The sequence below is a fragment of the Seriola aureovittata genome, chromosome 17 (genome assembly GCF_021018895.1).
Source record: "Seriola aureovittata isolate HTS-2021-v1 ecotype China chromosome 17, ASM2101889v1, whole genome shotgun sequence".
Lineage (NCBI taxonomy): Eukaryota > Metazoa > Chordata > Actinopteri > Carangiformes > Carangidae > Seriola > Seriola aureovittata.
The window spans coordinates 5,501,141-5,619,063 of NC_079380.1; the positions used below are offsets into that span (position 1 = coordinate 5,501,141).

The 117,923-nt window shown below is 43.1% G+C and overlaps 5 protein-coding genes across 12 annotated transcripts; 2 read left to right on the forward strand and 3 right to left on the reverse strand.

Moving 5' to 3' along the window:
* Positions 1-4,038: 4,038 nt before the first annotated feature.
* LOC130185716 (disintegrin and metalloproteinase domain-containing protein 11-like) lies at positions 4,039-22,704 on the reverse strand. The gene is made up of 26 exons (XM_056402325.1): positions 22,132-22,704; positions 21,170-21,360; positions 17,793-17,869; positions 17,344-17,410; positions 15,305-15,387; positions 15,129-15,192; positions 14,940-15,000; positions 14,319-14,500; positions 13,245-13,316; positions 12,850-13,016; positions 12,654-12,738; positions 11,941-12,031; positions 11,285-11,336; positions 10,548-10,647; positions 10,213-10,284; positions 9,963-10,055; positions 9,517-9,597; positions 9,380-9,430; positions 9,239-9,302; positions 8,989-9,094; positions 8,140-8,259; positions 7,865-8,033; positions 7,105-7,216; positions 6,219-6,309; positions 4,873-4,890; positions 4,039-4,560 (listed from the first exon to the last, which is right to left on the reverse strand). Exons 1-26 carry the CDS (start codon positions 22,190-22,192, stop codon positions 4,545-4,547), a joined length of 2,346 nt encoding a protein of 781 aa, XP_056258300.1. The 5' UTR covers positions 22,193-22,704; the 3' UTR covers positions 4,039-4,544.
* Positions 22,705-25,123: 2,419 nt separating this feature from the next.
* On the forward strand, positions 25,124-28,462 carry 42sp43 (P43 5S RNA-binding protein). Its single transcript, XM_056401793.1, has 9 exons — positions 25,124-25,526; positions 25,680-25,780; positions 25,850-25,946; positions 26,103-26,191; positions 26,420-26,493; positions 26,725-26,805; positions 26,955-27,184; positions 27,500-27,553; positions 27,876-28,462. Exons 1-9 carry the CDS (start codon positions 25,380-25,382, stop codon positions 28,137-28,139), a joined length of 1,137 nt encoding a protein of 378 aa, XP_056257768.1. The 5' UTR covers positions 25,124-25,379; the 3' UTR covers positions 28,140-28,462.
* Positions 28,463-43,960: 15,498 nt separating this feature from the next.
* On the reverse strand, positions 43,961-72,555 carry LOC130185757 (SH3 and cysteine-rich domain-containing protein 2-like). Of its 4 annotated transcripts, XM_056402391.1 has the most exons (12): positions 71,719-72,409; positions 61,955-62,303; positions 60,086-60,180; positions 57,505-57,589; positions 57,181-57,291; positions 53,388-53,503; positions 52,534-52,603; positions 52,218-52,306; positions 52,019-52,107; positions 49,101-49,152; positions 47,867-48,004; positions 43,961-46,466 (listed from the first exon to the last, which is right to left on the reverse strand). In XM_056402391.1, exons 1-12 carry the CDS (start codon positions 71,806-71,808, stop codon positions 46,368-46,370), a joined length of 1,383 nt encoding a protein of 460 aa, XP_056258366.1. In that variant the 5' UTR covers positions 71,809-72,409; the 3' UTR covers positions 43,961-46,367. The 4 variants fall into 4 exon arrangements, with proteins under 4 accessions (XP_056258366.1, XP_056258367.1, XP_056258369.1 ...); XM_056402392.1 differs by lacking the exon at positions 57,181-57,291; XM_056402393.1 differs by lacking the exons at positions 43,961-46,466; positions 47,867-48,004; positions 49,101-49,152 and adding an exon at positions 49,836-51,834 and having other exon boundaries at positions 71,719-72,555.
* A 2,776-nt stretch (positions 72,556-75,331) lies between these two features.
* fbxl20 (F-box and leucine-rich repeat protein 20) lies at positions 75,332-90,995 on the reverse strand. 3 transcript variants are annotated; one of them, XM_056402509.1, is made up of 16 exons: positions 90,762-90,995; positions 90,299-90,486; positions 86,478-86,539; positions 85,564-85,618; positions 85,330-85,404; positions 85,096-85,190; positions 84,897-84,965; positions 84,723-84,818; positions 83,535-83,661; positions 82,516-82,590; positions 81,703-81,833; positions 81,178-81,238; positions 80,932-80,976; positions 80,780-80,836; positions 80,443-80,655; positions 75,332-78,832 (listed from the first exon to the last, which is right to left on the reverse strand). In XM_056402509.1, exons 2-16 carry the CDS (start codon positions 90,338-90,340, stop codon positions 78,725-78,727), a joined length of 1,311 nt encoding a protein of 436 aa, XP_056258484.1. In that variant the 5' UTR covers positions 90,341-90,486; positions 90,762-90,995; the 3' UTR covers positions 75,332-78,724. The 3 variants fall into 3 exon arrangements, with proteins under 3 accessions (XP_056258484.1, XP_056258483.1, XP_056258482.1); XM_056402508.1 differs by lacking the exon at positions 90,762-90,995 and adding an exon at positions 90,591-90,720; XM_056402507.1 differs by lacking the exon at positions 90,762-90,995 and having other exon boundaries at positions 90,299-90,584.
* Positions 90,996-91,124: 129 nt separating this feature from the next.
* Positions 91,125-107,701, forward strand: cdk12 (cyclin-dependent kinase 12). 3 transcript variants are annotated; one of them, XM_056402506.1, is made up of 14 exons: positions 91,125-95,156; positions 96,379-97,071; positions 98,614-98,793; positions 98,884-99,023; positions 99,110-99,280; positions 100,419-100,608; positions 101,717-101,773; positions 102,073-102,174; positions 102,391-102,468; positions 102,567-102,683; positions 102,784-102,915; positions 103,114-103,337; positions 103,879-104,271; positions 105,929-107,701. In XM_056402506.1, exons 1-14 carry the CDS (start codon positions 93,976-93,978, stop codon positions 106,333-106,335), a joined length of 4,065 nt encoding a protein of 1,354 aa, XP_056258481.1. In that variant the 5' UTR covers positions 91,125-93,975; the 3' UTR covers positions 106,336-107,701. The 3 variants fall into 3 exon arrangements, with proteins under 3 accessions (XP_056258481.1, XP_056258479.1, XP_056258480.1); XM_056402504.1 differs by having other exon boundaries at positions 91,128-95,156; positions 103,879-104,301; XM_056402505.1 differs by having other exon boundaries at positions 91,152-95,156; positions 103,114-103,325; positions 103,879-104,301.
* The last annotated feature ends 10,222 nt before the right edge of the window (positions 107,702-117,923 follow it).

Here is a 117,923-nt window from a genome sequence, read left to right on the forward strand (position 1 = left end):
ACCCAAATGCAGCTAACACATGGGAGACGGTGCAGGCAGGTTTATTAAACAAAAATCCAAAATCCAAACATGAACATGGCATGAACGTGACATGAACGTGACATGAACAGACGTGAACAAACCCGGAACTGAAAAGGGACGAACCGACACAGACAAAGGGGAGCACAAGGACTATATAGACAAGGGAGGCAAGGATGATTGAACACAGGTGAAACACATTAGGGCGGGGCAGACAATCACTACACAGAAACAGGACCATGACAAGAAGCAACACACAGACACTCAAGGAAACCAATACAAAATAAAACAGGAAGTGCAAAAACTCCAAAACAAAACTAACAAAAAGTGTCTACCATAGCAAACCATGACACTATGTGCTTCAACCTGTTGGCAAATAAGTTCATTTTTGTTGAGCCATTTGTGCCTCCATCCTTCAAATTTTACTAATTTTAAGAGGTACAATACCACTTATTTTTACAGAAAATAATTAGCCCCTGCTTGAATTCTCAATAAGTTTGACTCCTCATGTGCTGTCACAATTGGTAAATTAAGCAATGGGAAAAAAAAGAAAAGATCACTCAAAGAAGGTTTTTTTGCTGTATTGACTAAATTAAATTAACAAACACAACACATGCTGAAAGCTGTAAAATCTACATACTTCTCTTTGTTGTCCAGTTTATTTGACCAGTTATGTATGGTCAAAACGCAGTATTGCCAAATTTCTCCCTTTTTTTTCTTTAATTCTAGCTGATTTGTAATTGATGACTTCTTCTGGATGCCTCCAATTCTCATGGGATATTAGCAAATTTGTAACTAGATTTGGTAACTGCTGAGATCCTGGCATCTTTATTACTCCAAATTGACAAATTGAAGACTTTTTTTTTAAACCATGGGGAAAAGCCTTTATGTTTTGATGAATGTGCATTTGGAGACAAAACCGTACAGCTAATGCAGATTTGTTCTGTTTCATGTCTAATCTGGGGCTTCTGACGATCACAGTGCTCCATACACTGTGTAGCTGTGCCTCCACTGAGAGCAGACACTGGAGAGAAAGCTCTGATGTGTAAATTTAGATTCATATACGATGTCAACTGGTGACTTCATGTCAGTTTTTCAATAGCGTCATTTGTCAACACTGTAAGCGCATTTTCAGCCAACCTTGGATCAGAGCAAGTGATGTGTAGGATTCTCTCATTGCCAGATAAACATGAAGAAACTTGTAGCTAAACAGCTCTAAACAATGTGGATGGAAAGATGGAATAGAGAAAACTTTTTATCTACTCTGTGCATTTATGTTGATCCTGATTGCAGAGGACATTCATCTGGAACCAAGGCTGTTTCACTTCACCATCTATACTGTACCTATGTGCTGCTGCTGCCTCAATGAGCTTGTTCTTGCTGCATTTTCATTCTATACCAGTACATAATGGAGACTTAAACACTTAGAAACACAAACCACAACAAAACATAACTCTTTGGGCCTTGAGTTTTATTTCTAGTATATATTGTTATCATGTTTGGCCACAAACAACAGAGCAGCTGTCACTATTCTATTTCTTTCTTAATTATTTTAAATAACTTTGGAACTGTAACAAGTTCTTTCTTTTAGAGAATGTCGCTTGGTTGTTGCTTTTTAAGCTTTTGCCAGTTTCGTTTTTTTTTTTTAACGATGGAAAGAGGTGCCTGGAATCAAAATAACAACTAGAAAATTCCAGGGAAATTTTGAGTGCCACGGGGGCTACTGCCGGGATGAGTACATGATTTATTTCCAGTGTTCAAAAGTCACCCTGATCATATTCTGGTTTTTAGAAATGTCTTGATATAAAAGACTCTGATATAAAACAATGTCACATCCCTCCATCATGTATTATGTGGGAAATATTTCATATTCTGTGTTGTTTTTTTTAATAAAACAAGAGGCGACATGTCTTCAAACTGGCATTTAACGGGTTAAAATCCCGAAAACTAATAAACATTTGATAGGTTTGAGCAGAACTGAAGTGGTTTAAGAGATTTATGCAAAAAAAGCAGAAAAAAATATTGATATATGATGATTTTATAGCATTTTCTTTGTGTGTCCTTTTTTGGACGTGAGGAACCCCAGAGGGTACAAAATGTGTTACCAGTGTATAATAGACCTGGAAATAAATCATGTACTCATCCCGGCAGTAGCCCCCGTGGCACTCAAAATTTCCCTGGAATTTTCTAGTTGCAATTGCTACTTTGCCAACATTAGCATTAACAGCTGTTTATTTACGAGAGCTTCAATACAAGAGGTTGGTGAGCAAAGGAATGGATTATAATACTGAACTTACAACGTTTCTTGTAGACTGGTAGGTTTGTATTAGCTCTTAATGCTAAAATTGGTTATGTAGCGATAGCAAAACTTACACATAGCTACTTTAACATAAAGGTGATTATGTTTAAAAATGTTTTTCAGAAGCACAAAACCAAAGTATAAAACTCCCAAAGTCCAACCATCTATTAAAACCATAAAAAAACAAATACCAACACTAAAAGGCAGGGAGATGTGACCATAGGAGGTGTGGTTTAATGTTTTAGTATTTTATTTACCTTCATCTCAATCCATCTACAAGTCTTAGTTCATTTCTTTATTTTTGTCTCAATTCAAAAAGATAGTGTCTAAAAATACGGGGTAAAACGCATCTCATTTCCTCTTTTTTTTTCCCCATCTCAACTTCAAACTGATCAAACAGATTGTGTTTGATACCAACTCTGTACATATTGTAATAACAATAGTGCATCTGCCATAGTGCAAAGCTCGAACAAACCAAACTGACCTCACACACTCACACAGTGTCAGACAAGCTGCCTCCTGGAACCCACTCTAGATCTCTTTAATCTCATTTACAGCGGGGATCGTTACAGAGTCTCTGGGCTGTGGCGTTTGCCCAGAACTCGGGGGGGAGGGAGGCTATCAACAAATGTACAAAAGATTCATGACATTTTAGAGATAGCTGGAATGATAAGAGAGATGGCGAGGCAGCTATAGCTCAGCTGCGACGCCACATTTAAAGATGCGTGGACGGCGCTGACTACAGGAGAGATTTGCAGATGCAGGTCGTGTCAAGAGACTCATAGCTATATGTCTTGCTGAAACAGATAAAACTCACTCAATTTTAACATAGCTTTAAATAAATCTTCATACAGTGCATTTAACATTCAGTATATCTTGCACATATTTACAAATAGGTGTGCAATACAGTTGGCTAGTGCTCATTTTCTGTAGATACATGACATAAAAACAGTTGAATTCTTTATTAATGTGCTGCCTTTATGGTGCCATGGCTGCAGCACACAATAGTTTGTAGAAACAAATGATCTTCTAGAGGTAAAAACCTGCCTATCACAGGTAGATAGGAGGAGTGTTAAGGTGTACACGGACACAACTGCCCCTAACACTAATGTAAACACGCGCACATTCTTTCGATTTCTTTAAAAATCTCTCACATCCGCACATTCACTCATGCACACAGACACGCACATTAAACCTAATGGTACAAACTTTGGGCCTAAAAGTGGTGAGCACGCACACAGACGAATATCGTGGAATGTATGTTGGTCGGCCTGTGGTAGGAAACACTAAGTTGCGGTCTCTGCTGCTTCAAAGTTCAGTGTTCGAAAATGATCCCAAAACCATAACACCTAGCTTCCCTTTTTGTACCTGAAAACTCGTGGGGGGGGGGGCAGGTTAAGCACAACGATGAACAGAAACGTCATCGTCTTATATGATAATTAGTCTTTCCCCAGTCTCTCTTTGGAAAACATGCTAACAACAGTCCACTGTGGGGTTTCTTCTCGGTTTTGTCCATGTTGTCAAACTTTGCAGATTAAAACTGATCACTGTCTTCCGTGAGATGCACCTTGTCAAGGCCTGGCCTTGGAGGGTCTGAGCCTCAGGTCCTTCTCCTTTAAGAAAAAAGGAAACTATTCAACTCCTGTGACATGTTTCAGGCTGTTGGATGGCCAGTCTGTGCTCTTGTCCTGCATTTAGCAGGGACTCAAGTGGCGGCCAGGTAAGAGTGTGTGCAGGCAGGCATTGGAAATACAAGTCTCATATTAAATTGGTCCAACGTTGATATGTTCTTTATCAGACTGTCCGAGATGTGAGGAAAGTAGGTACACAGACACCAAAGCACATTCTGAGAGCCACTGGACTGGAGGAAGACCCCGGTGTCTCCCGCAGGGAGAGCCACCTGCTCGCTTTAGGTATTGGCCCGGACACAATCGTCAGTGGCCGGCTGGCAGCAGCCACACAAGTATGATTTGGCTGGTGAGAGGTGAGAGGAGCTCCACAGGCCCACAGGAGGGCCGAGCCCGGCAGGAGGATAGACAACAAGGAGTAGACGGGGGGGGTGTAGAAGACACAATTATCAGAAGAGGTTTGGAGAGATTTTGCGACAGGAGTGGAAGACTTTTTTTTTTTTTTTTTTGTTCCCCTCTTCTCTGACGTGGAAATGACACAGTGGGAGAAGGAAGACAAGAACAGACAGGACATAGAGACAGAAACACAGACAGACGTCTTATCCGCCACCAGATCTGAAAGAAGTGAAGAAACAGAGAGGTCGTTAACAGGAGGAAAAAACGATACAGGCAGTTGCACAGATGACAGGATGAAGATGCTTGAAAAATGGATGAAGACATTTTGCTATAAACGATAAAGGAAGGATTTTATGTGAGTGGAGACAAGAATGGGGATTTTTTTTTAAGCAAGAATTGATAAAAAGTGAAGCATTCAAGCATTTAGAGTCTAAAAGGGATGATCAGATGGTGGATGAATGAGTAAGTAGCTGGGTGGGTGGGGGGGTGTTTTGCTCCGTGGACAGGACTTCACAAGTTTCAAGGTTATACCTTCCTCTTCGAATGTTCCTGCATCCCATGAGCACACACCGAGAGAAAAGACAAAATGTCAATACATGTCAATGACAATAGCAAAAATAACTAACACTACTAATTCTTTTAGAGGCATGTTATAAAGCTGATCATTTAACATTAGATCTTCACATTAACAGTACAGCTGTGCAAGAAAAAGATAAATCATTCTACAGTTATAATTAATCAAAGCATACACAGGATTTAATATCAAATGTGGACAGAAAACATGAATCAATGTTTGAATCATTTTCTTCCATGTTGGACTGGCTACTGTATCATAATTCAGATTTTAGAGGAAAAACATGAATCAAACAATGACTCAGTCAGTCATTTAATCCATTATTCATCTACCAGTCCTTTCCAAAATCTTTCTTGCCAGACTATAGTGATGGAACCACATGCAGCAGGTCTACAGCGCTCATGGCACTGACCCTCTGAGTCCCATAGAGCCTGACAGGGCGTTACACCAGACACCATCACACCCTCCCTCTACGCCAGAGGTCTGACTAGGAAGAGATGACTTCCTGTGAACAGCTCATGCACACATGCACAGACACTTAACCTCTGACCCTAAAAGGACTGACGACATGGTATAAGTCTTTAAAATGTAGCTTTTCAGTTAACCAGGCTTTTCATCAGCCACAAACGTCTAACGAATCGCAGTGAGAGTGAGGTGGGAGCAGTCCTTTTAGGGCAGAATATAAGGAGTGGACAATAGCCAGCATACACAGGAGCAGCAGTGCAGAAGATGCACTGCAGCGAGCGCATTTGGGGATGCTGCCTAAAGGAGAAAATAAGGAACTAAAATAAAATAGCACCATAGGTAAAACATTAAAAAGTGAATCCACTGTAGCCATTGAGCTTTTCGTTACTACACAGAGACTGATGGCTGGGGAAACTGCAATCGGGGGGAACTTCCAGATGTGGCACCAGTGGAGTTAAGTCACGGCAGTTCTAGTGGTCATGAGAGAAGTGCTGCGATGGATCCTGGCAGAAAAAAACATCTCGGTCCTGCCCTGTCCACGCTACAGAAGGCTGGGCTCGTAAGGGGAGGGGGAGGGGGGGGGAGGAAAAGTGCAGGATGGAGCTCAGAGTTGATAACAGATCTGATCAGAGTAAATAAAACTATTTCATACGGAGTTCAACGCCAAAAGCAGTTCAAGCATTAGCACGTCTCAGACTTGGCTCCCCAGCTCCCCTTCCTGGGTCGGGAGCCGACTTGCAAACGGGCATGTTATTTTAGAGGGGTGAGCGTGGGAGGGGCAGGGGGGGTCCTTTAGGTAGAAGCAGACAGGTACACAAAGGCATGCCAGAACTCTTACTTAAATCCCCATCCTGTTCCCCCTAGGACTATAGCTGCCAGGAGAATAGCACCTGCGATGGACCCTATTATGATATTGGTGCCACTGGGACCTGCGCAGAGGAAGGAGGGGGGGGAGGAAGGGTGCGGAGGAGGAGGAGGGGGAGGAAGAGGAAGGGCAGAAACAAAACAACACCACTAAAAAACACACGTCAGAGGACAGCATCAACACGGTACATCAACAACATCAACTAGAGAGAGAGAGAGAGAGAGGGGGAGAGAGATACCTGCAGACAGAGAAATGAGGGGGAAGAGGAGGAAACCAGCACGTCGGGTGGAGGTGGGAGAACGGGCGGGTGAGCGAGGGAGGTCAGGGAAGACAACAGTTACAAAAGAAAAATGAAGGAGAGAGTATTTTATTATTTTGTTCTCATTCTCCCTCTCCTGCTCTTTTAGCTGGACACCCTCTTGCTCAGGGTGGCTTTGGCTTTTTTGGCCCTATGAGAGCAGCTGCTCAATATCTCTGTGTCATTGGCAGACTGGAAGAAAGTAAGGAAGACATTTGAAGATGGCGGTGCCTGCAAGACATACATACATCACCACCATACACACGTACACCGACATACTGTGCATGCACATATGCTCTGATGGAAAAACGTGTCTCCACACACACCCACACTCTCACACACCAACACTGAAACCAAGACGCAGCAGGAAGGAAAACACTGTGGCCTAAATATTGATGTTAACGTTCTCACAGTGATCAGGTGAGCTGTTCTTAGTGTTTGAGGAAATGATGTGGTGATCTGCTCCGGCACATGGAGAAGCTACAGTGATGATGGGGGGAGACTATGAGGGGGATATGAGAAGCGGACAGAAAAGAGAGACATGGGTAGTTTCGGATGGACCTTTCTTCTCGGGGCCCGTTGGGACTGTAGGCTCAGGGATGGGATCAAAGACGCTGCAGTCCTTCCCTGTGTAGTCCCTGTCGCAGATACACTTCACCTCGTTACTGCAGGTCTGTGAGAGAGAGAGAGAGAGAGAGAGAGAGAGAGAGAGAGAGAGAGAGAGAGAGAGAGGGAGAGAGGGAGATGAAAATCAAGCACAATGCCTACAAATAGACAAAGTCCAGCACAGAGAAAAGTTAAAAACAGCTATGTAGCCAGTTAGCATGGATATGGTGGTTTGCAAGTCGAAAGACATCTCTGCACGGTGTTAGGGGTGTAATGGTACATGGATTTGTGCCGTGCCGTTCAGTACAGGATGTCCGGTTCAGTTCGTGGTGGGATCCAAATGAATATAATCTAGCTTTAACCATGCACATTACGTGCATAACCTTCATGCTCTGATGGTTAGGCTACCGACATGTTAGTGAATAAAATCAAAGCAGTAGTGTGCATGTCATAAAGGGTTACTCCTAACTGCAGAAACCTGGGTTTGAATCTGACCGTGGCTTTAAATGCTGTTAAAATAACACCTACATGTAACACAGACATATTTTAGCCTGAAAATGCTGAAGAAGAACAAATCTTTAAAAGCAATGGTTATATTTAAATGTGAAGCAGGTCTTAAATACATGTTAGATTACAGGAACTAAAATGCTTTTGAAACAATGGTAATCATTGCATCCCGGGAAGGTTCACAATTTTCTTTTATTTATTTTTTTACCCCGTGGTCGGAACAGATGCGCCCAGAGTTGGATCCCGCACAGGTGCTGAGGTTGAACGCCGCCACAGGGAGGCAGCGTCGCTCCAAACACATCATGTTGGGGCCACAGGGAGCGCCATCCTCCACATAGCCCAGATCAGAGCCATCCTCCAGCAGAGCATGGCCACCTCTGAGTGAAGCATCCAGACGGGTGGGAGAAGAGGTGTAAAGCTAGCTAACAAGCTTAGGGACACAGATTTGAAATTTTTTGGATTAGATGGATATGACACACTTACCTGCAGTCCAGGTATTTGTTTTGATGATAGAGGGTGAAGCTGGTCACCTCGCCCTGCAGGTCTCCGAACTTTGGCTTCGTCGTCACGTTGGCACAGAACAAGAAGCCGCATAAAACATCACTGAAACAGAAAGAAGTAAATGACAGAGGACAATGCACATCAAACTTGTGCTGTGTTCACAGTAGTCCACTTTTTTTTTGTTTTCAAAAGTTGATCTGGGACATTTTTTATGGTCATCTAGGTTTCCAACTACATGTTAGAATCCAGTGGCAACCTTTCAGGCTGAAAAATTAAGCCAACACCAAAGTATCAAAAACAGACGCTTGAGGCTGACTCCAAAAGTGAGTCGATCCCCATAAACTCATGTTTAAATGTCCAAGTTTACAGCTGAAATAAATATGTCTTGGTCTCTATAGCTAATTTCCTTCTTCATGAAAACTGTACGGAGGGTGAACTTTTGTGAGTGTATGCTTACCACAAGCCAGCATTTTTGGATTAACTGAGAGTTAGGGGTGGAGTCAGGCGCTGCCAAATTGGTGTTGGCGGAGCAGCTGACTCTGAGCAGCTGACGCTGAGCTTCAAAATCTCTCTTCAGGAACCTATTTGAGACAGAGGCTACTTCCATCTTTATATACAGTCTATGAAAACAACCAAATCCCCTCAAATACATTGGTTTTGGTCTTTTCATTGGATTTGGTGAAAATTATTAACTGAAGCCAGTCTTCTCCTCTCTGCAGACTTCAGACTCAAACTATAGCAGTGCACCCTCCGCTTAAAATGCAGCTGAGCCACCACTTTCTTTTGCACAATAAAGTGAGCAGTAAAGGGAATCAGGGATGAGTTACTCACGGCTTGTTGCACTGCAGCCAGCCCTGGCCTTCAGGACCTGGACCACAGTTGCCTTTTTCTGTCCCCTCAGCATTCAGCTTCTCGTAACAAAACCTGTCTGCTGAATCTGGGCGGGCAAACGAACATGTTTAGATTATAGCAAGGAGAGTGAGACGACGGCCAAACATGGGTACACACTGTGCATGGATACATAATAAGCTATAAAACATGCATATTTGATGGTTGTGCTGTACATGTGTTTTATACTTACTATAGCCCCAAAGTCCCCTACACTGCCCGTCACGTGTCCTGCATCGTCCACCGTAACATCGGCCCTGAAGAGATAAAGCAACAGTAGTGTGTGTCAGAGTGAGCCGCAGACTACAGAAACGTGCCACAACCCGGCCATTACCTGACTGGTATCACACATGTAGCCATCCAGCTTGTGGACATTATGAGGGCACTGCAAAAGAAGAGAAGGACATCATGAACTGGATACTCCGGTCGATCTTACAGTTTTTGCCCAGTGTCGCATCCACTCAGCTCTACCTGGCTGGAGTCTCCGGTGCAGGTCTCCGAGATATCACAGTCGTTCACAGCATCTCGACACACCACGCCCCTCCGCTCATACTAGGGCACAGCATCAAAAGGCATCAGGTACATCCAGTACTTTATTAGTGATCATACAGATGATTTCTAATGCATGTCAATGCACCACAATATGCAATATGCAGAGATAAGACATGACTTTTCTTATTCCTGTTTAAAGCACCAGACACGCTGAGGTTTGTTCCATGCAGGAATAACTGTTATAAGTACAAATATTATTTCCAGTTATTTCTTTTCTAGTTTTCTTTTTGAGAATTCATAGTGCAGCAGATGTTTTGGCTCAAGAGTCTTTCACTTTTTTTTCTACATGTAAGGAGAATTTGTATTTCATTCAGTTCATTTCTTTGCGTCCATTTTTTGCTTCTCTGTAATAAAGGTTACCTCACCTTGCAGCCACTGCAGCAGAGTCCATTACTGCACATGGCATCATGGGTAAGTGTGCACTTTTTACAGCAGGCTCCTCCATTGCGGGCACACTCCTGCAGGCACACACATGAAAAGAAGCCATCAGTTCTGTTTCAGAAAAAAACACCACACCGTCCAGTGCTCTCACAGAGACAGGACGTGGCAGCGCTGCCCATCTGCAGCAGGTTTAAGAGCTGGCTTTCACGCTGCCATGTCCAACTGGCTACTCACCACCTGGGATCCACAATCACACTCCTCCCCTGGCTCCACGAAGCCATTCCCACACTCTGGAGGATCCAACAGCTGAGAGAGACCGAGAGGGAGATGTATGAGCACATACTGTATATATGTAGGAGACAGATGGACGAGACATGAGTCCATGTGTCGGTAATATAGAGATGAGACGAGAGGCACGTCTCTTAAAGCAGGAAAAAAAAAAAAAGAAACTTTAGTCCTGTATGTGAATGTGTGTTCTGATGGAAACGAGGATAATTCGTTAGTCTATAAATAATGACACTCAGAGGCGGCTCCTGTCACCACATCCTACATCCCCACATGGCCCTCACCTTGTTGGGCTTGTTGAAGAGGCAGCTCCCGCCCCCCTGGAGTAAGAACTGGATGTACTCGTCAATACTGCAGCGAGAAAACTTTCTGGGCAGATAGTATCTGTGTTCACACACACACACACACACACACACACACACACACACACACACACACACACACACACACACACACACAAAGATCGAGACCACGACATGACAAGAAAATCAAATAACAAACAGCATAATGCATTTCTACCAGTGAAGAATGCCAGATCCACTGTGGGTGTCTGTGCCATCACTTTGCAATCTGACAGAAATGTTACCATCTGTAGTAAGATATTGCTCAAATGAATAATTGAAATCTTTATTGTTCCATCTGGTGGGGAGAGCCAAATCCAAATCGCTCATATAGTAAATACTTTTAATTCACCATTTGTGATTCTTTTACAGAGAGCTGCATGCTGATGTCTGATGTTTCTACAAATTTGCTTAATGCATCAGATACAAGCTGTGATCATCACTGGCTTCGGTGCACTGAAGTAAAAGTCAAAGCATCCCTCTGTTACAGGTGTTTAATTTGTCTAATTGAGTGAAATGAATGGAACAAATCGCAGGTTGGAGGGAGTGCAACAAGGAAACACTCCTGCTGTCATGTCAACAAAGAGAGAGCGAGAGAGAGAGAGAGAGAGAGAGAGAGAGAAGTGTTTTACAGGTGTTACAAGTGTGTTATGGTTTTTTTTTTGTCAGTGGATCTTTACCCCGTGTCTTCCATGATGCAGCCCAGCCAGGTGTCTGGGCACCTGCAGTCTCCTGTGAGGACGAGCAGAAGGAAGGAGGACGCAGAGGAGAGTGGGAGAAAAGTGATGTAAGTAAACCAGGGGGGAATATAACCGGCTTCACATGCTGCAGCACGTCTTGAGAAACAGCTCTACGTATGACAGAGAAGAAAGGCTTCCCATAGACCCGCTACCTCTCCTCGTGACAGCGGTATGTATTGTGTGCACTGAGCTCTTGTCCTGGCATTGAATAATGGACCTGATGGCTCTTCAACATTAATCACACGGCCCATTGTTCAGTGGCAGCGATGCTCTAACCACCAACCCCTCATTCTTGGACGCAGGTGACTAATCACCTAATGGAGAAGTCTAATTACAGAAGAGAACTGCTGGACGGGGATACCAATGCAGAGCCTACGATCTCAGCCAACACCCCCCACCACACACACACACACACACACACACACACACACACCACACACACACACACACACACACACACACACACACACACACTCCCATCACACCCAGCTATCAATCCCTCTGCCTCTGCCTGCTTTGCTGATTTATTCAGCTGGTTTATAGATCTCTCTCCATCCTTCTAACCTGCATTATAAAGCTTTCCGCTTGTCTTTTACCTGCAGAGTTACGGGCGTTGTTCCACCTCATCCCGATGTTCTGTCCAAGACTCTGGCACAAAGTGATGGCCATTGCACCGACATTCCCATACTGAAATGAATACATATTGAATCCATACATGAGAGCTTTATTGGGAGATGGGAGGAACACTAATGTATAATCCTCTGGCTAACTTGAGTTGCACTAAGTCGAACAGGGGGAAACAGTCTGCCTCTGTCCAAATGAAACAAAATCTACATAACAGCAGCTTTAAAGTTCATTAATTAATGTCTCATATCTCATTTTTTTCATTTGTGCAAAAACAGAAGTTGATGACAGTCTGCTGTTTTACCAGGGTTATATGCAGGACTCTTCCTTGCTAGGACCAGTAAAATACTGAGCCAGCTCTTAGATGGAGCCAGTGACCCATAAGTCCTCTCAAAACCTAGATTAAACTTGGCTCTGTTACTCCAGACCTTTACACTTCCATTTTAAGTCTGATCTCAACTTTAAAAGGACAGTTGAAGTCGTTTCACTGATTTTCCATTTTGGTTTAAGTTATTAAACTTAGTTTTACTGATGAATGGTTTAATTCAAATTGTGAAAGAAATGTGAGATTAAATTAAAAAACATTTCAAACTATGTTTGGCTAAATCTTGGTTAACCCTGACTTTTGTTTAAATGAATCCCTGTTGATGCCAAAGTGAATGGGAGCTTCTCAGACTGTCCTCACCTCGTTGATTCCTCCTCCCCTGGTTAGAGAGCACACTCCTCCTGTGTAGGCCGTCCCACTGCGGCTGCTGTGAAAATTACGCCCTCTGAGGTGCACAGGGAAAAAAATAAAGACATTATATGAATTAAAACCTAAACTAGTATCCAAACATCAAGCTTTACTTCTGTGGAAATTTTTCTCTTGCAAGTTGTCTTACGAGAAAAGGTGGACGACATCGCTCTGCTCTTTGATGTTGTCTTTCCTGTATTTCATGAAGTTCTGCAGCGTTATCAATGGGTCTTCAACTACTGGCATCATATTTTTAGGGGCCCAGGTCTCCATGGCAACCAGCACGATCCTTGTGTTCAGCTGCTCCTTGTAGATCTGGGGACCAAAAATGCCCATCAGTCTACTGCTTTGTTGGCCTGGCACCTGTGCTGCGAGCCGAGCACTGAACATGGAGAGCTGAGCGCTATCAGGGATAAATAATTTCCAAATGTGGAAATGTGCACACACACACACACACACACACACGCTTTCTAGACAGGTGGCAGCGTGTGTATGCAGAGTTTAGCAGTAGGAGGATTATAATCCTACAAACAAAGCTCTTACCGCATCTGCCATGTTGACCACTGCTTTGGCAAAGTTCTTGGTTTGGCTAGTTGAGCGACGCAGCTGTACAAACTGTGGAGAGACACAGATGGCATAAAGAATGGATCACAATCACACACACACACACACACACACACACACACAAATACAGTATATATATAAACACACGTTTGTATTTCTATACTTGTAAGGACCCTCATCATTATAAGGCATCATTGATTTTATTTCCATGTATTACTCACATCAACAGCCCACAAAGGCAACGTTATTCATAATAGTGTTACATAACAGACATCTAAACACTGTGCTGTACGTACTGTCTGCACTGTTGATCTCATACATCCCCTTCCTCTGATAAAAAGTCAGACAAGTCTATTCACTCAACTTAATGTCGTAAAACAGCAGAGACTGTTTTTTTACAGCATCTATTTTCATCTCTTTCCGAGGGTATAAAACAATAATAATTGTTATTATAAAATATTATTAAAAATTATAATTTCCCGCTCTGCCAGACGTGCTTGCACCTTGGTGGACTGCTATTATAATGGCACAGTGTTTCACACAGAGATAGATTCTATATCTGGTCAGTGAGCCCAGGCCTGACACACGTATGTAGACGCATATTACTGTCTTGACAATGCGCCCTAAAAATAACAGTGAAATACTGACACTGACTTACAACCAGGTTTTTGTTGGTCAATCACGCAATCACTTTCAGCTGCTTCATGAAAGCAATGTGGTAATAATGCGCCTGACCACACCTCTCTTTAAGACCAACGCGGCCATGGGCGCAAGTTTATTTGCTATTTAAACGGTGCGGGCACTGGATGGGAAAATCACAACTGGACACTTTGCACTTTGCGCCGGGTGTAAGATGAGGCCCATAATGTTCATGTATGCAAAGCTTTGTAGTAAAATTCTGAACCTATGACAGCTAAAGCTTTTCACTGCGGTTCCCACCCGTTAGAGAAGAACCTGGTGTATGGTTACCCACACAAACCGTGCTGGCAGCTCATCCTCTCTGACCTCTAATTTCTCTGCAGTAACCGGCAGCCAAATATACATTTAACTCACCATTTCATTGTCGTTGACCACCATCAACTCAATGTATTTGGTCTCAGTCTGGACAGAGGGCTTGCGCACAAATCTCTTGGAGCGCTTCAGCCCCCCGGACACCTGCTGCTCCCTCGTTTGGTCTGGCCTGGCGTCATCGCCGTCACCTCCCGTGCTATCCCACTCACTGTCCTCTGTACAGTCTGCACACACAGAGAAGCAGAGCTGCAGGCAGTTGGGGCAATAATACAGTTACAGAGCAACAAATTAAAATCTCAATTTCAGTCAAAACACCTGTAACTGTAATCAACCCTGTTTGAAATGACTAAAAATTACATCCCATTTAATTATCACATTGGTTTTGTCCTGTCTCACTGGTTTAAGCAATTCCTATCTTTTTGATTTCACTTCCAATTTTTGAGCATGAGAGAAAGGCCACAGTTGCCGTTTGGAGGTTTACTGGGCAGTAGTATAAGCAGTAGCATGGAATATTAAGTAACATTCACTTTAAAATGACAATGGACAGGTGTAATTACTCGAACTGAAGGAAAGGTGGTTATAAGATGAGCAGGTAAGAAAAGACAATATCATTCTGATGTGACATGAGCGTCAGTGGTAACTAGCAACTAGGAACTCATGTACCTGCGCAGAGGGGGGACAGTCTGATATCAGGCATCCTGCGGATTAAGTGAGCGCCATCACCCTTTAACAGAATAAATCCAAATGACATTAGACACATTAGGACCTAAAAATGACAAAATCAGACTCCAGGATTAAATTCTCTACCGTGCTCATCAACAACACTACAGCTGTGATCCAAGGACTGTTTACCTGATTGGTCCCATTGTGCACCGGCTCGATCCCGTAAGAGAAGAAGCCATCAGAGAACATCCCGCTGAGGAGCAACATGAGAGAGACAGTGAGATTCAGAGCAGGGTTTAGAGACATGATTATGTATGTAGAAAAATTAAGCAGGCCATCTTTGATGTTACAAATAAAGGGCTCACCACAGGCCGTGGCAGGTGGAGACAGCTGCCCAGGACTCTGGTAAACCTCTTAACCTTCCCTGGTAGTAGCAGTGCTCCCCTCCCTGTGAACACAACACACCCCTGTTTCATCAAACAGCCAATACTGACTCACTTCAGGCCTCACAGGCACAGGCTTTTACACTTCAACACATATCATGATAGGTCGGCTCTGAGGAAAAAACCTCTCACAACCTCTGCATATGTGGCTCCCGTCTCCCTCTTACCCCGCTTTGGAGTTTATGGAACCGTTTGTGACCTACTTGTGTCCTGTGCTCTACTACACTCTATTCTCCTCCACTGGCAACAGCGGTGGAGGTAGACCCAGCACAAGGATCTCTTCAATAAATCAACACTTGTGTGGCCCACACAGTCAGATCTGAGGATTTAACATGGAGTAATGCAGCAGGCAAGCTGCAACTGAGAGACACGAGATGAAAGGGAAAAAGGAGAAATCCGCTCTGTTCTTTTTTGTCCTTTTAACAACCTTGACTGCCGCAGCAGAGCCCTGGCTTTCATCTCCTGAAAGCAACCCCCCACCAAAAAGTGGGCGCGCTGCTTCACGAGGTCACGGTGGTGAAGATGAACCACCAGGAGAGGTGAGAAAAGTGAGGAACACTTGTTCACCTGGATCAAATTGAGTTCAGCGGGGTGTCTCGGCATCGCAACAACATCTGAGGCAAACAACGCCTTCATGTCCTGAACAAAAATAAATAAAAGGGTTTTGACGACAGAGATCGGGCTGGTGATGTGCTGCCCTGAATGCATCACACCTGCCGTGTCCAGCAGCAGCAGCAGCAGCAGCAGCAGCAGCAGCAGCAGCAGCGGCGACAGCAGAGGCGTCACGTGAGGCCTCCATCCAGCTGAGCGACAATCTGGCCTGACTACAGGTCACTGTCACCGGCTCTGCAAGCACTCTGGGAACAAACCCATTGTCTTTGAACACACATAGACTCTGAAATGACTCCTCCCTCATTTCAAACCTCATCTTGCCTTTGTATTAACTGGCATTTTACTCCTTATTTTCCCTCCTCCTCCTCCTCCTCCTCCTCTCTCGCTCTCTCTGTCTTTGAGTCTTCTTTCATTCTCTTCGCTGCCAAGAACTTAATGACACCGCTGAGCTAACTGGTTGCTATGGAAACAGGCTTGTGATTGGTCAGGAGGGCTGAGGGAGAGTTTGGAACGATTGTGGGTGGGGACACGGAGTGCTGCTTGGGTGAGGTGGGTAGCTGTTAGGGGGGTGGGGGGGGGGGCAGTGATGTTTGAACAGGAAAAAAAAACCCCAAAAAAACAAAAACAAAACATTAGCCATCCCTCCTGGCTAGCAGACTGCAGTGACATTCCTCTGGTCTGTCTTGAGAAGCGCACGTCACATTAGATGTAAAGGCTTTCATCCATGTCCCCATTATCTCCTGACGATTCTCACTCTGAGCTCGCGCTTTTACACCACAGCCTTTTTTTTTGGCTGCCTGAGATAGGCCACAGCAGAGAGGCGTGCGCACGCGACGCTAACAGGCAAACACATGTATGTGTGTGTACAGGACTGTAACATACATAATCCTAATGGTCACATGGCAGCGTGCTTTTGAAGCAGAAAGCACACAATACTGCTTCCGCAAATAGATAGAACCAGGAGGAGGAGATCAAACTGTAGGAACTCCAGCATCACAATTACATAAAAGAATCAGCCTGAGAGGATAAAAACAAACAAAAAGCATGTCTTTTGTTTCTAAAATGAGACCTTAAAATATACATGAGACATAGGATTTATGTTACATAATGAGCTCTACACCATGTGAGGCATCGTATCTGACAAAAGTTTAAATTACTTCTGAGATCCACAGGCGACAGCACCAGTGTAGTGTCAGTTTCTACAGCCACAGAACCGAATGCCGCACGGCAACTCCGGTCATCTCATCAATATGCTGCTTTCTAAGTGTCGAAAAACAAGTTCACTCTCTAAAACCCTCTCAGCACACATCCTCAACCCATGCAAAAACAAACCAAAAAGAAAGTCTTACCACAGACTGCGAGGGTCTGCCATCCTGGTTAAAGTGCCGCTCCACATATTCTGAAGACAGGAGGTGGCTGCAAATAGAGGGAGAGACACTATGAATATCTCTAACAGTGTCATTCCTATCACTGTGTAATCAAAAGTGGTTTCATCAGGGATATTTTCCACCACTTGCTGTCCACTCCAAATGCATTGCACAAAGAATAAGTGAACATATTAACATGTGGTGTTAATAAATGTCAGTGGAAACTCATAAACATCCAGCTGTGTGTGTCAATGTGTGCGGTACTACCCATCTTGTCATGTAACATAATAGAGGGACTAAGTGCATTTGCTTAAGTGCAGGGAAATGCTAATGAGAACAGCTGCAGTAAATTAAGAGCACCCACTGATACTAACGTGTACAATAAAAATAAATAAATAGGATATCTAATGATTTTGGACGGTGATACAAACTGGTTCAGCTCCAGGTCCAGAGTGAAGGTGTGTCCAAAGGCTTCCACTTGGAAACAGCTCTGAGCCAAGTGGACAGGCTGAAAGAAAAAACAGAGAGACAGATTTGACAGCTCATATATTAAAGGGTAACAAAACAATGGTGGTTAAGTGTGTTGCTTTTAAAAAGCCTCATGAATAATTCAGCAGAATCAATAGTGTGTACTCTCTAAAAGCATCTGAGCATCGGAAATAATATGATTGATAAAGTCCTCATTGACGGACATTGGCTGCCAGCGTTCAGGAAGGCATGGCTGCAGAGAGCTACTGCTGTGTGAGAGCTAGGCTGGGGTTTTGTGATAGAGATGGATGGAGAGGGGCTTGACAGAAGGAGGGGAGGAGGAGGAAGAGGAGGAGAAAACTTTTACTGATATCGTCTATGTTCAGCCGAGCTGCGCCAATGTCCCCACTGGACAGCAGCCAGAGCTGGGGAGGTGAGGAGACAGCAGGGCCAGGACAAAGAGAGAGAGAGAGAGAGAGAGAGAGAGAGAGAGAGAGAGAGAGAATGATATTGACTGCAGACTAAACAGTGCATGTCTTCAGCAGCTCTGACTGTGCCAGCGTGGCTTTGATCTCAGTCTGGAGGAACCAGGCTGCAGTGAATCACGGGGCTTTTACTGACAACAGATTTCTTACTATTGTCTTGGAGAGGCTCGAGCATGATGTCCACAAGTGTCTCTGTCTCTGCTCAGTGACCGTTTCACTGCTTTACTTTGACTGTATTCGTGTACTGATGTTTACTGTTCTCACTTCAAGGTCCACTCAGTGCACATCTGTTCTTGTGCTTTCAGTCATATTGCACGATCTTCCTCAGCAGATGGAGATTGCCTCGTCGAAGTTGAAGATTCATAATTAAACTTTTGCGCACAGTTTAAGGAGCGTCTCATCCAAGTTGGTTTAAAACTCGAGACTGAAAGTCTCTGATGCTGATACTTTTCTTCTGAACTGATCCAAGCTGCTACTGATCTTTATAAGCCATAATGGTTATTAAAATGTAAATTACTGAATATCTAATTTAAAAATTCAATATACATTTTTCATTTTTGCTATGGCGGATTTAATTGTTTTTAACGACAGGCTGCTGGATTTGACTGAGATCTGGTCTCACAATAATTTCTGTATCTCATTTATCTCATGTAACATGCATAATAATAATAATCACACAAATCCATTCTCTCTAAACTCTCAAGCTATGAAATTTAATGACTTAATATATTATAAAATGATGCAAATAATGTTCAGAGCTAAATCAAAGTCATTCACAGACGATATACTACAGAGCAAATATGACTTGAGAGATGTTATGGAACAATGGTAATTTGAATTTAAAAATGTGTAATTTGCTTTTGGTTTTCAAAAGGATGATCTGTAAAACTATTTTTGAGGGTTATAAATGTGAGTGATTCCCTTTTTCAATTTATGGAACAATACTAGTTTGTATTTTTAAAAAAATGTGTAATATCCTTTTGGTTCTTAAAACAGTGGTTTATACAGATACTGGTGGGTAGTTTAACTGAAAAGAATGTCGTCAGGCATATATAAGCATTTTGCTTCGGCCTGAGCCTGTTCAGTCACTATTTAATACGTCGACAGTTGACTGTTTTTAGTTTTGTTTTTTTCTGTCCATATTGTTTATATTTACTGTATCATGTGTGATGACTGAATAAAAAAGTACTACTACTACTGACCAGTATCATCAATAACAGGCAGTAGAAGTACATACACCTACCAACTAATAAAGATTATATCCTGGAAACGTATACACCCCTCAGCTTGCAGACAACTGTGATCAAGTCGAACATTTAAAAAGTCTGCTCTTCATGCAAAAACATAAACAACACTTCAAAGAGAACACAACAGGTAATTGAAAAATCACCGAAAACAGTAAATCAAAACCGCCGCCTGATCTATTTCCCGCTCAGCATGAAGTGACAGAAAAGAAAGAAAAAGTTCAGCTCATCTCCTGCTGCTTAATTTATCTTGCCCCTCATTCTAAGCATCTTCAATATTTTAAAAACAAAACACAGCAGGTCTAGACGAGTGCAGCAGCTGACACAGGGACTTCTGCAGCCTTGTCTCCTTGTACAGTGTCATCGTTTGTATTTCATCCATCACTGTCGCTGTTCTTAAATGATATAGCATCAGCCTTGTTTAAGTCCGCTTCTCCTCCTGGGACAACAACAGTCATCTTCACTATAAGTCTTCAAACTAAGTGTGTGTAAGGAGTCTAATGTATTCTCTCATAGCAGCTATATGAACTACATCATATCAGCAGAAAGAAAGAGCGAGAAAGAGAGAGAGAGAGAGAGAGAGGATGGGGAAGAGCTCAAGCCTCTTGGACCATGCAGCACTTCTCACACAGGCCTGCTTCATAATTAATTGGGACATACTTCAACACACCACTGAATAATGAAGAAGTCAGGGGCTCAGCACGGCAGCCGGATGATCGGACGTGATGGCTGAATATTTCAGGAGGGGCTAAGCTTTGTCATCGTGGAGATGGCGGCCACCACAAACAAACATTTAAGCAGCTCTTTGATCAACTGTGCATTAACTACGCTCGCTCAGTGCACAAAGCAGTTCAAAGAGTGTTTGGGTTTCAGAACTTGTTGCTAGATGTTACAACTGGAACCACAACCAGAGCTCAGCTGAGAATAAATGGCTGCGAAGCAACGACTTGTCTGTCCTGGTTTCATCCTGCTGACACGACTTCACTGTGGACATTCAAAGGCATTTTCAGAGACTAACTAGGTCAAAATCACGAGGAGCGAAAAAGACTGCTGCAAGACACCACCCTGCACTGTCATCCCTGTGTAGCAGGAGCCGCATGAGCAGCAGAGAGCTGAGCGCTGCACTGGAAAAATGAGGTTCGCATCAACAGTCTGTCTTGGTACTGTCACACCCCTATATGTGTATGTATATGTACGCACAGCCCTGATACAGTTTCACCGACAGTTGATCTTCCTTGGTAAGGAGGCATGTTGAGACCGGTGTTGACCCCCATTTTATAGGGTTTAGGTCCAAGACAAAATGTACCTACACCTAATGTATCTCTTCGTTAGATGAGGTAATAATGAATTTTCTGATTAAAAAAGCTATTCTCGTACATTGTCCAACTGGGATACTTTCTTTTTAATCAAATCATAGTTAGATTAATCTATTTCTCATTTTGCTAAGAGATTCCTGAAACCTTGTCAAGGACCCCTGGGTGTCCCTGACCCCCATATTAAGACCACTGGGTGGAGAATCCACAGAGAACAGAGTGGTTCAGTATGAAAATAAACACAGTCGGAGAAGTGAGAGAGAAACAGGAGGATATTACATCCAGACTCGCAACTTACCAACGTGTCCCCAGTGCTGTTCTTCACCCTGGTATCCAAGTGGTCGTGAGCCATTTCCTCCTCCGACTTGATCTGCTGCACCAGCCGCTTCGGATAGGTGACCTCGGCCGTGGTGTCACCGCTGTCCTGCCACCCGGCCGGGGTAAACCAGTCCCACATGTCTCCATCCTGCACCGGGCTCCTGTCCTCACCTGCATACAGTGCAAGGAGAACACTCAACACAGGCTTGTGGGCGTGCAGTGGGCTTGGCAAGGTGGCGACACACCTGAGCCTGCCTCCATTTAACCTGCTAGTGTTTTAGTAAGGAAAGTGAATTCTAGAAACCGATTTAAAAGTGATGCATTTTAAAGAAGCCACACTGTGGAGGCATTCATGCCACTGGTCTTTCTTTATGATGATGGTTTGGTGACCTAATTTATCACACTGACCAAGTGAAGATGTTTTTTAAGTCACTGCTGTATTTAAAGGAATTTAGTGGATATAATTAGGTTTTTAGTTTTGGATGAAAAATAATGAATGTACTTACCATATTTCTAATAGGCTCTATAGTTGACATATGCCCATATAGACATATATACTCTGGGCCTATATATCTTTAAATCTCAGGAATCATCAATCAGGCTGCAAAACATATTGTTTTGGTGATTGACAAGTTCTATCATAGTGCTTTTAGATGTTTATTGGATAAAACAGGCTTGTAAATGGTTATGGGTACGTTGGATATAGGCAATGGGGCTGCGTTGGAAATGTGTTGATGCAGCAAATCTACCGCATCGGAGAGGGTTTTCAGGCCAGTAGGCTGCTTGGCACCGAGATCCCGCTACAATAAAATCACAGGCTGCGCCGGGGTCAGAAAAGTGCTGGTGCAAGGGGAAAAAAATTGTGGATGCAAAGGAAATGAAAAGGGTGCTCCCGCTCTTTATCCGAACCCCCTCTCTCCCTCTACTCTCTCTCTCTCTTACCTGAGACTGCAAGCCTCTCGCCCACTGCCGCAAAGACCATGAAGCACCACACCGCCAGCATGATCTTCACATATTCCCCCGGATTACAACATCGAGAGAGCCGCAAAAAATATCACGAACCTGGCCGATGGAGGGGAAGAAAAAAGACCAAAAAGACAGAGCAGAGCACGGCAGAAATGATGGCGAGGATCCAAAGTGAATCTGCTAAACATCTGATGATGCGCGTCCTCTCATCTCTCCCCCTCTCTATGCCGCGCTCTCTCTCTCTCTCTCTCCCTCTCTCTCTCTCGCCCTCTCAGCTCCAGACAACACCGCTACGGAGAATTTGGATTTGCATATCAGAATAATGAAATATGAATCATTGCCTAGGCCTGTGGCGGAGATGATCGATACAGGCCTATCGATTGATCAGTGAGGAAATAGGGAGAGTGCGCGCAACGGATGCATAGCTTCGCAAGGCTGCGCGGGCGCGTATGGGTGTATGGATTAGCTGTGTGTGTGTGTGTGTGTGTGTGTGTGTGTGTGTGTGTGTGTGTGTGTGTGTGTGTGTGTGTGTGTGTGTGTGTAAGCGAATCTGCGGTATGCGGAAACGAAGGGAAGGAGATAGCGAAGAGAAAAGCGTTGGGTCTGCGGTGAGGAGGACACGTGGGACCGTGGTACCCTCCCTCATCCCGAGCAGCCTCCTCCTCCCGTTGCCATGCAGCTCGGCGAAGGGAGAGGATGCGACAGCCTGGCTGCTGAGGTGCACGGCCGAAGAAAAGTCATGAAGGGGGGCGGGGGTGGGTTAGGGATTCACGGTCCATTCATTTTTTCAATACAGCGGTACGAATGGTGCAGTACCTTGGTGTTCCGTCACATGAACATCACAGGTCTGCAGAGGATGAAGGTGTGTCGTGTCACCAACTAGAGACATGACAGCTGAACGCAAAATCTCCCTGACAAACAGACACTAATAAAACACTGTCACATGCTCAAGCAGAAGCTATATGGGATATAACGACACTGTCATTTGTGCTATATATATAAAATAAGAACTATAACTACAATTCCTGAGGACTAATATTAAAATGATTATAATCTCCACAATTTGAGTTCTAGGCAATACTAGTGGCTGCATTTCTAAAAACCTTGGTGGTGATTAAAGGCAGGTCAGCCTATTTCCCTCTTTTGATATTTACAAAAATTGGTTTCCACTTAAGTCAACAGTGTGGCATTTTACATGAAGCTTTCAAGGATCCTCTTACTGTGGAAATTTGCAACAACTAAAATGTCCAAAACTCACTTGTCTATTTGATGTAAAATACTTTCTGCTGTCCATGAGTGAATTGAGAAATGTGGAGACAGTACAGTGTTTAGTGGGACAGGTTCTGATGGAGCAAATATCTGAAGCATCACTGTTAAGAGCCAAAGTGAGTGTGGGAATTTCAATATCATCAATTTCTGATAAAAAAATTGCAAAATGATCTGAAACATCATTTGTGTATTACTGAGCAGATCTACAGTGGCAGCACTGATTTAGAGGGGAACATGACAGGCACTGTGTGATGTAAGAGTTTAATTGTAGATCTCCAAAGGACAATGCCATCACAGTCAATTAGCTCCTTCTTGAGAACCATAAAAACAATCAAACAGTGAACCTGAAGACCTGCTCTCTGAGCTCCTGTCTCAGCCCTCTGACCTGCGGGGTTAGCGTCCTTGATGCAACAGCCATCGCTAATGGAGGCACATTGTGCACTGACAGCCCCCACTGAATATTTCATCTATCCCCCTTTGAGACTAACAGGGAGTGAGAGAGTGGAGAAGAGAACGGAGCAGCAGGAGCAGGGCAGCATCAAGGGCTGTGCCCCCCCCCACCCCTCCCTCTTCCCAGAAATTAGAATGGCTGCTCTGATGTTTCAGATCTCAAACTCCTTTTAATATGAATTCAAACAGCAGCAGCAGCAGCAGCAGCAGCAGCAGCAGCAGCAGCGTCATCATCTCCACTGTCCATTTCTGTGGTTTTCCTCTTATAAACAGAAGGGCCACTCGTTGCACAGTGGTACCTGATGCAGGCAATTAAGCATTCAGTGCTACAGCTGAGTAACAGACCTGCAGTGACAGCTGTGGGGAGTCAGGGCTGCAGAGGGGATGCTGGTGGTGCTTCACATAGACATAAAAGTTCTTTGGATCCCATGGGGTCCAAAGAATTGAAGGGCACCTTGACCTGATATTAGGTCCCACAGAAGAATGAGTAATTCACCACTGACTTTCTCCACCACAGCAGGGAAAAAAAAACTCTCCTCAAATGGCTGTGCCTGAAAGAAAAACTTTGAGTTTCGAAGTCTGCACTACTCTCAACCATTTCACCACTAATTCCCATATTTGAAAATCGACAGAGACACAATGTCTCGGGCTATATTTGCTGCAGAATAGGTGGAGACACAATAAGACTTAATCCTTTCAGTATATCTAGTATAAACCAAACGTGAAACAGTGTAAACCTCAACGATAGAGCCTTGTGAGATAGAGGTACACTACCCTCTACTGTACAAATAGCTGCATCACAATTACACCTGAAACAGCAGTGCTATTCGCAGCTCCCCCAAGTCAGCCTAAGGAAGCGTAAACCTACAGTATGGGAAAGTTTTTCCTTCACAGTTGTAGGCTACAGTTGGTTACTCATGGAAATAGACTCCCCACTGTAGCTTAGTTTTCAGGTCACATAAAATCTCGCTTTATTAAGACAGGGGAATGTAGGACGTAAGTCTTTCCAGCTGTTATGTTAAGTAATGCCAGTGTGTTGTGTGATAAAGGCCTGTAATGTGTGGATAAACCTATTGTATGAAAGAGTTTTATTACTAACATGTTGCTGGAAATTTTGTTTTTGTATTGACTTATTTTTTATTAGTTAGTAATCTATATTTTGGTGTTTTATCGTCTGTGAACTGTCCCACTTTGTCATGTAATAATTTCACTACTACTGACCAGAAAACAACTGCCTGTCTTTAAGTAGTTGGTGCATGTGCTGACGTGCCCGTGTTTCACCTTTGTTTGCACACAGCTGGTCTTAGCAGGACAATTAGGTTAATTAGTATCAGCTGCGCTTGTTCAGTATCGCACCATGTTGAGTCAGTGGTCATCGCGCGCGCAGCCAGGTGACCCAGACGCTGCTAAATGACCAATTAAGGCCTTTCACAAGACTATAAGAGAAGGTGACAAAAGCGGCGGCCTGTCCATTAGGCTACAGATTTCCAACGTGTGTTCAGATAATGGATGAGAAAACGAACGGTGTGCGGAGCGTGAAACCTGCCGCCGGTCCGCCGCGGCAGCTGTTACACTGCACCCACGCTGGCTGTGGAGCGACTTTCACTCGGCAGTGGAAACTGAAGGAGCATGAGACGGTGCACACCGGCGCGGTAAAGGAAACATTTCAGCCTGCACTAAAAAATCTTTAAAAAAAAAAGTCTTAAATACACGTTTGGGCAAAGACGTCATTAACTTGTTTTTAAACGTGGCTATGAAATTGTTGAACGTTCAACCTGTTAAAACTTTACCAAAAATGCCCACAGCGTCCGTGTCGGTGCACAACTGCGGGCTGTGGTCGCAGTTTCTCGAGGAAATCCCACCTGAGCCGCCACATGCTTCAGCACGAAGGACTGAAGCAATTCAAGTAAGTCACCCGTCGCATTGTAACTGTTGCTCCCCTCAGTCACGACCTCATAACTTTTTCTTTCTTCAGATGCAAATTTGCAACCTGCACGAAGAGTTTCTTCGACTCAAAAAAACTGAAGAGACATGCGCGTTACTGCCACGGAGACAAAAATAAATACTTCAAGGTTTGTGTAAATACTCGCATTTATCCACAAGATGGCGCCAATGAAACGCATTTTAAACACCAGCTTCCTTGCTCTTGATGTTTGTTGAGTAACAAGTTTTTTTTTTTAGTCTCTTGTGTCATTTTAACCCCTTGATAATTTCTTTTCCTCCCACAGTGTAACCAGCCAAACTGCTCCTTGACCTTCAAAAAGCGCAGACTGTTTAAGCTGCATTTAAAGGGACATGAAGTGTCTGCTACATTCAAGTATGTCTGTAGTACAACAGTGTGTAGCCAACAAGGCATAGTTTCCTGTAGCCTAGTGAAAAATCAGACTGCAGCTCTGTCCTGTGAGTTGAGATCAGTTCAGATGAGTATAACTGTAGCACAGGCATCTAGCAGGAGATTAATGAGTGGTTACAGGCTGAGTGGGTGTGGCCCCAGTGAATTGGTTGAATGTATTTTTACCTGTCTGTCCCTGGTTGGGGTACTTAGGTGTTCAAGGGATGGATGCACTGCCACGTTCGACTCCCATATCAACCGCAAAGCTCATGAGAAGAAGCATGCAGGTTGGTCTATTTCGATCTTGGTAGGGGTCCTTTCATCTTCCTCCCATGTAAAATTCCTTCATTAAAAGAGGGCTGTGGCTGCATTTGCCTGTAACCTTTTCTTGCATTGAAGATAATTCTTTCAGGACAAATGTGACACAGTATGTAGTTCCTCTAAAGAGCCCAGAAGGAGCCAACCTGCAATGGTCTTTATTTCCTGACGCACTCAGTGGCCTTGTTTGGTCCTTGCAGGGTACCGCTGCCCGTATGCTAACTGCCAGGTGCTTGAACACACCTGGGGGAAACTTCAGAAGCACATGGCCAAGCACCCAGGTTAATATGTTAAGCTCATAGCACAAAAAAGCCGAAATCCATCCAAAATGTTTCTTTCAGGAAAGGATGAATTTTGCCTTTGTTTTCACACTGTCTTGTGGCAATAAATGGCTATTTTAATTATTCTGCCTTCTTAAATTGTGTTCCAGCCACCATTTCATGCCAACTGTGTAAGAAGGTGTTTAAGAAAGCGGATGCCCTGCGGAAGCACAAACGAATCCACGCTTCCCATAAGCCTGTGCTGGTCTGTCCCAGGGAAGACTGCCAGGCCTACTTCTCTACAACCTTTAACCTGCAGCACCACATCCGCAAGGTGCACCTTGATCTACTCAAATACAAATGCGCCTTCCCTGACTGCCCACGCATGTTTGCTATGCGGGTATGTACATGTTTTCTATTACTGGTCCTCGTGAGACTTCCTGAAATTTATTTTCTTTGCATTCGAAGACTTCTGTATCCTTAAATTCTGTTGTGATTTACTCATACAGAACTGCCATTTTAATAGAAATGATATTCCAACTGGGACACTGTTTACACAAGTCATTTCTGACACTGGTTGTAAAGTAACTTGAGTAATTCTAATCATTGAGTATAAACAATATAGGTGCGACATGATTTCTTCACATTGTACTGCAATTTCTAGGTGTTCAAAGTTTCAACCTGTGTATTACATTATGACCGTGCTGTTCCACAGGAGAGTATGAACAGACACCTGCTTCGCCATGACCCAAGCGCCACCACTCTGAAGGTAAATCTCACGTCAGTATCCCACAGCGCAAATGTGGGGTAAAGCCATCACACAGTAGTGGACTAAAGCACCTGATCAGGGGACTATTGATTATAGATTTTTCTTAAAACCTGTGAAAACAAACTCCTTTGTACTTCTGGACAACTGAGGCGAGTTGTTCAGCTTGAGAGTTTGCGGTTTAGCTGTTTTTTTTTGGGGTTTTTTTTTTGTTTTTTTTTAAAGAATAGATGACTGCACAGCTAGTACAATGGCATGAAACTGCAAAAACATAAATGTTATCCTAAAACTTCCCATCTAATTTTTATTTTGTTTATCCCAACAGAAACGTCAGCGGCCAAAGAAATCTTGGCAGAAGCGTTTGAATGGACACCATCTGCCCCTTGTGGAGGAAAACCTTAATCGCCTCTTCGCCCTGCGCATGCGAATCTCCAGACGAGCCAAAGTGGAAACCAACCTCTCAGGCCTCTTCAATGAACGCAAGATCCCGCATTATGTTGACCCAGAAGTCAACCTGCGCAACCTGTTTGGCATCAAACAGTCGCGTCCTTTGGAAGAGAAGTCTGAGGTCTCAACTGTAAAAGGTTAAATGAAAGAAATGCGTCTGCAGTTTGACTGTTAATTTTGAACTTTAATTTTTGAGAAATTGGGAATTTGGGTCTCTCTGCTTTAAGTTTTATAATGTAGCTGACATACATTAAAATATATTAATTTCAAAGGAAGTAATTGAATGTCACTTAAAACATTAAGATGTCAAGCTTTTGAGAATTTGAAAGATTGAATTCTTTGAAGACAACAGGTCTTGAGTGAAATGCTTATAACATTACATTTGTTGACCCAATAAATGAGTTAAATTTTTGAAAGTGGTATATTAATGCTGTCATCTTTCAATTTGAGTGTTTAGATGAACAGTGCTGAAACACTGCTGGAGTTCTGCCCATCAGTAGCAGCTGCTGGAGAGAGAGGTATCATCTCTAGGACAAGATTTTTTTCTTTTGTTCAGTCACATTTAATTGCAATGGAAAGAGCATCTCATTGTTGCCACTCTCAAACAGCTGTTCTCCCCCAGCATCTATCATTTGTGCTTGCTTTGGCCGCACATATTGGTTGACATTTGCCGAACATGTTGGAGCTCATTAAATATGAACAAAGGACTGAACATGAGTAAGAGCTGAGTCACAGAAAGCGTGTCACTTTGGGGGCGGATGAGACTTTGAACACAAGTAATACGAGCCTCAGCTGTCAGATCTTAACTGAAGTTAAGCTGTTGGGAGTTCACATTTTGGCCTCATGAACCTGTACAGGAGAGGGAATGACTGCGTATGTGTAATTTGACCACTCAGTCTACCAGGTTTTGTAGGTTTGCAGTAGAGCTGAAAATATTTTCATTAGAAATTAATCATATACCTATTCTCCATTAATGGTTTATAATATGGGGTTTCTGCTGTTTGTTGGTGATGAATATGCCTCTGGAACCTCTTTGGCATTTATCTGTTTATTCTGATTTCATTCATAATAAAATACTGGCATAGACTAAGAAATAACTATACAATAAATTATACCTGATAGGAGAGATGACGTCATGGTAATAAAACTTGCTTGAACTTCTATAAAAGTGAAACGGGAAGATGGACCAAAATACACAAACGAACATAAGGAACAACACAAAATGGATTAAAAAAATAAATGGGTAAACGACACTTCTTCTTTTGCTTAAATGGGCACCCTCCAAGAGGTGAAGGGTCAAAAGGAATTCACAGAGGAAATGAAGGTGTTAGTACTGTGCAAAAGTTTTACAGACTAATAATGCCATCAACTGTTTTAATTTATCAAATAACTTCATGAAAACTGCAGTTAACGGAAACAAAACAGACACAATCACCCTTTGTCTTTAAACTGATCCAATTCTCCTCTACACTTGTGCACAGGTTTTCAAGGAACCGGGCAGGTAGGTTGTTCCAAGTGTCTTGAAATTAAACATTAAGTTTAAAATGATTTTTGATGGAAATTAAATCAAGGATACATTAAGAGTTTACATACAGTATGTATAGGATGAGGTATTAATAGAAGCCTTTGTATTATATTTCTAACTTGTGCGAGTCTTGGCTTACAAACCAGAAATTACCTTGTAGAAAATGTAATATACAATATAAAATCAAAAGGGTTTCAGAATTTAAAAGGTTCCTTTTTCTTTCAACAGTTCTGTTCAACAGTTCCTTTTTGTGTTAAACAATTCAATTTTTTTTCTTGGTCCAGTGGAGCAAAGCAGAGTCAATTTCAAAGCTTCAGCTAAGCTCTGTAACAACCTGTCAGTTTGAGTTTGGATGGTGTCTTCACTGCTGTGTTTTTCTTTGCTCTGCCAAAGGTCATCCTCTCAGCTTTACAGCCTGAGGCTCCCTTCCCTCCCTCACTAGCTGCTGCACTACCTCTTTAGATTCCATACATTAACCTATCCTACAACAGCTGACCTGCACGCTCACTCAACCTGGAGAGACTGTGCACGGCTTCACACAGCAGCAGCTGACAGTGTCTTTTGCATCTGTAATTATCTTACCTGTAGTTCCAAGCCTGTAGTTATTGTATATCTCATTTCTTCCCAAAATGTCATTTACAAAGCGCAGATAAAGCCATCAGACACTGAGTGCCTCTTAAGATCGTGGTATTGCTTAGGACATGTAGTGAGGCTTTTTGGCAAAGTCAACACATGCTCAGCTGAGCAGGAATTTAGTCTTGTTTCTATGGAGATGCAACGGCGTAAACAAGTTTCCTTAAATCTTGGTTCTGTTCCTCATCTTGTCGGGGGGGGGGGGGGGGGGGTTTAGAACAAATGGGACCGTGAAGGTCAGGTATTCAGCAGGTGTGGAAGCTATTTGGGTTACTGGATGTTCCTTGTTGATCATTGTTTTCCACTGGTGTGCACAAAGTCCCATAAGACCGATGACGACGCCTGGTGTTGCATGGGCCGAGCTTTGGACTGAGACCAGCAGCACTGTCAAAACCGAATCACACACGGTCAACCACACCCTCACAATCGCCCCGTGGCTCTCTGGAAAGGCCACGTCAATTATCCACATACTGAGCATGACCTCACATGCTGAGCTTGATTTTTGCAGCATGTGCATCACAGAGCAGCACCAAGGAAAAACTCACAATAATATCATCATAGTGAGGGAGGCTGGGACCCTCATTCAACATCCATGATTGCCTGATTAGCTCTAAGGAAACATTCAATAGGTGATGGATGGATTTTCAATCTTATTAATACTTGCTCTGTAAAATGGCACAGCGAGAATAGTTTTTCATGGTCCTATGAAAGAAAGTCTTTCATCCTTTTATAGTTGCAGGGGCCATCTTAGTTTTTATTTCATGGAGATATGAAAAAAATATTTTTACTCTGTGTCATTTTAATGTGTCAGTTTTACACATGTTTATGGCAGCTGTGGCTCAGGAGGTAGAGTCGAGCCCTGGCTCCTTCAGGCCGCATGTTGAAGTGTCTTTGGGTAAGATACTGATCCCCACATTGTTCCTGATGGCTATTCCATCAATGAATGAGTGTGCATATGAGTGAGATGTATGAATGTGTGAGTGAATGTGGCAAGTATTGTAAAGCACTTTGAGTGGTCAATAAGACTAGGAAATCACTTACATCACTGTAGTTTTATTTATTAAATTTTAAATGATCATGTTGCACTGTACAATATACATTTCTACTCAAATGTGAGGTGATTATTTGGCTCCTGTATTAAAGACTGTCTTCATGACTCTAACTTAAGTTTTACAAAGCCAAAAGGTCCATCCTGCACTGCAAATCAATATCTGTGATACCAAACATTCAGGGATTTCAGCTGCTGATGGTTCTTTAATTCTCCATCCTGTCTTTTTAAACAGGAACAGCTTATTTCTAAAATGAAGTTAAAACTTTGATAAAGATGATTTTATGTAAAAAGGTCACAATTTTTCTTAACCTGTTGACGCCTCCAAAAAGAAGTAAAAGTCAAGTGATTCATTTTGATGAATCACTTGAGTCTGTGGTGACGGGACACTCGTCTCTGCTGCGTCCACACTTTGTGACTCAGGCTGAAAAAACATGTCTTTTTACATAAATCTTACCATTGTAGCTTTAATTACAGGTGGTTCATATTTCCCTGGCATTGCTTTGCCCACTCATGAGCCAAAATAAATAAATAAATAAATAAAAATATACCAATAAAACATCTGAATCACCTTGCTCCTGCTGTGAATAATTTTTTATCCTGATGACGACAGCTTCTGGATAAAAATTATTGTGACCTACAGGAACAAGTGCTTACTGAGTGGCTCCACAAGCAACAAAATGATTCAACTAGGATCTCAACTACAGTGGATTGCAGCACTTTTTGCTTTTATCATTAACACAACAAATAGTAATACAGGAGCTCTGTCTCTGCAGCGCTTTTACAGATCTGCCAGTGTGGATGTTTGGTGCCTTGTAGTGATCCAACAATATATCTGCAAATGAGTTAAAGTAACTGCATTCACAACTCCCAAGGAATGATGTCACCAAAAACCATGAGCGCAACCCTTCCAAACAAAAAACTAAGAGCACACATTTGATTGCTCTAGTTGCAGGAAAGCAGATCCAAAAACATGATTTATTACAGGATTGCTACAATAAATACAACATTTCTGAAGCTTTTAGGTGCCAATATAACCCTAGTTATATCTGGGTTAATATGTGAGGTAGTTTCCAGTGTTGGTGTTCCTTTTTATTTTTACCACTTTATCAATAAAACCTTGTTCTCTTTGGTGATTTTCTCATTTAAGTGGTAACCCACATTTCTATTTTCCAGTCTCATTCACAGAACATACAGGAGAAAAAACAGTCACAGGAGTAGAAAAATATTGCCTCAGAAAATCCCGAAACAAGGAGATAAATTGAAGTAGGTTAACCATACAGTCGTCATGCCCTGATTTAGCCTGCTTCCTCCAGAATAGATGACCCAAAACGTCTTCTCCCCTCCCTTTTCTCCCTTTTCCCATGGCCCTGTTTGAAGAGAGCGACTCATAGCTGTAGCACAACTGCATGCCTGCTAAACTGATAGGATTAACAAAATAAACAGGAGATATGGAGCTGTCTGTAAACATGCTCAGCTTCTCTGCCTGCATCAGAGTGTGTTGTGCTGCAGCTGGTTTGCAGTTTATGCCATGTGAGGAGGTTTAAACAACTCTTGTTCCAAAAATAAACAAGTATTACCAACTAATGGTCACAAGGTTCTCTAGAATGACAAGGTCAGAAAACAATATTTTAATCAGTGGGTGGATTATGTTTCATTTTTATGCCTCTGCACTGGCGACAGCCAGAGCATGTTGTTTTTGGGTTGTCTGTCCGACCGACTGTCCGTCCCATTCCTGTGGGCATGATATCTCAGTAATGCCCTGAGGAAACTTTTTTGAATTCAGCACAAATGTCTTTTTGAACTCAAGGATGAACTGATTAGATTTTGTTGGACAAAGGTCAAAGGTCAAGGTCCTGGTGACCTCACAGAACGTGGAGGAGAGTGCTGAATTTTGTAGTGTGTGAGCTGCTCAGTTAGCACACCTGATCTCCTGCTGCTCTTCAGCCCAGCAGAGGAAACAAAAGAAAAAGAAAACAGAAAAAAAGAAAATGCAGTAATCCAATTTGCATTTTCATTTGCACATACTCATGTGGGCGTTCTATGACCATATTAAAATGAAAATTGAAAAGCTGTTGACAATTAATTTTTAGACTTAACCTGCTCTACAGTGACAATATTATATAATAATATAATATAATAAGCAAACAGCGCCCAAAGTCCATTGCAATTACATTTACATATCACTAGACTCTTTTAGAGTCAAAATTATAATGAAAATGAAAATACGGTCTGTCAGTCCTCTCATCAAGGCAGCTCATCAGTTAGGATAGATAGATAGATAGATAGATAGATAGATAGATAGATAGATAGATAGATAGATAGATAGATAGATAGATAGATAGACTGTGTATTTCCATTTCATATTTGCAAGATGTTTTTGTGAGTTTACAAATGTATTTTTTGTATTTGTGGAAGGTGTTTTATATTTACAGATTACACATTTACACACCGACTGTCAATCTGTTCACACAAATAATAAACAACAATAAACAAATCTACCTCCACAGGCTAACATGCTCAAAATGACAATGATAATGATGGTTAGTAGGCAGCCTGTAATGTTTACCATGTCCATTCAACATATTAGTTTAATATGTTAGCATGCTAGCATTTTTTTGTTAACACAAAACACAAAGCACGGCTGAGTCTGATAGACATTAGTTTTTGGAGGTATTTCATACAGCAAAGTATTTTGACCCAATGGTGGCACCAGGTTAAAGTTGGTGAATCGCCAAAGTTTATCCTGAGGAGAATGTGAATGTCTCTCCCAAATTTAATGGCAATACATATACATTTTGTTGTGCCATTTCACTCAAAACTACAAGTCAAGCTCATGTTGAGGTTAGAGGGAAAGTAAGGGGATCACCAAAGTCAGTTGGATTCATCCTCTCAGGGACCTGGATGTCAGTACAAAATCCCCTCAGTAGTTGTGGACATATTTTGACCTGGATCGAAGTGCTGGAACGACTGACCGAGGGACATTGCCATCCCTTGGCCATGCTGCCTGCATGGCTAAAAGAATTAGGATGGGACTTTATGGGGATGGAATTTCAGCCTTTAACCTCTGAAGCTTTACTTACACACAGATGAGACACCTCAGGTCCAGTTTCATTTGAACAGTGAAATGAATCCGGTCAATATCAACAACAGATACATTCTACCTGTTACATTATTCTATAATGACATCCGCTCACCTCACACTCCTTGAAATTAACCCTATACTTCCTGCAGCCCTCATCACCGACCTTTGGGTGAACTTAAAGCATATGAGTGTGCTCGAACAATCATTTCACTGCCTCTTACCTCACTTAGACTTTACTGTAAATGATTGTTTATTCCTTCAAAGATGTTTAAACAGTCTGAAATGGCCAGTTTTGCCCCCCCCCACACCTCCTTTGGTGTTGTAAATCTGTGACACCCATATAAATCAGCTACTGAAGTAAAGGCAGCAGGGGGACACGAAGAGTGACACAGTTTATTTTTATTTGTGCTGCCCACACAAATTCATCTGGGTCATAAAAGTGGCTGTCCAACCAGGAAGTCCCAGTTCTTAGAAAACTATAGCAGGTGCAGCAGCGGCCAGGTCGCTGAAAGTCACCCAAAAAAGATGTAGATTGATGTTGTTTGTTTCAAGGCTCCTTTGACATTGTGTTAGGAGCTGTGAATTCAGAGACCAAGCTATTCCCCTGGCTGGACCACTGCTCAATTGACTATTTTGTCCAGTACATTTGGTCTATTGGCATAACAGAGAGATCTTGCTCTTCCTCTCATCCCCTCATTGTAAAATGTCCCTCGGTGACCTACCATCAGCACTAGGCTGTTTATCATCTTTTCCCGATCATTAAATCATGTCACACCATACATCAAAGCTGTCCTTTGTTTCTCTGCTGTTTGTCTTCACGGTCTCTCTTTGTCTTCTGCTGGGATCGTTTACATGACAAAATATTCACTTGCAATTTTTCCACTGCTTCCTTCGTCTGCGTCTACAATTTGTAATCCTTGAAGTTTCCCTTCCTGTCCTCATGAAAAATTGTGCAAACGTGAATCCATGAAGAGGGCATAATAAGATGACCGTATTTCTCTGTCTCAGGCACAGACAGTGACAATGGTTATTTATCTCTTTTGCGTAACAAATTGCTTTGTGTCTTGGTATGGTGCAGTTTGTACAGTATAGCTCTGCAGCACCAGATGTAAGTGAAACTAAATTGCAGTGAGTCACATGTCCAGAGGCTGACATTGGATTGATGGCTCAGGTTGAGAAAACCTATATAGTTCCTTCACTGTGACAAGTATTTGCATAATACAGTCATGAATGCAAAAAGAGTCTCTAAAAATGAGACACTGACACGATTTATCTTGGCAGACTATCACTCATTCTGATCAGATTAGATGTGATTTTTTTTTAGCCACAGATCTGTGTTGCCTGAGATGAGACTTGATTACCAGAGATGACAATTTCGGGTTGATTACACTTCCTTTTGTTGACATCCACATCACAACATCCAATGCTGTCCCTATTTCCTCATATTCGCAGTGTTTGATGCCCCATCAATCAGAGCCTGGCTTCCCGTAAGCGCCCTGTGCTCCAGTCAAGCTCCACCAGTAATTAAAAGTGCTGCAAGGGAGCAATCAGGAAATGTGACAGCAGGCTTGTTTTACAACATCTTCAAATGACCGACCAAAAGTTTTGTCCATTATAATCATTCATCAAAGCTGTCAATTAGTGAGAAAATGATTAAACATCTCCCAACACGCTCCATATCTCTGTTATGGTTTTATTCATTTTTCTGATGCGCTGAAGAGAATGTGTGTGTTCTCCCAAAGAGTCGCTGATTGATTTTAACCTGCTGCTCAATCACCGTAAAGGAAAGCGCACACGGAGCTGCGGGTGGGCCAGTGTTCAATTAACAGCCATGTAATCCAGAATGATTAGTTTACATGAGCTCGGCATGAGCGGAGAGGAGGAAAGGGTTACAGTGACATGAACCAGCAGCCTGTTTTATGTGCGGTTCTGCGTGAAAGAAACTTTATTGATCCCTTTGGGGAAATTGACTAATCGTAGTAGCAGAAGTAATTCTGCAAGGATCAAATGAAGTGGAAGTTAAGCACAGAACAAGGACACAAAAACACAAAACACTGGGTAGTAACTGATAGAAAAACCTTATCTCACATTCTTCTATAGCGGCTGACAAATTCATTTTGAGTTCCCAAAGTTCTTCTGCAGCAAAGGGAATTTCTCTGATGTTTTGTCAATATGAATGTGGCACTGTCTGCTTCATTTGGTTGAGAAATATCAGAGCTCAGATGGAACATTATACAGAGGGGGGGATATATTTCTAATACCATACAAAACGGTGTTAGGCTAAACATGAAAATACAGTCAGTACACAGTAAGCTTAACTTGGCACCAAGATTGGAAACAGGGGGAATTAGCTAGCCTATAGTTTTGTTAGCTTAGGACAGTGTTTACCCCATTTTCATGTTTCATGTTTATGCTAAGCTTCACCTTCACCTTATAACTCTCAGCAACAAAGCAAATAAATTTAACTTATTTTCCAAAATGTCAAACTGTTCCTTTAATTTTGTTGTAGTTCTGGCATCTTATTCCAAACCCCAAGTTAAGAAACTTGATGAAAATGATAACACAGGTATTTTAAGTGTGTATATGTGTGAGAGAGAAATAAGTCATTCTTTAGACTGAGATTCAGGCTCTGAGAAACCGAGTTCTTCCTCTTCACCAGGTTCTCACAGTTTCATTTCATCTCCTCTGTTTGACTAAAGAAAAGGTCAGCTGTTTGGAGAGAAAGATGGCATGAGTTGTTCACAGTAACAGTTCATCTGTGTGTGTGTGTGTGTGTGTGTGTGTGTGTGTGTGTGTATGTGTGTGTGTGTGTGTGTGTGTGTGTGTGTGTGTGTGTGTGTGTGTGTGTGTGTGTGTGTGTGTGTATGTGTGTATGTGTGTGTGTGTGCTTCAGCAGCTCCAGCTCATGGACCAGCGCCTCACCACTAATGATGCCGCTGGCTGCAAACTCTTGGGAGAGAGAAGAAGAGCAACAAGGAAGTGAGAGAGAGCTGAATGGGGGGGTGAAGCTCATGTTTCATTAATAGAGAATATCATGCAGTGTGTGTGTGTGTGTGTGTGTGTGTGTGTGTGTGTGTGTGTGTGTGTGTGTGTGTGTGTGTGTGCATTGGAGGGGATGCAGGGTCACAGTTGACATTAATTAGAGGGAGTATGTGTTACACAAATGTAGGGCAATCACTGATTCAGAGGAGCGTGGCGTCCATGTTAGTCTACCTTTAATCAGCGCTGATCAGGGGTAGAGCACACCGGGCGAGCTGAGCCCTGCTGATGGCATGAGACACCGAAGAAGACTGATGAGTCAGTAGCCTGTTTCAAGCATCAGTCATCATTACTGACTGAGTGCTGAATCACAGTCGGACCAGCGTCTCCTGGTATTATTTTCCACATGGGGACGGTGAAGCTTTCAGCCCCCCTGCCTGTCTCCCTCTTTGGCTGTTGGTCACTTCCAATTATCATATCAGTAATAACCTCTGACTCCTGCCTGGTTGTGGACCGACTCTGCCTCTCCAGCACCCTGTCTGTCTCTCCGTCCTATCTATCTACCCGCAGGATTTACAATCTCAAAAACATCGCAGCTCTAAACAATCACAGCCACCCTCCATAGAGTTGGCAGGAGTCGTGTTACAAGAATCTGAAATCAGATTTTTTTTGGGGGAAAAATGGTGCATTACTCCCTGCTGAATAATAAAGACACTAAAATCATAATTGATTGTGCTACATGCTAACATTAGCATTTAGTTAAAGGTATCATATGCAACATTAAAATGTCTAAAAATGACTAGACCTATGTAATATAATTTGTTGAGTTGTCCCAAACGTTTCCATGGTTTAACCTTTCATTTGGTCAGCCGTCACTGGCATCATATGCCCTTTTTTCACTTTTTATTCAGTTTTAAGTCACATTTTTATGATGCACTTTTTTAGTTGTTTGTAACTGTAAATTTTAGATGAAGGATTTTAGTCATCAGCTGTCTGGAGCTGAAGTTATCAGAGAAACTACAATTACCGCCTCTGGGTTGTTTGTCTCGGCTCTCCAGCCAATTTGCAGGAAATATGGCCACAATCGCCTCTTCCTGAGTTACAGCATGAGTGGCATCGCAGAACATTATGATGTCACAATGATTTTTAATGTGAAACTTTAATCAGGGTTCTTACTGGTTTTAATCACCTGGTCCGTTTGTTTTGAGGAGGAGGAGACCTCTGTGAATAATTCAGCTCCCAGTAAAAACCTTCTGAACAATTGATACTGGAGGAAACCAAAACGGAAGAAGCTGACAACAATGATGGTGAAGACAACAGCTCCCATGATCCCATGCTACTTCACGAGGTCACCAAACTGTCTTTTGTTATTGTGTTGCTTGAGAGAACCCCAGTGGCAGAAAATTGCATATTGCACATGTAAGAGAATGTGAATGTGTGAAAAACTACAACTACACGATATGACATGGATGTGACAAATTAAGGAACAGTATCTATTTTATCAGAAGAATATTTGTGTTTATATGTTTTTTAAATACATGATAGTGCATTTCTTTTTAACCGAACACTCAATTAAACTCATATTGCTCTATAAATCTTCGGTCGTGCTTGGTGCAGGGATCCTCAGAAGGAAGGAAACAAATAACGAAATATCCAAGACTGCACTCCAGTTCAGTGTGTAAGTGTTATACCAGGAATGTCTATGCAGAATAATTATTTTTAAAAACCAGACCTGGAATATATCCTGTAGCTTTGGAGCTGCTAAATTTCAAATCAAATTTTTCAGACAGTTATCAGCAGTCACTCAACATGATTTATACTTGACTGTAAGCATTAAACACCACAGTAAACAATCTACTAAACACATGAATGATGATGTTTATTCTTTTTTCTCTTTTTTAAAAGAGATCAGCGGTCTAATCTCCTCCAAAAAATGTTTATTTGTCTGATGGCTCTATGGTGCTCTGTCACACAGCACTCCTTTATCCCTGATATACAAGCATGCACAGCTGGTAAGAAAGAGGCACCATGTTCTTCTGCAGGCTTTGTTTTGAAGTGCTGACTGAGATAAAAAAGATGATCTGTGGTCCCTGGATTTTGTTTCTTTTCCAAATTTGCTCTTTGTAGACGGTATGCTTCTCGGCCTTGAGCTTGTCACCATATCTGTCTTTGAGGTTTGTTTTATTAAATGTTGATGACATTTTGCTTTCTTCTTCTGCTATGTGCAAGGAAACAGCTGGAAACTCAACTGGGATAGTGGGGATGTAAAACAAGAATGAGATAATAACTTCAACTCCACCCTTGTGCCATCTGTAAACCACATGCATTTGACAGCATTATAAATTGCTTTTTGTCTCTGTTTCTCTCTCCCTGACTATACTGTACATTTATTTGTGTGTGTGTGTGTGTGTGTGTGTGTGTGTGTGTTTGTGCCGATTATTGCACAGTGTTTGTTCCTGTGTGGGTGCAGTAGAAAGGGTAATGGTATGTTATACTTGCAGCTGAAGAAATAGTTCTTTATGCTTTTGTCAGCTGGTGTCAGTGACAGGCCATTGTATGTATATATATATATATATATATATATGTGTGTGTGTGTGTGTGTGTGTGTGTGTGTGTGTGTTTCCCCAACCTGTGATTACCTGATATTCTTAGAATGACTGTTCATTAATGAATAGTTAGAATAATCAGCTCTATTTTTGCAATTGGATTCCCCTGACAGCAGCTTTTGTCATTATTTGCTTTGCTTTGATAATTGCTCGCTTCCCCCATCGAGAAACAGAAAGTGTGAAAATTGCATATTTATAAAAAAGAGGCACCAATGAGTGTAGAGCCTCTGTGTGTGTGTGTGTGTGTGCGTGTGTTTGTGTTTTGGTGGGTATGGACTGAGGGTGTGAGCTGAGCAGGGTTGAATCAAATGTATTTTGCTCAGGATTTAAGAGGGTAAGACGGGTTTACATTTCTGCCATTTTTGCAAATGAAGGATTAGGTTTGGGTTTCATTTCGGTTTTTATCGCTTTTCTATCTGATACCAAGAATTATTACAATTTTTATCGAATCCTATTATATGATTTGAATAAGAAAAGAGACAAATCTTGGTAGAAGAGTCTTTGTTTTCAGCAGATTAAAGGAGCTATTTGTAAGTTTTGTTATTGCTACGTGGCTGCCATTAGCATTAACAGCTGTTTACTTACCAGAAACGATGCGAGTTCAGCATCAAACTTCTTTACTCACCAACAGCTGTCTCCAGCAGTGGAAAACAACATCAATGTTAACTCTTGTCTCTATCATGTCTTTTTTAGCTATAGCTAAAAAAACTAGCCCTGGCCACTTTCCGATAGCGACTCACTGCTGCTACTGCTGCACTGCTGATCACCTCCAATCTGCCCTGAAGACGTAGCGCTGCCAGATGACATATTACAACCTCTTTTCTTGTAAACACAACAATGGCCGAAGCTCTTGACAAGAGACGATCACCACCACCTGCTCCCGGCAAGAATTCACACTCACCAGCAGAGAAAACGTACAAATATCCCCTTTAAAGCTGCCATGAACAGTCACTTGTCTTAGATCACAAAGCATTTCTTCATGTTTTTTATGTAAAAAAAAAAAAAAAGAGTAAAAGAAAGGAATAAAAAATAAGGAAAAATATAAAATTAGGACGTTATCACAATAAGTGGGAGTCATTGTGATTGCTGGAAAAAGCATTTCACAAGCTAGCAATTTACCTGATTTCCAACTAAGAACATCAAGCAGTATCAATTTTCCACAATGCTGGAAATCTAGTCCCTAAGTAAACCCAGTGGATTTTGTTCCTGCTCATAGTAAGCATTATTATGACATGTACTTTGACAATAACCAGGCATTCAGCGAGCAGCATGATCAGTGAGTCATTGTCCATTCAGTTCCAGTAATGGGGATCAGCCAGAGAATCACAGCTACTGTGGATGTTCGACTGAGTAAAGTTTGGCTTGGCTGAATCTGTCAGGGCCGTAGTCATGCCTTGACTGGACTGAAATCAAACAAGTGAAATATGTGAGAAAACATGACGATTATTCATCCATTTCATAGCTCTGAAACAAGTTTACTGATATGTTTTTTTCAGTTTCATCTACAGATATCATTGCTAAACGCCTGTAACACAACATTACACCTACTGTAATGAAAATGAAGAAACCCTGGCTCTTTCATACTGTAGACACTGTTAGATGGTCACTAAAACTCAATAAGAGACTGACCTGTCAACAAAGCTGCTTGTTGCATAAAGGTCTTTAGCTGTAGTGAGCTAGCTGTCAAGGAAAACTTGATTCACTTTCTGATTTTTGTTGTTTTTCTGCTCATATTGTGAATCCGGTCCACACTCAAGCCACACTGGACCCTAATGGAAAACAGTGCAGTTTGATGTTAAATAAAAAGAACCACATGGATGAGAGATAAAAGGCGTGCAACACGAGGTTCAGTACAGCAGCTGATGCTCTCTCTATGTCCCTCTCTTTTTCTCCATCTGCCTCTCTCTCCTTCCTTTCTGTCCGCCCCTATTGACGTTACGGCTGCTCTGTTCACCTGAACCGGGACAGAAGGCGCAGAGGCTGTTAGTCCTCACACTTGCTCGGAGGCACATCGAAAGGTCACGAGACGTAATAAAAACAGCTTGGGACGTTCTGAATAATGATAGTAGACATTTATTATACAGGAGCAAGAGCAAACCCCTGCAGGGTGTGTGCAGGGTTGGCCAGATATGACGCTGGGTCAGATTACAGAAATAACCCCCATTTACACCAGGCCTTAATTGCCCCCTCCCCCCTGCTGTTGCTATACTACCTTAGAAAGTCAATGTTACAGCCAAGCAGAGACAGAGCAGCCAGCAGAAATGAAGCATTATTAATAGGCAATTTCACTTTAAGCAGCTTCACCACCTCCTCAGATTTTTCTCCATAATCCAATCGGGTGAGATGAGTGAAGATCGAGCCTCCTTACAATAACTTTAATCATAAATAATGTCGGAACAGGAGCTGGAGAGAAGAGGAAAGGACATAGACAGTCACTCCCTTGTTTGCTTCTCCATAGTTTAACTCAGAGCCAGACTGATGCAAGAAAGAGAGACATCGGCATGAAGGCAGTGACAGGAGCCGATAGGAAGAGAGAGACAGAAAGAGACACTGAGAAGATTAAGAGAGACAGTAAGAGACAGGGGAGAGTGCGAGGGTCTGCGTCAATGTCTGTAAAAGTGATGGTAAAGAGGAGGCAGGGGGAGAGAGGGAGATTGAGCCAGAAAGATGAAATGAGAGGATTAGAGGAGAGAGAAAGATGGGACTGTTCAACAGTGCTCTCCCACACTGGCAAAGTTTCATCAGCTTGAAAGGACTCGCCGTGCTCTGAGTCACAGCAGATGGGCAGCACTGTCAAGTGTTAATACAAGTATGTAGCAGCCACTGTAGATGGAGAAACTCATCTGCTTCATCATCCCACCGAAGATTCCTTACATGAAGACACCGGCTATTGTATTTGTCAGCTGGTGTCAAATCTATGGCCAAAAATCAAACATATGCACCAGTAGAGGTTGCCTCAAAAGTAAAAAGCCAAATATGAAAATGCTGCTGTTGTTTGTCCACTGAAGTGTCAAAACATTAGCAAGTTAGCAAGTGCAGCTTTGTTCTCCCAACACGGGCCAAAAATCGATCCCCGAATTCAACATCCGCAGCTGTGGCATGACCCAAGTCTTCTGAAGCTGTGTAGGATTGTTCAGAGTGTGAAAGTTATTTTTTTGGGAAGCATTCATGATTATACCCAAAGATCGAGTGCTACTGCTGTAATTTACACGGTAACAATACGCTATCTGTTCACACTCTAAAGCAGAAGTTGGTGACAGGTCTTCTCCAACTGTGACTTATAATATCCCTATAATGCAAACTTGAGCTCTCTGTGATGAACACCCCTCATATAAACTCAAACGTAAAAAAAAAAGAAAGATTCTCTTTATTCATTCACATCAATAAGAGAATCAACAGGAGCATGTATGCTTTTGAAAAGTAGCATATTGTAACTAATGGCGTCCGTATTCTCTTGAACTTGAGGGCATTTGTTCAGGGTTCTCGGTTTATGCAGCATAACTCACACTCACACTCTTGAGAACTGACAGAAGTGTTGAGCTATTCAGCTATCGACTGCTTAGCCAACTTTCATTTGCCGACAAACAAATTTCACCTGCGAGTTGGTAAATAAGGACTAAATTTTCATTTCTGGTAAATAAACCCCAGATTGGTGTTGGTTTCCTTGATTTGAGTGTTGTTTGCTAAAAATGTCAATACTGTAGCTCTGGTTTATGTAGCTGTGTGTGATTAAATAAAAAGGCCTGAATTACTCTCCCTCCAGCAGTGCCATTACGTGCTCTTTATACTGTGGGTGTTTGGAGCATCATTTTGGCATTCTGTGCACAGCAGTGCATGTTTGTGGATGGAGGGAACAGTGCATTATGCATGGACACTACTGAGACTTGCCATCAAAATGGTCTTTTTTTAGGAGCTCTCTGCTATCTTTGTACTAAATAGGCTGTGAATATGATTACAGATGCAGAATTAAAGACCAACACCAAAAGATACCTGCCATTCTGTCCTACAGACCTACGTGATCAGCTGCATTCACACACACAGGAGTATTTTCACTGTGCCAGACTGCATACATAAAAAGGGCAGATAGTGTTTTGTAAAGATGTTTTATTGAGGTATGTGGCCAACCAAATGACTCTGGACTCAGGAAACATCCAAACACATACTTTACATTTTGAAATCTCGAAGGTGTGAACGTGTGATGCTACATAAAACTAGGCAGGATAACAAAGAGTTTACATGGATAAAAGCATAAATCCAGTTCTGTTCTGACACTCTTTTTCTCCAAGATGTTTACGTCCGAAGAACGAGGACGAACCATCGGCCTCTTCGAAGAGTTCCACGGTGAGAATCATTGAATATGACAGCGATAACTATGAAGGAGATACCGCAACAAAAAGGACGACTTATTCAGATGACACAAAATAAAGTGCTATTGTCCTTACTACAAGAAGAGAAGCTTATAGTCTCTAAAGGCTTTCACATATATTGAAATGTAGACTAAAGAACAATCATATTAGCTAGATGTCTGTGCTCTGAAAGACGACGTACGAGTTCAATTATTTCATCATTTTCCGCCCATTGTTCTCCTGTTACATTCTCTGCTTCGATTCTACATTTCCCTTAACGTTTGTCATCTTCCATAAGCAGGGTGTGTGCATCCTCTCTCTGGAAAAATAAAATGAGTTTTAAATTAAGTGAGTAATGAGTTTATGAATCGATAGAAGTCTAAACCAGCTTCATACACGGAAAAAAAAGAAAAAAAGAAAAAGCCTTTACTTTATGTCAGAACTGACCAGTCACATCAACAACAAGAGGACAAGAGAGGAGATGACAGGCTGACATTTGATCAATGATGACTCGTGCACCCATGGGTACAACACTACCTGCATGCCCACACTGACTCATAACACTCATGTCACTCCTCTCTCTGCTCTCTCACTGCACCTCCTCCTCCTCCCTCTGTTTTCCTCCTCCTCCTCCTCCGAGCTGTCAGTGAATCTTAAGACTCCTTGTCATGGTCAGAGAGATCCCCATTGTGTTGTGTTGTTTTTCTGGAAGACTGGCCATGATTTGTTTCCCGCTGTTTGAGCTCTGGTGAACAAGTTAAAATGCTGCTCAACACCCACTGCGGCTCTTCAGCAGGTCTCTGCAGAGAACCGAACCCTTTTATACCCGGCGAGGAGAACAGCTCCTGCCGCTTGTAACCGCTATACTCAGAAGATGTTGACACCGTTTTTCTTGCTCAGTGCTCCCAACAGCCAGCCAAGCAAGGGAGGACCACGCTTCCAGTTTTCCTCGAGAGATTCCCAAGTTTCATCTCCCTTCCTTTTGACTTCTCCTGCATCATCTTTGTTTAAAACAGCAAGACGACAAAATGTAGACCCCAGACAATTACTGCTGTTTCTGACTTTTGGGCACAACACATTACATCAAATTGTACTCATATATGATTGTGTCATTAACCAAAAAGAAAAGAGATTCCTGAAGCTTCATTTCCTGTCTCTCTCTGGGAGTTGAAAAGGGATATTTGTTGAGCTGTCGTTTCCATGGAACATGGGGTCTGTCTGCTGATCTATGTTTTCCTAAAGTCATAAATTAAAAGGTTTCTGATAGATTTTTTTTGTACCATATTTTCATTGCAATTTTATACTGAAAAGGTCAGGGAAAAAGTCCCTGTGAAAACATCCTCACAGTCTCAAATTTCCCCTTGAAAATCTTTTCATTTCTGCACTCTCAATTTGGCAAGTGCAATTCTAATTCAGCCTGACGCTGCAGAGGTTTTTTTTTTTAGTGCGTGTACTGCTTTCATCTGATTCTCCTGTCTGTCTGAATGGCAAAAAGCTTTCTCTGGCTGGCAGTGGTTGTCTTTGGCGAGCGCCTCATGTTGTGTACCAGTTTGCATGAAGCTGATATCAGTCCGTCCCCAGGCTGGAGATCCTGACATGAGCATATAGGGATGAGACACGCGGAGTGGGTAGAAACAAGAAAAGGACACTGACAGACGCATCATGTTCCCATGACAGGACACAGCCTCCTCCCACGTCGGGAAACGTCTTTTTGATAAAAACTAAATCTGAAACAGCAAATCCAAGAAATATATTTAAAGCATTTTTGACGTGTGCATCCTCTGGCTGACTAAACATTGATTTTTATATTTGAAAAGATAGACCTACAGCAAGACTGCGGAGAAACAGTCCCCTCTTAAGAGCAGGACTATAACTGTACACTTTATTAAAGACAAACAGCAAACCAATTCAACTGGAAACCTTGTTCATTGTGGGCCGTGGCTCCAGGTCTTTGCAGAAGTGAGTGTTTTCTGTCCTTTTTTTTATCTACGTTTGGTTCGGTTTTACGTCAGTCAGGACTGTCTGGAAAGGGATGCGGCTGTCCTTTTGCCGAGGTGAGGTCGGAGGAGGGGTGGCGGGGATAGTTTGAAGATGGCTGTGTCCCTGGGGGAAGTAGAAGTGGAAGGATGGGGATGTGCACACAGAGGCTCAGATCTCCTCTATGGAGTCAGCTGGGACCAGCCCTCTCTTCTTCCCGCTGCTCAGCCTCAGAAACACTTCGCCTTCTTCTCGCTTCCCCACACAGATCTGAGGGGAAAGACAGAGCTGGACTTATATCAGAATATAGGTTTTACGTGTCAGAAATTATTTATGAAGAATGTGACACATTAATAGACTTTCAAGAACATAGGCAGGTATGCGCGGGGTGGGGGGTGGGGGGGCAACAGGCATATCAATTTGGCAGAAAATGTTGTGACTAATCTTTCTCTTCAATATGTATGTGAACATTGCCGAAGAATGAATGAACATGCTGCCAGTTCATGTCAGTTGAAGTTCATTTGCCAGTATTATTTCATTAATAGACACGTTTAATCTAGACAAGTTTTAAACTTTGTAAAAATCCTCTACTCTGATTAATATTTTGTTCAACATAGTTTTCCCACATGAAAAGTGAAAAGAAAAGAAAAAAACGGGGCTTGAAGCTCATCTATGTTTACTTTCACAATGAGAAATCTGGATCAGGCCTTGTGGCCCCGCCCACCACCTGCTGGCTCCAGGTGGACAGGTGAAAGAGCAGAAAGAATCAAGATGGTTCGAGGAGGAAACATCAGAGAGACTCAGCCACATGTTTGAGCCTCAGTCAGACCCAAACTCAGATGAGGAGTCTGTTGAGACCAGAACCAGAGACTAGCAGACGGATCAGAACGGTTAACACAGTTAGCATCTGTTATTTGTTTATGTCGTTTGTTAGCTTATAACTGCCAGTGGCTGACACAGTACTAACTCTGTACTGGCAAGGTTTCAGGTTTATTTAGCCCCGCCCCCTGTCCCTGCAAGTTGACGGGATTGGTTCCTTAGGCTTGTGTTTGTATGAAACCCTGGCTGCCTGAATCTGTTTTTATGAGTCATTGGTTCACTACAGTTCAAGGTGGAAACACTCAGTCATGGTGTTGACTGATTATTTCACTCAAGATCATTTATAAAAAAAAAATTAACAATAGTAAAAAATTAGGGTTAAATGTTGAAGTGAAAATTAATATGTTCTAAAATTCAAACAAAACAACCCCTCATTTGAACTTTTTGAAGCTTAAAGAGCACCTCATTTCTGTTTTCTCATTTTCATTCAAGATTTTCAACCTGTGCTAAAGAGAAACACGAGTCTTGGGTGCACGGGGACATAACATGTTGGTGAAATCAGTAAGTCTTATCAGATGAAACAGTGATGACATTGGTGGCAATCCTTTGATCACACCCTGATTGTGATCTGTCCAGGATGTACCCCGCCTCTCTCCCAGTGTGTGCTGGAATAGGCTCCTGGCCCCTGCGACCACACAGGATAAAGTGGGTACGACCACAAATAGAATCCTATGATCCTATGTCCCTATAATCCTTCAAGGCTTATAGACATTTATGAAGAAAGAAAAAATACACACAAAAAAAGAACAAAACCAAATATGTCACAAAACTGCATGGTGGTATTCCTGTACCTGGGATTCCCTGACGGCCATGTGTCCTCTCTCTCGGATGCCGGAGACGCCCTGGATGACCCGCCACACCCTCTCTCCTGGCCGGACCCTCTGCACAAAGTTGGCAGGGAAGAAGCCGACTCTGTCGCCGCTCTTTCCCTGGAAAACACAGGACCAACATTTGGAATTTCTGCTTCATGCTGCAGAATGGACATGAATCCGTGTCACTTGCTGCCACGCTGAAGGGTTGTGTCGTTCCCTTCATAATTGTTTTGAGGTGTTTTGGCTGCTTTGTTGTGAACGGCTGACGATCAGTCCCCCTCCAGTATGATTTAACTTTGCCTTGACATAGATAACTAAGTCTGTAGCAGCTGAACATCTTGGAGCTTAATTTCAGAGTTGCTATCTTCTGCTGTCTAGTAGTAGAATCAGGATGCATTTTTGTTGCCATCCCGATAAGGCTCTGTCTGTGCAGCTACAAATCAGTGTGTGCTGCAGAAACATGAGTAACAACTACAATTACACAAACTAAACCAATCATTGCTTTAAAACGCAAAGAAGAAATTGCTTCAGCTTGATGTCACATTGGTTTTGCACGTATTTATAGAAGAACTGGAGCAGCAGATTACGCCCCTTTAGTTTTCTGGAGCAAACAGATGACGTTTGCACGAACCTCAATATGCAGCAATATTTCATTGTTTATCACCATCTGCCTCAGGTGTTGATGTGTTTATGGAAGTGATTCACACTATACATTGGTAATGAACAGATGATTCAGAAATTATACATTATTTAAAGGTTCGTCAGGACAGCGGTGTTGATTAAGGGTGTTCAGTGACTTCAGAAGTTGTAGTAAATACTGGTCCACTGTGAGAAGATACACACACTCTGCACTATTTAAGTCTGGGTGCATCTTTCTTTTTCTGACAGACACACACACACACACACACACACACACACACACACCGATGCACATTTATTTCCATTGGGAGTGAGTGAAGCTCATTACAGACTCAATAAAGACATCTTTGAGGCTGCAACACTAGTCAGGTTCATTATGTTAAACTCTTCTGGTAATTTTGGGAGGAAATTATGCTCTATTTCTGTCTGTGGCTGCCTGCATGTTTACGACAGGTAAAAATAGAGCAGGTGTTGTGCATTAAAGGCTTGATTTAAAGGCCTTAATTAACATGTGCACAATAAATACACACACACACACACACACACAGATGTTTGCAAATGATTTATTACCCACCTTCCACCACTCCTCATTAGAGTCGTCAGTGACCTGCACCCGATCACCAGGACTAAAGGAGATAAGACAAGAGGGAAGATGAAAAACAGGAAGCATGAACGGGAGGTGATGGAGGTGGAGAGGAAAAAGGAGACGGGGGAGACGAGAGTGGGATACGTGATGGGGAGATGAAGGGGGTGAGAGAGTGGGAGCGGCGAGCAAAATAAGAAAAAAAAAAGGGGGAGAGAGAGAGAGGGAGAGTTGAGTTCGAGCACAAAAGATAATGTTATCAAACTGCTAGAGGAAGTGGTAGTCACCACGGTTACAAAGCTGTGGAGGATAATATGTGGATGAGCCTTTGTTCGTGTCCCTCTGTGGAGGTGACAGAGCAGCTGACACCAAAGTCATGAGGTCTACATGAAATATGACTCGGTAGCGCTCGCTGCAGCGGTGAAGGCAGGACCTGATCTGTAGCCAACCTGGCTTGCATGCTAATCAAGCTAGCAGTTTTTGATGAGATGTTTCCACACACACACACACACACACACACAGTGTCCTAGATACACAGGGAGAAACTGCTGTCCCAGTTGCACTTCTGTACGTTGCGCCTCCTGGGTGCCTGTTCTCACTACTGCCCTATATGATCATCACCCACACACACACACACACACACACACACACACACACACACACACACACACACACACACACACACACACACACACACACACACACACACACACACACACACACTTCAGTTTGCACATAGTTACATAGACTTACCAACGAGGGTGAGACCCATATATCTCAGGTGATACTGGGACAATTAGTCTGCTCACTGAGGTTTCTCCCAGGAGAACAGCGTGAAACTAAAATGCACTTTTTTCCTTTCCTTCTTTTTTTCTCACCCTGAGCTAGACAAACTCTGTGGCCTCTGTAAGTGTCTCCATGCATTTTGAAGGTTTATGTTGAATTTTGAACAGCGGGATCAGCCTCGTTTAACTGATGTCTCTGGGAACAGGGGCTTTGTTCAATGGCAGGAAAATACACCTTTATAATCCTCCACAGATGGAAGGTGCGTCTAACTCAACAACATGCTGCAAATTATAGATTTTAATTGTCACCGTTTTCACATTGTGCAACTACAGCCTTGGCACCAGGGACAATTTAATTGTTTGGATTTGCTCTGTGGTTTCTTGTGTGTGTGTGTGTGTGTGTGTGTGTGTGTGTGTGTGTGTGTGTAAATACTACACAAAAGAGTAGAAAGTATTAAACCCTCAGCATCCTTCCTGTGAGAGGAGGTGCTTCTAGATCCAATAGATTAAATCTAAACTAAGCTCATTTTATTTTACCTTCAAACTGCAAGTTGCACGCGCACACACACACGCACAAACACACGCACAAACACATTTTTATTTGTAACAAAAAGAAAGTTTAATTATGTGGCATGCACAATACTAACTCACCTACATGGGATCCAGTTATCTTTTAATATGATTTAGTTACAGCTCTGCATTTCCTGCTATGACAAGCCAAAATGTTTTATGTGAAAAAAGGGGTTTATCGTGCACAACTGCACACCAGCTGTAAAATCGGGTCTTTGAACTTACATTGCCTCTCCAGGTCTAACAACACCAACTCACACCATTATCACTATTATCAGCACAGAGTCTGTGTCTGAAATCACTCCCTTGTTCACTCATTCACTTCTCCATATATAACAGACACTCATCAGGTTACTCTGTAGTGAGCAATAAAGTGTCAATCATGGTTGTTTTGTGTCATCACCGACAGCTGTGGTGTTGCCTGATAAATGTGCAAAGACTTGCATTGTGGGATTGATAGCAGAGAGTGGTGCATAAATTCCAGCACTCCAGTCCGATGGCAGAGGATAAATGTAGTGTACTGTAGAGCAAATAAAGCATGATTTCACACACAGCACTGGAGTTTTGGTGACCTCAATTACAACCACCAGCTCTGGAAACACAGTAACTGAAAACACCTGTGTGGGTGGTGCAGGGCTTTTATATTCAAATAACTACAGCGCTCATACTTTATGTGAGTCTGTTAATTCAGCGTATGAAGAAATAAGGTATCCAGAGTTTTACCTGTTGTTTTTTCTGCTGTTTTTCTTTTTTCAGTAAAGATCATTGTCTTTGAAGATGATTCTGTACTGTCTGTTCTTGACCTCTGTTCAAAATATTGCACAGTTTTTATCTTGTGCAGCTCACACAGAGAGCAGACACATTATACTTTCATTAGTTCACATATATTGTGCACACACACACCCACACACACACATAAACACAGAGCCACAGCACAGATGGCTCAAAACAGTCCCATGGATTTACCTTTGTGAAAGCTGTCCCCTAACTGTCCCCACACACACACTCACACACACTCACACATGTACACACTGCCCTCATTTAACTGCTGTGACCTCCCTCTCTTCTCTTTCCTCCTTCATCCTATAGAGCTTTGACTTCTATATTTGCACTTTGCTTTCTCCGCACGGTCCCTCCTTCCTCTCACTCTCTCTGTCTGCGAAAACCTTCAGTTGTGTGCCGTTCTTCCCCTCATGTCTGTCTGCCCTTTCATCTCTCAGTTGTTCAGTGTCTTTATCCGCTGCCCCTGCTGGGAACACAGCTCAGTCGCTAGCTCTACGTGGGGGCAGTTATGGGCTCTGAGTTTATAATTAGTCGTCCTTGAGGGTGCCCCGGCACGGTCCTCTGCAGATGGTGGGGACATTTTCATCCTGCAGGATCAACAGTCGAGGCAAAAACACAGGGAGGGACAAAAAACAAAAAAACAAAGAAAAAAAAACAACGCGAACGCACTCACACACATGATGCTAAAAAACACAATACCACACAAGCACTCCTGCACACACACTTATGGAAATGCTTGCACGTAGGCAGTCTGCTTTGGCTTTTACTCACTGTAGTTCCAGGTCATTCGGTTCCTGAGGCAGAAACTTGTAGAGTGCTACATAGGTGTGGATGGAGTGAACTTCAATGCGCTTGGGCACCTGGACACAGGGTGAAGCAGGGAGGGGAGGTAGTGAGACAGAAATACACACTGGAGGAGGAAAACAACAAGGGGTGACAGTCTACACGGGCGGATTAAACAGAGCGGTACCTTCACGTTGCTCTCCTCTGCAGGAGTCTGAGCCTGGCCGCTGCTCTCTTCCTCCTCCTTCTCCATCTCAGCGTCAGGGACAGGGGGGTCTGGAGGTGGTGAGAAATTTTTCTTAGAAGGTGCCTCCATGCACTCACACATATGGAAACAGGCATGTCATTTTTTTTCCCACAAGCAGACACGGTAAAATCTCTCACACGCGGACAGACGTGCCAACGGAAACAGGAAAACATACGCATAGTCACACATAAGCATGGACATAGAGCACATATGTATATCCACACACATGGAGACACAGACACACGGCAATGATTACCCCCTGTCTCCTGAGTTATCTCTTCCTCCATGCTGCACTGTCTCTGCTGCCTCTCCTCACCTCCCTCCCCCTTATCAAAGAAGAAAAACAAAAAAAAAAAAGGAAAAATTAAATGTTAGCAACAGGATGTCAAAGAGGATGCATTAAACTATTCCTGCTCTAACCTGCGTACATGTATGTACTGTTTGTTCCAGTGTGGAAACAGGTTTGTGTGGTGTAGGAAGATTTGCACACGGCTTCAACTACATGTTTAATGACAAGAACATAGAGTCCAGCGTCATCCATTAAGCTCCCGATAGATGATGCCCTGGTGATCAATTATATCACTTCACCAAATGTGCAGGGTGGATTTAAATAAGGTGGATTTCAGCAGGGGACTAGCATGACCTCAAAAGAGAGGAAACTTTGAAGGAGTTTTAAAGAGGGACTTATAACCCCCCCTTAAAAATCTTGCTTTTGCTGACCTGGCTTCACTTTTCATCTTGCTGCAGTGAAGCACAGGTGTACCCTACTCATCAGGATGCTGTAGCATCACTGATGTGTGTGGTGCAACAGCACACACTTCTGAGGACACCCAACCCCACCATGTGATGCATGGTGGTGTAGCTTATTAAATTTAAGTATAAATTCAAAGCTAAATGCTAAGTAATGCTAAATGATTTGAAGCTGATTTCACATAAACTACAAACGAGGGAGCATTTTGGTGAACTCAAACTCTGTGCTATGGCATCCATTGTATCTATATGTTACCAGTGAGTTGCCCAATGGACCATGTCGTAAAAACATCGCGTATCTTATTGACACAACTGGTCCAACTGTCCTCTACCCCCACCCGCAGGGTGAAGATGTCATACCAGGCTGCGCGTTGGTGACTCTGACAAACTGCCAAAACTCGAGCGGCTCATCTGTGCCAAGGATGTCCCGTAGCGCAAGGCGGCATACACGGGGTCTACACGCGTCCGCGGAGCCTCTGAAACCACACATACACACACACACACACACACACACACACACATTCATAAGACTAAGGCACACATACACACGCACTTATATTCACTTTATTTACAAACACACATGTAAATTGTGCACGCACAAGACACAGCTCCACACACACACACACACACACACACACACACACACTAAACTTATGGCTATACACTGAGATTACACTGTACATCATGATCATTGAGCCTGTGCCAATCTGGAGGAACCGGAGGGTCTAAATATAACTGTAGTAACACAGTCAGTCCTGGACCAAAGTGACCCACTTTAGATGTGAGAGAAGACAGCAGCCAAAAGTTAAGGAGACATCAGGACATTCCAATAAATCTACACGCCTGGATTTATTTATACATTCACTGACTGGCAAGAGATGTATCTTAGTTTTAATAGCTGTAATATGTCTGTGTCTGAAGCTGAGTAGAAACGGAATAAGAGGAGAGATTTAAAATATGGAAATCCTCAGAGAGCCTTCATTGCTACATTTCATATCGATGGAAATGCTCGGTGCTCTCAGAGTATTTCTGAAGTGAGGAATGAGATTTTTTCCCCATCCAACTCAACACAAGTTGAATGGAGGGCGGAATGACTTTTCTGCAGGGCTAGATGAGTCCAGATGTGTGTCTCTGTCTGTAAGGATGAAGCCGATGTGATTTGCAGTTTCATATTGAAGTCAGTGCCTCCTTGTTCTTGTCAGACAGATGAAAAATTAAACAGGATTTCTGCAGTAACATGTCTTTAGTGTGACTAGAGTAAGTGCTTATTGATGATAAAGCTTGTTTATGCTTTAAATTGATTTTTAGCAGTTTCAGTGAAGGAAGTATTTCCGCACAAAAGCAATTAATTGCTATAAAAAGTCATCTGTAGAAAGCCGTGTTTAGAGACTCCATGTGTTACGCTGGAAGCAGCAGCACACGCCCATATACAGGCAGGTGCAGTGAAGAAACTTCAGTCGAATTAACTGAGGAAAAGCAGGCTTACAAACGGATGGGTGGACAAGCAGATAGGCAGGCATGTTGAATGACGGGTACGGACGTCAGGTTACTACACTCAGGTAGCAGGCACACAGGTAAACACACAGAGACAAAGGTGATCTGGCAAGAGCTGGTGGAAAAGCCTGGGAAAATGAGGGAATAGGAACTGGGAACAGGTGTGCTCCGGTGACTGTGAATAGGAGACAGGTGAGTGGGATATGACTGGGATAGGGAGTAAAGTCAGAGGACATCTGGTGGGTGGATGGAGAGTGGCAGGAGACCAAGGCAATTAAACAGGACTGAAACAGGAATCCTAACAGAAAGGTTGGTAAGTCCAAAGGACGGAAAAAGACAGCCCAAAGACAAGGAACGGCTCCCACATGTTCCTTCACAAAGGTCCAGCAAGTTCAGCAGGGTGAGTGGAGAGAGTCTGGAGGTGTAAACTCGAGGATGGTCCGATAGCTAGAGAGCAACATGGCCGAGGACCTCAGCCAGGCAGTCGCTCTGGGAGATGGCCCATAGGCAGGGAGGACAGACGGAACCGGTCCAGTGGGCGTCAGCAAAGGCAGGACCCCTCTGAAGGTCGAGCAGAGGACTGACTGTGAAGGCAGGTCCCCCCTGGAGGTCAGGCAGGATGCCAAAGACAAAGGTGGGCTCCCTCTGGAGGAAAAGCAGGAGGCCACTGGCAAAGGCAGGTCTTCTCTGGGGGTCGGGCAGGAGGCCAACGGCGACGGCAGATCCCATCTGGATGAAGATCAGGAGGCTGCTGGTGAAGATGAATTCCCTCTGGAGGGATAATGGGACACTGGTGTCCAGAGCTGAGAACCAGATGGAATGTAGGCTGGCAACCGGAGCATTGGGCAGACAGCCTGATAATCTGGATGGTTGGCGTGGGAAGCAGTCTTGATGTTGGCAGGGAAGGCCGACTCAGGAACAGACTCAGGAACAGACCAAACGTCTGGGACATCCAACAGACACCCGATGCAGGAACAGACAAGACATTGGCAGGGACAGCTGACTCCGGGTCCATGTCAGGGTCCAGCTGGGCGTTGATCGTGGTGCCGGGAAGGAGAGGATCCGAGTCGCTGGGCAGTTTAGGGGATTGACATCTTTTAGACCCATGCCTCTAGGGGGCTCTGAACCCCTTGATACTTTCTGGAAATAGCAGGTGAATCCCCAGGAAAGGGGACTGCTCAAGGCCCTCAGGGTCTGGATCAGACAGGAGTCACGCTGGCTTGGGATCAGGGGCAGATGGGAGTCTACCTGACTGCAGCGCAGGCTGGAGGCTGGTCGACAGCAAGTCAAGCTGGTGGCTAGCAAGCCAAAGTCAAGCTTGCTGGCGACTAGCATGCAGGAGGCTAACCAGCCGGGAGGCAGACTGGGAGACAGGCTGGATCAGATTCTTTGTGCTCCCAACAAGGGGTCCTTTTCTTCTCAGCATAAATCACTCGAGGGTGTGAGGTAAATCATAAAATGAATCTGTTTCATTGCACAAAGGAGAATTCTATCGGTGATATGGCTTCATATCTGTCTCCACATAAACCTTTGTTAACCATCATCTCTTGTGACTTGCTACTATCAACACACGATGAGTTGTATGACAACCACAGTCGGACAACAGTATTCCTCTTGAACCTTAACTTTAACCTACCACGGCTGCTGTTCTTGTCTTAATAGAGAAACAAATCACTATGCAAAATCTCTTGCTAGGTAATCAGATTTTAATTGCCATTGCAAGATTACAGCTTAGAGCACAAACTGTTATTTACTTCACTGCTGCAGCTATTAGACTCTCAGCCTCATAAATGAGCTTTAATATGAGTTAACTCCTTTGCCAAAACGAACTCGATGGGAAATTACAGGGTCTGTAGATAAATCCATCACAAAATTAGCAACCTGACATTAATGCATGTAAACACAAGCTCAGTATGTTACTGAGACTTTTGTTGTTAAGATAATCATGAGGACACTTTGCAACGTGTGATTGTGAGTTTGGCACGTTGCAGCCAGCTGGGCCTGGCGGAGTCCCAGGCGTCATGGCGCTGAGCTCAGGGTGAGGACGGAGCTGTAGGTTAATTGTACCCTGATTCATGGATAGTACAAGGAAGTGACAGCATGAGGTGCTAACCCTGATTCAGCGAGGCATACGGCATGTGAGATGAGGGACTGTGTCACCTACACAGATGTTCATCCAAAGGTATGGCAGAAGAAAACCAAGGCAGGAAATGGCAGAAGAAAAACAAGCTCGCATTCCGAGGAAGAACAAATTCAGATACATGTAGGCAAGTGGATTGAAAGACAGAGATTATACCAGTGTATTTTAGCATTCAACAGCGGTGTATGACAAAGACACAATAAAGTGACAAGGAAATGTCAGAATTATGGTGTCTTGCTGCCATAAATGTATAACATTAAGTAAATTAGTGCTCGAAATTAGGATTATTTTTGCCTATTTTGTGAAATATAGTTGGATGTCATGATACAGAGAGTTAGTCATGACTTAGCTCAGTCAGAAAATAGGCAGCATTTCAATGTTTATAAAGCTTTAAACATGCAAGCTGTAGCGCCAGACAATAAATTAATAACCTCCATCGGTCCAAGGATATACAGTACAAATCATAAACAAAGATATGAAAACATAAACATTAGAACTTATAAATATTTATTCACATACTTTCACAGGGTGCAGACCGTCCATCAGCCTCCAAGAGAAGCTGAATTTGTTCTTCCTCTTTATCTTTTTCCACTTCACGTTCCTCGGGTGTCAGGTGAGATGAAGACAGTTCTGGTTTTATTACAGTACACGCACAAGCACACACACACACACACACACACACAAAAAATCAATCAAAATAAACCAAACGGCGAGACAAGAGCAACATGACGGAAACAGAAGCACGGGGACACAAACAAACCAATGCACATGTGCACTCACTCACACACAGACACACACACACACACACGCACACACTCTCACATGCACACAAAGTATTTTCACCTTGGCTTGGTTGTATTTCCTTGACGACAGCCAGTTGGTCATTGACAAGCATTGGCGAGCTGAAGTTGCGCTTGAACGCTCCAGACTAATAGAAGGGAGAAAGAAAGGAGAAATTTTTATTTTATTTCTTTCTGTTTCCATTACTTCTTGTTTGTAGGCTGAGTTAATAGGAAACTGGTTCCATGTAATGATTTCAGGACATTAATGGAGAACAAATTACTGAATGAGAAACACATTAACACACAGAGCTACTGACAGACATGCGATTGCGCCCAGCGTGGCGCAACCAGAGAGCTCCTTTCTGCTCTCAGGTCCCACATGGAGGAAATGCGTTAGCTCTCTTCGCTGCTAATTACGAACAATGAATTCACTCAGCCGCTTACTTGTGTTCACGTGGCTTACACACAGGCATGGACTTGTGATTCTGTGTGTGCGTGTCTGTGTGTGCGTGTCCACACGACTGCAATTTCACACTGAATTAAGCAGAGTAAGTGTTTCGGCTGAGACGTTTGTTGGTCTTTGCCTTGACTTGCAAATGAAGCCACTCACTTTGTCGTATTAGGCTGAGGGGAGAAACACTGCGTGGATCAATGGTAATAAGTGATACCTCTGTTCCTGCAAAGATGACCGTGTTCTGGTCTGATGACATTTTACCAGTCGCAGCCCTCTCCCTCTCTCTCTCCTTGTGCTCCTCTATCGAACTGCACTGATCCGCCTTGAACACAGTGCTCTTAAAATTTTCCAAGTGGCTCTCAGAAGGTCTCACCTCTTGCATGCTAATGTTCTCTGCCTCACAGCGAAGGATAAACACAAAAACCAGGGCCTGAAATCACTCCCAATTATCTGCCTACTGCACTACGCTCACCTTCCTCCACCAAATCCAAAATGCACAGATTCCTCGATGAAATGCACAGTTCACTGTCCTTTTACATTCACATTACATTTAATAAAGGCTGTAATATAGTTGCAAGTAGATATCAGGTATAGAAATGGGGGGTTACCCAATTTTTTTTTTTATCATGTTGGGAATAGGAAATGTGGATATTCTCATCTTTTGGGTGCAAAGGGAGGGTAATGTGATAAATAGGCTTTGTTTCAGCCACATCAGCTCTTCACATCTCTTAACACACATCGACTGAAAACAGTATTCTGCCCTTTGCCATATGTGTCTGTGTTCTGTCAGCACTTTCCCTTAAACTGCACATATAGCTGAAACACTGAGTCAGAGCGACTCTGCCCTCAGGCCAATAGTGTTCCAGTGTTTGTGTTGATGCAGTGGACGGTTGTGTGCACTGATACTGTGTTTTAATACAACTACATGACATGCTGCCGCCTCAGAGATATGACACAACAGTGATTCAACATTTGTGCGCAGCTGCTTCAATTTTTTTTTCTCCTCAAACTGTTTTTTCCCCACTTCCTTAACAGTGTACTTAAGCCTGCGCCACAAAAAATATCCAATTAATTCCAAGTGCAGGTAAAATTCCAATTCCAAATCCAACCTATTCAGGTATGCAATAAAGTTACCATGGTAACACTGTTCCTGCTCAGGTTATTCACATTATGACTGTAATCCAAACTCTTATTGTTGCTGGTGTTTTTATAATGTTGCTATTAAAAATGTCTGGGGGAAATTGAAGAAGTGGGAGGTCAGGCTGAACTGAGGAGGAGAAACTTGTGCTGTTGGATGAAGCATATCCCCTGTTTTCTCTGTCTCAGTGCACTAGTTGTGGCACATTTTCAGTCTCTTCATGACTGTTAAAAAGTTTATGCTTCATCTTAATAGAAGATAAGCTTCCATTGATGGTGGTTTTAATTTTCTCAAGGACTTTATGCAACATTTACAAAACAAAATTTAACAAATTCCTTGAAGCCTTGAAATGCCTGAAAACACCTTATCATCTTAGGGTATTTCTTAAAGGACTAGTTTGCGGGTTCGTTTTACTGGGGTTATTATCGCACTACTTCTTGGCTGGATGCAGTTGCCTGGCAACCAGTGGAGACTCCAGGAAATGACTGCTCCGAGCCAAAAAATAATCCAGCATATGTTCCCCCTAAAATGGCAAAATGTCTTCTTTACACTTTGGGTGCTGTGTAGATTGAACAAATAAGAAAGAATGTGTTCATGAGTGAGCTGCAGAAGTCTGCAGATTTTGTTACCTTTGTAAGGGCCAGGCTAACTGTTTCCGATCTTATTGCTAAAATAAGCCAAATTTCAGGAAGAACAGAATATTTTCTGAAGATGTTTTGGTATCAGGCAGTTCTTCCAGGTCGGAACTGGAAGTGACTTTTTATGTAGTTCCTTTTTGATTATATAAATGAATAAAAGAAGAAATGGGTCGGAAATCTAAGCAAACATTAATATGATATATATTCTGTGTATAAATACATAAAAATATTATGGCCCACTTGTGTGCAGTGCAAAAACACCACAGCAGTGATTGCTTAGCACTAATGATGTTGCCAAATTAAAGAAAAAATCTATTCACGAATGAAAAAGTTGATTATGTGACTACGATGTAAACTACCACTGTTATATATAAGGGCAAGATAAAAGATGATTCTGTGTGTGTATTCGCACCTTCCCATGACATGGCTGCTGCGATAGTTCTGAGGTACACCAGAGGTGAGCGGCCATCTTGCATGTTTTACACCGCAGAGCTTGTTTGGAGTTTCCTGCAGAGAGGGACAGAGAAAGCAAAGGATGCAGACACGGAGGCAGCTGCGAAAAGAAAATCACAGCAGGCTGCGGATCTGCAACAGGCAGAAAGGCGCTAACAAAACGAAGTGGCCTTCAGACCGTATGAGCAGGTTTTTCTTCGCTCAGGTAAAAGTGTATTCAAGCACTGCCCCAGTTTTATCAAGCTGGCACTGCTTGTAGGTGTGGAAACTAACACAGCTTCATAATCAACAGTTCCTCTTCCAAAACAGTCTGGAGAGATTGGAAACCAGCTGGAGATATTTCAATCATAATCGATTTGGCATTGAGTCATCTCTCTTTTCAAGTGCTTGAGTCATAAAAAACCACTGAGTATTAGGATGTTTTCTCTTCATTTGTCAAGTAATTAATATCCTCTAGAATGTTTTTAAGGATTAAAGGGCTGAGTCTCTTTTTATCCCACAAACCAAAGATAACAGATTTCTGGATTTGTTGTAGATGGGAATTACATTGACAGTTCTGTTATGGAGCAGAAAACAACAATCAAACAAATTGCATGGCTCGATGAAACACCGCTTTTACATTGAAGAGACAAAATGGATTCTGCTTCATCAGCTTAACAAGGAGGCTGAACTGTGTTTTGGGACTACAGAGGAGTACAGCTAGAGCGAGGTGATGCATTACATAAATAAACCCACAATGCATGCAAAAAAAAAAAAGTACAGCAGGTTGGAGTCTGTAATCAATCATAGTGACAGGAAGAAGATTTAGCAGAAAAACTAGCAGTGGTTAGCAGTTCATGCAAGCAGCAAATTAGGCATAAAAGTACTCATACATTTGCACCACAGCAGCCCCTGTTAATAATCGAATGGTTTCTTCACAGCTATAAACACTGAGAGCTGCATTGAACTCATACGGTCCGGCTCAGACGATGAGCTGATAATTTAGTTTCAAACAAGTGATTTTATTATGTTCATTCTGCAACAACTTTAACTGGATAGCTTTAAGAAAACAAAAAAAAAATGTTTAAAAAAACAAAGCAAGCATGTGTTAATTAGTGAGCTTTAGTGACGCTGGTAGGTGGATTACCATTGGACAGAGGCTAGCTCTTTCTCTGTTTTGAGTTTTCGTGCTAAGCTAATAGCGTTTTTTTCTACCACGTGGCCTCGACTCTACTCGCTTTTGGTACCAGGTACTTCTGCTTCCGCTGCAGATAGTACCTCTCAATGCCGCACCATCTGATAACGACGACGCACGAAGCTATCGTGATGTGATCTTCAACTTCAATGAACAATGGAGGATATCGAAGGGATACCAAACAGAGGAACGTTGACGACGCAGTAGCGACGATTTTCTCTGACCAATCAGTCGTCTGCAGTTTATTCACAACACCTTTTGGTATTGCCTCAGCTCGCATTGGAACCTCGGCAGAGATGATGCCAAAAAAAGCACCACGTACCAGGTACTTATCCTCAACTTTTGCCCAATGGTAGGCAAGTAGAGTTGAGTCAAGTTGAGCCGGTCCCATGCAGTAGAAAAGGGTTATAAGGTAGCGGTTGCTGGATGTAGCCTTATATTTGATGATAAAATAATTGGGTGATAAAACATTGTCCCTACGTAGCATTTTAATTATCTTTAGTACAATAGGTGGTGTTCTCTCCATAAAATGGTCTCCAGTTTGCACTAGATGAGAAGCCATGTAAACAAAGACATGGTGGCCAGAGAACTGCAGCTAAAACTTGGCTTGAAAAAAAGCAAAGAGAGTCCAGGGGGGTAAACTGAGCACCTTACCCACGATCATGTGCTTGCAGTGCTGGCAGTTGGTGGGCTTGCGAAAGACGTGGTCCTGAAAACAGTGGGTGATCTGAGGTCGGGGAGGTTTGGTGGGCAGTGATGGGGAAAGGCTTAGGGAGGGGGAGTGGGAGGAGATGGAGGGGTTGGGGCTGAGAGATGGAGAAATGGACGGTGAGCGGTCACCGACGAGAGGAGAGCCAGGCAGCAGAGGGGGAGAAGGAGGCGGCGGGTCAGTGATGAAATCCGGGGGCAGGCGAGCGTCGCTGTAGGACCTTTGGAAGAAGTTCTCCACGCTTTTACTGCGCATCATGGTCTTGAAGGACAGCGAGCGTTTTAGCCTCTGGAGCTGCACACACACACATTGACAGAGACAGAGAGAAAGAGGGTACACTAAGAATAAACACAAGATAAGCAAGAATGTCGCGCCACATTTGGGAGCAATAACAAATGTCCAATACACCCTTAGGACAGCACCGGCAATATCCCAGCATCCATAAACACAACACTCTGCTCTGATCCGTACACCGTGGGGAAAGAGGGTGACTCATGAAATGCAATATCACCTCATAAGGAAGCAGCACATTAATAGCAAAGCTACCTGTATGCTCCAAGAGATGGAGCACACCTTTTGCACAGACACAACAGGGCTGCTTCTGCATTTGACCTATGGTCAAACAAGATAAGCCTGTTTTCTTTGAGAGCGCCCATGACCATACATATATTGAAGACTGCTGTGTGTACATGGCATTTCCTCAGTAGTGGTGGCAGGAGGGCTATTGTGATGAAACGAAACAAGACAGTTTACACAGCCTTATCATGTATCAACAGCCTATCCTCGGGGCTCGTAATCTGATGGAGCCTGCTCATTGGATCTATTGATCGCTCTACAGGCGTGCACAAAGCACACGGGGCCAATGGATCCCTCCTCACATGGCGACAACTTGCTATCATATCAAATTGCATATAACTGCTCTCATGTATATTGACATAACTAGGCATGCTTGTATCTTACAAGCTGTATTGACCAAACAGTCGTGAATGACTGATGGCTGCTGTATTTCAAAATCCCAACAATTAGACGACAAAACGTCACATCAGCAGCCATCACACGCCACTGGGCTCTGCTTTCTGCAGCCACCTAGCATTGATTGACTAGATAAATGCATGTTTCCTGACATTTCCCTCCGGCTCTGTGTACAGATGATGATGCTAGCCTCCCGGAGGATGGGCGGCCATTTGTTACCCTGACATGCAGTGGCAGCGGGAGAGCAGTGTGAGGGCGTGGTCGTGTCGCAGGGGGAGAATGGATCAACAAGGACAGACAAGCAGACAGATAATCAGTAGGCAACAGACACACCGTGCGCACACGCTCTGTCTGTTTGCCTGTCTGCATGTGCTCGTTCTGCTCGGCACCAAACATAATCACTTTACAGGGACATGCTGTTTACAGCTCTGCGTGTCAGAGGAGAAGACATGAAAACAGTTTGTCTATTTAAGTTTGTGTGCGTGTGTGTGTGTGTGTGTGAGGTAGAGCAAGAAAAACAAATGTGTATAATTGAGAGCATGTCTGCACACTCCATATGCTTCCTGTAAATCTCCATTTGTGAAATTTCCCTTGGCTACACTGATGAAGACAAGAGGGTGGACTAATGTAATACATTATATTGCTGTTGTAGCTGTGGGGGCAAAGGATGGCGCTATTCTCTTTATAACACAAACGGCCAGAATACATCATTAGTCTGGATCGTGCATGACTCTGATTGGCAGTTTTTACTCTCTGGTAGAAGACGCATAATTCCTCAGTGTAATTTAACACACCTCCAGCCTTCGTTATTACCTATTACACTTAACACAAAACGTGTTGTTACTTTCAGGGAATGTGCAGCTTGTCTGTAATGCTCCTTGTGCATGTGCAGTAGATATTTGGCATCGGTGGATTGTTTAGTGTGTGTGTGTGTGTTTAGTTGTGTAGTATTTATGATGGCTGAATTTGTTTGTACATTTTTATCTGAGCTTGGAAATTGTAGTTGATGCAACAATCTCAACACAGGATCCACTGTCTACTATTTTCTCCACTGCCCTGAAGCTCATATAAAATAGTTTTCCACAAAATTGAGCACATCGAAGGACTGACGATGGACGGTTCACAAAACGATCGACATCAATGCAGCAGAACCAGAAAGAGATGTCTTTTTTTTTTTTATTTATTCCAAGCATTCCTCTTCCTTGTCAAACCCTGGCTCCTACATTACCCACATCGCAACTTGCCCACTCCACAGCTCCATTAGAGATTTGACTTCCCTGTCAGTTGGAGAAACTCTAAAGCAGTTGGACGTTGCAGTAAAGATTATTTTGTGAACATTAATAAATACTTAATAATGTATCGATAAGCCTCTAATGATCCCAATACCCTTTATGACTTGCTCATTTTCTAATAGTCTAATAAAGATGCTGCAGGAGGATATTGCCCTGCCAAATGGATTTTTCACAATCTGGCAAACCAAACCAAAGAATAAAGTAAAGCATGATTTATTAGCCATTACACCCATCCATAAAGAATGCCATTTAAAAAAAGTTTTATGCTTAATTTAATGATCTTTACTAATGGTACAAACACTACCGCAACAGCATTCTCTACGGCTCATCATCCAAAGTCCTAGATGAACTTCAATATGTCCAGAACGCTGCTGCTCTCCTGCTCACCCACTCCCACATCACCCCTGTCCTCCAGAAACTCCACTGGCTCCCTGTCCCACAACGAATCCAGTTCAACGTCCTTTTCCTCACTTACAAAGCCCTTCCACCACCACACCCCCTCCGGCAGCCTCCGGCAGCCTCCGCTCATCTGATGCCAACCTCCTGTCTCCACCACTCAGGACCGAGCCCCGGGCCTGCGGCGACGGAGCATCAGCGACTGCACCGATCTGTCCGCATCCAAATCCCCAATCAAAACTCACCTTTTCAGAGCTGCTTTTAAAATGTAACATTGTGGTGTGTTGTATGTATTTTTTCTAGTATGTTTATATGATCTTTTTTTCATGTAAAGTGTCTTTGAGTACCTTGAAAAGCGCTATATAAATAAAATGTAGTATTATTATTATTATCATTATTATTATTAAAGATGCTTTGACATCGCCACGTTTTCTGTGCAGCATCACTGTCTTGAGCCGAGCTCTCTCAATCAGAGCAGATGAGTGCTGGCATAACAGCTCCGGCTAGAGCACACGTCTCAATTACAGCTAATCTAATCGTCTGTCACTGTGTGGGCTTAAAAAGCATTCCCGTTAGCTTCCATTTGAGCATTAGCTGAGAGCGTTGCACTGAGACAGTCAAGGCCAGTGTGACACCGCCTTCAATTTGGGTCATGAGTGCACACAGTCTCTATTCATGCGCACTAGGTAATGTGAATTTTTTTTGACAAGAGAGACGCCAGGTGTTGATGAAGATGAGTCAGAGTGAGGTCAGCTTTGCCACAGATGATACAGTGGTTGTGATTCATTGGGTCTAGTCCCATATGTATTATTGATCCGCTGCGGAGTCATGACAAAGCTTGTCAAGTGCAACGGGAAATGCTTCAAACTTCTCTCATTTCTCTAATAACTCTACTTTTAGCTGCAAAAATCTTTCACAAAAGCAACTTGAGTTAAATCTTGCTTGATAATGTTTCTCTCTCAACAAATAATGTATATGGTTCACAAATGACTCACAGTGCAATGCAAAATGCATAACGTTGCCCAGATTTACACACACACACACACACACACACATATATATGCATAGTCAATATTCTTCAAGAAGCACCAATCTCTCTGCTGCAGACCAGATCCTGACAAGCTGCCTCGGCGGACCTGTAAAAGCCCATAATTCCACCACCTTCGATCCATACACCAAACAACCCCCAGCTGTTCTCACATGTGGCCAACATAAATGTCCAAAATCAAGGCTCCACAGAAGGAAAGCGTGGCTCCAGCAGTCATCATTCAGTGTTAACGCTTTTATTTCACCAGAATATGCGGCTATTCCTCCCTCCATCAGTATTTAATGGGGCCAGGGGCCAGGCTGAGATAAATATGGGCTGCTCCAGCCTGTCCAGAGGTCAAGACTGGTCAACAAAGGCTTGGTCCCACTGGGAATGGGATGATAAATACAGCTTATGGCCATAATATCCTTTAGCGTGGACTGTTTTGAATGATTCACATATAGTTCAAACAGAACACTGTAACTAGAGACTGTAAAGGTCAGAATAAATAGAAAGTTTAATATGTCTGAAATCTGGTGAAAAGGTCTTGGTGATGGGGTCCGCAACACCTAGTTTTTGTTTCTTTTTAAAACTAAAAATCAGACACAGTCAGTCACATCACTTTAAATAGAAACCGGCCAGGTGTGCAGGACTATTAAAAAAGGGAGATTTTTACTCCGTCTTTTCTCCAAATTTAACCCACAGTAATTCTACTTCTACCATTATCTCTGCTCACTCCTGAATCACTCACCTCAGGGTGGTCAGCAACAGAAGAGAGGGAGAAGTTCAGCTGTAATTGGAAAAAATAACCACCGTGGCACGCACACACACACACACACACACACACACACACACACACACACACACACACACACACACACACACACACACACACACACACACACACACACACACACACACACACAAATCCACCCTGTGCTCCGACCTTGCTCTAAATGAGGATATTTCAGCCTTTAGAAGGATAACACTGGTGGAACTGTGCTGTGTAAGACACTGTTTCCTGGCTCAATCCAATTCTGGGTCATCAACAGAATGTGCGCTTCCAGAGGAAATGATCACTCTCAAGTACCAGTTACATGATGTCTTTAGGGATATAATTATCAACACCTTCACCGTGCGACTTCAGTTTGTTTCGGGCCGATGATGCACAACTGAAATACAGAGAAAAAAAACAGTTGTAACTGAACCTGAGGTAAAAACACAACCATGGAGTTTTATTTTGGAGTGACAAAGCATGGTGTCAATCGCAGCGAGAGACCAAGAAAAAACCTAAACAAAACAGACAACACACTGCTTAGGGCTCTGTCATTACAGGGAGGGTATGTGAACCAGTTTCATGTCCCAATATTAAGTTTGTCACTATGCACGGCAGCCTGGCAGATTCCCGCTTTGAATACGAGATAAGAGCCGCATAATCACAAGCTGCTTCCATCGTTCTGTTCACAGATACATCACACATACATGAACACACACAGTGCACGCACAGTCAATAACATGCTTGCTCACACACACACTCTCTCTCTCTCTCTCTTTAATGGAGGAGAAACATAGTAGTTTGTATTACAACCACTTTCCTCACAGCAGCAGCACAACATTCGGCTAACCCTGACATGTGGCTTTGCCATGGCAACTCATCATCCACCCATTTTCACACACCCAATCGCTGTCCACACACACTCCATGCCAAGCACAATACAATGGCTGTCAGTCTCAGACAGAGGGGAGGGAAAGCTGTTTCTGAATGAGCATCACAGGTGAAAAACACATCTCCTTAACATAGTTTTCTTCCTCTCATCCTCAGAGCACATCAGATACGGCGCAGTTATCTTGTGGAGCCTATAGTGTCCAGTATTTCAACAGCTCACACCTTTCCCTTTGGTGTCACATCAATAAACATCATGGCAGTGAAGGTGTTACATTAATTACTCAAGACCTTGGCCCACATCAACATCCCTCTTTGACTTAGTCCCCTGGTCATGGCATCAAATATGTGTGTAGAGTGGCATGGCTGAAGGGGTGTGGGGGGGTGTATCTCCAAACTGGAAGGATTGCCTTGAAATTTTACATTCATTCATTGGTCATTCATGGTCCTCAGAGAATGATTCCCTAATGACCTTTCCTCAAGTACCACTGTGAGGTTGACATTTGTAGTTTTGAGTGAAATGACTCAGCAACATTTGGATCCATTGCCATGAAATTCGGTGCAAACATTCAGGGTGAATCGTAATAACTTTGCTGGTGTCTTAACTTTTCCTCTAGTGGTAGAATTGCACTTTTTGTTTTGTGCTAATTTGCAAATGTGAACATGCTGAAGCTAAGACAGTGAACATGATAAACAACATACCTGCTGAACGTCAACATGTGAGCACGTCGGCTTGCTTACATTAGCATTAAGCTTAAACCAGCTTGTGTGTAGACTCACAGAGCTGCTAGCATTACTCCAAACTGCAAAAAGTCTTGTTGTATTTGACCTTGACATGCTGCTCACAATTCATGATAGGTTTGATAAATCACACACAGTTCTCTGAAACTGAAAAGTTAACATTATTAATTCAATATATGTGATATAAGCAATACAGTATTTGCACCTCTTTGTCAGCAGTAAACACATAAAGTGTAGCCAGGTTGATATATTTAATTTCTTAGGAATAGTGAATATTTAATTATTTTTCTAACATTGATATGTATTTTGTTTTGTGTTTGTTTAATTATTGCTTGTTACAATTTGCCTGGAATTATTAGATTGCAGAGCATCATTATCTCCTCCAAGGAGTCATTACATTTTGGGGCAGATCATTTACTATAAATCTGAATTTTTTTTCCTCTGGAGTCTGGTGTATGTTGTTTGACATTGGCCTTGGTAGAGATTTGTGCTCTGAGTGCCCTTCTAGGTTTGTGAAAGGAGGATTAATGATAATACTGAATTATTGCCCCATGCTCTAATAAAAATATAATTGTGACCTCCAGCAGAAGGCCCCTCCCTATCTCCACATGTCTGCTTGCACTGTCTACTCTTGGATATCTAATAAACATTTGGATTGGAAACCACCAAAACTAAAGCAAATTAAGCTATTTCACTACTATCACTCAACATACTGTGTGTCTAATTGTTAGCATGAGCTGCCAGGCTGAAAGATCTCTTTCACGGAAATAAAAAGAGAGAAAGCTAGACTTGGCCACAAACTGCATGATTTAAGTTTACTTGTCATTTAGTTTTAGAGCTGTGACAAGCTCCCATTTTCACACCGTAGGCAATGCCAGTCACCTTTTATCACTCAGCCGACTGTGTGTGTGTGTGTGTGTGTGTGTGTGTGAGTGCTTAAGTGCTCGCGCTTAGTGAAGAAGATTAGGTGAAGAATCCAAAAGACACATAGATGAACTGTTATATTCTCGTCACTGAAAGGGAAGGCTGACAAATGGGCTCAATCTCCCCACAACATGTTGCAGACTATTATTTTATGTCTTTATATCTTTGAGCTCAGAGTTTCTCCTGTGAACTCATCTTGGAGAAAAAGAGGTTTATTCGTGCAATTCCATCACAGAGAAGTCTCCCAGAGCATCAACAGCCCCGAGAGATCAAACAGCTCTCAACAAAAAAGCAACACCAGTGGCTGATGATTGTTGCTCAAGCATCTCATCTGGTCCACCGCGTACATTTCTGCCAGCCTTGGCAACGCACCACAGACTACATTGTTGGGAGCCAGGGAGAAAGTCCATGCTTCCTTTCTTCTTAATCCTCTGGCACTGCTTTGCTCTGCTCTTGATTTCTGATACCCATCTATGTGGGAAATTTGCTGCCGGTGGATTTCAGGGAGCATCTGTTATCAGAGGGAGTCCCTCCCTCTCTCTCCCTGTCATCTTTATCTCATTAAAAGCATCATGAACACATGGCTGTGTGCCTGATTAGATTCCTTCTAAAAATTATACCCTGTGGCTGATTTTTTTTTATTTTCAATTTGGGAATGGTCTTGATTAAATCTTTAAAATAGATAAAGGAGGAATGTTGATGTGAGCGAATCTCCTGGGACCACACCTGACCATATCAGAGCCAAGCTAACATTAAAGGTCCATATAACACTTCTGTGTTTTATTTGAAGTGATGATCCATAAGAAGATATATTTGTGGTTTTAGAACCAAAAACCATCTCAATACAGTTTTACATCTCCCCCCTCAGGCTTCTATCTGGAGCTCTAGTAACAACAGGTCAGTGAGCCAATCAGAAGAGAGGAGACTCTGAGCCAGTGAAAAATATAGAACATTTTAGGTTAGCACTCAGAGAAACCAAATCCTGCTAGTTTGGATGGTGGGTCCAGGTGGGCGGGGCTTGGGGCGTGGCAGAGCATGGTGACTGCTTTGTTGTGACATCACAAAGGTGGTGGTGGTGGTTTTAAGGCTCAGTTTCTGAATACAGGTGTGCATCTCTCTGTGGACCGAGGCTTTGATACTTTCACAGTATTAATATAGAACCTAGACCTGACTTATGATCAAACAACACATGAACATCTACCTTTAGACTATATGGGACCTTTAACTTCAGTATTCTCCTTGATACCTTAATAGACTCCCTTAAGGTGGCAAATCCACACCAACTGTTCTGTGGCAGGGAGCAATTGAATCTTGGGAAGTTCCAAAGATTTAACAATTAACCTTCCACCTGAACATCAAACATCTACGAGCGGCTCAGAAGCATGAAGGCCAAAGATTAAAGTGAAATCCATTTCACACGGAGCCCTGGAATACTACCATTGAAGCCTCAATCGATTGGGAAAGCAGAAGTAGAAGAGGAACAGAACTTGTGCTTCAACGGCCGACCTTGCGAGTTTGTGGCATAAATAGTTGTGATGTGGTGAAGCTGGAGCAAACTGAGCATCATTTGAATACCAATTGGATCAGTCCTGAGTGGCAAAGAGTTGTACCCAATTCTCTCTGGTGAGCAGCTGGTGAGGACTGGGGGTTACTGAAGTGGGCCGCGCTTGAGTGAGTGGTGATAAAATAGCTTGCAACAATGCCGACCTTCATGCTTCTTAGAGAGAGCATCAAATATTTAGATGAGGCACTGAGGCAATCAGCTGGTGGAGCATCTGACTCTGTTGTTGCACCAGTATCGCTTTGCTTCAAACATGTCAACGCCGTGTCTTTGTGTGACTGCGATAGAAGGGGGCATGAGACGGAGACAAAGACTCAAGGAAAGTTGATGTGGGCTAAATGAATCAAGTCTTGCATTAAAAAGCAGGCATTGAGAAAGCTTTCACAGCTCAGGCTCTTGGAGGCCAGCCCTTGAAATCTTTGTTTATACAGTCATGTCAACAATTTAAATGGAGTCATAAGGATACTTTGAAAGGCCACTTGAAGCTCAGGCAGGCCAACACTGCACAGTAGAAGGACTTAGTTCTGTGTATTAGGCACAAAATGCACTGTGGCCATTTATGCTCATTCCAACATGAACCGGCTTGCAGCATAGTTGTGTGTGAGCGCAGCAATGTGAAAAGACAGGAATATGAATCAGTATTAATCATTATATGCAAATTATTTTTTGCCTAATACTTATCAAAATGCACATTATGAATGAATTCTAAACATAAATCCTCTGAGTGAGTGTGTGCATGTGTCTGTGTGTGTGTGCACGCGCGCAGGAAGTAGATTTGGAGAGAGAGAGAGGCAGACAGAAAGGGGGAGACAGTGACATCAGACCTTACGTATGAGGTTACACCTAGTGACGCAGTCATGATGAATACAACCGCATTTGTGAAGTATTGTCATCAATATTATATAAACCGGTGGAATAATACGGGAAGATGAAAACACAAAAAAAGACCAAATCACTGCTAAAAAATATAAAATAAAATGACTCTCTCACTGATTCAGCCTACAGTCATTTTTCTCTCCGTGTAAACTGCTCTGCAAAGTTCATTGTTGAATCTGGGAGTCTCATCAGAGTATGAGGTGCAGGGCGGGTCATTAGAGGTGAGTGTAACAAAGCTTAGAGGTGCTGGTACTTGCCTTGGATGTCATGGGTTGGATGGACATGGTGCTTGGAGAGCGCTGGAGCTGCGAGTCGCTCTCCACCTCATTGTTCTCCTCAGTCATCATTGGTACCGTGGTGGAAAGAGTCGTTCGAGACACAAGCAGCAACAACTTTTAACTCCGCAAACTGTGTCTTGTGGGTAGGAGAGCTCCGGCTTCAGCCATACAAACGTGTGTGACAAAGTGTGACAGATCCACATCAACGGGATTTGTGCGCGCTGCGAGAAGAACACCTTATGGCCATTTGCTCTCCACACACCAGCCGCAAGATTACGCGTTAATTAAGCGATTCATAAAACATAAACACACACCGGCCGGTTATAATTCACTCGTGCCACGCGAGGACAAGCGTTCAGGGGAGGGCTGAATCTCACGTATGGAGAGACTGTTGTATCGTGCCTTGACGCGCATCGGAAAGCTCCAATGTGGCACAACCTCGTCCTCCAGTCGCAAAAAAAAAAAGAAGGTTTGAATCGATGTGAAAATATCAACCGAATAACATCAGATCCAAATACACATCAGCTCGTGCTCTGGAAGGCACTAGCTAGGTGTAAATCCAAAGCAAACTGTGTCCTTCACCACTGCTCAGACTTAAATTTAAGCGCAATCCGAGGCACGCCTTCCGATGTGCGTCTGAGGCGCATGATTGGGGCAATTTTTACAACTCTGCCAGGATTCATTTAGACTGAACCAGGAATCACGGCCGTGGGCGGGGGCTTTTTTTAAGCCCAAATGTAGAAGAACTCACAATTCACAGACATACAGCTGATTTTCTGTTTGAGGTCCTGAGCGTTTGTAACAAAAAGCAGGATGTTCCCTCTTTCCCACATTCTGCACCCTTTTAATTCCACTGTGTGTCACAGCCTATACTAGGTGACGCTTATAAAAAGTAACTACAGCTACATAAGTGCTACTAGTTGTAACAGGTCATAATATGACTCCACATTTATTATAGGCTCACTTGCAGATACAAGTCTATATTTAGAAAATCTTGTATCTCTCTGGTGCATTGGCATAAAAAGGCTTAAGATTAATGTAAAACCACCACAGACATAAAGTGCAGAAAAACACCATGAGGTAAAAAACCAAGTATGTTATTATTAACTATCAATGTCAGGGGAATGAAGAAGTGAAGAAGAAGAAGAAGTGGGTGGAGGATGTTGATGCAAAACTTTCTGCAGCTCATATGATGGAGCTGTGAGTCAGAGTCAGTCATCTTCTCCTTCAGCAGGAAAAAAAAAAAATTGACCCTCATGGGATGAGCTGGACTACTTTCAGTTTGTCTCTGAGTTTTTTGAGAGAACAGTTCTACAGCAACGCTTTTACCCTGCGATCCTTCATCCGTTGTCTTTCTCCATGAGCCGAAGCACCCAACAGAGACACCGTAGCCGCCCTGAAGAGTTAGAGCTTCATCCGGTTTGGTGGGATTTGTTTGAAGCTGCTGAATTGGCATCTTACCTCTGATTTCCTGGTGTTGCCATCCTCCTGTGTTTTCTCTTGATCACCCCCTTTTTTAGAAACACATGAATGAAGCAATAAGGTCGTGGTCACAACAGATTCTTGTGTTTACCTGATGAAGGAGAACAGGGACAGTTAAGGTCATACTGGTATTTTAAAGTGAGTTCTGTGCTAATATGGCACCAATCACAGGGAAGAAAGACTTACAATTGATTAATGTGTGTTTTTTTTTCTATCTGCACTGCAATATTTCACCAAAGCCTGACATCAAAGTTTGCTCTACGCTGTCAGAGAGTCTGTGGGTGTGGGTGTGTTAGAGACAAGAGACAGAGGAAAGACAAAGGGAGAGAGAGCCTCTGTTATCACATTAATTATTGCTTCACTCAGAACCAGGGCACGGCAGATAGCAGAGTGACTAGTGAAAGGAAGACTGAAACGAAACGAAACAAAAAAAAAAAAAAAAAAAAAAAAAAAAAAAAAATCACAGAACAAAAGCCATGAAGTCAAAAAAGTTCTTTTTTAGTGTATAGAAGGGGCTTTGCTGTCAAAAATAAACAGAAATGCAATGTCTTGTCTGGGGTGGTGCTGTGATCTGATCCGTCTGTTCAAACCCAGAACACACTGAACAGCAGAGAGAGTTGCTGAAGCAGTGGAACACACACACACACACACACACACACACACACACATTTAAATTTCTCCCTCTGAGCCATCCACCTTTCATCCTCCATGTGATACCCCAGGTGCCAGAACCCGGCTGCTAAAAATGAACATTAAAACAGGACTGGAAACACATTGATCTCTCAGCGATTTGAAGACCGGGGGGGGGACGGGACGAAATGAGTCCTATGGGTGGAAGACAGATCCCAGCCGTGACAGTGGTCGTCATGGTGCAGGACCAGAGCTGCTGCTCTTTCCACTGATATAAATTGATAGTGATTGTTCATCTGTGCTTCCACCTCAGACAAATACAGAGACCTGACTCTGCATGCAGTGTCCCATGGGCCCCAACAGCCTGTCCAAAGAGTCTCATCTTCAACCACAGACACCCATCTAGTAACGGCTGTTTGTATTAAAGTGACACTTTGTGCCAAGTATCTGTAGCGGTGAGCAAGGATGGGTTCACAGGTGTGTCAGTCTTTTCAGTGCATAATTCAAGGGAAAAGCTTTGGAACATGTTCACTTGAGGTGTCCAACCCTTGAAAGTGAGTTAGAAACTGATCTTGTATTGGCCTTTATGAATGGGAAGAATGATCGCAGCAAACAAAAACCTGGTTCAATATTCATATTGGCACCTGACTACTTTTAAAGCACATGTCGAAAATTGTGAAGCTGTAACAACTAATATGGAAAAACGGTGACGATAAGGAAGTGTAGGACTGTAGGAAAAGCAAAGCTTGTCCACTTGTGTGTTTTGAGGCCGCTTTCTTGACCAGGTCTCGCTTAATAAAAAAAAAATAAAAAATAAAAAAAAAAAAGGAAAGAGGAAAGAGGAAAAAAGAAAATGCAAGAAAATCTAATTCAACATTATAGCATTTTTTCCCCACATGGTGTCTTTAAAGAATAACCATATTTACAAACAGGAGTAATTAAAAATAAAAAAACAGTAATGATAGGAATGACCATAAAAAAAAATCTAAAAACTGTGTGAATAGAAACAGAACTGCTCACTCATTAAAGGCATAGATAGTTTTTGTTTTTTCATTGTTTCCACAGACAAACGGCTGCAGAAGAGCATCATCTGGGTGATTTAAAGCCAAATGTTTCCAATGTTGGACCAAAGATGAAAACCCCTCATCATTGAGGCCTGTTAACTTCAATTGTTCGAGAGGGTTGGTATGAAATTACAGACGTGACGGTAAATGATTCTTTTAAACTTTAGTTTTTCTGATATCCCTACAGCACAGTCCAGTCTGGAAACTGGTGGTTTACCCCCATTTTGCTATTAACTATAGCAAATCAATTAGCCTCACCGAACAGCTGATTTGATCATGAGTCCTGCAACCGGCAGAGAGGAGAAATCAGAGCAGCAGAGGTGGAGGAGTCAGTGCAACTGGCTCATTGCTGCCATCTACTGTGGCAACAAGGTTGAAAATGAGAACAAGTTCAACACCAGAGAAAACTAGACAAGTCTTAATAATATAGGTATATATTTATTCATACGTACATATTCATTTATATCGGTTAATTGTAAAAAAAGAAAAAAAAAAAAGAAAGAAAAGAAAAAAGGAAAAGATTTACAGTAATTATATGAACTACAGTCATTGTCAAAATTGTTTTTGAAATTTCCCTGGTGTCAATCTACCATGAACACACTGTAGATTCACCTCTTGCCCTCTGTCCTAATCTTCAACCTTTCTCCAGTGTTTGGGACCAAACATGCATGAAACAGACTGATCCATAGCGCTGCTGCGCCTCCTTTATGTAAACTGGTGGAAGGTGTGACAGAAGGACACAGAGGTGTTTGATAATGTGAGGAAAATAAATCTGTTTTGCTTTATAGATCCTGTAGTGTTTTTTTTTTGTACCATGAAAAGGCTGATGGCAGGTTTGTTTTTTTTTTGTTTTGTTTTTTTTGCACAAATAAAACCATCAGGAGCAGGTTGTGTATTATTACCTGTAATCCATTCAAAGTGTTTGCCTTGAAAGCACATGTTGTCTGCTGCACTGATGACTCAGCCTGCGCCACTTACGGTGCATGAACAGGGCAGGCAGGTGTTACATCCAGGATCAAAGTCTAAATCCTGTGACTTTTTCCTTTTTCCTCCAGTTAATGATCTTAACCCCAAAGCACAGCGACAAGAGTACACTAGATACCTCCGCCACTACTCTTGGTTGTTCCCTAATCCTTCCATAAACCCCCATTCAAACAAAACAGATCAGACTGGATTACACTAGATTCATCTCAGCTTGTGTTATTCTGCCTGTCGTTAGCCGTCAAATCACAAACTGAACAGAATCATCATTCAGCGTTTTGCCCTGTTGGCATGAATCTTAAACCAGAACGGGGACGTTTGAGAGCGATCAACATTCGAGACTGGGTCAACCAATGTCTGTCTTGCTTGATGTTTTTGGGCAGGGTGCATTAAGGGGGGGGGGGGGGGGGGGGTGTTCGGGAAAAGCAAGCCATAAAAAATTTAAAAGGAGAGGAAAGCACACTTATGGGAGAAAAACCTGTTTCTGCTAAAGCCATCCTGAGGACTTCTCCTTGATGGAAACATTCAAAAAAGTTCAACCTACATCATACAGACATGTCATCGTGAACGCCTCCTCCACTCACATTTAAAATGTCCAACTCACATTTAACATTGATTACAATTGCACTGGTGCCAACACTCCCTCCTGGACAAAGGCTACACTCTGGAAATTTAGTAACAATAAACTCTGAATAAAAACACAAACTCCCTCAGGTCCAAACTGAGGACTGGAAGAGGGCTCGAAACTCAACTTTGAGACACTGAACTCGTGACTTCAAAACACAAAGCAGGCGCAATCCAAACCACACCAAAACAGAGATGCAAAGAAAAGAGAACAGGTAGAGATCCAGAGGAAATCAGAAAGAAACGCAGTAAAAGACACATTTATAAAATGAAATGGGAAGAAAAGAGACACAGAATAAAGCAGGTGCAAGTGCAGGAGAAGATATTCCATAAGAAAAGGCTTCAGTACTTCATAGACCTGGGGGCTGAAGTCCATTATAGCCCTCTGCTCTGACCAAAATCCTTCCATCATATCTGTCAGCAGGCCAGAATTGTGCGCTCAAGCTTCAGTCGACTTCCTCTTGCAGTGCCTCCACCGGTCACAGGCGGACGGGGGACGTCACAGGTGGCAGGGTGTAACACGCTGTCACTCTGTCCCCTGCAAGGCCTCATGGGAGTTGAGGAGTTGCCGACGCCGGGCTCCGACGTCGGGCACATCCTCTCGCCGCTGCGTTGTGGTTCACCAGTTCCTCGTGGCCAGGAACCATCGCCGATGCGAAAACAAGAGCAACTAAATGAAATCAAACTAAATGAAAATAGACTTTGATTGTTTTCAGTTGGCTTTTTCTTTCCATTGTCCTGGTCTGAAAGCATGAGTTCATGTAGTGATGTCTTTTTTTTTTTTTTTCTCCATCTGTCAAAAGAGTGTCTTTATAACTTTTCACAGGCCAGCATCAGTTCATCCGTCAAAACTCCAGATTTGACTACTGGCTGCTTTTTACTCTCCAAAAGCTCCAGCGCACGTCCTCACACATATCTGTGCTTCAACGAGCACATGTGAGCTTCGCCGCGGTTCCCTCAGAAAGACCCATCGACGGCAACCTTTGCCCCGTCTCATATCGTCATCTGTCGTTTAGCGGGCTTCCACACTCGGACTCCCACAGTCCTCATATATGTACAGTTAGATTTTAAAAAACTAGAGGTGTTACATGCAACATTTGGCATCTTCTCGAGTCCCCACGTGTGAGTCTTAATAGCTGTCCATTTTTATAAAAATATTAAACTTTGTGTTCTTTTTTTCCTCTTCAGTATATTGAAGCTTCTGATTGTAACAGAGAGTCAGAGAGAGGTGAGGGTACAGGTGAAGCAAGCTCAGTGTATGCATTCAAGTGAAGACTTGTATTGGTGTGTGTTGTTAGTAAAATGCCAGTCTTAAATTTCGAGATGGTCGTCATTTTAAAGTGTCTCATCATTGCTTTTACTGTAAGTGCAAATAGCTGCAAGTATGCTTTTTTTCTCTTTTTTTCTTTTTTTTTTTTTTTTTAATCACAAAACAGCCTTCCTGCTGCTTCGTGTGTGTGTGTGTGTGTGTGTGTGTGTGTGTGTGTGTGTGTGTGTGTGTGTGTGTGTGTGTTTGGGATATAGCCAGTTTACAGTTTACTTGCTGCTCCTGTTTGAAATGAACAGCCTGCAGAACAAAACTAACACAGGTCTTAACTCAAGTGCAGTTCCCGTCTAGAGGTAGCGTTTAAGTGATCTTCAGCACAGAGGGAAGAGTGTGTGAGAGGTGAAGTGGGATCTTTCAGGACTATTTAATATCCAGCTGTCCCTGTAATTTGTCTCGTACATAAAGGACAATGGTTTCTGATGTGAAGATCTTGTCGTGTCATTTTTTTAACAATTCTTTTGCACTTTTTTTGTAAATCCTTTAACGGTGGTGATCACGTTTGATTTTTACATAACCCTCTTTATAATACTGGTTTGTCCACTGAACACAGCCCAGAAATGTTCTGACATTCATGTGTAAGTGAATCTGCACATCAGCTTGTGTAAGAGGCTGTGTGTGTGTGTGTGTGTGTGTGTGTGTGTGTGTGTGTGTGTGTGGTGGGGAGAGTTGGAAATGTTTTTTTGGAAAAGTTACCCAAGACCCTGTAAGCGTTGGCTCTCTCCCTCTCTCTGCAGCTCCAAAAAAAAAAAGGGGACACCAGCGTGTACTCTGTGACAGGGGGCCGGGAGGGGGGACAGCAGGTCAGGGGTCAAGTGACGGGCTGCGGGGAGCGTGTACAAGGGACACGAGGACAGGGAAGGGGGTCGTTGTCTTTACATCATAGCAGGACGCAGCAGCGGCAAAACCTCTGACGGCTGCCCCCGACGGAGGGGGGCGGAGTGACGGGAGCGAAGTATGCATGCACTTTGATGTTAGGCAGATGGGTCTGTGGTGAAAAAGAAAGAAACACACATGTAAATGTGTTAATAGCTCATACAAACACTGCACTAGGTAGCTTGATAGCATCAGCAGTGGCTACAGTTTGCTACAATACTCAAGTTACTGGAAAATGTTAACATCCATGTGTCAGTAAAAACTGACACTTTAAATATATTCCTCCTTAAGGAATAGTTCAATATTTAGGGAAATACGAGGCGATCGATACCGCTCTCAAGTCTGTACAGTAAACATGAAGCCTCTGTTAGCTTAGCACAAAGACTGGAAAATGAGGGAAACAGATAACCTGGTTCTGTCCATAGCAAAACAAAACCCAACTCCCACGTCCACACCACTCTAATGAAGAGAAATGACTGCACCTGGCCAACAAATAGTCCAGCACATAACTGAAACCACAACGTGTTGTTTTTGCACTTTGGTTTTTGTATGGATTAAACAACAAAGTTCTGACGTGTTAATTAGTGAGCTTCAGAGGTGCTGGTAGCTTGATTTTGTTACCCCTGCACAGAGCCAGGCTAACAGTATCCAGTCTTATGCTAAACTAAGCAAGAACATGAACATGAGAGTGGTAATGGCAAGAGGCCTAGCTCCCAGAATGTCTAACTATTCCCTCAAGCTCAAATTCCCTTCGGTGAGCTTCTACTTTCACCATTGTGCCATTCAGGAGCTTAAAAACCCAACGTATGGAATGGATGGATTCACTCAGACAACAACTCCTCAACTGTGATAAGTGGTGTAACAGGCCTCATCAGAGACAGTGTTTGTGTTAGTGCAGCGTCTGCGCTCCAGGTCTGATTTCAGTAAACATTTACTAATCATCTATGATTAGTGAGAAACCATTTTTGCTGTAAAGGTCAACTCTACATAAAGAAGTAAGATTGCTTTGTTGATTGAATGGCTGTCTAACTCCAAACCATCATTCAACACTAAACCAATTAAAATGTGTAGATCTGTGACACTGAATACAACTCTTCACCAAATAAATTTAAAATGGCATATGTTGAGTTCACAAAATTACAGTACATTCTGGATAAGTATCATACAGCCCTTTTCCACTGCATGGTACTGGCTCAACATGACTCGACTCTCTTTGTTCTGCATCTTGTAAATGGATACAACCTGGTAACTGGTGCTTTTTATGGTATCACCTTCGCCGAGGTTCCAAGTGAGCTGAGGCGATATCAAAAGGTGACGTGAAAACCCGACACACTATTGACTGGTCAGAGAGAATCATCACCACTACATCATCATTGTGTGAAATGGGGCCTTCTAAACAAACCCTCCATTTTTAAAAGACTGTAAACCGCTGACTGTAGGCTGTTACATTTCTGTTATTTATTGTTCTAGACTTTCAGTGTGACAACATGGAAAACCATATTGTCGTACATGTTTTTCTGTTTGGTATGTCTTTGATTTTCTTCCATTGTTCATGTGTGTGTTGCGTTGAACATAAAGTCACGATAGCTTTGTGAGGGGGCACTATCTGCAGTGGATAAAAAAGTACCTGGTATCAAAAGCGAGTGGAGTTGAGTCAAGTCTGTATCATGCGATGGAAAAACGCTAATAGCTTACTCACTGCTGTCAGCCCACACAACTCACCCTTAGTCTCTTGATACCAGCGCGGGTGATCTGCTGGCAGTCATACAGCTCAATGCGATCCAGACTATGGCAGCTCTTCAGGTGCTCCAGTGAGGCGTCTGTGATCAGGGGGCAGTTGTCCAGCTCGATCACCTCCAGACGGTCGTGAGCGCAGGGGCCGCTGCCGAGGTGTCTGATGCCATCGTCGGTGATCAGCTCACAGTGTGACAGACTCTGCAGGAACACGGTGATACCATCACAGGAGCTCTATTTACTCAACTGTCTCCTAAAACAAGCTGTGATTTGGTGCTCATAAACACTCCAGTGAAATATGCTTAAGTGGCAGGCGTACACTCACCAGGACTTGCAAACGAGGGCAGTGGATAGACAGCTGGATGAGCGTTCCATCTGTGATCTGATGCAAAGGTGAAAGGCAACAATTGTGGAAACTGCAGATGACATACAACAACCATGGAAACGCTATTTATGTAGCTCAGATTGTTTATTTACCTGCACACATTCTTCTAAATCCATTTTCTCAAGCTCATGACAATTCTGCAGGAGAGAAACAGAGACATTGAACAGAGATAAACTGCACGATCTTCTGCTTATTGGTGTATATTTGTGCTTTCTGGGACAAATAATATTTGAAATATTTTGTGTTGGGAGCAAAAATTAACATCATCACACGTGTGTGTGTGTGTGTGTGTGTGTGTGTGTGTGTGTGTGTGAGTGAGAGAAAGACACCACACTCACCCTTGCTAATGTAGTGAAACCCACATCTGTAAGCTGAGAGCAGCGAGCCACTTCTAATATTCTGAAAGGAGAACAAGAGGAGCAGAGAGTTGCTCAATGGCTGCATCACTTACAGTCTGTCACTCACTGAGTTCCTGCACAGAGAGTAACTAGATCTACAGGAGTAAGGCTTGTGATATCTTCACTGCAGAGAGGCCCATTCATTCATGACATGACTTCAGGATTCAGCTTTAAATGAATATTAAAGGCTTTTTTATGAATAACACTTGTTGACTATTAAATTTAAGTTTCACGTATTTAAGGAAAATCTGAAAAGCCAGTTATAACATCAGTTTACACTCAAGTGAAATAATTTCACATCCATGGTGGAGAGAGAGAGTGAGTGACTTGAGTTCCACAGTTAGATAATAAGGCTGATATTCAAACTAAATGGCTTGGTTAATTATTTGCAGGGTCTAGAAAGTTCTCCATAGTTAAGTTCAGAGTGAGGAGCGTGAGCGTGTGTGTGTGTGTGTCACAGTTTACCTGAGGCGGGGGCAGTTCTGTCCCAGGGCGTGAAGGATGGCGTCTGTGATGTTGGCACAGCCCGACACACACAGAGACTGCAGGCGGTGACAACCTCTGCAAATTGTGATGAGGCCCTCATCTGTGATCTGCTGCTCACAGAAAGACAGCATGTGCGTTTGTACATAGCGGAGGATGTCAGAGACATACCAACTTTTCCTATGCTCACCGGTTGCTATGCATCAAGAGCAATCAATGTATGGATTTACATATATTCATGCGACACGTTAACACTCAGCTAGCGAGAGCGATTTCTGTCTCCCTGCATTGTTGTTTGAAGTATTGCTCGAGAAAACCAGGAGGAGATGGGACAAAGGGAGAAGAGGTTGAAAATGGGCTAGGCATGAGAAAGGAGGATCAACTGGGAACACGAAGAGACGATGAGTTCCTGAGGTGAGATGAGAAAAGAGATGAAGGAAGAAGAGGAGAGCTTTCAGGTGTTGGTGAAGAAAGAAGGGGAATGTTAAGGACAGGAGCAGTCAGAGAAAAATATATGGACTGTCTGAGCAGGCTCCGTGTCAGTGGATCTTTGGCAGTATGAGCTGGATGGGGCCATCAGCTTCTCACAATGAGCTTGAGCTGAAGAGCACAGTGTGTACTTGGCGATCAGCCCATTCCCTGGAAACTACTAAGCTGAGTTCTGTTTATCTTTAGAGGTTTAATAAAGTTTTTTACAGAGGTGCATTTCAACATAATAAAATGTGGATACAGTGAAACAATTGCATCTTTCCTGATTAATGCGATTCATCTTCTCACCATGTTAACTGTACTTACTGAACATGTCTGTAGGTTGAGTGTGACCAGCTCTGGACAGTTAGCCCCAATGTGCTTCAGAGCCTCATCTTCTAACTGTGAGGAAAGACAACAGGCATCTGAAAATAGGGCTGAACAATATCCAAAAAAAATCATATTGCAATGTTTTGGCAGATCTTGTGATATGAGTCACAATTTCAGTTGGAAGTGTCACTTTCACATTTTTATTTTTACTGAAAAAAAAAGAAAAAAAGATGATAATGTGATTTTGGGCTTGTACCAAACAAGCATGTTCCTTTACTTCTGCAGAATATGATTGGTAGGCCGGGGGCACCTGGTCTGTTGTGACATATTTTACCTTTAGCAAAAAATTGCAGATCCTGCGATTTGGACATTGCACTTGGCCATATTGCAATTTCGATTATATTTTGATTAATTGTGCAGCAATATCTTAAATTAAACTACACTTGTATACCAAGATCATCCCACCAAACTCTTTTACTGTCACTTCCTCGAAAGTGTTATTGTGATGCAATTCATCTACACCGCAAACTACAGCCGCTAGAAGATGAGTAAAAAACCTCCGGCAACCGAGCGTCCGCTGTATGTTGTGATTAGTTTTGTCCTTTAAATTAATGATCTGTGACATCTTCATAAAAATACATGGCTGTCTCCTCACACTGTTCTGTTGAACTAACAGGATGGTGCTGCATGAAGGCTTTTACATTTGCTGTAAACAGCACCTGCTATGTCTTTCCTCAGAAACATCCTCTGCTGCACAGGAAGTGATGCATTTTATGTCTGTCGTGGCAGCAACTACACTCTATTTGGAAAATAAGAGGAACTCAAAAGTTAGACTTATAAGTGGTGGCTGCTATGGCGAAACATACGACAAAACAGTCAGTCAACCTATTGTGTAAAAGTTCAACTGTTGAGCAGTAAGAATAATATTGTATCAATCAGGTTGCTTTTAAATTCATCCAATTAAGTTTCATACTGACTGAAACATCATCAGCTCTGGTTTGCATCTCCAACCGTACCTGTGTGCAGCCCTTGAGGAAAAGGCCCTTGAGTCCAGGGCAGGAGCGCACCAGGGCCTGGATGCCGTCCTTGGTGACCTGATCACACCAGGAGATGTTGAGCTGCTCCAGCAGGGGACAGCCCTCACTGAAGGAGGGAAAAGAAGAAAGGGTCAGGTGGGAAGTTAAAGCACATCATTTACAACCCATGTATCAACAGTGTGAAAGGCATCAAATGCTCTCTGCACCAAGGTTATTATCATTAACTAACACTTACAAAATAATGAAAAATACACATGAAAAAACATTTTTGTTAACCAAAATGAAATAAAAATCATAACTAACTGAAACTGCATTGTGTGTTTACAAAACTAACTAAAATAACCTAAAATTATAGAGAAAATGTCTCATTGTCTTTGTTGATTTCATACATAATCCTGGTATTTTGTGTGGATATGAAATCTATCTTCCAGTTTTTTACCTGTGCCAGATGGAGCAGTATCTTACAGCTGCCTGGCTCTCAGTGTGCGAGCAGTACATATGCCAAACAAGTGTCAAAAACATTCACTGTATTAATGATGTCAAGTTTTTTATTGTTTATTAACTGCGATGATGTGTCGCAGAGCTGCAGCACCTACAACTAGTGCAGGGCAGTTCAATGGGTTGTTTTGGGGTTTTTCATGTTTTTTTTCCCCTCAGTGACTCGAGCTGCGTCTCTCCTCAGATGCAGAATTACACACATTTTGCACTAAAAGCTGCATCTTGTGTCGTCTGTTTACACATCTCTGCCCATATCTACATTTTATGTTCTGCTGTTGCTGTTGTTGTTGTTGTTTTTGTGTCCAGTTTCATTTTTTCTGGTTAATGACAAACAAACTGAAAAATACGCATCTTTTATAGTTGCTTTTGTGCATGGTTGTCCTAAGTGAATACATTTTTAAAAATGGTTTTTCATGTTTTGTTGAGTTTTATTACACTATACTTTTTCCGACCTTTTTGAATCTCGCCCGTAACAAAACCTCACATATTACAAAAAAAACCAACTAAAAACTAAACAATCAATTCTGTTTTAAACACACAAACCAAACTATTATAACCTTGCTCTGCACCTACATCCCCTTTGTCTGGTGGTGTGGCAATACTGGTGCACAGTAAGTAATATACTGTAAAGTCAAGGGAAGTATAGATCACAGTGTTGACCCTACACACCTGAGAGCTTTAAGTGACAGGTTGGTGATTGAGGTACAGGAAGCAAGGTCCAGGTGCTTCAGCTTTGGACAGAACTTACTGAGGCTATTACACGTGCTGCGGAGGAGAAAGACAATGAGCGTTTTGAAGGAGAAATGACATCATGATTCATTAGCACATGAACTATACACAGACCTGTCAGTGATCTTGGTGCAGCCGTTCAGACTAAGCAGCTCAATGTTCCTGCAGTTCTGTGAGAAAGTCCTACAGAAAAAAAAACAACAAATAAGCATTTATGTGATGACAGTCAAACTGAACTTGCCTGTCTCTCTCTCTTCCAGGGTTTGGACCAGAACTAGAATTTTCTGTAAGGTTAAGTCTTCGCCAAGCTCACCTCAGGGCGCTGTCGCCCACACCAAGGCACCCCCGCAGGCTTAGCTTCCTAAGAAAACCCCCACATCGCTTTGAGATGTTCTCAACCACCCGACCCTGCAACAAAAACAATCCACTCAAACTGCTTTATTTGGCTCTGCAGCTCGATTGAAGTGTGAAGGGAAAAATACACAGCAAAGACTGAAGTTACAGGTCAAAAGTAAGGTCAATGGATGATTGCATCAGACTTGCTCACCTCTATGTCCCTCTGGAAGTCGAAGAGGTCAATTCGTTGCCAGTTGCTGCCGTCCAGGGCCAGAACATTCCAGGACTGAGAGCAGGGAGGGAGAAACAGACATTTAGGGTCAAGTTTTTTTTCCTTCAAAAAAGGAACCATAGACACACACAAAGAACGCACACTAAAAACACAGACCAACACATACAGTCGCGCACACTTGCATCCACACACACCTTGTGAACACAGACTCACCCGTGAGACCTGGGCACAGCGACAGAGTGTCACCACATCCAGAAAGGAGAAGATTCTGGAAGACAGACAGGGACGGTTTTAGAGACCCTGATCCCCGCTGCCAGAAGCTTCCTCTTTACACCAGACTCTGCCCTCGACTCAACCCTGCGTCTGCTTCCACTCACAGCACAGGGTTGTGAGTAAATCAGCCAATATTGTCTTTGACTGTCAACAGGATAGATGTGTTTACTCTCTATGCTGGATAGACGTGTTTACTCAAAGTGGGGTCCTGGCAAGGAAGACACGCAATCGGCTTCTAATGAACAGAGCTAGAAACTTAAAACAGGATCCTACAATGCAGCAAAAACCGTATTAGGGTTGAAGCTGGGGTGAAGTGAGTCCCAGTGAAGCTTGCCAGCCTCACAAATCAGAGCACTGCACCTGGCCAAGCGGCACGGAGTCAGCAGCCGCAACACAGGCAGCTTGGCTGGCAAGGCCGAGGCTTGAGTTATGGCCTTCATTTTCTGTTTGCTCAGGAACTCTTGAATTTTTTTTGTTGTTGTCTGAAATCAATTTTAATGTTGAATAGCCTCAAGCTTCATCTTTTATTACATTAGCATTGGGGGAGCAGGGAGGGGAAGGAGAGGAAATTTGCATCCCAGTGGTTAGTTTAGTTGCAGTAATCACTAAAGGGCAAGTGGGTGTACAACATATAAACATACAGCATATGTGTGTGTGTGTGCGTCTGTGTTTGAGGGCTGGACAGGGAGGAGGCCAATTTTGCCTTTGCGTATGATCTGATGTGCTGATCAGTAGCCAAGTCGAGGAGGTGAGTGTGAAGTAAGCGACATGCCATTTTCGTTCGCAAAAAAAAAAAAAAAAAAAAAAAAAGCCCTGCAGAGAGTCTGATTGAGGTGTTTCAAAATGTCACTCACCGTAGCAACAGCTCCTTGGGTAGCTTCTTATTGATGACCGCCTCATCACTGTTTGTGAACATCTGAAAGAGTGCAGAGGATAATATTAGTGCTGGCAGCCTGTTTCAACATGGCAGGGGCCCCGCCATCCACTCACCTCACTCAAGGACGGCCCCAACACATAACCAAGGATAAATGATAGTAATCTCATCAGCCAAGATAGATTCATTGTCAAGTCTTGGAAAACACTGAAGGTGACAGAAGATAAAGCGGCAGCACAGGAGATGGGATTTTGTGTCTTCTAAGCAGAAAACAGCAGGATGGGACTTTGGGCAGCCGACTACAGCGCTGTAGTGGCCTCTGCTTTCTAGTTATCTTTCCTGCATGCATATTCTGTCCTCCCTTCCTGTGTTGTTCATACTGTTGAGTTTGCACCAGTGTCCACATCAGTATGTGCTGAGAATGTACACTGGAATCAGTTACAGTTTATCTTTTGTGGCTCTCAGACAAATTGCTCCAGCTTCTGCTTAACAGCTAATGGATGTCCACGTAAATGATTGCATGCTGTCTGAGCACAAATACCAGCCTAGAATCCACAGAAAAGGCTGCAGTACATGAAAGAGACAATAAAGTAGCATTTATTAAGTGCTACTTCCTTACACACACACACCACGTGCAGTGTTCCCATAATATGTGGTAAATCATAGTCTGCTTGATTGTAAAATGCAAGATGTTGAAACATTGACATTTGGGAGCATCCACTCGGGGACAACAAGGCGAATGAAGCAACATCTGGCCCAATCCATTTTCCTCCATAGATTTACAAAGATAAATCTAAACCAGGGACAGGGTAATTGAGGGGTGGGGGCTTTGGTGTGTAAATAAAAAGTGCAGGAAGGCATGTTATTTACAAGAGGCAAACATCTGTGACAAGATCAACAAGGAATTTGCAAGTCTTCCTTATTTGCACTTCCCCTACAGGTACAAATGTGAAGCGCCCATGATCCAAGAATAAATTAAAGGTTTATTTGTGTTTAAACAAAAGAAATAATTAGTACACAGTGCCACACAGTGCCATTTTGATTATGGGCGTCTATCTGAAAAGCACATTCACAATAGCTCCAGATTTTGAGAGACTTACACACTTAAGTAAACCTATTCATCAGCCTCACAAAAACAAACTGACAGGTCTGCCTGTTGAAATTAATGACTGGATCTCTATAAATCCAGTCGGCTGCAGGTCAAAGCCTCTCTATGTCTCGCTGATAAACATACAAACTCCACATACACGCACATCTGTCTATGCAGGGGCTGCCTGCCAGCACAGACGTGTAAAATTTTGAGGGAGTAAGAAGGGACAGACATTTCCCGTTTGGATTTGGGGCAAATTGACTCTGACAGCTCGCCTTCCACAGCGCTACTCTCTGGCCAAATAATCCAGGGCCATTTCCAAAGAACCAGATGCTCATGGTCAACGGGCATACCCTGTCCCCTTTTGTAATCTAACATAAAATGAAACTGATGCTGCATGAATGTGAGCATTATGTTTTCTCCACTGGTCAGCTATAGTCAGTGATTCAGGCCTGGCAGGAGGTAAAAAGCTGGCTGAGCTGTAACCTCCAGCTAGAGATCATTGTAAAAGGAAACCAAAAGTGATAATATTTTTAGAAAACATTTGTTGTTTCCTGAAAAGACCCCGTCCTCGGATTAAATTTAGTTTTACACTCATAACTGTGGTAAACACCATGGATGTCGTTAAGGACCAACAGATATAGGAAATACCCAAGAGACAAGCTGCCTGCAATAAACACTGTTTTGTTGCCAACAGTTTAAACTTCTTCAACATTTCTTTCATCAATACACACAATTATACACAATGTAGTGGTAATGTGGCAAATCACAATGATGTCATTATTTACATATTCCTTTTAATTGGAGAAATTACACTTTTAAGCATTAATGCCTGTTTACTTTTCAAGCTGCTGTAGTGTTTTGTTCAGGGCTGGTGTACAACCGATCAGTGTCTAGTGCTGTGCAGTGAAGCCACACAGAATATAAGAGAAAACATCCGACCATGCCTTTCAAATTAAAACTCTCATACAGACCAACACCAATGACGTCTTGACAACTGGGTGTTTGTGGTAGCATACAGTAACAGCTGTATCTTTGGTATCAGGTTTCTTGCAATCAGACCTCTGATCTTTTTTTAATTTTTTTGGTTTGTAGTGGATTTTAGCGTATTAACAACTGAAATAACTCAGCGTTGTATTTTTTTATTCTTTCTGTCATACTAAGTTTAATGGATAGATGGATTGTATTTATTTTCACTAAAATAACTGAAACTCAGGCTAATCAAATTAGTCACAGTAAGAAAGATGCTACTGGTTAACATTTGATTGAAATCTTCAAAAATTCAGAGATCAGTTTACAATGAAATCTTCCCATAGACTAACAGCATAAATACACCACAGCCTAAACCAAAATGAACCACATTCATCATGAAGTTAAATATACTGACTGCATGAATGTTTCAGACAAATAGCTACTTAAAATAGCAACTTCCTCAGTTTCTAATGGTTATACTCACTGACTATAGGCCTTATGCTCAGTTCCAAACTGAATTTCTTTATATAGTTTATTTATGTCTCCTAAAACATTGTGCTGTGAAAAGGATTGTAGCTTTGTAAATGTGTATAAAATGTAAAAATATACAGTGAAACCCCCTTACACATAAACCCATACTAGGCAACTTGAAAGGATTACTGATACTGATTTACTTTTAATTTGAAGACAACGTCGCGCCACTTCCGGTATTCTCCTCTCCTAAATCCGGTTACATTGACAAGGCAGCTCTACCGCAGCTGTCGGGCCAGAAGGTAAACGGCCTGAATCTTCTGAGTCGTCAGCTGTTGCACCGTTAAAAATAAATAAAACCACACGCAAATCCCACGCTAGCTAGGGATTAAACAACACCAAGTACCAAGGCTACAATGCCCAATGTCACCGGCCACATACAAAGCATTTATGTACGAGTTTTGACCAAAAAACTCTGTTACGCTTGTGTGGCTGCGACACAAAGTTAATGGTAAAATCTTCGGAACAACAACACCGTAACTTGTGTGTGTGTGTGTCAGGGAGAGAGAGAGATAGGGAGGGTGTGTGTGTGTGTGTACAGGTGGTACTTCTACTAAAAGTGTGGGCTGCGCTGTGTTTTACATTGTAGCAGCCTGGGCCTGTTTGTTGATAGTTGGGTGCTAACACGGGGTGCATGTAGCAGTCACAACCCGAGGCCCCCACATCCGCAGCGGCCATGGATAAGCACAACACTCCGGCTTGCCAGACAACCCAGCAAAAGTGGCATAAAAATCACACCCCGGCAGATATGAGGACAGTTATGAAAACAGCTTCTTTGCAAAGTGAAGTCAACAAATTCCCTTTTCGGATAATATGTTAATGTGAGCCAGAGCTGTCCTCGGCGTGCTCCATGTAGCCTCATTGTCTTTGTTTTGACGGCGCATAGGGAAACGAGGACAACATTTTAGGGACCTTTAAAAAGGACTCCTCCATTTACTGATGAACAGCACGGCAGGAGTCAAAAATACCGAGCTGTATCCTCCACAAAATGACATGCAAGGCCTCGGCTATATGTTGTTAAAACAAAACAACAGCGTTTGACCTAATCCCAAACATTGACTGCGGAAGCTGCATCAGTAGCCTCACCATAAGCGCAGTTTTGCAATAAATACAGCGACAGTCATCACGTAGGCCCCATACCCTAACTTTTATTACAGCTACCTGAATGTGTGTCAGTGACTGTCAGTTAATATTCATAGCAAACTCACCTCAAACCGGCTCCGCGAAACACCATTTACCTCCTTCCCCATGTCGGACGTTGGTTACCGACTCAATGTATTCGGTGTAGGCGCAGTAAAATGCAGACACAGGCCCTCTTCCTGCCGTTTCCCCTCCACGTCTATCATGCTACCGTCCTCTCGGTAGCTCCTGGAGTGCGGTGTCGTTGTTTTTCGACCTGTAACACAAACGGCAAGACCTCTAGTTTCTGATAAAATATGGGCTATACAGACAGCAACCAGCCAATGAGCCAGTTCTCTTATCTGCTCGGCTCGTCCTCACCTCCTCCTCCCTCCTATACAGCTTTCCATCCATCCACACAATAGCCCGGCAGGAATAGGATCTGGCAGCCTAAAATGGAGCTCGTACTACGCCTACATCACTTAGAAATAATAAATATAATAATGCTAAGGTATAGGCTATTGCCCTAACACACAAAGGACACTTACTTACTTGTTGGCTGGTTCTTCAAAAAAAAAAAAAAAGCTCACAATGTGATCTGGGTACAAACTCAGCAAAGGTAAATATGTAAGTTGGGTTTCAATCTTTTGACAGCCCATGTAGCAGCATGATCCTAGATAAAGGTAACAGGATTCGTAGATTAAAAATTTTATTTATTAAAAAAGTTTGTTAAAGTAACTGTAGACAAACTAGTCATAACATGTGAGACTAGATATACTTGATACTTTATATAGTCTACATAAAAGAACAAATAGCCTATCGTAAATGTAGGCTATGTCTGATAAGCCAATAATGAGTAATTTCCACATGAAGGCTCTGTCATTTAAGTGTGGGCCAGTGCGTCCATAATGTTTGTCATCATAAGCTTAGTGTACAGAAACAACCATAGAGACGGAGGGCTTTGTGTTTTATAGCACATTTTTAATATTAATATGTATTAACTATATTCTATCATATTTATTCTCCTCAAGCAACTTTGTTTTTACTGTAGGAAACGCCACTTCCTGGTTCCTCGTTGGCCACGCCACAGTTAGACAGCAGATCCAATCAGCATCCAGAGTGCCCGCTCGTCATGCTGTGTCGTCACACCGGGAACACACACGAATGACAACAGTTCATAGCGCCTGGAATGCCACATTAAAATGTGTCAGAGGAGACTTTTGTTTTACTTTAAATGTGTTCCCCCAAGTTTCTTGCCTCACCTGTGAAAAAAATCTGAGGAACTGCATTGCTGATGTTATCTATCTATCTATCTATCTATCTATCTATCTATCTATCTATCTATCTATCTATCTATCTATCTATCTATCTATCTATCTATCTATCTATCTATCTCATTCATAATTTGTCAAACTTTGAATGTACATAATCCTGCATAAGTGAACGTCAGACATCCAAGAGAAGTAACAATGAACAAACACATTGGGATTTTATTTTCATCTATTTATGAGGTTCACCTGACATATCATACGCATATTATTGTAATCCACCCAACACCCTTTTTATTTATTAGCTTTTCCCAGAGTTATTAGAATGAGTATCCCATTATCCAGAAGTGTAATGTAGCATAGAGCCCAAGTGATACTACAGATGTGAGAACAGATGTGGTAACTTGAGTTACATATGACCTGAACTGAAGTTTGACTCCAGTTACCATTGTATTACCATGAGATTTTGTTCTCATTTTTTGAAGAACTCCATGAGCTCTACAGATGAGGCAGAGGGCCTTTGTGCACCGCAGAAGTCCAGAGATTGGGTTTGAAACTGAGTAAAAGAAGCTCTCCTGTCTGCGTTTGTGAATTTTCTTCTTAAATTGATTAGAAACTGAGTTTTGAACATCAATCAAAGCTTTTGATACTTACATATGCTGTTGGCTGGCCGACAAGTACCTTGAAAAACTGTGTGCAAGTGAAGAATTAGAGCTGTCTTAAAGGTAAAGGTTGGTCATGCCAAATATTGATTTGATATTTGTTTCTGTTTACTGCACTTTGTATTAAGTTAAGTACACAAATAGATTGATAAAAACTTGCCTATTAATGGTATTATTTTTGAAAGCATCCTCGCTTTAATATCAGCTAAAACTTTTGCACAGTACTGTATATATATTTTAGATGTAATATGCCAGTGTTTTTTTTATATTGATGCTAAGTCTGTTTCAAATGTTTCTATCAGGTCTAACACTCGGCTTGTGTCTCAAATCTAATAGATTTTTTTTGTTAAATAATAAGCAGTCATTTATGCAATATCAAGATGGATGAACCTGCTGTGGGTTTCTATTTGCAGCACATATTAACCCTACACTCTCTGTGCAATGTATATAGTTTTCTATGCTTTATGTGCAAGAATATTACCTAGCCCCAGATTTGGTGTGGAGTAAATTGATTAAACACACTATTGTACAACATATAATGACATAAGGAAGGTTATAAAACTAAACAAACTGATATAGGGGGGGCTTAAACTTATGTTGTAAGGTGTAAAGGCCCTTAAGTCAGTTGAGATTGTGATTTAGTGTTAAATATTCCTAAACATATTCTCAATTAAATTAGCTCAAATCAGCTGACACCCAGTAAACTTGGAGCTTTTGAGGGCCCTGTAGTTCTGGGACCTTCAGATAGTTGCCTGCTTTGCCTGTTTGTAATCCAGCCTTGCCTGCAGTGGCAAATATCGTCTCCTTTATTGCTGCTCAAAAATTAAAACCCACCTTTCATTTCCTGTGAGCCCAATGCTGTGTGTTTTAATTCAATCAAATGTGTCATCCGCTATTACTTGACATGTTAAACAAATGTTTTACTTGTTCATGTTGGTGCATCTTTCTCAGCATTTTGCGTCGCTGTCGCGCCACCACGAATACAGTAGGCGGGCTCTTTGTCGCGATAGGTCGTTGCTATGATACGCCCAAGACTGACAGCGCTCCCGCTTCCGGTTCATTCCGCCGTGCGCAGAAGTTGCTAGTCACAGGAGCCACAATGGCGTTTGTAGTCTCCTTCAGATAGGGCTGTGGATGATATTAAATCCACTAGCATCGCCCTAAATATAGGCCAGGTTGATTCCCAGAGCCATTGATAATAAACTGGAACATCTACTGCACACGAAAATATTATGATTTCTAATCAATATTGAATTTATAGGGGATAAAACTTACATTAAAGGGAACATGTAAACAGTACCAACCGGGTCAAGTTTTCATTTTGTTCGAGCGTCTTTTAATGAAGGCACTTGCTTGTTTCTGAATGCAAAGACCGTAATTCTATGGAATAAAAACACCTTTACTTAACTTGGCACCGGACAAGGACAGCTTTCACAAAGGGACTTTTTTCTTTTTTACGAGTCAGCTCGCTAGCTGCCGAGCATTAGCTAGCGGTGCTAGCTAAATTGAGACGGAGACGACACCACAATGCTCCGATGTTTGGTTGGGATCCTTTTCATTCACTGACCAATTCAAAGTACAAACTTTACAGCACTGGAAAACAACGGTGGCATTTTTCTGCTTTGACGAACTATGCTGGCGATCTCAATGGAATGAACTGGCGTTGAGGACTGGACGTGAGCGGCCTGGTGTGTTTATTTTGTGTATTTTCTTGCTCTGTTTCTGCTTAGTAACACATTAGTTTTGGCATTTGGAGTAGCTGCTGTTCTCTTGTGAATGAATTGCCTGGACTATCGAGGCCCAGTCGCAGGAGAGGTACCGACGCCGGCGTGAGGGATGCCTGGGTCGGACCGACACCATGGGACCAAGAGGAAGCCGGAATCTAGCATCAGCGGTGTGGCACACCAGACCCAGGCCCCGACTCATACCTCTGCGGGAGACATGACGAGCAAAGACGGCAAAGTGCAGTTAAAATCTTCAATGTCCTCTTCCTCTTCAAAACGCAAACGACATAAATCAACCAAACATAATCGGGGATCCTTGGCGGCACCGGGACCCGAAGATTTTACCCTCGGCGATACGGCGCCTCCTGGTGTCAACACGGTGAAGCCTCTGGTTGAGTACGATGATATCAGCTCCGACTCGGACACTTTCTCGGACCCACCGTCCTCCAGGCCTTCTGAGCGGGGGATCGGGGACCGACTGGAGCCCTCACCAGACTACGATAGGGACGATATCGGAAGAGAAGGTGGCGGTAGAGAGAACAGGGGGCACAGACACTCCCGGAAAAAGTCCAAGGACCCTAATAAAATTACAGAATCTGGGAATGGGGAACGTGGGTACAAGAAAAAGAGCAGCAAAGACCGTGAGAAAGGGAGTTCCGGAAAGAGCAAGGAGAAGGCTGCCTCATCAGGCTCTTCATCCAAACGCCAGGTCCAGCCAGAAGGTGACTCTAAACGCGGGGAGCTGATGCTCTCTTCCCAGGTACAGCCTGCAACCAGTGTAGGTAGCACTACTTCCTCCACATCCTCATCTCGCAGCAAGGAGAGCAGCCGCTCAGGGAAGTCTCGCAAAGACCGGCAGCAGCGGAGAGAAGGCCGAGGGGAGGGCAGCCGGACCTCCTCCCAGAGGAGCCGGGCAGACAGGAGCCATCGCAAATCCTCCAAGAGCCACAAGTCGAGCCCTAAGGGCAAGTCTTCAAGTAGGGGTAGCCCTCGCAGGAAGGGCACCACCTCTGCTCTTTCGCCCAGTCCAAGAAGAGGGGCTGGCAGTGAGAGTCCACCGGGCAGTGGGTATGGGCAGCAGGGAGATGACAGCTACTCCAGGAGGAGGGTAGCTCAGCAAAGCCCCAGCCCTTATGGGGATATGTCTCGCCGCAGCAGACAAAGATCAGACAGCCCCTATGGCAGCAGGCACCGGTCTTCCAGCTACGAGAGGGACAGCAGCCCCTATTCAAGGAGACGCTCCATGAGTCCTTATGGTACCCGCAGGTCCTCCAGCACCAGCCCCATGTCTCGGTGAGTATATGCTGTAGGGCGCTCTTAAAACCTTGAAAATCCTTTGGGTAATATGTTCTGAGAATTTAGATAGCTTTCACCCACACTCATACACTCACCTAAACAGTGGAAGTGTCGAATATCAGAGGCCACGTTGAGTGTTTCAGAGAAAAGAAGACCAATTTACCAAGAAAGCCATATCTGCTAGTATTTTTAAAAAGTCCTGACACATTGGGCTGTTAAAACTCGCAGTGCAGGTTGCTTGTGTTTGTTTAAGTGAGGCAGACCTGTTGAACATGCAGACCCCTTCTCCCTCCATTAAACTATCTGCTGTTAAAAAGGGAATCTGCAAGAGTCAGCATGTACCTGTATGTTCTCCATGTGGAAATTTTGACAAATGGGTGGGAGGGAGAGTGTGAGAAAATGTGAGGATGGAGGCACCTTCAAATCAACCCAAGTGATGGCTATTTTATATCTGCAGTACAGAATGTCAGTAAACCATGGACTCTGGTTACACCAGAGGTTAGGACAAAGCATCCCTTATCTATGCCTTTCATTTTGTACTGTAGATGTAAGCCACTTTTCTCTCAAAAAGAAAATTAAAGTATTATTATATTTATATTAATTATTATTAATTATAATTAAAATTAAAGGCAGCTTTAAAAAACAAAAAAAAAAAAAAAAACAACTGATACCTGGTGGTAATAATAAGATGTGTTAGAATGCCATGTGTAATACCATGTTCATATTTCCCCACATCATACAAAGCCTCTTAATTGTCTGTTTATTGAGATTTTTCCTTGTATGCATTATGAGACAGTGGCCTATATCTGTGTCCAAAATGGAGTCAAAGCAAATGTAAACCAGGAAATTAGTCAAAGAACCAACTGTAACACTTCAGTTAATTGTAAAGTTTAAGATCCAATCTGTCTTTCAGTTTTAAGAGCAACAGTTGTTTCACTGTTAGCTAAAATATAACTATATTAACTTCTGTTACTTTGCAAATTAAAAGGCCCGCATGTTTTGGTTTTGCATGATGATGTGATCAATAACCATTTTATTTTGTGATGGAAGAGGTTGTTTCTATGCACTCTGTTCCTTTTTAAATCATTTTCAGAAAGCAAGCAACATGTTTTATCATATTTTCTGACTTCAGGAAGATGAAGTAGAATTTATTTTATAGGAAAAATCTGTTTATGGAGTTGTTCCTGACAATTTACAAAAATGTGTTTCTTTTATTTAGACGCTCAGGCCGCTCCAGGAGTCGCTCCCCTCTGCACTACTCTTCTTCCCGTCGCTCCTCCTCTCGTTCCCGTAATAAGAGGCACACGACCTCTAGTGGAGCAGGGGCCAGTTCCCACAGCAGCCGGCCAGCTAGCCGCTCCCCTCCCTCCTCCCGCCTGCCGCTTAACTCCAGCCTAGGAGCAGAGCTGAGCCGTAGGAAGAAGGAACGCCAAGCTGCTGAGGCAGCTGCTCGTGCCAGTGGTGGTGCTTCCCCTCCTCCGTCAGCACGTAAATCTGCAGGCTCCTCCTCCTCACGGCCCACTAAAGCTGAGGCTCCACAGCCAGAAAGAGACTCGACGACAGCAGCAGAACCCCAGCCGCCGCCGCCACCACCCGCACAGCTACCCCAGGACCTTCCCATTGGTGAAGATCAAGTTACTGCGCCTTTTCACTCTTCTTCCGCCTCCTCTCCTGCACCTCCTCCCCCTCAGCCCTCTCCTCCTGTGCCACCTGGATCAGCCACCCAGATTCCACCACCACCACCTCAGGCAGAAACAAATATTCAGCCTCCAACACCCTTAACCATATCCCAGGCCAAATCTCCAGCAATCGGTCCCACACGAAGCCCCATCCGCCAGACCCCACTTCACAAGACGTCAACTCTGCCCCCCCTGCCTTTGCCACCTGTACTGCTGGGAAACACTCAGGACAGGTGAGGACCACCAACAGTGACACGCATACAGAATGACCCACAGTGCACACTAAATTAGGGCAACTTTTGCTAGCAAACAGTACAGGTGCATACATCATAAGACGCGACTCAAATAAACTCAAATCTTTGATGGTTAACAACCTGCCCACCCGTCTTTGACTGCGGCACATAAGGTCCTATTAACTTTCCTGCAACTACACACTTGGCAGCTACAGTTCTGACCTGCCACACTTGAGATTTAGTTCAAGTTGTCACACAAGAATCACGACAATGTATCAGACTTTTCCATAGAGTTTAATATTATCAGTTAATTTATATTCTGTGATTGGCACTAATTTCCCTTTGGACTTAGTGTATTTCAACTCCCGTAAGGCAAAGCTCTGTGGTGAACATTACTTATGAGAGAGTAAAACCCCTTTTCCACTGGTCAAAAAACCCACTAAGACCTGCTAACATCAGGCTTTCGTCTGCAATGTGAAAGGGTACAATCGGCACTCGCTCCAGGTCAAATGACTCTGCCGTAGTTGCAGCTTAAACTACAAACATCACAGCTACACTGTGATTGGGGGAGAAAGAGTGAGTGCAGCCCTGAAATAAGTTTCAAAAACACACGATCACAGATTGAAGTGTCTGACACTTACAGAAGCACCAATCTCGGGATGAGATGCGAGGGATCCATTTTACCAGTTTGCATGGCAGCTAGCAGCTCACTTTTTGTCCCCCTGTCTGCGTGAGTGTACTCTGGTTCTGCATTCGACAATATTGTTCTCTGCAGTTGTGTGTCTGTGTCCTTTCAGTCCAAACAGAAATGTAAACTCATTTGGCAGCGTGAAAGAAGTCAATCTCCTTTTTTAAGCGAGTTTATCCGCGTTTAAAAAAACCTGCTTATATGTGCAGGTAGGGCTGCACAAAGTAATTGATATATAATCGAAATAGCAGCAGCAGGACCTGCAATTGTTTTGATAAAAGTTAGAATATGTCACAGCACTGTTGTGCATTGTTAGCATCATAAGCGTTGTGGTGCTACAGAGAAATCATATTCTTCAGACTTAAGGGAAGCGGTTTGTTTGGTACAAGACCCAACCAAAATCGCACCATCAGTTTTTAAAATTTTCAGTAAAAATGAAAATGCAAAAACAACCATTCCAACTAAAATCGTGACTAGTATTGCAATATCTACCAGAATAATCACAATATGATTTTGCATAATGTGCAGCCCTACCTGCAGGGTATCAAAGACATCTGATAACTTAGAATCCAGTTTAGAGAAGTCAGGTGTTTGAGCAAGGTAGGCGACTCAGCTAGCCTGTCTATTGCATTGATTATAGATTATCAAGTGCAGAAAGCTCCTATCATTATATTTGCACGGTTTTCCCTGCTCAGTTGTATTACATAAAACGGTGAGCTAAGTGATAATGTGGAGATCTGGGACACGTAATCAAAGAGTGCACCTCTCCAAGTACGTATCTGATTTCTGCTTCTCGTCTTTTTCCTTAAACTATTACACTTTTGTCTAACACTCTTTTTATTTTGCACCATCAGTCCAAAGAAGTCCACCCCTCCTCAGAGGCCATCTAGGAAAGAGAAGGAGGTTCGCAGCCGGCCATCACTCATTGACCTTCCGTTACCACCCACCCTAGCCGGAAGCGAATCCTCACCCCCACAGTCCCCAATCCGCCAGGCTCCTCCGCTACCCCAGCCAGCCCTTAAGAAGAGACCAAAGTCAGTTTCATTTATTACGCACACACTTTCTGTCTCCTTTTGTTAATCCCACATCAATTCTAATCCGGTTTTCTTGTTGGTTGTTTCCAGGATTTGCTGCCCGCGATATGGTGAGCGCAAACACACCCAGAGTGACTGGGGCAAACGCTGTGTAGATAAATTCGATATCATTGGCATCATAGGGGAAGGAACCTATGGTCAAGTGTACAAGGCCAAGGACAAAGACACTGGTAAGGAGATATTATCTGGAATTTGGAAGTGGAATATTTAAATTCAGAGATCAGATGATTAACATGATTCTTCTCTAAATGCCCAGGGGAGCTGGTGGCTCTGAAGAAAGTGCGTTTAGACAATGAAAAGGAAGGGTTCCCAATCACAGCCATCAGAGAGATCAAGATCCTGCGGCAGCTCAAACACCGCAGTGTTGTCAACATGAAGGAGATTGTCACCGACAAGCAGGATGCACTTGACTTTAAAAAGGACAAAGGTAAGAGGGTGAGAAACGATCTTTCAACTGGGTAATATGGAAAGATAATAGCCAGTCTGTGGTGGTGCTGTTGCTCTTGCCTGTCTGAAACTTTCAGGCATACTGTACCTCTGGCTATAATCTATCACACATTGGAAATGTTTTCCATCAGCTGTGACAGCACTGATTCGGTTGTAGCCAGAACTGCAGCATGTCTGAAAGAAGGGTCATCACGGTGTGGGTGTTCTTCCACTGCTGTTGAGCTCAAAGCAGTGACAACCACAGGATAAATGGTTACATTAAAATGATTGAATAAAAAAAAAAGAACAGCATAAAATCACAACAATAGTTGTTGGAGCCAAAACCACGATGTTGTCCAGAAGATGCTGAAACCAAAACACTTCTTAAAACTTAATGGACAATGTGCCCTGTTCATCAATACGCCATGTGTCACTGCCCATTATTTAGTTACCATTGTTCATTTGACAGTAGACATTTTGGGGCGGTTGCATTTTGTTTTCAACTTCTACATGAAATAAAATTTCGTGTTTTATAGATTTGGTTTTATTTTGTCAAAACAACAACAAAAAAAAAGTTAAGTCATTTAAAGTTAAAACTATCAAACCTGAACTTAATTAAATTGAATTTGAGTTTGTATTTGAGTAGTTTATCTGTTTGAAAATATGAATTGAATATTGAATATTCTGATAGAGATACACACCGTACCCTAATAGTTACATTGAATTGCGGATATTGACTGTAAAATAGTCACATGGTGGTTAATTTACCACAACTGGAAAAATCTAGGTCTGTTTTATCCTTTTTTTTTTTTTTTTTTTTTTTTAACAAACACAGCTAATGTGAACATGTTTTGCAGTGACAGAAAGTATTTATGATGATAGTAGTGGAACCCTTCTGCCTCACAGAGAAAAGCAGGAAAGATGTGGAGATTTCTGTTTATCTTACTCTTAATTGCATATACCAACATACAAAAACATACATACAAGTAAAAACCAGGAGTAATGTGATTATTGCAGTTGGTTTTGGTGGCAGATAAAATCACTGTTTGCAGTGCTTCAGGAGTTTTCTGCTTCATGTGACTTAGTGATAATTTACCCTTAAATTCTAAATTTCTCAATACGTCGTCCCTCTGTCTCAGGAGCTTTTTACCTGGTGTTTGAGTACATGGACCACGACCTGATGGGCCTGCTGGAGTCGGGCCTGGTCCAGTTCTCCCATGAGCACATCCGCAGCTTCATGCGCCAGCTGATGGAGGGCTTGGACTACTGCCATAAGAACAACTTCCTACACAGAGACATCAAATGCTCCAACATACTGCTCAACAACAGGTAAGTAACACGGACACCAGGAGTAAGATGGCGTAAGGGACTTTCATGAGGAGAGTGTGTTGTGGTGTGTTTGCTGTGGCAAATGCAGCTGTTGCAGTTGAATTTTGAAATATCATTATTACCTACAGGTTGTTAAATCAACTTTTTGTTTTTGTTTACTTCTCTGCCTCTAATCCACTCAACAACTTTGTGATAATTCCTGCAGACAGTTGAAATGCAGCTGCAGTCTGTAAATACGGTAAACTCGAGTCCTAAAGCAGGCGAATGCCAACGTTAATGATCGGACTGCAATTTTTTTGAGGTGCATCAGCAGCAAAGCAAATTACAGTGCTGCTAATTTAATCGAGCGCTTCAAATAACAACAATGAAGGAGTACAGCAGGTTCTCACAGATGGTTGCTTAGTACAATTCTGCATCCAATCTGCAAATGTCACAGGACGCATGAGTGAACAGAGTTAAATGAGCTGCACAAGCTAAGATGCTAATAGGTAGAAGAAAAAAGGTTTTGCTGTTTTATGGAGCATTTAGAGCTACGCTGTGCAACTAACCCTGAATAGATGCCTGGAGTTTGGACATTTGCACTATGTAACTGCTGAGTTTGGCCAGAAGCTTTATTGTTTTGGCTTTTACCTTCTCAAAGTGCCTTGTAAGATAAGATAGTCCTTTATTAGTCCCACATTGGGGAAATCTGCAGCAAAGTGGACAGTACAAAAAACTGCAAAATGTCAACATCAAATACAAAAAACTTTAAATAAAAATAAAAAGATAACAGAGATATTGAAAAAGATATTTAAAAAGAGACAATAATAATAACATATGTACAAAGCAGATATTTAAATATACAGCATGTACGACATTTTTCAGTCAGCTATAATATCACTAAACTGATTCTGGTATCAGATTTTAGTAACCTGGATCCAGATGATCGATATCCTCACTAATAGCAAGTTTTATAATTTTGTGTTGTCCAAAAGCGAACTACTAAAATGTCTGGTTTCTTTCTTCTGTCTCAGAGTTAGATACAAGTTGTTGACAGCGGCTTGTTGCCTCATTCTTGCTGGTGTTGCTCCTAATCTCAGATTGTTGCTATCTGTGTTTCTTTGTTCAGAGGTCAGATCAAACTAGCTGACTTTGGTTTGGCCCGGCTTTACAATTCAGAGGAAAGGTAAGACGACAGTGTTTGTCATCTCTGTATATACTTGTGAATGTATGCGATATATGGAGGCCTCATCTGCTTGAGTCTGTGTAGTGAATATCAGACCTGGTTTTTAAATGTATGATTAAAAGTGTTTATGATGATTGGAGCAGTAATTAAACCTCATCATGAGCTGGACTGCCCACTAGGTGGTGCCGTCTCTACATAAGAGAGATACTAGTTAGTTGAAGCTGATATGTTTATGGGGAATAAATGCTGGGTGAATGAATGCTGACCCTCACTGCCCCCCTCTCTTTCCTTGTGCCCAGTCGGCCGTACACTAATAAAGTAATCACACTATGGTACCGACCCCCCGAACTGCTGCTGGGGGAGGAGAGGTACTCTCCAGCCATCGATGTTTGGAGCTGTGGGTGAGTGACACTCTAGCACACCTGTGTCCATTCACAGTTACTTTATTTATTCTTTTACCTATTTACTTTTTTTAATTCTATAATTTCTCCAATGTGGTGTAGATATCATGACCTCTAGCATAAACTGTATATAATTTGTAATGTAAGTTCATATATATATATATATATAAGTGTGCATTTTCTCACTACCTGCCCCGGTTATCTGTCATTGCCCAGGTGCATTTTGGGAGAGCTCTTTAAAAAGAAGCCCATCTTCCAGGCCAACCAGGAACTTCTACAGCTGGAGCTCATCAGGTAAGCTGCTCTTCCCTGAACACAACATCCCAAGTAATAATTTCAATCACATCCCTATTTTGTAACCGCCGACCCCATACCTGTGTCGTCTCCTTCAGCCGCCTGTGTGGGAGTCCCTGTCCTGCAGCCTGGCCTGACGTCATCAAACTTCCCCTCTTCAACACCATGAAACCCAAAAAGCAGTACAGACGGCAACTACGGGAGGAATTTGCCTTGTATGTTGCCATGCTGCTCTTTCCCCCGAAAGTAGCTGTGATCAACTCTTTGTCTGTTTTTGCATTTGAAAAATGTCCCCCCGCTCCTCTCTCTGCATAGTTTACCTACTCCTGCCCTGGACCTGCTGGACCGAATGCTGACCCTCGACCCTGCACGGCGCTGCACATCAGAGCAGGCTCTCCACAGTGACTTCCTTTGTGATGTGGAGCCCAGCAAGATGCCGCCGCCAGAGTTAGTAGCTCATGACCTATGGCTTCACATTATCGGGATATAAAATTCAATTAGAGCACATAAAAACAACATACTGACTTTTATTAATCTGTATAGTATTAGATATACATTAGATTTGAAGATGGTGAATAAATATTCTAAATGCACACTGTAGTCATTTTAAAAAATGTTTGGCATGTCTGCCCCCTCCGTCCCCAGTCTCCCTCACCATCAGGACTGCCATGAGCTGTGGAGTAAGAAGAGACGGCGTGCACGTCAGAGTGGTGTACCCGAGGATGTGCCTGTACCCAAAGTGCCCCGTAAAGACACGACAGGAACGTCTAGTGGAGAGAACAGTCGGCCCCAGAGCAGCCCCGCCGGAGCCCCGCCGCCCCCGCCGGGAAAACCACCCTCCACAGCCAACTTAGAGAGTGAGTTGTCAGGTAACACATAACCTCACACAAGTAGTGAGCCAGGAACACATATGGATGTAAGACACACTGGTATTAAATGTTTCTATATTCTGCTTTTCCAATACAAGGCAAATGTGGAAAGTTTGCACATTTGTATAATATTAATGGAATGAGCAGCCAAGTAGAAAATGCTCTGATACCCAGTTATATCAGTATTAGAGAGCAACAGTAGATAACAGGAAATGAAGGAAAGGGATGGAGAATGACCTGCAACACCTGGCTGGATTTGAACTGGGGATGTTGTGGTTGATGGTTGGCATCCTAACCCCAAAGCCACAGAGGCACCTCATCTTTGCAGTGTTTTCTGATTGTCCTGTAATCACTATACTTTCTTAGCAAAGCTGCATCATGTTGGCAAAGATGGGAGTGCAGTATACTGACATACAGTTGCACTGCTCGGAAGTGAGACATAATTTTGAATCATGTAGAGGAAATGTTGGTGGACCTTTTTGTTTGCACCGTATTGCTTTCTCATAGTTTGAATTCTGGCCGTGTGAATGTGTGTGTTCAGGCCTGGGAGCTGTTGCAGAGCAGCTGAACCAGACAGAGTTGGCAGTGCTGCTGAACCTCCTCCAGGGACAGACGGATCTCAGTCTACCCCAGGTAGCCCAGCTCCTCAACCTCTCCAACCCAGAGACTCTCAGCCAGTCGTTGTCTGCCCTCAGTGAGGCCTCTGACCACCAGGGGGCTCAAGAGGACCAGGCCCAGCCTGCTGCCAGGTCCCAGCCACCGGAGCCACCTCCTGAACCCCAGGAGCCGTCGCCGACATCCGGGGAGCCGCCACTCAGCCAGGAAGACCAGGCCAACCTGCTTGCTCTCATTTTGGGTCACATCATCAAGCCTCAAACCGAAGAGCAAGGCGACGAGAGCAATGGCGTCCAATCAGAGGAGGCACTAACGCGCGGTTCGTCCGCCTCTACTACTGATCGCAAGGGCAAGTCTGGGTTTAGTCTTTAGAGGGTGGAAAACGGGGGAACCAGGGTCAGGTGGAAGTCACTGGGGACAGCAAGAATGAGGAGAACAGGGCAGAGAACAAACAGAAGCTGACTGAGCTTTGGCTCTAAAGATTCCTATATACTAATCACATGTTAGACTACCTGAAGAAATCAGCAGAATGAAAAAATTCACCAAATGAATTTGGCTATTACACTTACCATGAGTCTCCCTCCCCCTCCTTTATCCCTGACATTCCTAAACACACACACTCACCATTGTCCCTTTCACCACCCGACAAACTAAAACATGCAAAAGAAAAACCTGCAAAATGTCTGTCTAGTGTTTGTCTTCATGTGACCCTGGTAACCAGTCAAAAGGTTTGGTGCACATGGGCATCTCTTTCTTGTCTACTCAATAAACCAGAAGAAAGTGTAGTTTTTATTCATTTGAGTGAAAAGAAAGGTTCACACTGTATTGTTCCCTTCCACGTTTCTCTTCCTCCTTTCTCCCTCACAGTCTTTGTTTCTGTATCTGTCCCATTTTCCACATGTTTTTTCCTTCCTCACTTCATTCTCATTATAAAGCAGGTGTCATGGATTCGTCACAGTAAAAGATGTTGCTTTAAACAGTCTGTAATGTCAGCCTTTTTATGAAGAAAGTCTAATAAATTATCAAGTGAAAAATAAATGTTTTGAATCTTTTAGACCTCACCTGCATGTGTTTCTTTTAACTTTGGTTTTGTCACACATTTTCTTTTTGTTTGTTTTCAACTGTTCACTCTGACTCAGATATTAGTTAAAAAAAAAAAATGTGATTAGCAAGTTGAATAAAACTGTTCACTCTGCTGCTGACACTGGAATGGTAACAGTCCTGTTTTCTTCTGGTTATTTATCCTGTCGAGGCCTCTGAAGCAGCCTTGTTGGCCTGCTGTAGTAGAGGGGAAAAAAAATACACTAACCTGGTTGTGCAAACTTGTCCTGCCCTTTACAATACTTAAATTCTCCTACATAAGTCACCCTTTCTGTTTATCCAGCTGTACATGCTCCTCCTAATGTTTTCTCCCACATTTTTCCTTTCATTTAAGGCAACTGCCTCTTGGTTTAGTTTCGCATCAGTGCATTTAAAAAAACGTTCCTGTATTTAATAAACACCACTTAGAATTAAACCGGTATTTTTTTCTATAATTAACACTGAGATCCACCGAGCCTGAACAGGGGCATGGTTCTATATTTTTCATAGGCCACATATAACGTTTTACCTTCTGAATATTTGTGGCATTTATTGTGCAGCATCTACACAGTGACTGTAGGTTCATGAAAGTCAACTGGTGGCAGCAGTACTGACGGATATTTCATGTAAGCCCTTATAATTGCACTAAAATGTACTTCATGCACTTAGAGCGCCCTGCTGTCCCTCTTGTGGTGAAGGAGAGAATGTCAACATGGTGTAACTCCATGTCAGGCCCGTTTGATACAAATACATTTTTACTTTCCTTAATAATTGTCAGATGTAGAAACCGAACTAAGGTTCATGTAAAGACAGTCCACATGTTGACATGAAACATGATATGCCAGATATGCCTTGATGTCTAACATGTTGTCCTCTGTCCTGTTTGGCTCCTTCAGATGGCGCAGTGTCCAAAAAGAAACGGCTTGGCGCCAACCAGGTACCTCCATCTTGTGAGCAGCGTCCACCCTCTCCACCCGGGCCACCTCCGCCTGCGCCTCACCTTCAGGCCGGTTCAGAAACCCAACCTAGCCAGGACATCAGCCCCGCCGTGGCAGCCGCGTTGCTCCAGCTCATCTCTCAGCAGGACTCGGAAGCTGGGGCCTCTCAGAGCAGCAAGGACCCCTCTCCGGCTGTGGACGCCAAGGCCCGGGGACAGCCCCCGCCGCCCTGGGTCGCAGACTCTCCGCCTAAACCTTCTGCTGCAGCTGAGGCCCCAGCAGGACTGGTGACTGCTGCTCCCACCACCGCAGCACAGTTCCCTAAGGACCAGGACCTCCGTTTTTCCCACGGAGCTGCCCGCTGACCCCAAGCCTCCCCCCCAGGGTGAGATAGACCCAGGTATCGCCCAGGTATCATGGGATGGCTCCAGCAACCCTGGCCTAAAGGGAAAGGCAGAGGGAGTGAGCAGGTAGTGAAAGCTGAAACAAAGATTGTGAAGTGAATGTCTGAAAGAAAGAGATTAAGGGTCTTTTCAGTTTTGGTCGAGAACATGGCCGCCCTCTGAACAAGCTGTCATGTGTTGTGTTGGTGGGACTGGTTGGACCTGGGGTTGGTTCTGACCTATAACAGTCCAGTTAGGGACAGTCACCACCTCCGGTCCCTTGCTCTTTCCACTCAACTGAAGGTCCTGACTTGAATGAAGTTTAGCTTCCAAATTGAGTGCCATTCAGGTGACACTCAACTTTGAAAGCAGCTGGTCTCCTTATTTCCCCCCCTTAACAAATGATTGTCGTGTCCACTGCAGTGCCCACTTTTAACAAGGTCATCAGTGCTTTGGGGAATCAAGTCATTGTCCGCTGCTCTGTGATGGAGCGGCGTCTGTGACAGATAAGCTGAAGCTGATATACTGTGTATGGGTAGATTTGAGGCTGTGAGCACACTGATAGGAACACTGGAGGACCTTGAGTTTCCCGCTGAACCTTACTTGCTGGCTAGCTCCCCTGCTTTCAGCTTGTGCCTCCTTTTGTGACCCCGCACCCCCCCCCAGCGACCCCTGAATGATCTCGGACTGGTGGGGAAGTTTGGAAGTTTCTGCTTTGGATGGCACCTACAACAGTGTACATCTGCAGGACTGCTTTTTTTTTTTTTTATCTTACGCCAAGGCTGTTCCACAATATATTCCATCTGTCATCAACCCAGCTGATCTGCGCCGCGTTCTCAGCCCACCTAAAGACTTTCCGTCTTTTACATGCAGCAAACCCCTATGTTGTAACAAACCTAAGCCTGTAGTGCTCATGTTAATGTCAGAGATATGAATTAAACCACTACATTTTGATGGACTGCTCCATGAAACACAAGCTATCCTGCTAGTCGACGTATAAAGATAGAAACATACATACACACTCAGAAACTGACTTTTACGGCTTTTTCCTGGTGGGCTCTGAAAGCCTCGTCTGCTCCTCGCCTCCCTGCAAACTTGTGCAGTAAAAGTTTTCTTTTTCTTTTTTTTCTTTTTTTTTTTTTTCTTTTTTTTGGTGCAGTTGTTTTCTACATAAAGAAAATGATACACACTTAAAAAAAAATGGTCCATGGTTCTGTTTCCATTTTTTGCTTTGGAAAACGAAGGGGAGGAGAAAATGGTTTCATGTCTGTAAAAAGGAAAAAAAAATATTTTGTAATATGTGTTTTCTTGGTTCAGTTTATTAAAGGAAGTTATGCGACCAGTTGAATCGTCTCTCCTGGCGTCTCTGAATGTTTCTACAAAGTGGCCACTAGATGGCAGGCATTCACTCGTCCACACAGTGAGCTCTCTGCAGAGGCCTGATTGAAGTTGAAGAACTGCAGCACAGGCTGAGTTGCACATCAGGTTTCTGGTATTTCTTAAGACTCTAATGATCTGGTAACTCATGTTTCCTCATTTCCATTTTTTCAGGCAACTTGGACTAGAGACATTACAAGCAAGGAAAGTCATTGATCATACAAGAGGCACAGGTAAAATGATTAAAACTAAACTTAAAGCACACGATTCACAATTACAACTTTAAAAAAAAAAAAACATGCATAATTTCATTTTAAACATGGCAAAGGTTTAATAAGGTTCCTGCTTAATCCTGGCATCCAAACTGTTTTCTTGTTCCTTATTTGAGATGAGATTTTTGCATATGGCCATAACATGTCGTCACTGTTGGCAACATGCAAACTGTTGTGTGTCAGTTTTCTCTTTTTACACACTCATGATTTGTGAGCTGTCGTGGTTGGAGGTGAACAGTTGTTACAAATCAAGTCTGGATGTGGCCAAACTATATTTTAAAAGAACACGTGGCTGGAAGCTCGTATAGATGTGTGTGTGTGTGTGTGTGTGTGTGCGTGTGCGTGTGTGTGTTGCAGTTTAATTTTCACTGTAGTATACAGTAGGTTTTTATAATGAATTGTTTCCTGTACGCTGCCTAATATGTGAAGTATATGAGGTTGACCCAGTCAGACAGTAACATGAAGTGCTCCCTGTGCATCAATCTTCTTTATGCGTTGATTCCTTCACCACTTGGGTTGATCTCTTTATGAAGATCCTGACAGGCAGACAAGGATCATAAACTGCAGATTGGCAAAGGCAGAAGCCTGCAAGGTTCATGCAGACTGGTAGTGTGTGTGTGTGTGTGTGTGTGTGTGTGTGTGTGCGTGTGCGTGTGTGTGTGTCAGGATTGGCCTCATGCATACCCAGACCAGTTCCTCACTTGGCAGGCTTACAGAGCCGCTTACCCCTCTGGCCCACCAAGCAGCTGAGCCCTCTGGGTGAGAGATCCTTTCAGAGTGAAGGCAGTGGGAGGCTCACCTGCCCTCTAGCACAGGCCCAGTGTGAGTGAGATGAGACGCCGCAGTGTGTGCGTGCGTGTGTGTGTGTGTGTACGTGTATGTTTCCGTCTGATGCTTTCGCCCATCGGGACTCCAAATAATAGTGAATGTGCCCGCAGGGAGTTTCCACACGAGAAGTAGTGGGCAATGCCGGTGCCAAGTCACAGAGACTAGACGAATAAATCAGGACTGAAGAGTGAAGAGAGGGAGGTGCACGAGGCTGTGCCATCAATCAGAAAGGCACCTTATGGGGAATGCCCATAAATGTGCCATGCTGCCAGTATGAAGCACACACTCGCCATGGCAGAGACCGGCGACGGCGGCATTCAAAAAAAGCGGAGCCTCCATTTTGGATGCCGTCGCTCGACTGTCAGCTGCAGTGATTTTTGGTGGACTTCCAGACAAATAGGGAATTGATTGACAGTGCCGTCCAGTCAATTTATGCCAGATTTTATTCATGAAAGTGTATTTTTGTATCACTGCTCGGTCCAATTATCTCAGTCCCTGTGCAAGCTGATTGCTAGAGTGCAGATTTGGAATCTACAATGTACTTAACCATAATCTCAGCAGTTGGATGCCCTCTCTCTCTACGATGGGAAATCTGGCAACCTTGAACAAAAAGCGGCTCCCTCTAAAATTGTGTAAAATGATGAACCCAGCTCTCGCATCACACATCTGCCAAGACCCCGACTGACTACAAAGAGCACTTAGGATTGTGTGTCCCTCTGCCTAAATACACACCAGCCACAAGGCAAAATGCTGATGAAAGTTGAGCAAAGGAAATGTCTGTTCCACCAGCCGATGCTGTCAGCAGCCAGTTGTAGTTTATTCTCTGTTCCGTCTGGGTTAAAGCTCTGGAAAAGTGACCTTTCAGATGCTGCTTTCAAGCTCAAACTTTCCATGCCACAGTTTTCATGATCCTTTTCCAGCTTGCAGCAGGGAACAATGTAGGAGTCTGTTTAAAACTGCCTCAACTGGTGCTACATTTTAATTTGGCAGCAAACTCGCAACGGATGCAAAGAGAAGAGGACGAGGACAAGCGGAGACGGAGGAGACGGGAGTGATGGGCAAACGCTGAGTGGCCTTTGAGGAGGGGAAAAAAAAAGTAAGAGCTTTAATCCTGCGTTTGAGTCAAACAAACACTGAAGGGTTCAGACTGAGATTTATTAACTCGACGCCATGTTAACATTCAAAACTGCACAGTTTGAGGATGAGATGTGACTGATGCAGGGTTCTGCAGAAGAAACATAACTATGGACTTTGCAGCTGAAGCGCTCCATAAATTCCATCATTCATTTTTATGGCTTTTACTAGTTACTGTGATAAATTTCTATATTCAGTTTGAAAATGTAAAAAATAGGATCTGCACGAGTAAAAATCTCTTACTTAACTCTTTAAAACAAGTTGTAAATCTCTTACTCTAAATGCCCAGGTATTATCTGTGTGTGTGTGTGTGTGTGTGTGTGTGTGTGTGTGTGTGTGGTGGTGGGGGGTGGGGGGGGGGGGGGGGGGGTGGGCGGGTGGGCGGGTGGGCGGGTGGGCGGGGTGTGTGTGTGGTAGCTCCTTTGTGCAGTGTAAATCTGGGCCGCTGTTGTCTCTCTGAGCCATGCTACGGTTTGATGTTGAGTTTGATGACTGAGGCTGTTTGATCAGTGACTATGTGTAAACTCAGTGATGGGAGACTGGGACTCCCACAACCCCACATCTGAGACACACACACACAGATCAGCTAATGTAAAGCACGAACTGTAAACCCAAAACATAAAAAGTCATATTAACAATTTCAAAAAGTCATATTTCTGCTCTGATATTTACACGCTTTCACTCTTATAGTCGAGCCAGTCATCAATACAGAGAGAAAAAAAAAACCCACATGATTATGAATGCATCTTGGGTAGCGCAGCAAAATTGTGCTGTCTTCATCAGATCCATTCTTTGTCTTCTATCAAACAAAATTTAATGTCAGTCATTTCGTTTACGGCTACATCTTTATTTATGAAATATTTGAAAATTGATTGACTTCATCGCGGCAGTGATATATGCTTTACTGCTGCAACAGCATGCTTTATTGATGCCATAACACCATCTCCATTTCTTCTCAGTTTATAGTTTTGTGAGAAACTGCTGTCACACACACTCGTTATTTCTTGATGGCTCAACAGCAGTGAGACCAAACCCAAAGCTTTTTTTTTTTTTTCTTTTCTTTTCTTTTCAAGCAGAGACTGTGGTGGATTGGCCAGATGATACAGATGTGTGTGGATTTGATGTGAAGTCGCTGGTGCCAGGTCATGAAATCAGGACAATCACTGCTTTGCTATAAATTCCACCTACACTGGAGTGTTTGCTCTAATCTGCTCCATCAATAATCAATACTGGGAAACAGCTCAAAAGGAAGAACATGCTGACTTTTTTTGTTTAATTATTCCCTCTCTCTGACCTTTTCACAGTTCCCTCCACTTCCTCCAAAGACACATCACCCTCTCTGCATGATGCTGCACTTTGACGAACCAAAGAACTTCTGCAAGGTCTCAGCATCTCATTACTGATTCCATTCAAAGGGCTTCATGAGCAAGGCAAGAGTCTCTCTTTCTCTCTCTCTCTCTCTCTCTTTCTCTCTCTCTCTCTCTGTCTGTCTGTGTTGACGCTGCCGCTTTAAGGGCAGAAGGGGCTGCTGGGAAAGCAGTCAGCGAGGGTGGTGGAAGAGGAGGAGGAGGAGGAGGAGGGTGGTGGTGGTGGTGGAGGAGGAGGAGGAGGGGGAGTGTGTGGAGGTGGGGTGGTGGTGGTGGGGGGGGGGGGTGGACGGGCCCTGCAGGACCATTTGTGCTGAAGCTCATTTGCGCAGCGACACTTAATTGGCTACAACAATTAATTAATGTGTTGGAAAGTTGGCACAAAAAGTTCATTTAAGAGGGTTTTAATAAGCAATTAGAGGAAAAGCAGTGAAGAGGGGGAATTACTGGAGAGGAAAGAGAAAAGCAGAAATAGAGCGAGCGTCTGGCCACTAGGAGCGCGTGCGTCCTGCTGTAGCCGGGGCGCCGCGCTTTGTCTCCTTCACTGACCCCTCCACTTCTGAAGAGCTGATGGATGATCAGGCGTCATCATAAGGCCATTATATCTCTTTCTGAGGCTCTGGCTGCTGCTCAGAAGTGGACCTGAAACCCGCGATGCCCCTTATATTGTATACATATCAACCCCGGTGGCCCCTCCTGCCCCCTCCCCTTCCCTACCTCTTGTCCCAGCGCCCAGTGTAAAATATCGCATGACTAATGAGTGGAGCAGGTTGGAATCCTAGGGAAGATGTCCTTGGAAGACGAATGCATTTTCAGCAGAATAATTAACTTAATTAACAAATTCACATGCATATTCATCAGCCTATTAATGTCTGCTCCGCGCTGCTTGATGAGCAATGCAATAATAACCGTTTCATTTGCATATTTGCGTTCGCACATCACACCCTTCTCCAAATAATTAAAAAAAAGAAGAAAAAAAAAGACACAGAGTGAAGGAAACTCAAAAGACAAGCAAGTCACTCGGCCTCACGCTGTGTCTTGCAGCCACTTTCCACTTACAACACACACACACACACACACACTTGCACAGAGATTTCTATGTGTTTCCATCATTGCTGTTGAGCCAGTTTAACTCAAACCAGACTGGAAGTGTGTGTGACACGCTCTTTCTCTCTGCCTGCACCTCTAGCCTCTTTCCAAAAAATCACCTTCATCATCTCCCTCTCTGCTTCCTCTCTCACTGCTGCACACACTCCGACTCTCCTTCCTGTTTGCCTCTCTCCCACTCCCTCTCTCCTCATGTTATTTATTCATCCCTATCAGACTCCTCTTTAATTTATTTATTTCTCTGCGTTTGAAGTTTGGCTCGTCTTGCCTGTCAGTGTGTGTGTGTGTGTGTGTGTGTGTGGTGTGTGTGTGTGTGTGTGTGTTTTGCTGGTGAACTTGTATGCGTTCGGCTGGTTTTGTGTGACAGTTGTGTTACTATGCCGCTTCCAAAATAAAAGGAGGAGCTGGTAGGGACTGAAATAAACAAATAAATGTGAAATGTTCATGTCCTTTTACTTCCGTGATTTCTGTTTATGTTTTAAGGGCTCATAGTGTGTGTTTTCTTTCACACCGGATTTGTATTCTGAGTAGCAGGGATGCTGCCTCTGTGTCTCTCAGCTACTGTCAGTGATGAAATGTGTTTGTGTGTGTGTGTGTGTGTGTATTTCCTGGGAGGCTGCTAGCATCTCAGTCTTTCATCGGCGTGTGTGTATTTGTGTTTATCTCTTTGAATTCCACTTGTACTGTGTCACTGATGTCCCTTGTATGTGTTTGTGAGCTCCTCTCCAATATTTCAGATGACAGTGATGTGAAAGAGAAACGTGTGTGTTGCATTTAAACCGGATGAGGGGCGACTGTGTGGGTGTCTTTCATTGCCTATTTGGGGGGGGGGGGGGGGGGGGGGGCTCACCGTTGCATTTGTGAAACCAAGAATGTGTGTGTGTGTGTGTGTGTGTGTGTGTAAGCGTGTATGTGCTGCCAGCTTGTGTTCAGACAGCAGCAGTTTGCGGAGCGAGAATTAAAAGTAGGGAGAGATGCCAAGTGAGTCCCTGGAGACAGATACAGGGGACAGAGAGAGAAGAAAGAGGAAATAAAAAGGATTTCACACACACACACACACACACACACACACATGCAGTCACTTACACAAAGAAACCTAGCCTGATAGTAGCCCTTTACGAAGCAACACACTCACACAGATAAAGAGAGAGTTTTTTTTTTTCAATGAGGTGGAATAAAATATTTGGTTTTATCACATGAGGTGAATCTTCATCACAGTCACATGATGCTTTTCAAAAAAAAACCTTAAGCCTAAAGCCAAGTTTTAACCCTCCCACACAACCCTATGAAGAAGTAAGGACAGACCAACATGTCCTCACCCTCAGACATACAAAAAACTGAACACACACTCACACACACAGATTGAGATTGATCTCTCACCTTTTTCTCTGACTCCCTGTCCACTTTCTCCCTCTCTCTCCCTCTCTCCCAGCCTGGTGAGGTGACACCCTGTGTGCAGTGTGACACCGAGCTGTCACCTCCCACTCCCTGCATCACACCTCTGCCCCCTGCTGGGCCGAACCCGTCACGGCACCCAGACACCCAGCCGGCCTCTCCTCTCCTCTCCTCCTCCTCCGCTGGCATGAAAACTGGTAACGCTGAAATCACTTTGAATTCTCTCACTCGCTCCCTTTAACTTTTCTATATGCAACCATGTCATTCTGCGTTTTTCTAAATCTTCTATCATTTCATTAAGAAAAGCCTCCTACAGGATTTCCTCAGAAGAGTCTGATGATATAGATAAACCCAAAAACATGAAACTGGTTGAATCTAGATGAGCCGTTCCTTCTCCTCCTGCCTCTTTGGCTTCTGACCCCATAAAATTTAAAATACAATGATTGTCTTCTTCTACTCGCATTTTTTGCTTAAATCTACAGGTTCAACCAAACAGTGATTTTCCCTTTTCACACCGTTTCATTTGAATATGTTGCAAGGCGAGTGTGTGTATGTATGAGGCATATTGTAATATGTTTTAGACACTTAAAGAGCCAAATTATCTTGTATTTCACAAGAAACAAAAAAAAGAATAATATTAAATTTTCCAGCCTTTAGGAGGTCCTGACCTCTACAGAGGGAGCATGGATCAAGGCTGTTAAATAAAAAGAGGGCTGGTGATACCGCTGTAGTATCACCGAGCGCTGTGCTTTGCAACACACAGCTCGGAATTTATTGCACAACAGATTCTTTTGTCTTTGCACATGTGGCATAAGTTTGACAACTTCTGGGTTTGACGTCATAGTTTTTAATCATAATTTCAAAATAAAGATCAAGCTAAAATGGCAGAAAGCAAAACAAATTTCAGATTTTAATTTTTTTTTGCAATTTTTTTTTCACAATTAATGGATCATGTTTCATCTTCAAACCTCTAAAAAGATCTTTATATAAAACAAGATATGAAGAAAAATGAGCAACACACGTGTTGAGGCTCTCATGTAGACAAGCTGAAGAGACTCACATTTTCAGTTTGTTTCGGAGTGAAAAAAGAAAATTAGGGTTTGCACTTGTTTTTTGTGGCACATTGTTTTACAGACGGGGACTCTGGCACCTTCAAGCTGTCATGAGGCAACACTTGACTCTTCAGGCTTGGTTAGCTGTGTTGCAGACTGAGGAGAAGAACAATCCAGAGTCACGTCTGAATACCGGTGTGGCTGATGTGTGGAGGTGACACCAGACGAGTGCCGTGCGTGTCTCTGGTCGAGCTGGTTTTCGTGCACCTATGTGCGCTTTTTCTACCTGTGTGTCCCTTAGCCTTCTGAGTCACTAGGTGTGTGTGTCCGGCTAGGCAGGCCAGTGGCGAGCAGGGACGGAGCGATTGAGATATAGAGCATTAGTTGGTGTCAGGAGTAAATTAGAGGCCAGATCTGTTTTCTAATCAGAGCACAAGCACCGTGTTAGAGGAATTAGGGCGACAGCTGCTGGGAGCTTTTTATTCCTCTCTCTCTCAGCCAGAGACAGGCAGACCCCAGCTCAGGGACCACCTCTTTACCGCAGCCACCTGTCAACACCGGTGTGTGTGTGTGCGTGTCTGCGCGCGCGTGTGTTTCTGTGTCTGCGCGCGCATGCATGTTTCCCTCCCCCAATGACATGCACACTCGCATACATACATGTGAGCACACATCTACTGCCATGCGAGCCTGCAACACATGCTTGCACACAGACACACAAACACCGTCTGGTGCGCTGACCTCCCTCCATCTTTGAAATTAATGACAGTGCAGGTTCCGTGCGCATGCACCCGTACGCGGTGTGTTTATGTTTTCCGGCGAGTGTGAAAGGCCCTTACGAGATATCAAATTTAGATAAGGTGGAGCGGTGGGCGGCCTTGCATATGTCTGTTTACTATGAATCCCAGTGAGGGCCTTAACGCCGCATCAACCCGTTCGTTCAACACACCAGCTCTGCTCGTGAACAGATATTTTAACACTTAGACAGAGGCATTGGTGCCCAACAACATAAAATGAAAACTGTACTTATTTGTTGGTTAAAGTGTAAAAGATCCAAACAGCTCTCATTCTTTTTGAGTTTCCTGTTAAATAAAACAAATGTCTGCTGATTCTTAGGATGATTGATGACACCAGGGAGGAATAAATGGATGTCGTGAGCTCAGCTTGCACTGGTTTCTACCCAGCAGAGATCTCTTTGTGGGCAGGATTGTAGGAGGGTGAGAGGTGTGGGAGGTGGCATTGAGATTCGCACTGTGTCACACACTTGCTTCGGAAATGTCACCTCTTTTTTTTTTTTTTTTTCTTCTTTTTTTTCTCCAGATCAGCTGAATCCGTGGAGTGTGTGTGTTCAGGTAACACGGGGGACGGATTTGGCGAAATAGTTGCTGAGTTTGCCGCAGCATGTGTCGACACAATGAAGTGATGGATTTTTAAATGAAAATACTTCCTTCTTATTATTTCTGTGGTTTTAATTATTAGAAAGGAGTTCCACCTCTGGACAGTTTTAATGAGAGGAGGATGTTGTCAGATTGAGCAGCAGAACAATTTTGGAGGTGAAGTGGTAAAATAAATACAACCTGTTATTATTCTCAATATGAGAAAAATATTTTTTCATATCAGCCAAGAAAAACCAAATTCAAATCACATCCATCATTTTTGACACAACTGACGGTTGCATATGGAAATAGTAAATTTTGCATGTTTGCACACATCATGGGAACTTATTTGTTTTTGCTGGGGCACAAAGCTCCTTCTTTTCTCCTCTTCTTCATTTCTTCTACAGGGAATTTTTCTTTTTTCTTTGAAACATGATGAAAACCTCTTTCCTCTCGCTTTACATTTCCCTGGAGTGTTTTTTTTTTTTTTTTTTAGGATATTACAATTCCTTTAATTTCAAATCTGACCTCAAGACTTTGTTCTCCACTTGTTACTGATTCTCCACCTTTCATACATTTACCGTCCTTTCTGTAATTCTCTGAAGATTTGAGCCGCCACTTGGACCGGACTATGAATTCTAGTTTGTAACAAAATAATAGAATCTTGGTTTTTTTTGGTGTGTTTCTGCTGTTTTTTATTTCTCCTTTTTAATTCCAGGAATGTCTCTTAAAAAGTGAAGCCAACCACCGTTCTACTTTATCTGCCAGGTTGAGGGGGAGTGTAGAGATAAGAATATAATTTACATCGTATTTGAACACACCAAAACCATGACATCATTTTAGGGCGAACATTTGAATTGTAAAAACCATAATAGCAAGTTTGTTAGCTTTATTGTTTTAAAGCAGTACATCCTTTTCAGTGTGCTTAAAAATAAAAACTTCCTCTTACATCACATCAACCATAACATGAAAGTCCAGTAAACCATGACACAGTGTTGTCATGGTTTAGCACTGTGATTGGCTAATATCTGAGAGTCCCACTCACCACACTGACACAGGAGGAAGACTGAGGCTCCGTAACGCAGGTCTCTCTTCCTAACTTCAATTTAGGCGACAGTCTTACGGCTTTGGAGGCTAATTTGCTATTGGCTGAAGTCTAAGAGGAAACACATGCACATCCTAACCTACACACACACGCACATGCACACACACACACACACACACACACATGCAGTCCTCCTCTCACTCTTGCACATCCCACACATGTGCGCCGCCACACAGTGTCATAAATAGACAGACAGTGCCAATCTGAGGCCTGGATGGGAGCCAGCTCTGCAGCAGCTCAGTAGTTAAATTATTAACACCAACTGGGAGAGAGAGAGAGAGAGACAAAGAGAGGAGCGGATCAGGCAGCTCGGCGGAGAGGAGATCTGGAGAGGAGAAAAGAGGAGGTGAATCGAGACAAGCTAGACATCAGGGGGGCTGAGGAGGTTGTGCTGCTTAGGTGGCGAAGGTGTGCAGAGATGAAGCGAGAGGAGAGAGAAACTCAACAGCCATGCATGATGTAAAAATATCTCTTTGATTTGCAACAGAGTGGGAGATTTTGGGATGAATACAGAAAACAACCGGATCTTGGTGTGTGTGCGTGTGTGTAAGAGAGAGGAA

Bases quoted from the DNA above. Each gene is read 5' to 3' on its own strand.
- LOC130185716 (XM_056402325.1), bottom strand. From the start codon at position 22,192: ATGCTGGCGGTGTGGTGCTTCATGGTCTTTGCGGCAGTGGGCGAGAGG. The intron at 10,648-11,284 runs GTAAAGATCCAC...GTGTGAACACAG, and splicing joins TGCATCATGGAAGACACGGG to ATACTATCTGCCCAGAAAGT. The intron at 10,285-10,547 runs GTGAGGGCCATG...GGTCTCTCTCAG, and splicing joins TCTTCAACAAGCCCAACAAG to CTGTTGGATCCTCCAGAGTG.
- 42sp43 (XM_056401793.1), top strand. From the start codon at position 25,380: ATGGATGAGAAAACGAACGGTGTGCGGAGCGTGAAACCTGCCGCCGGT. The intron at 25,781-25,849 runs GTAAGTCACCCG...TTCTTTCTTCAG, and splicing joins GAAGGACTGAAGCAATTCAA to ATGCAAATTTGCAACCTGCA. The intron at 25,947-26,102 runs GTTTGTGTAAAT...TTCCTCCCACAG, and splicing joins ACAAAAATAAATACTTCAAG to TGTAACCAGCCAAACTGCTC.
- LOC130185757 (XM_056402391.1), bottom strand. From the start codon at position 71,808: ATGATGACTGAGGAGAACAATGAGGTGGAGAGCGACTCGCAGCTCCAG. The intron at 60,181-61,954 runs GTAAGGTGCTCA...CCCTCTCTGCAG, and splicing joins CTGCAAGCACATGATCGTGG to GAAACTCCAAACAAGCTCTG. The intron at 53,504-57,180 runs GTATGTGAATAA...GTGTGGTTTCAG, and splicing joins ACGGTCTGCACCCTGTGAAA to AGGCTCCGCGGACGCGTGTA.
- fbxl20 (XM_056402509.1), bottom strand. From the start codon at position 90,340: ATGGGGAAGGAGGTAAATGGTGTTTCGCGGAGCCGGTTTGAG. The intron at 85,619-86,477 runs GTGAGTGACATT...TCTGTCTTCCAG, and splicing joins CCCAAGGAGCTGTTGCTACG to AATCTTCTCCTTTCTGGATG. The intron at 81,239-81,702 runs GTAAACTGTGAC...TTCTCCTTTCAG, and splicing joins CAGAACTGCCCCCGCCTCAG to AATATTAGAAGTGGCTCGCT.
- cdk12 (XM_056402504.1), top strand. From the start codon at position 93,976: ATGCCTGGGTCGGACCGACACCATGGGACCAAGAGGAAGCCGGAATCT. The intron at 102,916-103,113 runs GTTAGTAGCTCA...CTCCGTCCCCAG, and splicing joins AGCAAGATGCCGCCGCCAGA to TCTCCCTCACCATCAGGACT. The intron at 103,338-103,878 runs GTAACACATAAC...GTGTGTGTTCAG, and splicing joins CTTAGAGAGTGAGTTGTCAG to GCCTGGGAGCTGTTGCAGAG.